Source organism: Polypterus senegalus, chromosome 6 (assembly GCF_016835505.1).
Source record: "Polypterus senegalus isolate Bchr_013 chromosome 6, ASM1683550v1, whole genome shotgun sequence".
In the NCBI taxonomy this organism is placed as follows: domain Eukaryota; kingdom Metazoa; phylum Chordata; class Cladistia; order Polypteriformes; family Polypteridae; genus Polypterus; species Polypterus senegalus.
Genome location: NC_053159.1, coordinates 169,590,470 through 169,734,648, shown reverse-complemented (window position 1 = coordinate 169,734,648; position 144,179 = coordinate 169,590,470). Strand labels below are relative to the sequence as shown.

Sequence of the window (144,179 nt, the reverse complement as noted above, 5' to 3'; positions counted from 1 at the left end):
TAATGACTGTGTTTTTAAATGGAAAGTGTAGACATAGCCTAAATGAGAGAATAAAGGAAAACGTTCTCCCCAAAGGGCATTTAAAGCAGGCTTCTTCTAATGATTTGCCGCCCTGCTTCTGCTTGTCTTGGGGTCTGCCTGCTGAGAGCTCTTCCATCAGTCTTCAGCAAAGGAGAATCGACAGCAGGTGTGGTTTGTGCAGGCTGGTGACGTTAGTGGAGGTACAATTCTCAGTCTATGCACTCTGTATACCACATCAAAGGTAGTAGTATACCAAGTGCATGAAGAGCAGTAGATGAAGGTGTTCTAAAATGGATGGTGTGACAGACGGCTGGGGCTTTTGCCCAGCTGGGACACCTTGAGGATAGAGACAATATCTCCCCCAGGACACAAGAGGGTAGCCACCCTGGTTTGTATCTGGGTCACGGGATTGGAGCTTGGAAGCTCAACACTGCTGGGGCCTGTGGCCGCCGACAGGGGGCTCCTGGAGAATTACAGAGACTTGGACGGCAGCACTTACGCCACACTCAGAAGTGCTGCCAGAAGAAGATCCAGGGACACTTGGAGTACTTCCGGGTGCCCATGCAGCACTTCCGCCAAACCCGGGAGTGCTGCCAGAAGCTAATGGGAGAGCACCTGGAGCACCATAAAAGAGGTCACCTCACTCCATTCTGGGAGCCGGAGTCAGGAAAAGGAGGACAGAGCTTGCGAGGAGAGGAGTTGAGTTGGCAAAAGAAAAGACAGAGAGAAAGAGAAGAAAAAGAAAGGGACTGAGCATTAACTGTGGCTAATCTGGGCACTGTGTGCTGTGTAAAGAAAAGAAAGAAATAAAAACATGTGTGATTGGGATTTGTGTGTCACTGTGCCTGTCTGTGTCAGGGCTGATTTACCACAACGGGAAATTATGATGGAGAAAAACCTCAGGGATAGTGCCAGCACCACCACAAGAGACACACAAGAAGAAACATCAAGGACTTTGCATTACACCGATGAGAGTTCGCTGATTAGCAAGTGGTGACAAGGTAACACATATTGTGTGGAATGGACTCCGCTTTTAACCACAAGTCATTCACAACCTTGTAGATGACTGATAGAAGTGGACAAAATTGATAGGTAATGAGTTAGAAGTGTCTGTTACATAAATAGAAAATGAAAAACTAAGACTGGGAATTTTTTTTAAGTAGTGACTGTAGCTCCTAAATTACTGTGTGGTGAGTTGGTGAGTTGGAGTGTTGGTGCAGCCCTGAGACTTGAAGTCCACCACCAAATTGGCCACCCGGTTCCAGGTCTGTGTGTACACATCATGACATCAGGATTGATATTGTACCAGTTCTGTAAAAAAAAAAAAAAAGTAATGAAAATGGTTCTATTCCAGTATTGTCAAACCTGCCTAATTCGATTCACGATCCAGGCCTGGAGCCTGTCCCAGGAAACAGACAAAGATAAGGAGACAGTTCATGGCAGGGCTCACTTCCACGCACACACACTATACTGTAGAATTTGAATCAAATATTTTTTGATCAAAATATAGTTATTTACAATTTAATATAAACATATACTTAAATGAAGTTGTAACAATGGATTATTTAAAGCATAAGGAAAAGGACTGACGGTAACTGAAGGTAACTAAAGGTGAGGGCTGTCTCATCTTAAGAGGAACCATCAAGGTAATTAAGAAGGTAAAAATAAAGTAAATGAGATATAAACACCCCTTAAAAAGTGAGGACAAAATAGTGAGAAAGCCCAAACACCTCCATTATGAAGTTGTGATAAGATCAATGGGAAAATCTGTAGGACACCCCTATTAATGAAGCGATGTTTGGAATAATGGAAGAATTGACTTGTATGTGAAGCTACTGTTGGCTGTAGTTGATTGGCTAAGATGATAAAATTCAGCATATTAAGAGTCAGATGTGATGTATTAGATAAGGTAATTGTAACAGGAAAGTATAAAAGGGAATGAATTGCTTTATTGATTGCTCACTCCATGAACTGAGGCACATGTGCAAATATAGAATCATTTTGCATTTTTATCTGGTCTCCGTGAATAACTTTTTTTATAACAGAGGGATATTTTTTTCCACAACACCACCACATTGTAGCCATTTCACAGTCTCCAATTTAAATTTCATTTGTAGAGATTTGAGGGAGTGTTTTATTTTGGTAGAGTAATATATATATTGCTCTACTTTCCCCTATTGTATTATTAATATGTAGCCTTAGAATGCCTAATCTCACAGACTTACCGCTGTATATAACTTATCCCCACCTTCCCTTTCTACTGTATATCTTTAACCTCAGGCAATTAGATGTAGTAAAAAGACAACCAGGAGTTAAGTTACACATAAAATAATGTATTACTGATAATATTCATAAATAATAACAAAATGCAAAGTACATTTGAATATTGGCAACCATACAACCTGATTAAATGGTGATGTGTAATTCAGGTGGCACACAGACTTGTAGTTACTTAAAATGTCTCTAGTTAAGGCATCGTTGGTGCTCAGCTTTCAGCCACATGTCTGTTCAATATGGCTGCTGAGCTCTTCATTCTGTTGTCTTCATCATCACAGGTTAGCAAGAGAGATGCTTCTTCATCATATGTGGGTCAGAGAGAGAGAATGTGGTTGAGCAAGCAAATTTATAGGTTCTCTCCAATTCCTAGAACCAATAGGACATCATGGTACTTAAAGGCCTCTGAGACAAGCCAATTCCAAACAGCCATATCTCAGACCAATGGAAGAAATAATACATTTTAACACCTCAACCCCCCAAGACCATATGTTAAGCTAACCTGGCTTTGTGCGGGGGAAAAACTGGTTTAAGACATCCCCCCAAATCCTGTCATAAAATTACAAAGAGACAGTCGTAAAAAGGGGGATGGGGGAAGGCAAACATGAATACCTCTAAATTACATTGGTTTGCCTAAATTATAAATAAAGGCATACAAAACATTTATCAAGTTATATGCAAAATCACACATCACAACAGGGAGGAAAACTCAGGAAGAACATATAGACTTGTTAAGGACAAAAACTGGGCATGGGATTCAAACTCAAGACAACAAAGTTGTGAAGTAGTACTAAAGAGAATAAAAATGAAAAGTACAGTAAGTGGTTATTGAATTTGTAGTATTGGTTATGTAATTTATTACCAAAGTAGTATAATCTAGTGGCGTTTATCCTGGCAGCACTAAGTGCCAGGTACAACAACAACAACGTTTATTTCTACAGCACATTTTCATACAAACGATGTAGCTCAAAGTGCTTAACAAGATGTGAAAGGAATAGTTAGAAGCAAAGAAACAACAAATTAAAATTAGATAAGAAAAGTAATGCATAAATAGTATACAAAAGAGGGTGGCACGGTGGTGCAGCGGTAGCGCTGCTGCCTTTCAGTAAGGAGTCCTGGGTTCACTTCCCGGGTCCTCCCTGCGTGGAGTTTGCAGGTTCTCCCCGTGTCTGCCTGGGTTTCCTCCCACAGTCCAAAGACATGCAGGTTAGGTGCATTGGCGAGTCTAAATTGTCCCTGGTGTGTGTGTCTGCGCGCCCTTCGGTGGGCTGGCGGCCTGCCTGGGGTTTGTTTCCTGCTTTACATCCTGTGTTTGCTGGGATGGACTCCTGTGACCCTGTAGTTAGGATATAGCGGGTTGGATAATGGATGGATGGATAATTAAAAAGAAGCAGACTACTTAAATCTAGAATTTTTTTTTTTTATTGTAAGCTCTCCTGTGGATAAGTCAGGACTTGATTTTACCGTATAATTTCTGGTATTTTATAATGTCGGTTGTATAAGCCGAATGCGGAAAACTCATGCTATTGATCCAAGAGATTGTGATATGCTAACGCCCACCTGAGAGAGTAACAATGGAGCACACGCCCTTTTTTTTCTATGTATTGCGCCTACATGACCACACGGTAATACTCAAAATATTCCGAAGCAACATCTGCACTGTTTTGTGTTTTTTGTATCTCACACCCTCATACACCTTTATCGTAAGAGCATCCCTTATCTACAACAGAGCGTTCGATCAGAACAAAATATGAAGCTGGTTTTAAATTAAAAGTCGCGAATGAAATTGGTAACTGCACTGCTGCAACAAAATTCGATGTGTCTGAGAAACTGGTGTGAGATTGGAGGAATGAATAAGATGTAAAAAAAAAAATAAATTCACTGTCGTATTTTTGAACAGGCGTATAAGATTTTAGGATCGATTTTTTGGGTTTCAAGACCCAACTTGTACGTGAGCATATACGGTAATTCTCTAAATGACAGGCAAATCAGTTGGCCAGGGCGGACAGAAATTTTTTTTTAAAAACTCCCGAAAAATACAAAATCTGTACAGGCTTACATGCCAAAAGACCACCCAGCCTCCAGTGGACAGTCTGCCTAACATAAACATTCTTAAGCCATTCAATATATTTTTTTTTTCTTAGAGGATTCGATGCAGTGGGTCTTGTGGCAGATTGGGGTGTCTGCTTTCATTGAAACATTCAAACATCACAGGTGGCTGCACAGGATTTTGATCGGGTGGTGGTGGCACAGAACGCCACCACAAATGAGCTGTAAAGGTGAACAGACAACAGTTAAGATTAAAAAAAGGTTGCAAATTCAATGAAAAGTAAGATAATTCTATGCATACCTTAGTTTATTAAGAGTAGAACTAAATTGTGGTTACGAAAAAGCAAAATTTAAATAGTGGGTTTTTAGGAGATTTTAAAAAAAATGATCCACAGTCCTAGCCTGGCAAATCTCTAATGGTCAATTATTCCAGAGTTTCAGCAAAAGGCCGCATCATCACATCTTTTGTGCTTGGCTCTTGGACAAACTTGTTAAGAAGGCAGGCTCTATTGTAGGAGTAAAGTTGGACAGTTTAACATCTGTGGCAGAGAGACGGGCACTAAGCAAACTCCTGTCAATCATGAAGAATCCACTGCATCCACTGAACAGGATCATCTCCAGACAGAGGAGTAGCTTCAGCGACAGACTTTTGTCACCATCCTGCTCCACTGACAGACTGAGGAGATCGTTCCTCCCCCACACTATGCGACTCTTCAATTCCACCCGGGGGAGTAAATGCGAACATTTTTTTCATTTTTATTACTATTTAATTTAATATTGTTTCTTTGTATCAGTATACTGCTGCTGGATTATGTGAATTTCCCCTTGGGATTAATAAAGTATCTATCTATCTATCTATCTATCTATCTATCTATCTATCTATCTATCTATCTATCTATCTATCTATCTATCTATCTATCTATCTATCTATCTATCTAATAAGAAGACCACCATTAGAGGATCTAAGGTTACGACTTGGCATGCATGAGGACAGGCACTCCTAGATACAGGAAGGAACAAGATTATTTAAATCTTTATATTAAAGTCAATTCTAAAAGAATAACAGCGTAACAATGCTAAAAGTGGTGAGATGAGCTCAGATGCTTGTGTCCTATTCCGAGAGTCATAAATGAAGTGCTGAGGCAGGCTTTTGCTGTTATGAAATGCCTTACCCACAGAAATACACGGGGCTAAAACTGTGGAACGATTAAAAAAAAATTGTCATCTTTATTTCATAGTCATATTTATTTCTCTTGCTTCAGTTCTCTTAGATCATAATGTGCATTGAAATACCATATGTGCTATAGATTTGCCATCACTACTAACCTCTGTTTCCTTTCAAGGTTTTTTGTGGTCAGGTTTTGTATTACTGCCATTTGATCAAAGCACTTTGAAGCCTCCTGAGATGTTTGAAGGAATGTGGATACTCCATCTGAGGATGGGAAGCACTTCATCACATCCTCTATGGCAGTAAATGAAGACAATAAGGAACTACTTCTGCACATTTTATGTTTAGTAAGATGCCCAGTTGAGGCTGTACGGTCATTTGGCCTTGGACCCCCTGCAGATTTATTTTCTCCAGCATCTCATCGCCTGGAGTTTTTATTTTTCTGTCCTTCCTGGCCACTTGCCCATAATATCAGACATATACGTTTTATTCATATAGTAAAGTGTTATGTTCCTGACAGGGTTCTTCCCCTGGCTGGGGTTCAGAAAATTGTGTGCATTATTCTTTGCTTTTCATCTTGTCTTTAAGCTGCCTGTGTTATGTTCCATGTGCTTCATGGACATGAGTGGACCCACAGGAGGCGAGCCCCCATGCTATCACCACCAGGAACAGCTCTCTGCCTTATAAATCCAGAGGGTCTTCCACAATTCCCACGTGCCTAGGAGTGATGAGTTTACTTGTGCCTTTTTCTTAAGCTTTGTGATTTCCTAGATTTTCAAAACCTGTGCTGTGTTTTTGACTTGCTTGGATTTTGACTGTGTTTGCTGGAGTTGTCTTATTATTTTAGGCAATTCCTTTACGTCTTTGTGCTCAATGGAGCTTCATGTTATGTCTGATATTTTGTATTCATAATTAACCTTTTTATTTTGTAAAAACGTTTTTGTATCTAGCTAGGTTTTGACAATATACCTCCCTCTAGTGGGCAATTTTTGGAAGTGCTTTAGGAACTTATTGGGATTTGTGTGCTTGGATTATGCCATTTTTATAATTTATTTGCTTATCTACATTTACATTTATTTGGTTATCAGATGCAATTTTCCAAAGCAACTTACAAAAAAAGGTCAACATAATTGAGTAAACATCAGTCAGTGGGAGTGTTTGAACACAAGTGTTACGGGTCAAAGTTACAAAACTGATCACAAGTGAAGTGAAGTGTGAATCCCACACCAATCCTTCAAGGACCCCCATGCTTACTTGGTGCACCCTTGACCTCTCCTCACCAGGACATATAATAGGATCTGCCCAAGAGCTAAGACTCAAACCACACCATGTCAATCCCAGTGATGCCAAGGTCTGACATGGCAGCAAGGTAGATTTGGTGGTTGACTGCGTCAAGGGCACAGGAGACATCTAAAAAGATGAAGACAGATCACATGTTGGTAGCTCAAGCCAGCCGTAATGCATTGACAAAGGTAAGTACAGTTGTCTTGGTGGAATGGCCCCTCTTGAAGTTTATCTGTATTATGGAAGTTTGCATTTATTTATTTAGGTTGATATTTTATTTATTATTTATTTCACTTTATTTAATTACTTATCCTTTATAACTGTAATTATTTTCTTAACTCGTTCTAAAGCTCTTTGAGCTACATACAGTGCCCTCCATAAGGTTTGGAACAAAGGCACATTTTTCCTTTATTTACCTCTCTACTGTACAGTTTAGAATTACTAATCAAACAATTCAAATGTGATAAAAGAGCACATTGTAGATTTCCATTTAAGAGGATTTGCATACATTTTGGTCACACCATGTAGAAATGAAAACACTTTCTTTGTGATCCCCCCATTTCAGGGCACCGTAATGTTTTGACACAGCAATGGCAGGTCTGTTAAAGCCATCACATTTATGAGTTTGTCAAATATTCCTTGCATGCAATGACTGCTTGAAATCTGTGATTAATAGACATAACCGGGTGCTGAGGATCCCTGAAAAGGATAGATGTTTAATGATTAAATCCATCAATCCAGCGATGTGCCCATTCTAGCTAGCATTGGGCACGAGGCAGAAACAATCCCTGGACGGGGCATCAGCTCATCACAAGGTGAACACAAGCACACACATACACTAGTGTCATTTTAGCGTCACCAAATCCCCAAATCAGCATATCTTTGGAAGGAAACCGGAGCACACTGTGGAAACCCACCAGGAAAACATGCAAACTCCAGGCAGGGAACACCAGGGACGGGACTCCCTGCGAGACGGCAGCGCTACCACTCTGCCACCGAGCCGCCCACATATATATAATCATTAACAATATTCATTATTTATTTTTTTATTGTAATCACACAACATTCCATACAAATAGATCATTTTTTACAAAAATAGGATTGAAAACAGATCAACCCCCACCCCTGATAAAGAGAGCATGGCCAGCAGAGTAAAACTTAAAGCTAGTAAAAACAAGTAAATAGATGAATTAATAAGTAAATAAAGATAAATGGAGAAGAAAAACAAAAGGGGAGAGACTCTACTTCCTCCGTACTTTAAAAGCTTATTCTAAAATGTTAGTGATCAGATCCTGCCAGGTTTTGAAAAAATTCTGCGCAGATCCTCTAAGTGAGAATTTGACTTTTTCCAGTTTCAAATAGTTTATAACATCAGTTACCCACTGACATAAAAGAGGAGAGTTAGGATTCTTCCAGTTGAGTAAGATAAGTCTAAGCACCAATAGTGTAGTAAAGGCGATCACAGTTTGTTTGTCCTTCTCCACTTTAAGCCCATCTGGGAGCCCACCAAACACAGCTGTTAGTGGATTAGGAGGGATTGTGACACCAAGGCTGTCTGAGAGGCATTTAAAAATTTTGGTCCAGAATGATGTTAACTTGGTGCAGGCCCCAAAAATGTGACCCAGTGAGGCTGGGACTTGATTGCAGCATTCGCAGATTGGATCTTGACCTGGAAACATTTTGGACAACGAGAGAGATGTGCTCAATATATAATTTTGAGTTGAATAATTTTATGCTTTGTACATATGGAGCTCAAGTGAATTCTCTGCATGGCTACCTTCCACTCCTACAGGGACTGTAAAATGGTTTTATATGTTACAGAAATGCTGTTTGAGTTCTCGAAACTGAGCAATATTCTTTCCAGCATAGAGGGAGGTGGGAGGTGAAAAAAATTGGGAAGGTTCTGTTTAACAAAGTTTCTAATTTGAAGGTAGTGAAAGAAATGTATTGCTGGAAAGTTAAATTTGGAATGTAATTGTTCATAGGATGCAAAGACATTGTCTATGTACAGATCTTTAAGTGATTTAACCCCAAATGTTTTCCAGATATTAAAAACTGCATATGTCTGAGAGGGTGGAAAAAGGTCGTTCTTGTGCAGAGGTGCCACAGATAAAAGCTTCTCTATCTTATAATGCTTCCTACATTGGTTCCATATTCTGAGTGACTGATGCACATTTGGGTTTTTAGTATATTTGCGATAACTTTTATTGGGTCACAAAGCATGGAATATAAAGAAGTGCTGCAGGATTTTATTTCTATTGTGGAACCTTTTTGGAAACTAAAAAGGTATTAGAGCTAACCGGCCAAATTACTAGAATAGATCAAGAACATGCCAGGTGTCCAAGTGAGGCTCTTTATAGAAAAAGGCAGGCTCTGTATTCAGAACTCAACCTCTTAACAACTGAAGAAACTGAACAACTCATTTTTAAATCAAAACATCATTACTTTGAACATGGAGAGAAAGCTAATAAGCTCTTAGCTCAACAAATCCACAAGCAAAAAGTTTGCAAAACAATCCCAGCAATCACCAAAACAAATGGAGACAAAATCGTTGACCAAGAAAATATATCGCACACATTAAGAGACCACTATAAATCCTTATATTCTACTGAGTTTAAAGAAGACAAGACACAATCTAATGCATTTCTGGATGCATTACAGATACCACAAATAGATACTCTTAGTGCAGAGGAATTGGATGAACCGTTAGCACTACCAGAATTACTAGATGCTATAAAGTCATTTCAGAGTGGGAAAGCAGCAGGCCCCAATGGCTACCCTATCGAATTTTTAAAGAAATTCTCAACTCAGCTAGCTCCCCTTTTATTAGAAACATTCACAGAAGCTAAACACAATACAATTCTACCTCAAACTTTTCGCCAAGCATTAATCACCTTCTTCACTAAACAAAATAAAGACTTGCATCATACAGACCAATTCCACTTCTTAATAATGATGTTAAGATAATCTCCAAAGTCCTAGCTAGAAGGACTGAGAAAGTGCTGCCTTCTGTAATATCACAAGATCAAACTTCCAATCTTCAATGCCTGTTTAATGTAATATATTCACCCACAAAGTCAAACACCCCAGAGATATTATTATCCTTGGATGCAGAAAAAGCATTTGATGTAATTGAATGGAACTACATTTTCACTACATTGAAGAAATTTAGGTTTTGCCCGAAGATTTGTGCATGGGTCAAACTACTGTATACCAAACCAGAAGCTTCAGTTTGTATTAACAACATTAATTCAGACTACTTTAAAATAGAACGTGGTACCAGACAAGAATGCCCCTTGTCACCAATACTTTTTGCAATCGCCATTGAACCACTGATAGTTCATTGCTTATAAGATAAAGGGGATTATCAGAGAAGGACTTGAACAGAAAATGTCTCTATATGCAGATGATATGGTACTGTATATATCAGACCTACAAAATACTGTGCCTACAGTCCTAAAAGCACTAACAGAATTTCAAAAGATTTCTGGTCTCAGAATTAATTTGACTAAAAGTGTGCTCTTTCCAGTGAACTTCCCTTTTATCATTGCACAACAGTTTAAATATCTAGGGGTAAACATCACAAGTAAATATAAAGCTCTTTATCAACAGTATTAATTATTTAAACAAAGTTGATGATTTATCTGTAAAATATAACATTCTAAGAAAATTCAAACGTGCAGAGAGTTGGAGTATCATCAATTGAATGTGCTCTGTGTGGTGATCTATTGCTGCTTGCCACTGCTCTCAGGTCAGGAGGAAACCCCTGCAGCATGTAACGATTAACAACTGGGTCGGTTTTGAGATGACGTTTACGATGGTCTATTTAAATGATAAAGTAAACTATGAGGTTAAAGTGGACATTTTGAGATTAAAGCCAAACTTTCCACTTTAATCACAAAATAGACGTTTCCACCGTGTCCTTAATTTTTTCTGTATGGCACAATATGCTGCCGTACATTCTGATGATGTTGTGAAGATGCAAAAAAAAAAAGACGGCGCAGAAGATGGTATGTGAGACTTTTAAAACTTATCATGTTATTACGTTGGGCAATATACAACGCTTCAATATAAAAGCACCACGAATGCATTTGTTTGTCGCCATTTTGTTTCACCACATCGAACCATTCATTAAACATCAAAGTGCGCACATTGATGCTCAAAGCGGCTTGCTGTCATACGTAGATAGTAAACAGAGACTCCGACATCACATTCTGACTTTTATCACACTGCAGGACCCTGACTTTTTTTCTGGTACTGCAACTCACACATGTGTCTCATTAATTTCGCAAGACGTGCTCAGAGGACACATCAAATGAACGCTGGGAATGCGTGTGTGTGTATGCGTTCTGAGCGCGAAGTAGAAACAAATTCTCAGTCCTTCCTGATTTTCTCTTCACCTTCCTTCCAAGAATTTAATTAAACCAAATAGTGCATGATAAATACACACATGTGTAAATGGAAACAAGCTAAATGGGGAAATGCTAGTTTTTCTTTTGTCATTTGCTAATAAGGAGCAGTTAAAACCCAAGAATACAGCTGTTTAAGACTAAAATAAGCAATTAGGGTTCAAAATCCAAACGAGCAAGACAACTAAAATAAAGCAGAAGTGTGCAATAAGTTGAGCAATAAGTGCTTCATATCAAGCAATTGGGTTGGAACAAAAACCTGCAGCCACTGCAGCCCTCCAGGAACAACTTTGCCCACCCCTGAGATAGATAGATAGATAGATAGATAGATAGATAGATAGATAGATAGATAGATAGATAGATAGATAGATAGATAGATAGATAGATAGATAGATAGATAGATAGTGGGTGTAAATGGCTTTTGTCTCTTAAAATTGCAAGCATTTTATTGAATTGTTTTTATTGTTCTTTTTTACAGCAGTCAGTGGAGCAGTCTTCGCTTGGCATTTCAGCATTTGTGCCAATGGTGATTCCCGCCTGCTCGGAATTGCTTGCGCCCTAATTAACCGTTTGGCTGAGCTACAAGCCTTTTCATTGACTGACTTTGATATTTTAGCCTTCTGGCAAAGACTTTTTTGTTCATTTCTGAGACTGGACTACATAAACATAGTCAGCTTGTCCATTCGTCTACTCCCTTTCCTGTCTGGTTTAATTCCAGTTAGAGTTAGACTCATGGGGCTATGGAGCCTATCCCTAAAGCATCAGATGCCAGACAGGAGGCTTGTCAGGATGGGACAGCACTGTATCAGAAGGTGCACTCAGACAGGGCCAGTCTGGAGATTTTAGTTAACCTGAGAGTGTTGGAGGAGTATCTGCATGAACACATGGAGAACATGTAAAGTCTGCACAGAATGCACCTCGTCTGCACACTGGCAGACTGGGCGAATTCAGAGCCATGAATTAGTCTACCAACTCTTTGATGTAAAATGAGAACCAAAGTACACAAAGAAAACCCTACAAGGACATGGAGAGAATGTGAAAACTTCACAGTTAATGATTGAATGAGCTTGAGCTTAAACTCACGTCGATGGAGCTGTACAGCTACAGCCCTAACTCTACAGTACAAATAATATGAATGAAATAATATGTATTTATTTATTTTATTTATTTATAAAGCACTTTAAAAACAACATCAAGGCTGACCAAAGTGCTGTACAATAAAAAACCCAGCATATCAGACACACAAAACCAAAGGGTAAATGAAACAGAAACACATAAACACATACTGTAAGAACTGAAGAGATTCTTAATAAAAAATATACAGTTAGCCAACATCCCATACTCAGTTAAAAGTCAGAGAGTAAAAATGTGTTTTTAAAAATGATTTAAATGCAGCTAGCGAAGGAGCCTGTCTAACGTGCAATGGCAAATTGTTCCAGAGTTTTGGGGCTGCAACTGAAAAGGCTTGTTCACCTCGGAGTTTGCATCGTGCCTTGGGGACACATAAAAGCATGTGGTCTACTGACCCGAGAGAGCGAGACGGTACATAAGGGTTCAGCGGTTCCGACAAATAAAGACGGGCACAACCAAATCCAAGGATCTTAAAATGAATTTGAAAATGAATTGGAAGCCAGTGTAGGGAAGCCAAAATCGGGGTAACATGCTCATGCTTTCTTGTGCCAGTTAAAAATCGAGCAGCAGCATTTTGTACCAGCTGTAGGCGAGCAATGGAGGCCTGGCTTATTCCAAAAAGAAGTGCATTGCAGTAATCTAGACGAGATGTTATAAAAGCACGTATCAATGTTTCAAGGTTGCGCTTAGACAAGACAGGCTTGACTTTTGACAGCCGCCTCAGTTGGAAAAAGCAAGATTTTACCACTGCGTTCACATGGCTTTTAAGTTTTAAAGTTGGATCCATTTTCACACCTAAATTTGTGATCGTGGTTTTCTCAACTTGAGCCACAGTGGAAAGGTCGATGCAGGGGGTCCCGCTGGTGCTATTGGATCTAAATAGCATGACTTCTAATAATTTAATATAACACTCTTAAACTTGCTTGATGCAATGAAATGTCATTGGGAGCCAGAGGCTATCCCAGCAGCAACAGTTCTGCAACAAGAACACAGGGACACTGTAGGGAACTTGTTAAGGGCAGATTTCACAGAAATCTTAAAATGTTTTTCTTCACACAAAGGACCGATGACACATGGAATAAATTACCAAATATAGAGCAGTGGAGATTAAGGATTTAGGGACTTCAGATCAAAACTTGATGTTATTTTAGATTCATTTATTTCTAGATGAATAGATTGTTCTTGTCACAACATTTTATAATTTTCTAATGTACTAAAGGATCTACGCCTGGATGGGATGCCAGTGCATCACAGGTCCGTTACACTGTCGGGGTGGAGGGTTTGTGGGAAGGAAAATCGACAGCAGTTGATGACCACTTTTAATTCATCCAGCCGCCATGAGGGATTCAGGACAGTAAAGAGGGTGGTTAGCGCAGTTCAACATGTTGGCATGAATGTTTAATTTGCTCTTTTTGTCTCACATATGGGGTAGATTTTTACCTTTCTTCAGAAAAAAAGACATTTTAAAGAAGTAAGGCTAATAGAATATGCATGCATTTTGAACCAGAAAATATGGATTGTGAGCAAGCAGTAGAAACACTGAATGGACAACCAGACCCCCCGATCAGTTTGTGTATGTACAGTGGTGTGAAAAACTATTTGCCCCCTTCCTGATTTCTTATTCTTTTGCATGTTTGTCACACAAAATGTTTCTGATCATCATACACATTTAACCATTAGTCAAATATAACACAAGTAAACACAAAATGCAGTTTTTAAATGATGGTTTTTATTATTTAGGGGGAAAAAAAATCCAAACCTACATGGCCCTGTGTGAAAAGTAATTGCCCCTTGTTAAAAAATAACCTAACTGTGGTGTATCACACCTGAGTTCAATTTCCGTAGCCACCCCCAGGCCTGATTACTGCCACACCTGTTTCAATCAAGAAATCACTTAAATAGGAGCTGCCTGACACAGAGAAGTAGACCAAAAGCACCTCAAAAGCTAGACATCATGCCAAGATCCAAAGAAATTCAGGAACAAATGAGAACAGAAGTAATTGAGATCTATCAGTCTGGTAAAGGTTATAAAGCCATTTCTAAAGCATTGGGACTCCAGCGAACCACAGTGAGAGCCATTATCCACAAATGGCATAAACATGGAACAGTGGTGAACCTTCCCAGGAGTGGCGGCCGACCAAAATTAACCCAAGGCAGAGAGCGACTCATTGAGAGGTCACAAAGACCCCAGGACAACGTCTAAAGAACTGCAGGCCTCACTTGCCTCAATTAAGGTCAGTGTTCACGACTCCACCATAAGAAAGAGACTGGGCAAAAACGGCCTGCATGGCAGATTTCCAAGACGCAAACCACTGTTAAGTAAAAGAACATTAGGACTCGTCTCAGTTTTGCTAAGAAACATCTCAATGATTGCCAAGACTTTTGGGAAAATACCTTGTGGACTGATGAGACAAAAGTTGAACTTTATGGAAGGCAAATGTCCGTTACATCTGGCGTAAAAGGAACACAGCATTTCTGAAAAGAACATCATACCAACAGTAAAATATGGTGGTGGTAGTGTGATGGTCTGGGGTTGTTTTGCTGCTTCAGGACCTGGAAGGCTTGCTGTGATAGATGGAACCATGAATTCTACTGTCTACCAAAAAATCCTGAAGGAGAATGTCCGGCCATCTGTTTGTCAACTCAAGCTGAAGCGATCTTGTTTGCTGCAACAGGACAATGACCCAAAACACACCAGCAAATCCACCTCTGAATGGCTGAAGAAAAACAAAATGAAGACTTTGGAGTGGCCTAGTCAAAGTCCTGACCTGAATCCAATTGAGATGCTATGGCATGACCTTAAAAAGGCGGTTCATGCTAGAAAACCCTCAAATAAAGCTGAATTACAACAATTCTGCAAAGATGAGTGGGCCAAAATTCCTCCAGAGCGCTGTAAAAGACTCACTGCAAGTTATCACAAACGCTTGATTGCAGTTATTGCTGCTAATGGTAGCCCAACCAGTTATTAGATTCAGGGGGCAATTACTTTTTCACACAGGGCCATGTAGGTTTGGATTTTTTTTTCTCCCTAAATAATAAAAACCATCATTTAAAAACTGCATTTTGTGTTTACTTGTGTTATATTTGACTAATGGTTAAATGTGTTTGATGATCAGAAACATTTTGTGTGACAAACATGCAAAAGAATAAGAAATCAGGAAGGGGGCAAATAGTTTTTCACACCACTGTATACAGATGACACTAAGGAGAGAGTCCTAACCCACAAAGCAGACCCCCAAGGCTTGAGAAGAAAGAGATCAGGGTAATGCTGACAATCTGAGGACACCAACTCTGGACTTGTTGGATGATAGTTAAAGAAGAACAAGTTCAGAAAATTTATAAAAAATGATGGAAAAAGATGGAGCAGATTTCAAGTGGAAAGCTCCGGCTGTCTTTGTGACAAATCTGTTCAGAAATGAACAGCCTCTGTTGGATGGAAGTAAAGGCAAGGAAAGTGAAGAGAACTCCAATGGGGGAAGACTTGGAGAATGAGGGGATATTGATAGATAAAAAGACAGACAGACAGTTAGCAATATGGGACCAAAAAGAAAAAAAACACCCAAATGTGAACAAGAAAGAAAGTCGGAGACTTGTTTTCTCAGTTTGAAAGTTGGAGCGTTTTCTATTTTCTAGTCACTTCAAGAGTTTTTTTTCACAATTTTGTTTATGACATATTTTGGTAACAGTGAGTCATATTCAGAAATAAAACTAATAATAGAATGGAATTACATGTATAGACGAGTACATAAAATATGTTTGTAAATACAATTTTACAATATCATGTGGCTGAAATTGCTCTCATAGACAGCAGATTCAGACTAAACAGATGTAAAGATTCCTGCGCTGCTGTTAGCAGTTGGATGTGGAGGTCTGTCGCTAACTTCTTAAATAAAACAATTTTCAAAGAGATACCTGGTAGAGTCTCATGGCAGCATCTGAAAATGATAGACAGAGGATCATTGTGGCACAATATCAGAGAAAAATCGAATCATTATAATCTTTGGACCAATGGTCTCAAACTCCAGTCCTGGTGGGCCGCAGTGGCTGCAGGTTTTCATTCTAACTTGTTTCTTAATTGGTGACCTCTTTTTGCTGCTAATCAACTCCTTTTCCTTTCATTTTAATGGACTTGTTTTTAAGATTTGTTCCCCTAAATGTCTTCATCGTTCCTTTGAATTGCTTTATTTCTTTCCTTAAATTTCACCTAAACAGAAATTAAATGTGAAGTGAGTGAGCCAACAGAAGACCAACTGAGTCAGGGCCTCAAACTCCAAACAATTTCACTCCAACCAGTTGCTTAATTCGGCTCTGATTCTTGTTGTTAATTAAACTCTTTCTTTAATTCCATGGCTTGTTGCTGCTCTCGTTGTGCAATAGCAGACATTTCTGAAATTGCTGATTTTCTCTTTTCTAAGAGAACTGTTCAAATGTTTTGAGGACCCGAGCAGAGCAACATTCCTGACAACTTCACCTTTCTTTTATTTTCAGATATTGTATGATGGACACCAGCTGTTTTGGCTTATTTTTTATCTCATTATTGTTTGGCTGCTAATTAAGGAAAAAGAAAGAACTAAGGGGGCTGGGTCTTCAAGAGCAATTCACATAACTTTAATTCAAAAGAAATCAGATAGCAGCAGAAACAGGTCACTGATTAAGAAAAGGGTTAGAATGAAAACCTGTAGCCACTGCGGCCACTGATTTAAACAATGCATCCGTGATGTTGTTTTTAGTGTGTCAGAAATCCTGAGTACACGTTTAGTCACTGCAGAATAAAGTGTTGTTGCACCATCTTTCTTTTTTATGTGATCAACTTTTTTATTAAATACCAGTAACGGTGCACTGCACCTTATTGTGCGGTAATACACTTGCCTTGACCATTCCTAGTTTTCATCCTCTTTCTCTGTACGTTTATCATTTGTTTGCTCAGAGGTTGATGCACTTGCTGCTTCCTGAGCTGCTCTTCTTTTCTCCACCCTAGTGCCCCGCTTCTTCTCTTCTTCCGTCCGCATCTTTTCGTGTTAAAACTGATTAAGTCAGTGATTGTGTTTCAATTACTTAGTACATTTTCTTTAATTTTTCACTCAAGATGGCACTTAAGTCTTCAATCTGCCTCAAGAATGATTTAAGATATGAAGAGGTAGAGGAAGTTACGACCCCGAATGCGGATAGTAGACGCCACGTAGTATATGTGTACCAAATTTCAGGTCAATAGATCAAATGTTTTGCGAGCTACAGGTGATTTAAAATCATGGACAGACAAACGAACAGCCTCAGTAGCGTATTATATATAAAGAAAGGCAAAAATGACAGAATATAAACAATAACAGCATAACATAGAAAGGAACCCAAACCACCCACTAGCCTGAGCCAAGGAGTGAAAAAACAGACAACTCCAGATGTATTAACTTATAGAAGGAGGACTGCCGCACAATCTTTCATACATTTCTACATACTTTGTGTTGCTTTAACATTTTACTTTTCCAGACATGACCACCATGTCACATACCTGCTTCAGTTTCAAGGAGCAAGAGAAGTGAGCTGAGGTTGACTAAGGTTTGTGTAAGATGTTGTGTAGCTGCAGAGAGGGGTGTGGGAGGCAGCAGTAGACTGTTAGCATATAGCAGGACTTAGCACTATATTCTGGTACCATAAGAGATGATCATGAATAAATAAGTAATACAATACTTCATCATCATTAGAGAATTACATTAATAATCATAATACATTTTATTTATATAAATACTCAAATAGCATTGTACCTTCCTTATATGGTAACACTCATGTAAGAGCCAGTCTTTAAAAGTTAAAGCTTTGAGTTAGTGTTTTCTTAATTTGAATAGAATATAAACTTCTTTTCATAGTCATGGACAATGGTATAGTCTTTTCCCCTTGTAAGGTTAGTATGAGATAGAACTTTCTTGCTATAAGTAAGACACAGTGTGATAATTGAGTCAGTTGTTGTTTAGAATAGGTGTTCCCAGTGAACAGGGACTTAAAACTCTAGCGCCTTCAACACCATCCAGCCTCTGCTCCTTGGGGACAAGCTGACAGAGATGAGAGTAGACTCACACCTGGTGGCATGGATCGTGGACTATCTTATAGACAGACCTCTGTATGTGCGTCTCTGGAACTGCAAGTCTGACATTGTGGACAGCAACACAGGAGCGCCGCAGGGGACTGTACTTTCTCTGGTCCTGCTCGGCCTATATACATCAGACTTCCAATACAACTCGGAGTCCTGCCACGTGCAAAAGTTCGCTGATGACACTGCTATTGTGGGCTGCATTAGGAGTGGGCAGGAGGAGGAGGAGTATAGGAAGCTAATCAAAGACTTTGTTAAATGGTGCGACTCAAACCAATTACACCAGAACACCAGCAAGACCAAGGAACTGGAGATAGATTTTAGGAGGCCCAGGCCCCTCATGGACCCTGTGATCATCAGAGGTGACTGTGTGCAGAGGGTGCAGACCTATAAATACCTGGGAGTGCAGCTGGATGACAAATTGGACTGGACTGCCAATACTGATGCTCTGTGTAAGAAAGGTCAGAGCTGACTATACTTCCTTAGAAGGTTGGCGTCCTTCAACATTTGCAATAAGATGCTGCACATGTTCTATCAGACGGTTATGGCGAGTGCCCTCTTCTACGCGGTGGTGTGTTGGGGAGGCAACATAAAGATGAAGGACGCCTCACGCCTGGACAAACTTGTTAGGAAGGCAGGCTCTATTGTAGGAATAAAGCTGGACAGTTTAACATCTGTGGCAGAGCGACGGGCGCTGAGCAGACTCCTGTCAATCATGAAGAATCCACTGCATCCACTGAACCAGATCATCTCCAGACAGAGGAGCAGCTTCAGCGACAGACTTCTGTCACCGTCCTGCTCCACTGACAGACTGAGGAGACCCCACACTATGTGACTCTTCAATTCCACCCTTGGTAAACACTAACATTATTTTAAGTTATTGTCTGTTTTTACATGCATTTTTATTACTCTTTAATTTAATATTGTTTTTTTTGTATCAGTATACTGCTGCTGGATTATGTGAATTTCCCCTTGGGATTAATAAAGTATCTATCTATCTATCTATCTATCTATCTATCTATCTATCTATCTATCTATCTATCTATCTATCTCTCTATCTCTCTATCTATCGATCTATCTATCTATCTATCTATCTATCTATCTATCTATCTATCTATCTAAAAGACCCATTTTCAGCATAGAAATGGGATAGGAAAATGTAAACAGTAGAATAGTTTGTAGTTTTTCTACCCACTCTGTGCTGTTTGTGCAACATGGCTATAGAGAGCTTAAACAACTCAGCACATCCACATGAAAATGACAAGGGTGAGCTATATATATAGAGTCACACATATGTGCATGGGAGGCAGCTAAAGGGCTCAAATGAGGGTAGTTCCACACCACACCAGAGGGTGGCGGAGTGCACCATCCCTTTCTCTCTTTCCTCTGCAGATCAGTTACGGGAAATCCCGCCTGGCCCCAATGACAACACTTCTGGGTCAGGACCCGATGACATCACTTCCAGTTCCTGCCTCGATGACCACATTTCCAGTTCTGACTCTACTGAACTCACTTCCTCTGCCTGACCATAAAACTGCCAAGTCAGTTCTGTTTTGAACTCAGTGACTACGATTGCTCATATTTTTGCAATTTGAACCCAACCTCCATTATACAGGGTGGCTACCCCAAACATTTTTGTGTTATTTTGTCTGTTTTTTTGACTACCGTATATACTCATGGATAGGTTCTTCCGCGGATAAGTTGGGCGTTGATTTTACCGTAGAATTTCTGGTATTTTATAATGTCAGGGAGGACAGAAAAAACAAAAAAAAACTCCAGACGGCTGAAGAAAAAATAAAATCTGCAGGGGTTCCAGGCCATGAGACCGCCCAGCCCCCTCTAGGCATTCTACCTAACATAAATGATCACTCCTCTTTGTATTTCTCATGGAAGGACTTGATGATGACGGTCACATGGACTTCCGGCCTTTAATCCAGCAATATAAGGACATCACGGTGCTTTGATTAGTTGGTGGTGGCGCAGAACCATTCTGAAGCAACGTTTGCACTGATTTATGTTTTTTATATCTCACACCCTCATACACCTTTATCGTAAGAGCATCCCTTATCTACGCTGGAGCATTCGATCAGAAGAAAATACGGAGCTGGTATTAAATTAACCGTAGCGAAAAAAATTGCTAACTGCGCTGCTGCAACAAAATTCAGTGCGTCTGAGAAACTGATGGAAGATTGGAGGAGGCAAGAAGATGTAAAAAAAAAAACTTAAGCATTGCCTTTTTGAACCGGCGTATCAGTCGGCGTCTGATTTTATGATCGATTTTTTGGGTTTCAAGACCCGACTTATACTTGAGTATATACGGTATATTCTTTTTTTATATTTATAAATATTTATATATACAATTTTCTTTTATTTTGCTGCCTTGTGATTTTGATTTCATTTCAAGCACACTTGATCCACCTACAGTAAGGTTAAGGTTATCTGGTAAGCACTGGGCATAAGTCAGGAAGCAGCTCTGATCAGTCAACCAGTCCGTTCATCACAGACTCACATATGTACACCCTCACGCTTGCGCAGAGCCAATTTCAGGTCACCAGTTAACCAAATCTGCTTGTCTTTGTAGATGTGGGAGGATAACAGCAGCTTAGAAACAGGGAGAACAAGCAGGCTTTACACACAGAACAAGCAAATGAGGAATTAATAGGCAGAGGACTGGATCAGCCATAATTGTGCTGAGAGAGCTGGCAGCTGTGATGATGCATTATTCATTTTTATTATTTTCGTAAGCTTGAAGGCTTCCATTCAAAGCAGCTTAATGCAGCCAATGTTTATTCTGTCATCTAGGGGTTTCAAATTTACTGGTGTAAATTCTTACACAGCCATCCATGGGGTGAAGAAGCTCAGGGAGTACCAAAAAACTAGCTGACACTGACCATAACTAACACTTTTATGTATAGAGCATTACAAATAATAGTGTCACAACTATTACCGTGTTTCTTCCATTTAAGCACCTTCATGATATACACCTCATTGGTGAGGATAAATGCAAAAAACCTGACGTTTACAGTTCAGTGCTTTAGCCTCCAGGTCAAGGCCTGTAGTCTTGTAGTGAGGTATACCGTAATGCCTATCAATTGGATGGATTTTCTCCAGTTTGCTCCATGAGCCTTAGGTCAGAAGAACCTGGTGGTTCACATTTATCCTTTAGGTTTCTAATCTTGTGCTTGTAAAAACAAAACCTCTGGCAGTTGCTTATGGTTAAGTTCATAATTCAGAAAGAGACAGGCACACAAGTGACTTTGTTAAGACTGGAGATGCATGCAAATAAATGATAAGCTTGTGTCATGTTGAACACTAAACTCTATTTTAAACCAAGCATACTAATGGGGATGTTCTGGGAAAAGGCAGAAACATCTGACAGAAAGAAAAAACACAACAGTGAAAGTCCCCTGAGGACAGCATCCTCTTAATGCCGTATGCCAGAAGTTTAATAAAGAAGAGTCTGTCTGTATCAGGAGATATTTTAAGATAAAACAAAGATGTATTTTTATATGACTGGATGCTTAAGATAAAGTTCTTTTTTTAACAAAAGAAATGTTGTAGTACAAAGCTGACCAAAGATAAAACCGAAGGCCAAAATACAAGTGAACCGATTGACTCCCAAGTATAATTCAGTGTTGGGCACTATGACAGAAATGAGTTCTACCAAGAAAAACAAGTGATAAAAAAATGAAGCAAAATATGAAAAGAAAATGACATACAATTTGATCAGGAAAACTCCAAATTGTCTGGCAGTGTGAGGAAAAGGTGATTCAAAATCACAGATAATTACTAAGTGGGTTCAAAAAAAGCAAGACAGTTTTCAAACTGTTGCATAAGTAACTGAGGCAGGGGTGAAGTCTGCAATCGTGGTCTCTACACTACCACATGATAAAAAATCTCCATGAGGTCTACAAGAGCAGGAAGGACATGGCATCAATTTTAAAAATAGGGATGGCTCTGACTGGAGATTCCATCCTAGGACTGTTTTACCAACTTTACATTTCCTGAACTTCTGAAATGGGCACAGCTATCATCAAGTAGGTTCACCAGTGCCTTTTGGACGTCTGAGGAAATCCTCAATGTCTCTATCTGGGCTCACCTACTTCTATAGGTGCACAGTGGAATTCACACCCTCAGGCTACTTTATATCCTTTTGTGTGGCACCTTGCTTAGCTGACCTGGGGCCTCACGTGCTGTATCACGATTTGCATAGAATTTACAATAAAAAATGCTGTATGGACAAAATTAGAAATGTGCGTACATGTAAAAAAATTCAGATGCATAAAACTGTGCATAAGCAAAGTTCTGCACATTTTTCTTTTATAAATCCTAATCAACATGAATTTTAACTTGCATGCATGTGCCTACAACCCCACCCCAACTACTCCCAGAATTTCACCTATTTCCATATGCAAATCAATATAAATAGTCCCTTCTTTTCAGTGTTTTGTTAAAAGACAATCTCAAAAGTATGTGTAAAAAAGAAGAATTTCAGAGAATGTGAAATGGAGGTCTGCTTAATAAAGTGGAGGCAAGGAAAAATACACTATTTGGTGGCTTAAGCAGTGGTATAAGCAACGAAAGGAAACTGATGGAGAGGCAGATCATGGCAGAGGCACTCAAAAGTTCCAAGTTCAGAAAGTCGCACAGTGCCCAACATATAAAAGAAGTGGTCAGATAACAAAGTCGACATGCAAACACGAGTCACAGCCCCCCACCATCTGAGTATCAACACCACTGGAGGGGTAGTGGAATTCTGGGGCTCACACCAGCAAGTCGCTACAGTTATTGGCGAGACACTTATAATTGGCATTTTACCTCCACCCGAGCCTGATAGTGGAGGTCATTATAATGTTGCCCTTGTTCAGCCAGTGGGTTAGCAAGTGATGTGAGACGTCACATCTTTGGCAGGTACCCACTGTTACATCATACAGATAACTCAGTTTTGACCAAAGGGGTAATATTAAATGTCTTATCTTATCGAGAAGCTAGCCATCACACACAACACCATTTTCAAGTTTGTTCCCAACACTACTGTTTCTCAGCTTGAATGTATTATGAGTTGAGCCAGGCTATCTCTTCACTATATCATTAATGAGACGTATTTTCTCATCACAGGTAATTTACACATTAATAGAGTGGAAACGCTTTCTGTTTACATAAGCAAATTCATTCCCTGAAGGTGCCTTTATAGCAACTTGTGTGCAGTCGACTGCTCCAATTACATTTCAAAGCCCGACATTGCTGAGAATTGCACTTTGATGTTTAACTATTCAACCACACTGTAAGGAAATTCTATATATCTGGATGACAAACAGATAATACCATCCCATACAGCTGGCATGACGCGACTCAGTGATGACTGAGAAATACCTGATTGGACAGCCAGTTCACTTTGAAAAGCACCTGTGACTAAAAACCCAAGAGTCGACAGAACTTGCAAAGTAGCAGGTAGAGCACAATTCCTCAAAGTCTGCCTTTGTAAGGCTGGCGCCAGTTCAGCACACAGCTCTAAGAGGATAACTCATGGAAATCTAAATCGACTGAGAAGCCAGTCATCATTATGGGACAAGAAGTCAGTATAATCTCTAACAATATTGAAGCAGCCATGGTAGTTGAAATAGTTTGTCCATTCCATGCACTGTAAATTTGTTACAGATTGATTACAATCAAGTGCCTTAAATTTGCAAACGATATGAAATTAATTTCAGTGTATTTGATTAAACCTGCATTATGGATGCGATTCTAAAAAAGAAAGGTAAGCCATACAGAAACAGTAGCACTGCTTTGATGCTGAGTGTCGCCCGTTTACAAAACCCAGCAGAAATGTCCTTATGCCTGGTCTCAGGCTGCCATGAAAATGTGCGTAGCATTACACCAAATTTTGTTTTTATATATTTTAAAGTAAGCGTGGAAACCAGCGTAGGCAATATTTTAATGCATACGCACTGTTTATACATGAGGCCCCTGGTCTTTACAATGTCACATGCATGCACATTAGAGGCAGTTTAAAGGCTCAGTAGGTGTAATAATGTTCTCTCATTTCCTTCTTCTGCAGTATGAAACATTGAAAGCTGTCCTCCACCAACGTCAATTCCGGTGTCCATCCACCTAGACCCACCTCTTCTTGCCCGTTTGCCATTATGACTAGAAGACTCGCCATCTTGGGCAGTCACAATAAGACTCCAGTCAGAGAAGAATTAATTTTTGCATTCTCATGAGCTTTACCTTGGAAACAAAATATTTTTATCTATATGTGGTTTACCCAAGGATGCCCTAACACTCTGGCTGTCTCCGTTATATTATTACACTGGCATGCTTCTGCTGGGAGTTGTCATTTGATAACATAACATTCATTTTATATTCATATGCAAATGATATTCTGTTTTTTACTCTTTTTTTAAGAAATGATGTTTCTATTATGGTGTCCATAATTAATTATGTTAGACTGGACAGATAATAACTATTTTGATCTGCAGTGGAATGATTCAGAACACAACAATATTCTCTCAATGTTTAATTCAGTTGGTCTAAATATTAGTTCTACTATATGGACATCCAACTTAAGCCCTAATCAGGTGGGATAAGCTTTCATGACATATGTTTGTAAAGTCACTATTATTGCTGAATGTCAGTAATTTTTACCACGGATTTACATGGTAGGTCTAGAAAAAATACAGAGATAGATGTTCCTTCTATGGTTATGCAATGTTGTCACCTTAAAAGAGCCGCACATATTGTAGCTACATAACTATTACTCCTCTACATAATAAGCTCCTTTGTCCATAAACTCATCCACTTGACTGATGTTGTATCAATCAGTTTAATATGGTTAAATGTGTTGTTTTTTCTGTGAAACCCTCTAAAATCCCATTGGAAATGCCATTTTCACAGGAAATGACAGAATTTTACGGAATTTTCACAGCCCTGTTGGGTGCCATGGGTTGCTGCCAGGGGGATCTGTTGAAGTACTTTCGGGCTGACTAAAGAATTGGAGTTCTCCATCTGACTCGAAAGTACTGGCAAGTCACGTGGAAAGAAGAACAGAAGCACTTCTGGGTCGGCACTACATAAAGGACTGCTGAAGACCCAGCAGGTGAGCCAGAGTTGGGTGGAGTAGGACAGAGCTTGCTGGGAGGTGTGGAAGAGAAGATTATTGTATTATAGTGTTTATTGATTTTGTATTAGTGATGGAGGTGATTTGGGCATGATTATTAAGAAGAAAAGTATTAAAATACTTTTTGTTGCTTTTACCTTGTGTCCTGAGCATCTGTCTGTTGGGGTTAAAGAGGCAACAGCGATCCCTAGCGTTCTCGATAGATAGATAGATAGATAGATAGATAGATAGATAGTCACAATGAGGCATTACACACGTGCATTGCCATCGATATAAACAAGCCCCAGTCTCATTTTTTTTCTGCTGATTAATTTGTTGCCTGAAGGTCCTCAGTGTTGGTCTGTCAGAGAGATGATGTGCAGCATTGTTTATAATGACATTCAATTTTGAATTCATTCTCTACTCCACTACTATCTACAGGGGGTTGAGAGTGAGTATTATCAGACCGGTCCAACCTGTCATCGATGTGGTGAGTTTAACAATTTTCTTCTCTTGGTCACCTCCTATGAGCTCCTGCTGCCTGTTTCAGTGTTAGGTATAACAAAGTTAAGCTTAGTGTGGTTTCCAAAATGCTCCTCCTTGCATATAAAACTTTAAATGGCTAAGGCCCTACTTACCTATCTTAACTTATCGTTTATTACAAAACAGAGTGCATGTTAAAATTTCAAGATGCAGGCTTACAAAGGACTCCAAGGCCACTCAGAACAATCTATATAAGAAAAGCTCCTTTGGTCTTCTTAAATTTAAAATCTGGCAGAAGAATTAGACTTTAGTCTAGCATACCCTGATTAGAGCTGCTGATTAACTGTATATATTACATCTTTGCTTGTTAGGCATTTGTACAAAAACATAAGGAATACTATAATTATGAACCGTTACTAACTCTCCTCTATTCTGTTTCTCGTCTCAGTGTCCTGCTGTGGCATTTGTTACTACTGATACACTACAAGGCTGTTCTGTTGTCCATCACAAAGACATCTGAGATAATGGGAGCCTTGGATTCCAAGAATGAAAGAACCCTTTCCACTTAGTAGATGGCCCAGCTCAGACTTTACTGAAGAATGGCCAGGAGAGGGTGGGTGGCCAGTTGGGCAAGGTCTCCAGACTGTGGCTGTGTCTGACTTTGTCTGTTATAACTGATCTTTCACACCCAGAGATTTATTTTTAGTGATGCTGCCAAATTAAGTTTATTTGTTTTCCTATCCTCCTTTGTCAGCTGGCTGTAGCTCAAAATTAATAACGGACAGATATTGTTAGGATTATTTGATGTTAATCACTTTAAATTGTTTTGTTTTAATGTGTGTTTAAAATAAACCACCTAACAATAAAGAATGCACTAAAGAAAGTAAAGTGATAAGTTTATGCAAGCTACTGAATCAGGTCAAGTCAAATCTCGTTATTGTCACATCACATAACGCGAGTGTACATATGAGTGAAAACTTGCATGCAAGGTCCACAGCAGAAGAACAAAATTAATAGGAGTTCCAATTTACACAGTTGAGTATGCACACAAAAATACATTTCAATATTATTGTCATACAAAATATACTCATTACATAAGTAAACAATTAGACTTACCGATACATTATACAATGTACACTTCTTCTTCTTTTGGCAGATCCCGTTAGGGTTGCCACCGCAGATCATCTTTTTCCATATCTTCCTGTCCACTGCATCTTGCTCTGAAGGAACAGCAGCACACTTCAGGCAGAGGGGTGTGGTGATGCTAAGGGTTGGTACCAGTCATTATTCAGAGTTCATTATCTTAACAGCTTGACGGAAAAAGCTGTTATGGAGACCACTGGCCCAGGTCCTAATATTAAGGTATAATCTTTCTGAAAGTAATGACCACAATAGTTCAACCACAACATTGGGATCATTCATGACATGTGTCTTGTATGACAGGAATGTCACCTCCAATAATTTGTTGTGTGGAAACAAGAAATTTGACAAACAAGTTGAGATCATTCAGTCCATCCAGCACTTTTGTTTAGCTTAGCTAAGCTTTCCCAATATCTCATCCAGATTCTTCTTAAAACTCAAGGTTTCTGATTCAACTACATGTCTCTGCGGTTTGATATATCAATCTATCTATCTATTTATCTATTTGTTCCAGATTCCCACAACTCTTTGCATAAAGAAGTTCTTCCTGGTCTCAGTCCTAAATGTACTTCCTTTTAATTTCCACTGGTAGTGCACACTACCCTCTGCAAGGCTTTGCAATTGAAGACAGTGCAGTTCTCATACCAGTAGTGATGAATCCACTTAGGATGCTTTCAAAAGTACAGGTGAGTGTGTCAGCTCTAGCCAAACTTTGTTATTGAGCCTTCTTCACCATTTTTCAGTGTTAACACTTCATGTGAGATCTTCCAGAAGATGCCCACTGAGGCATCTGTTCACCTTCTCTCTAGTAATCCCATTGATGGTAATATGCCTCCTTGCTTCCTGAACTCTACTACTACCTCTTTGGCCTTGGACACATTGAGCGTGCCAGGGCTCTGATTTCCACTCTGTACTTAGACTCAACTCTGATGGAAATAAGACCAACCACCATTTTGTCATCTACAGATTTCTCAATGATGATACACCTGTTTCTAGCTGTGAAGTCATGGGTCATGTGTGTAGAGAGAATACACCAGAGAACTTGGTATACATCACCAGGGGGCTCCTGTGTTGAGAGTGATTTATCATAGAGGAAGAGAGGAAGTTGCTTGCTTTTTTCTTGAATAAAAAAATTGCAAAGGAAATCAGTTATATGTTGTTAGTTACTTTAGCTAAAATTTTAAGACCCGGTGAGGACTTGTTCTTGTTAGTAACATCCTGATACTGAAAACCATAACAATTAAAAGAAGGCCTTTATAGTGGCTCAATAGCACCACTGCCCGTTTCAGTGGGCAGATTCTTTTGGCCAAAAGCTCTCAAGATTTTTTATAAGAGACATTAATCTTCAACAGGCCTCATCACATTAATTTATGATGTCCTCTTACAAATTCTCCTACTATATCCCCAACATTTTTACATATAAGAAGCACTTATGTACCACCATTTATGGATTACTGTATCTTAGTTAACCAGAGGTGGTCAAACATCAGGAAGCAGTTAGTGGATCTCAATGCATGATAATGTATCCTGAGGTCAATCAGGCTGAGACACCAAATTCTCTGAGGATTGACAAATTATAAAAGCAGTCACCATCTGGCTTTTGGTCAGATGCATTAGCACTGCCAAATCAACCACTATGATTCACTGTGTTAGCAGATTTTGCCATTCCTATTTCAAACAAAGTTTGGGGGTGCAATGATACCAAGTTTTTCAATACGGACTTGGCATATTTTTCCCATGCTCCTGTTGTTTTCCTATGGCCAGACATTTCATGGTTATTAGCCTCAATGAAGAACAGTGAGTTGGAGTGACTGGTGACTGACAGGATTTCCTAGTGTGGTGGAAGCAGCTGCTGGGTAGAGAAGTCACTTTAGTGAATACATAAACGGCAGAAGAGGTGCCATATGCAGTTCATGAATTTTATGAATTAGTGGCTTTTGTTTAAAGCAATTTACAGTCCAGTTAATTTTTAGGAAGTATAATATCATGAGAAAACTGCCATAACACATTAACATAACATAACATAACATAAAATACCATATTCAGAGAAAGGACTATGAATAGAAAAACTAAACTAAAGAGATCAGAATATCATACTGGAAATTCTTATTATTATACATGCATCTCTATGCTTTAAGCCAAAAGGGAAGCCAAAGAAGTTGGAGATGGTATCAGAGAACGTGAAAAGAGTGGGCCTTACCCCAAAGGATCACCAGGACCTTCAGACCAACAAACTAACCTGGGCAAATCCAAAAACCAATGATGATGAGGATGCTTTACTTCTTGCACCAGTTAGTATTAGTTAATGCCATCTAAGTAGACTTGGTTAAGTTGTTACTATCAACAGCAACCTTACATTAATAAACATATTTCCGCAATAACTAATGTTCACCATATTTAAAGGATAAGTTTGGGAGATAGTGAGACAATGCTTGTGGAGGAAGACCGAAGAAGATGAATGAATTGATGTGTGCTGTATTATTAATTTGACAATTGGAATAGGTATTGTTGTTAATAAGTCTTTATTTATAAAAACTTGGAACTGTGTGTGGGTGAGTTGTTACTTAGGGTAGGGTGACTAGTCACCCTCTGGTGGTCACTATATATACATACATATACATATATATTGTCACAAGAACGAGACATGGACAGATAAAGAGTTGGGGCAGCCACCCGTATAATGTAGTATCCTGGCTGCAAAAGGTCGTTTTATCAAAACAAACAGCACTGAAGTGCATTCAACCGAGTCCAGTACAAGACTGAGGAAACAAAGGAAAAGGGGCAGGTTTTAAAGGGGGAGACAGGAAGTGAGGTCATATGGATCTGGCACGTGGTCTTCCACCATTGGTTCGTAGCCGGAGGTGACATCAGAGGGACTGGAGCTGGTGTGGCCGACTTCCATTGGCTCAGTCCCGGAAGTGATGTCAGGAGAGCCAGGTGAAATCCCCCGGGGATGGTCTACAGGCAAGGGAGAAAAAGAGTCAGTGCACTCTGCCACACCCCGGCATGCCTCCAAACTGCCTTCACTCAAGCCCTTTAGCTGCCTCCCATGCGCGTGTGTGACAATATATATATACAAATATATATATATTGCCACACACGTGCTATTCGGAGACAGCCAACAAGATAAGGAAAACATTGCGAGATGAAGTGTTATTGAATGGTATAACGCTTCTCTCTCTTTTTTCTCAGCCACAAAGAAAAATAAAATGCACTTACCCCATTCCAGCACTCAAAATGGCCATGGCTACACATCCGCTCTCGTCCCTTAGTAGATGACGTCACTTCTGGTCCCGCTACAAAGACATCACACCCTTTTTTTTCATTTCCTGTCATCATTTTGTTGTTGTATAAATAACTCTGCATTCATGTACAGTGTGTCAGATGCATATTTTGAACCTTTTTTGTTTCAATTTATTTGACCTGCCCAAAGAACATTATACAAGGTATTTCCCAACTCTTTCCACGACTGGAGTCGTTTCTTCTCTACCACTCTGTATATATATATATATATATATACACACACACACACACACACACTAGCCCCGCCCACTCCCCACGGCCCACTGTGTCTTTCTTGGATTCATGCAAATAAATCGGTACTACAAGCAAACTATGATACTTAGTGCGATGAGAGAGGTCACCAAATCAACCGGAATATTCAAGCAAATTATGGAAAAAAACCCGATCTAAATCTACAAGTATTTCTCTCGTGAAAAGCTGACAGACATACAGACATAGAAACGTTGGATTTTATACTATATACTTTTGGGGTGTGTGTGTCATTTCTTGGCATTGTATGATTATCACTGTTTTAAGGAGACATGTAAATAAGACTCCATCCATCCATCCTCTTCCGCTTATCCGAGGTTGGGTCGCGGGGGCAGCAGCTTAAGCAGAGAGGCCCAGACTTCCCTCTCCTCGGTCACTTCTTCCAGCTCTTCCGGGAGAATCCCAAGGCATTCCCAGACCAGCCAGGAGACATAGTCCCTCTAGCGTGTCCTGGGTCTTCCCCAGGGAGGCGTCCAGGAGGCATCCTGATCAGATGCCCGAGCCACCTCATCTGACTCCTCTCGATGCGGAGGAGCAGCGGCTTTACTCTGAGCCCCTCCCGGATGACTGAGCTTCTCACCCTATCTTTAAGGGAAAGCCCAGACACCCTGTGGAGGAAACTCATTTCAGCTGCTTGTATTCGCAATCTCGTTCTTTCGGTCACTACCCATAGCTCATGACCATAGGTGAGGGTAGGAACATAGATCGACTGGTAAATTGAGAGCTTTGCCTTACGGCTCAGCTCTTTTTTCACCACGACAGACCGATGCAGAGCCCGCATCACTGCGGATGCCGCACCAATCCGTCTGTCCATCTCACAGTCCATTCTTCCCTCACTCGTGAACAAGACCCCGAGATACTTGAACTCCTCCACTTGGGGCAGGATCTCTCCCCCAACCCTGAGAGGGCACTCATCCCTTTTCCGGCTGAGGACCATGCTCTCGGATTTGGAGGTGCTGATTCTCATCCCAGCCGCTTCACACTCAGCTGCGAACCGATCCAGAGAGAGCTGAAGATCACGGCCTGATGAAGCAAACAGGACAACATCATCTGGAAAAAGCAGTGACCCAATCCTGAGTCCACCAAACCGGACCCCTTCAACACCCTGGCTGCGCCTAGAAATTCTGTCCATAAAACTTATGAACAGAATCGGTGACAAAGGGCAGCCCTGGCGGAGTCCAGCTCTGACACTGGTTGTACAGGGACCGAACAGCTCTTATCAGGGGGTCATACTCCCCCCATACTCCCAGAGCACCCCCCACAGGATTCCCCGAGGGACACGGTCGAACGCCTTTTCCAAGTCCACAAAACACATGTAGACTGGTTGGGCAAACTCCCATGCACCCTCCAGGATTCTGCTAAGGGTGTAAAGCTGGTCCACTGTTCCGCGACCAGGACGAAAACCACACTCTTCCTCCTGAATCCGAGGTTTAACTATCCGATGGACCCTCCTCTCCAGAACCCCCAAATAGACTTTTTCAGGGAGGCTGAGGAGTGTGATCCCTCTGTAGTTGGAACACACCCTCCGGTCCCCCTTTTTAAAGAGGGGGACCACCACCCCAGTCTGCCAATCCAGAGGCACTGTCCCCGATGTCCATGCAATGTTGCAGAGACGTGTCAACCAAGACAGTCCTACAACATCCAGAGCCTTGAGGAACTCCGGGCGTATCTCATCCACCCCCAGGGCCCTGCCACCAAGGAGTTTTTTGACCACCTCGGTGACCTCAGTCCCAGAGATGGGAGAACCCACCTCAGAGACCCCAGGCTCTGCTTCCTCATTGGAAGACATGTTAGTGGGATTGAGGAGGTCTTCGAAGTACTCCCCCCACCGACCCACAACGTCCTGAGTCGAGGTCAGCAGCGCACCAACCCCACCATATACGGTGTTGACACTGCACTGCTTCCCCCTCCTGAGATGCCGGATGGTGGACCAGAATCTCCTCAAAGCTGTCCGAAAGTCGTTCTCCATGGCCTCTCCAAACTCCTTCCATGCCCGAGTTTTTGCCTCAGCAACCACTGAAGCCACATTCCGCTTGGCCTGCCGGTACCTGTCAGCTGCCTCCAGAGACCCTCAGGGCAAAAAGGTCCTATAGGACTCCTTCTTCAGCTTGATGGCATCCCTCACCGCCGGTGTTCACCAACGGGTTCGGGGATTGCCGCCACGACAGGCACCGACCACCTTACGGCCACAGCTCCGGTCAGCCGCCTCAACAATAGAGGCACGGAACATGGCCCATTCGGACTTAATGTCCCCCACCTCCCTCAGGACGTGGTCGAAGTTCTGCTGAAGGTGGGAGTTGAAGCTACTTCTGACAGGGGACTCCGCCAGCCGTTCCCAGCAGACCCTCACAACACGTTTGGGCCTACCAGGCCTGACCGGCATCTTCCCCCACCATCGAAGCCAACTCACCACCAGGTGGTGATCAGTTGACAGCTCCGCCCTTCTCTTCAAATGAGTGTCCAAGACATATGGCCGCAGGTCCGACGACACGACCACAAAGTCGATCATTGAACTGAGGCCTAGGGTGTCCTGGTGCCAAGTGCACATATGAACATATGATAAATAAGATAACATATAAATAAGACTCTTATTTTTATATGTATGGCTGACAATAGTGTTGAACTTGAATTAAATCTCAATGCCCAAGCATGCTGATTCAAATGTTGCCTTTACTTTATTGGTTGACCCAGATAAACTAAATTAAGCTTCCTGTGAGGCTGCTACAGAAATATGGAAACAGCTTAAGTAAACTATGTGTCCACTGTATTAGGGTTACCTTACATTATGCTGAGTTGGTCGCCTGTACAACCTCAGAACTGCCTAAATTCAGTGGTCATTGACACAACAAGGGGTTCAAAGTGCAAGGATGTTGCTTCATGCCTGCTCCAATGTGTTGTTGAGTCCCACCATTTCAAAAATTCTGTTTGTTCTAAATAATTTGTTCCATCTTTCACCTGAGATGCTTAAAAAGACTGTGGTTTGTTGGCTGGGGAGGCCATTGCTTTAAGCCAAATTCATGATCATATTTTTAGATGATTTCTGCGATTTTTCTGGCCTTGCGGTATGAAGTATTCTTCTGCTGGTTATATTTGTTCATGGCTGTTACAATGGCCAGTAACCCTGTGGTCCTGCAATGTGACCCTATTTATTTCCAGGGACCCAGTGTATGAATTTAGAACACACCTTAAGCTACTTCAGCAACATCACAGTCCTGCATCGTTTACATACCAGAAGGTTTAATCCATGGTCTTATGGAATGTTGTTCAGCATTCTATTCAGTGAGAATCACAAGGAGCAGTAGGAACCAGGATTCATCAGATGAACTGACATTTTTCCTCTCCTTCAGTACCTATGTTTGTTTCATTTCAGACCACTGTGACTGCATTCTCTTGTTTTGTGCTGACAGGAGTGTCTGCTTGTTTGTTGGTTGTCATCCTCAGTCCATGTCAAGATGGCAGCACAGCGGCTTTGTGTTCTGATATGTCTCTTTCAGCATCACTGTAATGCACAGTTGCTTGCTGCCTGTCTAAATTGTGTTCACCTACAGCAGGGCTGTCCAAACTTTTTTCAAGGAGGGCCAGATTTGATAATGTGAAAGTGCCTGAGGGCCAACAGCCCCTGATGACATTATTTTAAACATTAAAAGATGCATATGAATATTCTGTTATTTAATTTTAATTTTCATACAGCAAAAGAAAAAATATGCAAATTTAAGCATTTAGATAGATTTAACGGGTTGGAAAATGGATGGATGGATGGATATACAGATCACAGTATACAAGTTATCTGAAATTCTAGCAGGCATTGAAAACCTTCAGAAACTCTGTCAAATACTGCTGTGTCTAATTCTGATAACAGAGCACAATGAAATTCTTTCTTTGCTATCCACACCAAATGACAAAACTAACATATAAAGATAAACATAAATAATAAGTAGCAGATAGATAATAAGTAACAGAGGCAGCATAAAGTATAAAAACAGAAGTATAAAGTGTAATGTGCAGGCAGGTGTGTGATGGACAAGTCAAATACAGTTGTGTGAGGTAGATAGAATGAGGTGGACCACGGTTATAAACTCCAGTCAGTTATTTAGGAGTCTGATGGCCATCGGAAAAAAGAGTTCTTTAGCCTGGAAGCCCTGCATTTCATACTTCTGTACCACCTGCCTGAGGGTAGAATTGTGAACAGATCGTGCTGGGGGTGGGTGGGGTCCCTGGGTGGCGTCCCTGGGTGGCGTCCCGGAGGATCGAGGCAGTTCTCCTGCAGACTCTGCAGTTGTAGATGCTCTGCAGAGAGGGCAGTGGGGTCCTGGTGATCTTCTCAGCAGTCTGTACCACTCTCTGCAGGCATTTGCGGTCAATAGCAGTAGTGTTGCCGTGCCACACAGTGATGCAGCTGGTCAAGATGCTCTCAACAATGCAGCTGTAGAAGTTGCTGAGGATCTTAGTCGACATACCAAACTTTCTCAGCGTCCTCAGAAAGTACAGCCACTGTTGAGCCCTCTTGACCAGCTGTGTGGAGTTAAGTGTCCAAGTGAGGTCCTCACTGATGTAGACGCCCAGGTATTTAATGCTGCTCACCCTCTCCACTCGGATGAACAATAGCCAGTAAGATCTCCTCTCCTTCCTCATGTCCACTATCATCTCCTTCATCTTGTTTGTGTTGAGGGTGAGGTTGTTGTCCTCAAACCATGATGGCAGACTGTCCACCTCCCTCCTGTAGGCCACCTCATCCCCACCAATGATGCATCCTATCACTGCGGTGTCATCTGCGAACTTCAGGATGATGTTATCTTTGTGGGAGGTGACACAGTCGTGGGTGAACAGGGTGCAGAGGCTGTGGGGTGCCTGTGTTTGTGATAATGTTGTCTGAAAATCTTATTAGCAATCCTGACAGACTGGGCCCTGCCAGTCAGAAAGTCTAGGAGCCAGTCACAGAGGGTGGGGTGTAGGCCAAGTGCAGACAGTTTATGAGTGAGTTTATGGGGGATAACCATGTTAAAGGAGGAGCTGTAGTCAATAAAGAGCATCCTGATGTAGGAGTCTTTGTTCTCCAGATGGGAGAGGGAATGATGCAGTGCGGCCGTGATGGCATCTGAGGTGGACTTGTTAGGCCAGTAGGCATACTGCAAAGGGGTCCACAGTGTCCGGTATGCTGCTCTGAATGTGTGCCAGCACCACTCCCTCAAAACACTTCATGATGATTGGAGTGAGTGCTACCGGCCTGTAATCATTCAGGCAGGTGGATGGGCTTTTTTTAGCAAGGGGGGCGATGATCGTAGTCTTAAAGCAGGACAGAACGATGCTCTGACTGAGGGAAAGGTTGAAGATGGAGCAGAGAACATCAGCCAGGTCCATGTTGTCTGGTCGTGCTGCTTTACGGGGGTTGATCTTCCTTAGTGCTTTGTGTACCTGATCTGAAGAGACCGTTGGGGTAGGGGAGGGGGTTGGGTGGTCCAGGTGTGTGCGTGGCTCCACTCTGTGCTGTTGCTGGATATCTCAAAGCGGGTGTAGAAAGTGTTGAGATCATCCAGCAGACTGTCTGTGGAGCTGATTGTGCTGGTGGTGGTCCTGTAGTCTGTGATGTGCTGCAGGCCCTGCCACATATGTCCAGAGTCAGCAGTAGAATAGAAGCCCTCCAGCTTCTCTCTGTACTGCCTCTTGGCTGCTGTGATGGCTTTTCTTAGTCCGTACTTCGCAGCTTTGTACTCCATCTCAGTGCCTGATCTAAATGCAAGAGAACAGGCACACAGCATGTGGCGTACCTGACTGTTTATCCAGGACTTCTGGTTGGGGAACTTCCTGACTGGTATTGTGGGCACGATGTTGTCAATACAGGTGCTAATGTACCCAGCTACGTACTCAGCATAGTCCTGTATGCTGATTGAAGAGTCCTCTAGAGCAGGGGTTCCCAAATTTTTGGACGTCAAGTACCACCTGAGGTTAAGTGAGTTGAGTTGCGTACCACCCGCACCTTGTTGAAAGGGAGGGAGAGCTGTAAGGGGGGGAGTTCAGGTATAAACCGCCACGAAATCTGAATAAAAGTTAAAGAATTGGAAGAAATTATGCATAAAATTAATGAGAAAATTTGTGCATGTACATAAATTGATAAATTCCGCCCCGAAACGAAATCCTGCCTTCGGCCTGTATGTGACGCAGTTACCGAAGACGAAATGGTATCGGCTTTGTGCTTAGATCTAGTGACTACAATGCGATACGGCGGCAGTGCACGTATAACAACAAACGCGAGCGGTTTTTGTGAGACAGAGTTACCGAAGACTAAATAGCGTCGGCGTTGTGCTTTCATCTAGTCACCAAAAGCTCAAACAGTGAAGAAGTAGAAGTTGACTTCCATGAAACAGAATTATGGTAGCGTTAAATGAACTAAATACTGATTCAAATAATAGGTTTTATTTATTCAGATGACGAAATTTCACACCAAATTTGGGAATCCACGTATTATTGTATTTAAACAGTTTCATTGGTTTTTGCTCACAACAGGCTTGTCATAAAGGGTTTTGAATAGATACATTAAATTTCAGGGACCGCGATGCGTACCACCTGAAAAGGCTCCGCGTACCACAGTTTGGGAACCGCTGCTCTAGAGTAGCTGCAATCCTAAACACATCCCAGTCTGTCTGAGCAAAACAGTCCTGCAGGGTGGTCTCAGTCTCTGGGGTCTTAATGATAGGGTTTGTTTGTTTCAGGCTTTGTCTGTAGGCTGGGTACAAGAAGACAGTGACATGGTCTGATTGTCCAAAGTGGGGGCGTAGAGCAGCCCTGTATGCGCCGCGTATGTTGCTATAAACATGATCCAGTGTGTTCTTCTCACGGGTGGGAATGTTCATGTGTTGGTGGTATTTGGGAAGAATTGTCTGTAAATTGCACTCATTGAAGTCACCAGCTGTAATAAAAGCAGCATCGGGATGAGTCGTCTCTAAGGCACCGATGACATCATGGAGTTTGCCAAGCGCTGCCACGGAGTTTGTTCACGGTGGGATGTAAACAGCGGCCAGAAACACAGCAGTGAATTCCCTCGGTAGATAATAGGGTCGGCATTTCAGCAGTAAAAACTCCCATTCTTGTGAGCAGTGCATATAAACAGTCCGTACATCTCCACACCACGAGTTGTTAATAAACACACAACTCCCAAACCCCCCTTAGCCTTACCGGAGGCTGCGATGCGGTCTCCTTGCTGCACGGAGTGACACTAATGTGAAGGGTGACACTGAGATCTGGACTTCAGTACACAGGCCATGTCTGCTTCCAGAGCAGTAGTAGACAAGCGTAAAATGTCACGTAGGTGAGAGTCACTAAGGCTTGATCTCAAGCGGTTCTTGTTTAAGTTCAGAACAGAGAAAGTCTGCTTAAACAAATATGTAGAGCCAAACAAGCTCAACAATTTCTTTGCAAATGCTCACATTTCTGGAAACTTGCCTTTATCCAGCTGCCATTTAAAAGGTACGAGAGAGAGCTGCTGCTGTCGGCTACGGCAGTCGTTGTCACACTGAAGCTCAATCAGCTCTAGCTGTAGGTGAGCTGGAGCCTCATCAGGGTCCACGCTGAAGGGAGAAGAGAATAGCAACAAGTAATCGTGAACTTGCTAGCAAGAGATGCGATGATTACTACATACCTCTTTGTTTGCACACCCATACAGTGGTGTGAAAAACTATTTGCCCCCTTCCTGATTTCTTATTCTTTTGCATGTTTGTCACACAAAATGTTTCTGATCATCAAACACATTTAACCATTAGTCAAATATAACACAAGTAAACACAAAATGCAGTTTTTAAATGATAGTTTTTATTATTTAGGGAGAAAAAAAATCCAAACCTACATGGCCCTGTGTGAAAAAGTAATTGCCCCCTTGTTTATAAAATAACCTAACTGTGGTGTATCACACTTGAGTTCAATTTCCGTAGCCACCCCCAGACCTGATTACTGCCACACCTGTTTCAATCAAGAAATCACTTAAATAGGAGCTGCCTGACACAGAGAAGTAGACCAAAAGCACCTCAAAAGCTAGACATCATGCCAAGATCCAAAGAAATTCAGGAACAAATGAGAACAGAAGTAATTGAGATCTATCAGTCTGGTAAAGGTTATAAAGCCATTTCTAAAGCTTTGGGACTCCAGCGAACCACAGTGAGAGCCATTATCCACAAATGGCAAAAACATGGAACAGTGGTGAACCTTCCCAGGAGTGGCCGGCCGACCAAAATTACCCCAAGAGCGCAGAGACGACTCATCCGAGAGGTCACAAAAGACCCCAGGACAACGTCTAAAGAACTGCAGGCCTCACTTGCCTCAATTAAGGTCAGTGTTCACGACTCCACCATAAGAAAGAGACTGGGCAAAAACGGCCTGCATGGCAGATTTCCAAGACGCAAACCACTGTTAAGCAAAAAGAGCATTAGGGCTCGTCTCAATTTTGCTAAGAAACATCTCAATGATTGCCAAGACTTTTGGGAAAATACCTTGTGGACTGATGAGACAAAAGTTGAACTTTTTGGAAGGCAAATGTCCCGTTGCATCTGGTGTAAAAGGAACACAGCATTTCAGAAAAAGAACATCAGTAAAATATGGTGGTGGTAGTGTGATGGTCTGGGGTTGTTTTGCTGCTTCAGGACCTGGAAGGCTTGCTGTGATAGATGGAACCATGAATTCTACTGTCTACCAAAAATCCTGAAGGAGAATGTCCGGCCATCTGTTTGTCAACTCAAGCTGAAGCGATCTTGGGTGCTGCAACAGGACAATGACCCAAAACACACCAGCAAATCCACCTCTGAATGGCTGAAGAAAAGCAAAATGAAGACTTTGGAGTGGCCTAGTCAAAGTCCTGACCTGAATCCACTTGAGATGCTATGGCATGACCTTAAAAAGGCGGTTCATGCTAGAAAACCCTCAAATAAAGCTGAATTACAACAATTCTGCAAAGATGAGTGGGCCAAAATTCCCCCAGAGCACTGTAAAAGACTCATTGCAAGTTATCGCAAACGCTTGATTGCAGTTATTGCTGCTAAGGGTGGCCCAACCAGTTATTAGGTTCAGGGGCAATTACTTTTCACACAGAGCCATGTAGGTTTGGATTTTTTTTTCTACCTAAATAATAAAAACCATCATTTAAAAACTGCATTTTGTGTTTACTTGTGTTATATTTGACTAATGGTTAAATGTGTTTGATGATTAGAAACATTTTGTGTGACAAATATGCAAAAGAATAAGAAATCAGGAAGGGGGCAAATAGTTTTTCACACCACTGTATTACCAACCATGACATCCCGAAAAGCTGGGAAATGTGTGGTGCGGGGCTCCGTTTGTGACAAGTGTCTCTGGAAGAGTTACAGTTTCATTTTAATGGCCTTTATGTGTGAATATAGTTGGCTCACTACTGCGTTTTGTCCTTCAAGGCTAACGTTCAACGCATTCAAATGCTTTGTTATGTCAACCAACAATGTCAAGTCTGCTATCCACTAAGTATCAGACAGTTCTTTCTTTTCAGCCAAATACTGTCCAATTTCCCCTTTAAGAGAGAAAAATTGCTGCAGTGCTGATCCCCTGCTTCGCCACCTCACGTCGTTATGATATATTACATCTCCATATTCAGCCTGGATGTCAAGCAGTAACTGCAGGAACTGGCAGTTGTATAGAGCTTTAGAACGGATGAAATGAATTGCTTTTACCACATGATCAAATCTTAGATGTTTGGTGCAAAAAAATGATGCAAAGGAGTTTAACAGCGTTGCCTCCTTCGTCGCTGACTTTGTTACAGATAAGCGTGGACAATCCACTTTGTTCATCAGCTATGGCAGGCGCACCATCTGTAATAATCCCACTAAGCTTGCGCCTTGGTAGTTTCATGTCATCAACAGCTGAACAAACATTATGGAATAAATCAGTTCCTCTTGTTTGGCCTTTGAGGCTTTTGAGGTCCAGCATCTCTTCTGTTATGTTTAGGTCACCATCAACACCTCTCAAACTGAACAGTATCTGATGCATCTGTGCTTTCATCACAGGCTAAAGAAAAAAAAATCTAAATTTGTTGACTTGTCTCCCAGTTGTCTTCTAACATCTGATGGCAGCTCTTCAATTCTCTGTGCCACTGTTACGAGCGAGGCAAATGTTGGCAAAGTCTTTCTTCTTTTCGGGGCAAATGTGTTCTGCTATTTTCAGGACACAGTCTTTAACAAACTCGCCCTCTGTTTAAAAGGTTTTCCATGTTTAGCAATTAACATAGCCACTTCATAGCCAGCTTTGGTGATGTTTTCATTTCACTCATGGGCCCACATAAAGAACCGCTGCTGGGCAGCTAAGCTCTCCTTGAGTTACTTCACTTTTTCAGCACAGTCAATCTCTGATAGTTTGTCATATGCACTGGCATGTTTTGTCTCATAGTGTCTCTTCACATTATATTCCTTAAACAAAGCAACAGTCTCGTGGCAAATTAGGCAGACAGTTGTTTTGGTTTTCAGTGAAAAAATATTGTAACTTCCACCTTGCCTGGAAGCGGCGTCCTTCATTATCAACTTTCCTTTTTTTACTTGCTGTAGCCATGACAGTTGTAGGGTCACAGCTAATTTTACACAGCCATACAGTGTACCTTCAAATTGGCAGCGTACACCTGCAGAATCCTTGGTGTTAAACCCACCCAAGCCCCACAGCATCACACGTCCAGCGAGAACTGTGATTGGTCCATCATTCAATCTTTTTCTGTTTGAGGTTTTATGGCAGTTGGCAGACTCTGTTATAAAGTGCTGTCATGATGAGTTCAAAAGAGAAACTACATGTTGAATTGGTATGATTTATTTATTCTGTTTGTGTATGCGGGCCAAAAATAACACATTTTGAGAGAAAAGACGCGGGCCATGTAAAATCCTGCTTTTTGAAGAATGCATTTTAGGATGGTGACCCATTTTCAATGCCTAAAATCTTGAGAGGATTTGCTGTTCCTGATATGACCATGTTGGTACACTTGGTAGAGCCTTCTACCAAACTATGTTAAAAGGCACAAAAAGCTTCAGTCTTTTTTCCATTTCTGAATTGCACAGAGACATGATCCTTTGGTACCTGATAGTGTTGGACCAATACTAAGTTTGGTACCTATACCAGCTTTCACACCACAGTTGCAATACCAGAACAATACCAAAGCCAAGAATGAATACCTTCCCTTGACCCACAACCCATTCCCAGCTGCTTTGTTCCCCTGCCCCACAAACACACACTCCATCCAGCTTTGATGCATTCCACTCACCCAGGAGCCTTGCCCCTTGGAGTTTTGGCAGCGTGGATTTACAAATATCACTACAAACAGTGATTTCCTCGGAGTTTCAAGATTGATGATATATGCATATCATAATGTGAAGTGAGAAAGTGGGGATTCCCCTTTAGAGATTTTAGCATGCTAATATACAAATACTGCTTCTAGAAGTTGGGGGTTGGGTTCGCTGAACAGGAGGCATGAGATCCCAGTATGCAACCATGAATTTCCAGTACCGAAATAATCATAACACTACAGGGTGGTCCAGATCTAATTATGCAGATCCAGAACATCTGGATGACTTTGATTTATGCAGGGACAATTCCAGTTCGGCACGAAGATGATTCTTCATGTCGTCAGTTTGCACACTTCTCGATGGTCCAGGATTTTTCGGGTGATTTTCTATGTAATAAAGTTATAGCGTAATGAAAATTGAAAATTCAAAATAGCCACCCTTTGCTCTGATTACTGCTTTGCACACTCTTGGCATTCTCTCGATGAGCTTCAACAGGTAGTCACCTGAAATGGTTTTCCCACAGTCTTGAAGGAGTTCCCAGAGGTGTTTAGCACTTGTTGGCCCCTTTGCCTTCACTCTGCTATTTTGAAGAAACTAGAATATAAAACATGTTTTCAGTTATTTCACCTTTTTTTGTTAAGTACATAACTCCACATGTGTTCATTCATAGTTTTGATGCCTTCGGTGAGAATCTACCAATGTAAATGGTCATGAAAATAAAGAAAACACATTGAATGAGAAGGTGTGTCCAAACTTTTGGCCTGTACTGTATATTAGACCATATATAAGACCATTTCCAAGCAGCAGATGTTCCTGTAACAACAGGTGCGAATATTATTAAAAAGATTAAGGTCCATGGGACTGTAGCCAACCTCCCTGGATGTAGCCGTAAGATGAAAATTGACCCCAGAATAAGTAGAAGGACAGTGACAAAGGCAGATGAAAGCCAAGGACAACTTCCAAAGAGTTACAAGCCAAACGCGAAGGTCAAGGTCCATCCGGGTCTGATCACACCATCTGTGACAGTGAGCTCAACGGAAGAAGACCCAGGAGGACTACACTAAGGAAAGAAAAACATTAAAAAATGCATATTGACAATCCAAAATACTTCTGGGAGGATGTCTTTTGGATAGATGAGACAAAACTGGAGCTTTTTGGCAAGTCACATCAGCACTATGTCCACAGATGAATAAAAGAAGAACATGGAGAAGGCTCGGTTAGTTTTTGAGGGTGCCCTGCTGCATCTGGCATGGGGTGCCGTGAGTCTGTACAGGGAACAATGAAATCTCAAGATATTCTGGGCTGAAACTTACTTCCCAGTCCCAGAAATCTCTGTCTCAGTCACAGGTCATGGATCCTTCAACAGGATAATGAGCCAAAACACACAGTAAGAAGGACCCAAGAATGACTAAGAACAAATCATTGGACTGTTCTGAAGTGGCCTACTGTGAGCCCTGATTTGAATCCTGCCAAACATCCATGGAAGGAACTGAAACATGCAGCCTAACACAGCTGGAGCAGTTTGCTCAGGACGAGTGGGCCAAATGACCTGTGGACAGGTGCAGAAGTGTCATTGAGAGCTCCAGGAATTGCCTTTTTGCAGATCATGTAACAAAATATTAAGTTAAGCGCTCTACCATTTTCTTCCATGTCATTTTTTTGTTATTATTTGACAGTTTCTGATCAATCAAAACTCTAAAGCAAAGTCTGATCTTGTTAATTAAGAAGTAAACAATGATGAGTGCCAACTACTTTTGTCGATTTGTTATTTCAGAGACAATTTTTCTTGAAGGGGTACCAGAAAATGTGTCCATTTTTGTATAGCATAGTACATTGTAATACAGTATAGTAACCTGAAGGAAATGTTTGAATTAAACAATCAACATAACAATTTAAACGGCTCCAGACTTATTAACATGCAACTGTGATGAACACAGAACGCCGAATGAAGAGGGCACCTGACAGATTTCACCCCACCAGGAGTGCACTGCATTTGTCCTCCCTGTTAATTTGGTTTCCCGTCCTGTCCAAAGTCACGTCTGACTGCTGATTCCGTGTTTCCCAGTGTATGAGTGATGATGTCTCTGACAGACAGTAATGGACCTGCACAATTTCTGCATTTCTCCCATTTCTGTGAGAAGAGGATTCCAACCTCCACTACCCTGAAAAATTCAGTGAAAGATGGTGTATGATTAATGAGTTTTGTTTAACATGTATTTAAATATTAATTAATGTGTTAACATGTCAGAGAAAATAAAGTGCAATCTAGAGCCATCACTGAAAAAAGTACATTAGAGGAGTCATAAATTATTAAGGAAATTCCATTTGCAGTCACGTTTTTGGAATTTGTGACCTGGTGTAGAAATTTTACGAGTGCACTTTAGCTGCACAGCGCCTTTTATCCCCCAAGAGATCTCAAGTTATCTTACAGAATTTGGGATGAATCAAGGCACACCAGCCATTGCTGAAGAGTCACGTGGATTTCACAACTGGTATGGCAGATGAAGCACAAACATTTTTAGCAGCTTTTTTCCACTGGCGTATAGTAAGTCAGAAAGTTTAAAAATCATATTGTAACTTTCATATTTGGTCAAGATATCCTCCCATTTCTGAAATGGATTAAAAATGATGAATACAGTAGATGGAAGCCCCATTCTTCTGGCTGATAACGCATTTCTAATTCAGAGTGGTCATATCCTCAGTGCAAGTTTGTTTGCAGCAGCGTCAGGATTTCTGGAGCTCTTCTGATACTAAAAAAAACATGTGCGGCATTGTCTCAGAGAGCATGGCCAATGTGTAAAGGTGTAATTCTGTATCTTATACACTAAATGACCCTCGAGGAATCTCAAAAAAAGACTCCAGCAAAGCTGCAAGTGAAGAAGTGAGAAATCTGAAAGGCTGCATGGATCAAGAGCAAGATGTTAGAAGAAGGGAGACAGAGGCATAGAGTCTTCCAGTCTTCTATTGTGCACTGAAGATCAGAATAAGTTATTATTCCTTAGTACCTGATACATGATGTCAATATCCACTAGGGGGACATGCCTTAAACGTAAAGTTAACACATTTAAGTAGAGCCCTAATTATCTCCTCTCGATATATAAAAATTCCTAAGCCTAAAAGTGCAACAATTTTATGTGACGTTTTTAAGTCACTCTTTAAATCGGGCTTATTTTAAAACCTACATATATATGTTTGATATCATTCTTTTCAAAATTTATTGAACTTTAATGTGATGTTTTTAGATTTTCAGATTCTTACTCTGTTTTTAAATAATAAACTACAAAATATCAAGAACTCATGTCCCACAAGACTTGACGTTGTGCCAAGAGATTTAACCACACCCGCGGCCGGAAATAAAAGACAAAGAGTAGGACAGCTGCTATGCAGGCTTTAAAATGTCCAAAGTGCTATGCTTAGCTGCAGATCACGCGGCGCGGCAGCAGCAGCAAGCCAGCAGCTGATGGAGCAAAGAGGAGGTAAAGAAAAACTGTATTAGTTTCCCATTGTATCACCATTTAATAGGGGGTTCCGGAGGAGCAACCGTGTCTCCTTGGAGTGCGTTCAGCCCCCCTCTTCACAACGTGAGCGGCAGAGACGCGAAGTGGCTGGCGAGCGAGTCAAGTAATCTAGTTACAATAGAAGACAAGAAGCCAAAAAGCAAGTGTAGCTGCCAAGCCCTTCATGCTAGAAGAAGACTTGTTGCAAAAAGAAATTGCAGCTACTATCATGGAAAAAAGTTCTCTCTCTTTAAAGAAGGCAGTCTCAGAGCCCAGATGGGAATACAGAAAAAAATCAGTATTATGCAGCAATGTAACAAAGAGACTAGGAAGTACATTGGTTTATATTACATTTCTTGTCATCTACTCCTTCTAGATGTTCACACCATTACCAAATGTCCACCCACTTGATCAAAATAGCCATCATCACTTCATACTCTGTGCTGGTGTCCAAAACCCAAGAGAAAGAGAGGAAAGCCAACAACCAAAGTTACTCTTTAAAAACCGCAAGAAAGAAAGAGTATCCTTTTCCTCAAAATGGAAGCTAATTCTAAAATGTAGTTGATTAGATCCTGCACTATTTTTTAAAAAGGTTTGCACAGTTCCTCTAAGTGAGAATTAGATTTTTTCCCAATCTGAAATAGTATAGAACAACAGTTACCAACTGACTTGACTTGGATTCTTCCAGTCTACGTGCTAGTTGTGAGGTAAAGGGAATTACAGTTTGTATGTCCTTCTCCACTTTACACAGCTGTTAATGGATTAGGAGTGACGGTGACACCAAGGCTGTCTAATAGGCATGCAAAGATTTGTGTCAAAATGTTGTTAATTTGGTGCACACTCAGAACATGTGGCCCAGTGAGGTTCGATCTCGTTTGCATTGTTCACAGGTTGAATCTTACCCTGGAAATATTCTGGAAGATTTTAAATGAGATAAATATCCTTGACAAATAGATAGATTTTCAGTTGAATGATTGAATACTTTGCACATATAGAATCCAAAACTTATTCATTGATCAAGTGCACAATTTAAGTTGAAACCAGGAAGACCCCCATATGAGATACGTGGCTGCTCAAATGGAAGTTTCTTTCGGGTTGGGTGAAAGCATTCCTCACCACTTTTCTCTAAATGACTTTCAGAAACAGAAAAGCAAATCACAGCAATAATCACCAGTTATGTGGGCCTTGTGAGGCATGTAATCAATATGGACTGCGTCCTTCATGCTAAAACATGTTTCACACATCTTGTCAGCACTGGCTTGAAACTTCTGAAACTTCTCCTGGTGTTAAAGAATCACCCTGCTTTCTTTTCAGCCTAATTTATGAAGTTTAAATGTCTCCCTTGAATATTGTTTTGCCCTAACAGTCGTAACACTAGTGATGTATCCAAGTTTCAATCTCAGTTAAGCTCAAGATTTTCCATATTGAATTTACAAAAGAAAGCTTTTGCCCGTTGTTTTTATACCGGCAACTTCAGGTACTTCGGCCGTTTGCATGGTTTTTTTTTGGGTGGAAAGAAAATAATTTTGCCCACTAAGAGTTTGGCAATACTGCACACTCTTCTGTACCCACATACAATATTAAAAAAATTAAGGAAACACTTAATCATCACAGTCTAACACCAAGTCATTTCATCTTCAGGGATATCAATCTGCCCGGTTAGGAAGCATAAGTGATTGTAAATTAACTGCTTTGGTGCAAATGAAAGTGACAACAAGTGACCCGGAGAGGCAACACTAAGACATAATCCCCCCCAATCCCCAAAAAGGAATGTTTTGCAGGTGGTGACGACAGTCAAATGCTCCCTCCTTTCCTTCCTGAGTGATCCTTCTCTACTTTTTCATTTTGTTAGTGTCCTTGTGACTACTGGTAGCATGAAGCAGCACCTGCCACCAATTTTGTTTGCACAGGTAGTCCATCTCCTCCAGGATGGCACATCCATATGTGCCGTTGTAAGAAGATTTGGGGTGTCTCCCAGCACGGCCCCATGAGCATTGGGGGATAAACCAGGAGATGGGCCATTACACGAGAAGAGCTGGTGGATATGCGGTTCAGTCAATGGCATCAATGCCTTCGTCCTCCAGGAACTGCCAACACACTCAGACCACAAGAGGCCGGGCATTGCCCTGCTTGTGACGATGTGGGTCCTGCTCTATGCTCCCGCTTCCTTTTTGGGAGCTCTTGAACCCAACACCGTCAGTAATGTAACCAGATGAGCTGGACAATGAGGGCACCAAACGAAGCAAGGGGAAAAGTGCAAAGTGCAGAAGTAGTGCTTTTATTTTAAAACAGTCAAAACCGAACAGTGTTCAAATAAATAGTGCAGTGAAATCAAGCATCATTAAATAAATAATCCATTAAAAACAGTGAAAATGTGTAGGTTAAAATCCAATAAACAAATCCATTAAAACGAGGTTAAAACAATGGCTGGAAGCAGTCCTTTAAAAACAAAACCTGGTGCCTTCTTCAGCTGCCAGCTCCCATGCATCTCCTATCCATGTCATGCACCAGGGGAGTCGCCCTACCTGCAGCTGACCTTCTTTTTCTAGTCTGCTTGCCTTTTGGTCCCTGGCTCCATAGGGCTCTCACCAGACCAAGATTTTGGTTCCCCCAGAGACCAGGGCGCTCACGTTGAGGCTTCCACCTCCCAAGCCTCTGACTCCTGTTGCCCTCTGCTGCCTTATGCAATGAGCCAACCACCTTCTGGTCACTCCTGTTCCTCTAAAGTGTTCAGAAGGAGCAACCACTTCTTGCTGCCCTTGAGTGTTGGCCTAACACTCCTGAGGGGCTCTCCTCACAGCAGCTTGCTCTTATCAGTGAACCTGCCCTCGCTTGCTCACACATGCATGCATGCACCGGCTTTCGGCTTCCAGCTTTCTTTTCTTCCTTCTCTAATCTCCATTCACTTTTCTGATTTCTTTTCTCCCTCCGCACTCGCGCTCCTACTATATATAATGGGGATGTGGCACAGGTGTGGCGATTAGCAGCTCCTGGCATCAATTACGGAAATGGACGATTCCTCACCTGTGCACTGTGGCGAGTGGCTGGGGGTGGTACCCAGCCAGGACACCCAGAAGAACCAGAGGAGGGCTTACACCTCCTCCAGACCACGAGGGGGCGACCGCCCTGGTAGCTTTGGGGACCACGGGAACAGAGCTTAGAAGCTCGACCCTATAGGGGGCCCGTGGTCACCGCCAGGGGGCACCTGGATGCCTGAAAAGCCCTGGCCCACAGCGCTTCCGCCACACCCGGAAGTACTGGAGGGAAGAAGACCAGGGACACCTGGAGTGCTTCCAGGTGCATGGCCGGCACTTCCGCCACAACTGGGAGGGCCGGCAGAAGGTTATCGGGGGCACCTGGAGCTCGTCCAGGTGAGGATAAAAGGGGCCGCCCCCCTCCATTCGATGGCTGGAGTCAGGAGTGTAGTTGGACAGAGGAGAGGAATGGAGGCGGTCAGAAGAAGGAAGAGGCATTGTTGAGGGCCTGGACTTTGGGGGAGTTTTGGGGTTGTGTGGCACTTTGTAAATATGGATTTCGTGAATAAACGTGTGTTGGGTGAACTAATAATGTCTGCCTGTCTGTGTCTGGGCCAGGTTCCACAGCACTTAAGCGAGGAAATGCCTGCACCATGTCGCCTATGAGAACTGCTCCAACCACACTAACATGCCTCCTCTTTAAGCAGTAAGTGCAGAGATTATTTATTTAAAAACTGGCCTTTTCTTCTAAGCCACGGACCCACTATACCACACTGCTATGTCCATGCTATGGGTTTAGATGAGATCCTGGTTTTTCCAGTGCTTCTCATCTTATTTAAACTTTGTGCACGCTGTTCAAGACCCCACATGTTAGCTGCAGCACTCTTCTACAGCCTGATGGGAATTGTAGTCCACTTGTCTACACTGCCAGAAGGCTGCAGATGAGATGAAAACATAAGGTGTTTGTTTTATGCAAATGAAACACCTTTTTTTGTGGATCAATGTCGCACATTTCACTGGTTGTGAATGTCTGTGCGATACAAAAGCCACTAAAATAATCAAAACTTCGAAACAGCAAAGTCCGTCAGTCACTTCAACACTGTCACCAATGATTAGGACCCTTTCACCAGTGTGTTAACATCATATGTTCTGAAAATTTATTGAAAAACTTACTGACTTTAGAAAAAGATTACTGCAAAAGTGAAATATAGAGTGAAAAAAATAGAAATATGAGTAATTAATTTGCAAATGTATACGATATACAGTACAGTAATTGCTGTAACTGAGAAAGCAAAATAATAAACATGGAACTATGTAACGGAAACTAAACAGAAAATCAAACTTTGAACATAGTATCAACTGTAGTACAGTAAATTTACACTACTCTTTTGTAATGGATGACATGTATGGGCTGGCCTCCCTCCCGGGATTGGCTCCAGTTCCTTAACTGGCCAGAAGGCCAATATAATGGAAGGATTGGGGGAGGCTATAGCTCAAGGCTGTATGCTCCCCAGACCCACTATATGGCAGCATCCCTGCACTTCAGTACTCATTTAGACAACAGTAGCGATTTTCAGGAATTGTAGTCTGGTAGTGCAACCCTGCTGGGGTCTGTGGGTGCCGTAAGGGGGTGCTGCAGGGAACTACACTGACTACTTTTTGGGACTTCTATATGGCCCGAAAGTGCTTCCAATGGGAGAAACCCTGGCATCAGAAGTACTCCCAGGTCTTCAATAAAAGAGACCACACTGCCTGGTCCATGCGAGTCAGAGTCGGGACAGCAAACAGGTAACACTCACCTGGGAGGAGCAGCAATGGAGAGGAGCAAAGAATTGTGCATTTAATTACTGTGTGTACTCTGGACTTGTCTGAGCATTCATGTTTGGGGCTCTCTGGCACCCCCTGGTGACGACAATATATATACACAACATATGATCTTCTTGGAATACACTTTGATCTCTCATGAGAGACACTTTAACGTCACATGAGACAAGGCAGAGAGACAAAAGGACAGCTGCTGTACAGGCTTTTAAATGATCGAGGAGCAGCACAGCAAGCAGAACACAAAGCTCGCCAGCAACAAGACAGCAGCTGGTCTGACCGCATCTCCATAGCACCCACCTTCACAATGTGAGCAGCGTTATACAACCCGCGAGAGAGAGATTTAACCATGCCCGGGGCCAGAAATAAAGGACAAACAATATTTTTACAAAAGTTTTAAAGTAAAAGTGAAAACAATGCATATGAAACAATTCCAATGATAATAACAATCTCTTTAAATTGTATATTCGGTAAACCAAACTCGGGAGTGGGTGAGCGAAGTGAGCAGGAGGCGGAGCTCCCTAGTATATATATACAGTATATATATATATATATATGGAATGCCAGTGATACAGCAACAACTTTTTGGAGTACCAACCCGGCTGTCTCCATTTACTTGAAAAAGACAACAAAACTAATGTGTGAAGGCATTCAAAAAGGGAAACAAAAAGGCTGTCCCATAATGCTCAGGCTAGTTCAGTTGATATATGGAAAATGATTAAGAATAAGCTGTGGAGCTCTTCTCTTTAGGTTGCTTGAACCAGAATTGATATGGCTCAGGGACTGGAAGGAGCAGAGTCAGTTGGCTGGTTTCTCTGCACTGTGGAAAAAAAAGAAGACACAGCAGTTAGTGACAGCTTGGGGTGGTAGCACAATACTTGGGAAGAATTTGGAGGTTGACCCTCTGACGTGCATGCATGACAGTATATAAATCAAAAATTACTATAAAGCGCAAAATATGAAATCCTTCGTGGGGCATCCAGTCTCTCATCTCTATTAGGCCACATCATTGTGTCTTCATCACACCTGATTTCTTCTCTTACTTGTCTTCAGTGCATGTTGCCCTCTCATGCTATTCAACCACACACTCGGACATCACATCCTCTCACAAAGCCTTGCACTCATACCTAAACGAAACCTGCTTCTTGCTCTATTTTCAACACAATTCACTGGGTGAAACTTGAGCATCCGTATATGCCTGTGTGTAATTACTGCAGTGCCATGACATGCATCTGTGGTATAAGACAGAACACTCCAGACAACGCAAAAACTTCATGCAGCTCCAAAACAGCAGACAGGACTCCTTTCTGCTCTCGGCGGGAGTAGCTCTGATGCAGCTGCCCATAGGAAGGCTACTCACATTATGAAGGGGATGGGAGAAAGCCCTTGGGAGCCCCATCCCTAGAAGAGTCAAAACCCCCAGTGAGTCAATGGGGTCAGGACTGTTGGAGATCAGAACTGTTGTGGTGCTTAAGCAATTTGAGATGGCTCATCCAGGTAGGCACATGGAATGTCTTGTCTCTCCGGTATGATGACCGTCTTCCTCTGCTGTCTGAGGAGCTTCTTAAACTCCACATTTCAGTGGCAGCACTCCCTGTGGTACACTGACCTGGGACTGGCCAGATTTCTGTTGTTGGGTACACCTTTTATTGATCTGGTCACTCTAATGGCTGTCGTGCTCATGGTGAGCTGTTGTGACAGCCCATCTCTTTCCAATGGTGTCCAATGTCACTTATGAGGCTCAGATTAAGGCACTATCTGGGTGCCTTGTCTGTTCTCAGTGTATGCTCCAACTGTGGTGAGTGATGTCTCTGTGATGGAGACATTTTATTCACAACTTCGTTCAGTGGTTGATGAGTGTCCGTGAGGTGACATTCCTCTGGTTATGGGTGACTTCAATGGGACCACTGAAACTGACAGGGCATGGATATGAGGAATGTCTCAGCTCCCATGGGTCTGGTGACTGTGGTGAAAGAAGCTCCATGTTCCCTGACTTTGCAAAAGTTCAGGGGCTGTGTATCGTTGGATCCTGGTGCCCTGAGCCACACTGTTGGACTTGGTACTCCAAAACTGGAGGCGCGGTGAAGGAGATCGATCACATCCTCGTAAGAAGACGCTGGAGGCTCTTACAGAACAGAGGCTCATGGGAATTCTGACCACAGACTTATTGTTGCTACTCTGAAGATCCAGCTTAGGTCCAGTAGGTTATCAATCAAAGTGATTGAGAAAAATGGTAACTCCTGGCGGGTGTGGAGTAAATGAGTCAAACCTGCATGTCTGTGGGATATGGGAGAAAAACAACAGAAAATCAGCACAGATGTTCAAACTCCACACAGTCGGTATCAAGGCTGGGACCCTGGAATTTTTAGATGGCAAAAGTAAAAACTGCACTTTATTTTGTATTTCTTTGATCTTTTGGTCTTCTACAAAGCCACATTGTTCATTCATCATCTCACTTTGTGTCCACTTTTACTGCCTGCAGGCTGTCCATGCTTATGCACATCAGCTGACTGGTAACCCTCGAGTGAATGCCATTTGCTAATTTCCCACCAAATTACTGAACAGTTTTTTAAAGAATTCACAGCGCCATTAGATTCAAAGATATCTGTACCCTTTGTCACATTTAAAGCGTTTCCTCATGAAATCTCTCTTAGTTATCACTCACTTTACCATTATGTACAAAACAGCTAAATCAAAGACAATTTCCTGTGTTTTCAGTGACTTATGGTTTATTTTTGGAACTTTGATCAGGACCTAAAGCCATAGAGTTTACATACCATGGTGCCTTGGTTGAGAAAAGCTTCTAAACATATTACATAACATTTTTTCCTTGAATTATTTTACAAGATGTGCCTGGCCAGTAAACATATTCAGATGTACTGATTGGCTGACAGAGGGATGCTGCAGCAGACGTGCCTTGTGAAGGAGACATTGGCATCCCTGAAGATGGCCTAATAAAACTTCACAGAAGTTCAGTCTGCTCAAGCCTAATGTACTGTAGTCAATGGTGGGTTAGATAATGACAGCCATGATCTGAGTGCCTACTCTGCAAGACATTGGCATCTGGTTCAAATGCATCTCGTTTCTGTTGATGATAGAAAGTGCTGACATAGACTCTGTGATTGACCTGTAACCATGTTGTTCTTCTCCCAGGACTCCCAGAAACATGTATTCATCCAAAACAAGACTATGCTTGGGTAAAACAAAAACAGTTGGAATCACACATAGCTATATGTGGTATTCTGGCATCATTATATGTCCACATGGTGCCCCTTAGGTTTGCAGAGGGTGTGTAGCGGACTGTAGTTGGCGCCTCAGAATGTCATTTACATGGTCTGTCAGACACAGGTCTGAGGACGTGATTGACCATGGAAGAATACTGATGTCACAGAATAGGGCAGTTGCTTGTTGTCCTCGGTGTTCAAAGTACCTGGTGGTAAGCAGAAGGTCCTGTTATTGTGGCAGTGTTAGCTGAACACTGAAATCTTCTTCTGCTACTATGAAATGCACAATAAATTAGTTCTGGATACTTCTATCAGTTAGGATAAGCATGTCTCAAGAGGACGAATTGCATCACAAAAACAGATACAAATTCTGCAAAGAAAAACCATATTACCTTGTACTGCTGACCAGCATCACACAGAACTGACACTTACATCAAAGAGTGTGCGTGTCCATCTTTAAAATGGCTATTTTGTCATGTAGATTAAGGTAATTGTGTGTCATGAACCAATCTGGGCGGAGTGGTGGCTCTGAGGCTAAGGATCTGCACTGGTTTCTCGAAGGTTGCCGGTTCAAATCCCCATCACTGCCAAAAGAGATCCTACTCTGCTGGGCCCTTGAGCAAGGCTTTTAACCTTCAATTGCTCCTGGGGCGCTGTACAATGGCTGACCCTGCACTCTGACCCCAAGGGGTATACGAAAACTAACAAATTCCTAACACGAGAAATTGTATAAGGCGAAAAAAAAAAAATATCTGCCACAGACCAGCAATGCACCTCTAAGTTAGTTAAGCGAATCATTTTAAGACTAAAGCAGCAGTTCACTGCATTGAGAACCACGCCGGTATCAGCAATCTTTGTCACATTCTGTGTAAGGGCCAGTCTTAGAAAGTTAATGCTTAAAGTTAGATTCATATAGTGTTTGCTCGACTCCTATAGATGAGTAGCTTTTAGAATATGGCATAGTCTCTTAGCCCCTGTTAAAAGTTAATACGACATAGAACTTTGTTGGTATAACTGTAATACAGTGTGTTAATTGAGTCAGTTGTTGTTTAGAAGAGCTCCCCGTGCTAGCAGGAACTGAAAGACCCATTTACAGTATGAAGATGGGATAGGCATACAGTTTTCTGAACATTTAGAAGTGGTTCAACTGTAAGCCAACTTAACGAATGAAACAAGATATGTAAGCTTTAAACAAGAACTTTTCTTTCCTTTGCAATGCCATTTTTGTCTCTATTTTATTGTGAACTGTTTTACTTTGAAAATTTACTAAAGTTTTTTTTAAAACGAAGATATTTTATCTATGGAATAATTTCAATGTGTCACACTTTTTCCAGAATCCCATGAACAATACTAAAGCTGCAGAACTTTGGTAATTTTGGGTAAACACAGCTACATTCTGCCTTCCACAGTCTTCAGTGCTTGCTTTGGTCTCAGTGATACTGATGGCTGTGTGGGTCTCCTAGTTATACTTTTTCCGCAGAAAGTCTTGGCCTTTTTTCTCTTATCCTGTCACAGATTTTGGACAGACATGGGTCGCTACCACTCAATCACCTAAACCTGTCTGCCTTGGCTGCTACAATAATTTCTTGCAAACTAGTGATTAATACTGAATGATTTATAACATCATAACATGGAATTACCTTTTTTAGTGCACCTCCTTCTCCCCCCCACAATCTGAATTCACAACCTCTCAGGGTGTCCTAGACCCTCCAAGGGACTCTTTGTTTTTGTACTTTGGTTGTCCTGTTGGAAAATAGTGGTCGTCAGGCCCGTCAGGAAATTTCGAATGGTGGCTTGCGGGACTGCTTTGACACATCTTTGTGCTGTCAGATTGCCTCTTCCTAGTAGATGAAGTGACTGAACATGTTCAGATGATGGCACCTCACATTATGACACCTGATGCTATGATCTCAAGCCATTTTCAGTTTGAGTTCAATTTGTGGTCAATCTTTTGAGAAGGTTTCCTAAGTTTGATCCACCATCCATGCAATCAATGTTATGTGTCAGCTCAGGTTTATTCACTTTCATATTTTTACATAATTCCGATTATGTTTGTTTATGATTTAACACTTCTTGGTTGTCGCTTCAAATGTTCTTATGTTTTTTGTATTCTGTAAGTGGAACCCCAAAAATCTGGACCACCCTGACGTCATTCCTGCTGGGTCCTATTTCTGGCTTTATAAGTTTTCCAGAAAGAGAAACCCAGCAGTGGAGCATTTAGTTTGTTTTTTGATACTTTCTGGGTTTTTTTTTTTTTGTGGAATATTGCTTGTGTTCCTGGAATCAGCAATTTAGATTTGATCGCTTTAGTTTACGTTTTTAAGCAAATCATATTGACCTTTTGTTTCCCATTTATCCATATATTACAATTTTTCTAAATACATTTTTAATATAAAGAAATTATTTTAGTGGTTTTACTTAGTTTTAACATATTGGTTAGATATTTAGCTTGAGTGGCTTATGGGAATGTTTGAACAGTCTGTGTATACCATAAATTCCAAACTGCACCCACTGGACAATCTGATTGTGGGATAACAGTGGGTTTTAATTATCATTATTTAATAATTGTTGGTGCACGAGGTGTCCGAGAGTAATGTGACTCTACACAGGCCTTTATATGTCTCTCGTGTTCTCAAATATGCCACATATCACCACTGTGACAATGACCCTATACCAGCACTTAACCCGACACAGACAGATGAAGGAGGCACACTTATAAAAACATAAATGTTTTTCTTCACTCGTGTGGAATGTCTTCCCCATCCCCACGAGCACATAAGGACAGTACCACACAATTCTTCTTCTGTTTCTCTTTCCTCCACCACTCCTTTCCGGCAAGCTTAGTCTCCCTCCTTCCGACTCTGGCTCTTGGAGTGGTGGCTGCTGGCTCCTTTATAGCCCACCCAGAAGTGCTCCAGGTGTTTGATGACCTATTTCTGGCTGCACTTCCAGGTGTGGCGGAAGAACCGCCCACACAGGCTGAGGAACAACTGCAGCACCCCCTGATCCCAACAAGGTTGTAGAGAACTCCATCCCTCATGGAGCCCTGCGGGAATCCGAAGCACCACTGCCACCCATGGGTCTGCCATCTAGCGTCCTGGGGGAGGTACTGTTCTGTCCTTGATTCTTCCCCCAGACCATACAAAGGAGAGGCGTCCCAGCCGGGCAAAGGCTCCGGCCATCCACCATACCACCAACATGGATGACATACGTTCACAGCCGCACTTCTAAGCACTTTAAACATTTGAAAGGGTAAGTGCCTTTTTTCACTATTTCCTGTAATAATTAAATTGAACTCTTCAAATGACTTTATTTGGCTAAATGGCAATGCCCGTGGGTGCACATTACCACATGGGCCGGAAAAAGGACTATTAGCTTAGCCTAGCTAGTACAACATTATTATTGAAAAATTACACATGGGTCAGCTAATTTTCTTTTTCTATAACTTCACCAAAGTTCATTCAAATCAGACAATGCATTTTTGAGATTTGTTCATGGACAACCTAGTTTCTTTTTGTTGTTCAGGGGCACCTACTCTTTTACACTTGCTTCCAGATTCATAGTTTAGTCAGTGGTGCTCTTTTGCTGTTGGCATTCATTTGCATGACCTGCATGTCTCATTTCTCCATTCAATTACTTTTCAGCCATAAGCCGGAAGAAGGATGTGGTGCCCAAGAACAGCCGCCTCAGTACTCTCGTTACTCAAACTTGGTGCCACTGCCCACCTGCCAAGTTGTTTTGCCTGCCTAAGGTAAAGTCATCTCTGATGGAGAATCACAGGAATCATCGGATTGAGGGATCCTTCCATCAGATTGGCTTGCCCAGAGCTGACTCAGCATGGAATGACCAATAGGGGGAGGCAGCTTGATGGCTGAGGTCTCCAGGACTCTGAACAAATCCAAATTCTATTATGTGATATCATCTACTGTTGAATTCTGCTCTGTACTTGAAATATTTTTATTTTACTATTATATTGTATTGAAGATTACTTGTGTCCTATTCTGTGTATTGCATTGTATTTACCCCCCTTTCTCTGACACCCACTGCATGCCCAACCTACCTGGAAAGGGGTCTTTCTTTGAACTGCCTTTCCCAAGGTTTCTTCCATTTTCTCCTAACAATGCTTTTTTTTGGGAGTTTTTTCTTGTCTTCTTAGAGAGTCAAGGCTGGGGGGCTGTCAAAAGGCAGGGCCTGTTAAAGCCCATTGCGGCATTTCTTGTGGGATTTTGGGCTATACAAAAATAAATTGTATTGTACTGTATTGTAGTACTGCATTATTACTGACAAAAAATTGAATAGAAAAAAAAGAAAAAAACACAAGTTTGCCAATTTGATTGGCAACAACATCACCCAAATTTAATCAAATAAAAAAATTTTGGGGTATTTAGATTTTCTATTGGAGGGTTTACCCAGAGATTTTGAATCATCAAGATGTTCTTTCATAGTGGATACCTACTGCTCTAGATGTACCAATTGAAATTTCAACTTTTTAACTAAATGGGAGATGTGTGTTTTTGTTGATAAGTGAGTGAGCCAGTCAGTCAGACAACTTTGCAATATATACATTGTGGTGCCCAGGAGGACCGGAGGAGGCAACTCTGGTCTGTACTGGGAACTGACAAGGACGGCTGCGAGGGCTCTGAGGGCAGATAATGAGGCGTTTGTTAGAGGAATCGGTGAGCAAGTGGCACACCATCTGTGGCCTAGAGACCCACGTCCTGCTTACAGAGGAATCGAAGCAGTACGCACTTCTGAATCTGTTCCTCTGAGAGTCGCAGTCAGGATGGCTGATGGAACGGTCCTTACGGATGACACTGCAGTTGTGACCCGCTGGGCTGGCTACTTTGAGCAGTTGTTCAAAGCTCATTCTCCAGCTAGGATGTTGGATATCTCTGGGTCCACGGTTCTTGAGGCTGATCCGCAAACTAGCTGTGAACCACCCAATCTCACTGAGATTGCACAGGTGGGGAACCAGCTGAGTGGGGGTAAGGCTGCAGGGATCTGTGGTATCCGGGGTGAACTTCTCCAGGCTGGTGGTAAGGCTGTCCTCCTGGCATTACAAGCAATCTTTGCTTCCATTTAAGAGACTGGCATCATCCCAGCTGACTGGAAAACGGGACTTGTCATCCCTATCTGGAAAAGGAAGGGTGATCGCAACTACAGGGGGATAACACTGCTCTCGGTGCTGGGTAAGGTCCTTGCTAGAGTCGTCCTCAATAGGATCCGTGATCACTTGCTCACCTACCAGCGATCGGAAGAGTCTGGTTTTACGCCTAAGAAGTCTACCATCGACCGCATCCTGGCACTAAGGATTCTCATGGAGCGCAAACTTGAATATTGGCAGAGTTTCTTTGCAGCCTTTGTCAATTTTCGCAAAGCGTTCGACTCAGTTGATTAAGCTGCTCTGTGGAACATCCTGAGGGTTTGCGGGATTTCCTCAAGGTTACTGGATATCATGACCGGTCTGTACACTGGTACTGTGAGTGCTGTGCAGAGTAGAGGCAGGACCTCTGCATTTTTCCCAGTTGATTCTGGGGTTCGTCAGGGGTGTGTTCTGCTCCTACTCTGTTCAATGCTTGTATAGACTGGGTGTTGGGCAAGGTTGTGGGGTCCAGCGGCTGTTGGGCATCTGTTGGTGAAGAAAGATTCATGGATCTTGACTTTGCTGACGATGCTGTGATCTTCGCAGAATCAATGGAGGCTCTGATCGGGATGCTCGGGAGACTGAGTGAGGAGTCTGAGTGTCTGGTCTTGCGAGTGTCCTAACAAAAAACAAAGATCCAGGTGTTTAATGACCTCTTGGGCACAGCTATCAGAAGTGTGTCTGTTTGTGGAGAGTGTGTTGACCTTGTTGAGAGGTTTACTTACCTCGGCAGTGACATTCATGTCTCTGGTGACTCTTCCTATGAAGTCAATAGACGGATTGGGAGAGCATGGGGGGTCATGAGGTCACTGGAAAGGGGTGTGTGCTGCTCCTGATATCTATGCAAAAGGACTCTTTAGGGTCCTGGTGCTTCCTGTCTTGCTATATGGTTGCGAGACATGGACACTATCCAGTGACCTGAGATGAAGACTGGACTCCTTTGGTACTGTGTCTCTCCGGAAAATCCTTGGGTACCTTTGGTTTGACTTTGTGTCGAATGAGCGGTTGCTCATGGAGTCCCGAATGAGGCACACCACTTACATTGTGAGGGCACGTTGGCACGTTTCCCAGAGGGTGATCCGGCTCATAATATCCTCATTGTTGGGGACCCGAGTGGCTGGACCAAGCCAAGGGGTCGCCCACGTAACACCTGGCTGCGGCAGATAGAGGGTTTTTTCCGGAGGACGGGACTGAACCGTGTGTCTGCCTGGGGGGTTGCAAACCGGGATCCCGAGTTGTTTCGCCATGTAATGGGTGCAGCAGCGCACTGTACCAGTGCATGCTCCCCACCTTGACTTGATTTGATGGTAATTCCTCACCATTTCTCAGGATGGTGCTGTATTCTAATGCCTCTTCTGTTCCTCCTTCTACGCACTAGATGTCTGACAACCTCACCATCTCTGACATCACTTGCGGTGTCTGCTCACCTGGACACACATCTTCCTGCCTGACTGGCCTTTAACCGGAAGTGTCACCATCTTGGACAGTCTAATCTGAGACTCACTTCATTAGGGATGTTCGTTTGTTTTGCCTTTACAATATACGGGGTTGTGTTCTCACACCAAATCTTCATTTTTGTCTTGTCTTCTTTTACATAAAGTGTATATATATATATATATATATATATATATATATATATATATATATATATATATATATATATATATATATATATATATATATATATATATATATATATATATATATATATATATATATACACACACACACAAAAGAATGTATGAATTAACAAATTGTTTATAATATGTAAGTAGCAAGGAGGACAGACAGGACCCCGAAAAAACGGATGGACAGCGATTACTTGCCCGGTTGGTACCCCACAATAGAAGGATGGTGACAGTGGAGACACAATCTGACCAGGATGTCCTGCAATCTTACTCTCAGTTGGAAACAAAAAATATTGGATGTATTGGGAGAAGGTAGATACCAGCAACAGTTGATTCCTTCACATGGCAGGTGGCAGTGTTCCTCTGGGCTAAATCAAATTAGGACACCCGCAGGGTGGTATGGGAATTGGAGTCTGGAAGCACAGCTCTCTTGTGGTCCTGGGGTGCTGCCAGAGGGCGCTACCTGTGGAGGATTGCCCTGGTTTCCACACGACCCATAAGTAACTCTGGATGACTAATGCTGTAACACTGGTGTTTCAGGTCTGTTTAAAACAGCCTAACCTCGAAGCATCAGACTCCGACACTATGGAAGAATAATGTTAGGGTAACATGGCATTCATCTTAAAGAAATAGCATAAAGGGTTAATAAATGTCAGAAATCTGTTCAGGCATATCAGGAAACCAGATGAAGGTCAAATGAATAACAAAATGAAATATAAGAACTGGTTTAGGAAAAATACTGAGATGATCAAGTAAATAAAGAATGTACCAGAAGAAAGGTTGATGTAATTTACAAAAAGCACTTAAGGATCACTATAAATGAGAATGGACAATTGTTATATGCACAGAAATTTCAAGGGTGGTGGCGCAACTCAAAGGTTTAAGAAGAACCAGAATATAATCTAACAGACTTTTATTTTATATAAATCAATTGGGTGTAAATCAATGAACTAACCAGAGTAAAATGTATGCATTGATTGACCCTGTATATAAACTCAACATTTTATAAAATGACCCTGTAGGCTTTGTGTCTCTGATCATTCTGACCAGGCTGTAACAGACTGTTTTTGCTGAATGCTCCTTCCAAGGCATTTTGCAGAGGAGTAATTAAAAGATACAATGAACTGCTCTTCTCCTGCCTTATTACTGATTTGTCCTGTTACAGGATGTTTCGTTCTTTAATAAGCTGATAAATTTCTACCACAACACTCAACAGGAGGAGCAGAAGGAAAGAAAGAGGATTCACTTGTTTTGTAATTGTGGTCTTGGAGAGGTATTTGGTACATAAAAATCCTTTATTAGAACCTGGGGCTGTGTTGGAGGGCATTGTGTTTGAGGTTTGAGACCCATTGGTGCCTCATTGTGGTTACAAATAGCAGAACTGAACTCAGTGAGCAACAAAACCCTTAATAGGAAAAATAATGATAGAAACGAAGTGTAAATAAAGTCAGAAAATATACAAGACCACATCATGACACTTACTTTATTGATGTGCAGGCTTATAGTATTGGTTTGAATCTGAATTATTGATCTGCATGCCCACAATATAGGTTTCACCACCTGCATTATCGTACTGTTCACACAGATGTTGCTTTAGCCCCTTTTTCCTGCCTCTCTGTATGACATAAAGGAAGCTCATTAACCTGCGTTAATCTGAAACATGAAAACAACTGAATACAAGATACCATTTTAATAAGCTTGTAATTTACAAATCTATTTGGATTGTATAGTCATCTAAGTATTTAAATGGAAAGTTAATGTAAATGGTTTCATATTAATTAAGGATTCCAGGCAGCCTCAAAGAGTGACACTGTGACCTAACAAATTCACTATGCTCTCTTTTCTTGAAATGCACTGGCTTCCATTTTGACAACTTCTAAACAACAATGGTTAGTGACTTGCATATTATTGGGATGTCGTGCCACCAGCTGCGCTCATTCACACTCGGTGCTCAGACGTCAAAGGCAGTGAATTACATGTAGGCCTCCCTACTATGTGTCACTGGGGCATTGTGCGGCAGAGCAGGGGATGGCAAGCAGCACGTAACACTCTTTTTCTGGCCTTTCTCTGCCAGCTATTCAAAGATAAACAATGAAATGTCTTCCACGTCTGTGATGTATGCATAAGAGCTACTGATCAAATTTTTTGTAACTTCTATTGACATCTGTCCTATTATTTCTAATTCAAAAGTCTTGAAACATTATCTGCCACAATGTGACTCTTAGTGCAGAGGATCTTTCAGAAGACTAAGATGAAGACTGCTGCAGGCCTTTTAGCAATGAAGCACTGCAACATTACCACTTACGATGACAGTGAGATACTGGGGGAGTGTGGGGGAAGCGACTGAAGTCAGCAGCTTCCTCGTCTTCAGAGATGCTTCAGGCATATCTGTTATGGTGACAGAATTGCTGTGTGCTCCTGTTACTTCACACCTTCGCTGGATGTACTTGCCTCATTATATGCCCTGCATTTCTGTGTATCAGATTCTCTCAGATCCTTCCTACCAATTTTGAATGAGCCCTACAATCTAAATAATGTGACAAGTACAAAATAATTGCAATCAAAATAAAAAAAAATGTAATACAGCCATGACATGCCTTTCTTTAAATTTACAAAATAAGTACAGTACATGGTGTCAATTTATGAAAAAATATGCAAGATACACTACCACTATTGCATTGGAAAATTTTGGACTTTAAAAGTGCAACACTGGATCTGTGCATTGCACTTAGAATTCATCACAGTCTTTATTTCAAAAAGTCTTAAATTCATATGCCACATTCTGTCATTTTCTGAATGTATTACAATCAGGGTTATTTCCCAGGCTTGTACTTGTTGTCTATTTTTCTATCTGTATATACAAAATGTTAATGGTTATATGCAGTTACACGCACTGTGGCTAGATCCTTCATCTGGGTTTTGACTAAATACACATTGGGGAGGCAAGAAATTTAGGTAGGTTTCCGCAAAGTTAACAGGGTTAGCATCATTCTTCTGGTAAACTACTCGCAAACTGCTTGAGAAGGTGACATTGCAGAAAGAAAAAAAAAAAACACAACAGCAACATCTGCTAAGCCTGAAGAGCATTGCTAAGGCCACCTATAGGTAGAAAAAGTAGAGCAGCAGTGCCATCTACTGGATACAGAATGTATACATGACAAAAACAAACAAATGGTGGCACAAACTCACCTCGGCTCATATCCTCACAGCAAACTGAGTGTTTGGATCATAAGATACAGTACTTGCATACCACGATGGAGTGAAGAAGAACTCTGGCAGTGAGATCTGCTGAGCAACAAGTCAAATGCAGGAGGCACTTCAGAGAGGAAGATTGAGAAATAATAAGACAAAAAGACACCGAGGTGCATAGCAAACCTGAATATGAGCAGCTGGCTATTACTGTGTCTCATCAGCATGCAGACTCTCCCCAAAGTACACAGTCTAAGAATGACAACAGCTTGTGTATCAATGGGAGCCTCTACCCTCAGAACATGGTGCATACAAGCTTCTCATTATATTGGTGGACTGCAGCCATGCAGGGGCTCTTTACATAATAGATTCTGAACACTGAACCACTTTCAAGGCCAGATAATATAGGCATCTCTCCTCATTGACTTAAAAAAACGATTTTCTAGACGCAGAAAGACCTTAAGTGCAAGCCTTTAAAACTATGAAGCAAGTTGAAGATCAACAAGAGGCACAAATGGTGAGCAGACAGGTTCAAGAAGTTAAAATGTATTTCTTAACTGATTTCATGGAAGACCAACAATGTTATACTTAATTTGATTAGATTAGCTATGTTATGTGGGTTGGAGACGATGGCACTGACCTGAAAACAGGAGACAAAGCTGGAGGTGGCAGAGTTTAAGATGCTAAGATTTGCACTGGGTGTGACGAGGATGGATAGGATTAGGAATGAGGACATTAGAGGGTCAACTCAAGTTGGACGGTTGGGAGACAAAGTCAGAGAGGCGAGATTGTGTTGATTTGGACATGTGCAGAGGAGAGATGCTGGGTGTATTGGGAAAAGGATGGTAAGGATAGAGCTGCCAGGGAAGAGGAAAAGAGGAAGGACTAAGAGAAGGTTTATTGATGTTGTGAGAGAGGATATGCAGGTTATGGGTGTAACAGAACAAGATGCAGAGGACAGAAAGATTTGGAAGAAGATGATCCGCTGTGGCAACCCCTAATGGGAGCAGCCAAAAGAAGAAGAAGAAGATAAAATGTATTAATCCCAATTCAAAAAGGTGATAGTGTAGAATGAAGAAAAGGTCCACCGGGAAAGAAACGTGGAGCTCTTCAATGCCAAGCAGCAGCGATAGCTCAGTACCACCATGAGTTCTCCAACATCAAATGATAAAGCAAGAGTCTTCAGGCATGAAGACATTGCAGTCTGGATAAAAGATGCTTCTCTTCAAGGAAAGGTCGATGACCATTTTTACACAAGCAGTGTGGAACGGTCAATCCTCAACTGTGGCGGGAGCTATGTTCCTAGAAAACGACGCAAACAAGTCAAAGATGTGAATGTTAATACATTGAACCTATGGGAAATAGGAGGTTAGGGTCCCACGACCACCAAAAACTGTAACCTTTAGCTAGATTGCTCAAAATACACTTTTCTTCATGGAATTCTTTTTAATATGCACTTCTCATAACACAGTGACCATGGGGATAAAAGAAGTAAAATGCAGCACACAAAATTCAATCAATAACATCCATCCATCCATTATCCATCCCGCCGTATTCTAACTAAAGGATCATGTGGGTCTGCTAGAGCCAATCCCAGCCAACACAGGGCGCAAGGCAGTCAACAAACCCTGGGCAGGGCGCCAGCCCACCACAGTCAATCAATAACGTGCATAACATTTTTTTTCAACAGTCATTTCCTAGAATTCTACAAGATTTTGTGCCAACATCTCAATGGAAAAACAAAGAAAAAACTTTACTCGCTTTAGGCAAAAGACGTCTAGACTGGCAAGGACTCGAAATCACCACCGGCACTCAGTCCTTCATGACTGGTGGATGTCGATGGAGCTTGGGAAGGATGCACTGGCTTGAAATAACATGTCAAAAACATCTGTTTTGTGCGCTGCTCGAGATCCTTAAGGGTCTTGGCATATAGGAGCACAGCAGAGGGAAGATGACGGGATCGGAAGCCTGGATGTCTCTAGCCGACATTCCAGGACAAAGTGCTTCTCACTATGCTGCATTAAAGACTTTGCACGCTTGGGCTTAGAGTCCAAAGGACTTGCACTACACTTTGATACCATAATGGCAAGAAAAAAAATGAATGCAGCACTTTACTCTGCAAAAGCAGGGTGAAGAAGACCAGTGAAGTAGCTATTAGGATGCTAGCTGCTCCCCAACTTGAAAGCGTCGCACCTCTTCATTTTTTTATGTTTTGCTCATAGTTGTAAAGTCTGTGAATGTGTGAGACTGCCATCATGAAAGTTAAAACAAGGTTATAAATAAAACTGTGCAAGTGCTTGCAAAGGTTACATGTTGTGAACGATAGCGGGCACTCCAACCGCTCTAACCCGACACAGGAGGTACAAGACAAAGCACACAGATTTTGTTTTTGGTTTTGCTGCCCTTTACAGCACAGTTCCAGCAAACACAACGTTCTCTTTCTTTTCGTTTCTCCTCCACTCTTCCCTGGCAAAGCTTCGTCCTCCTCCTCCCGACTCTGACTCTCCGAGTAGTGCCCACTGGCCCCTTACATAAGACAAGGTACTCCAGATGCTCGGTGTGGACTTTCGTGTGTGCTACAAGTGCTGTGCTCCAGGGCTCAGTATCTGCTGCAGCACCCCTTAGCAGTGCCCACGAACCCAAACAGGCCTGTATCAAACTCCAGCTCCCATACACCATCACTGCGGGAGCCCAGGGCGGCTTCCACCTAGCATTCCGGGGGAAGAGATGTTGTGGCCACATCTCCTCCCCTGCTCTTTCCGGCATGGAGGCGTCCGGACATCCGCAACAATGTAAATATTGGGGAAGGACTGTACATAAAGAATTTTTGTAAATATTTCTATGTTCTGTTTTGTTTAACTTGAATATTTTTACAGCGACTACTTGACTTCTTTTGATAGTTATTGTTTCATGCATTATTTTGTGTTTGTATTTTTCATGCGCTTTTGGTTTTTTTCATTTTGCCATTTCATGGACCCTCCCCTCTGTGATTATGTTTGCATTTCCCTTTTATTTTAGGTCCAGAGGTCCACATGTTCCACTAGTTATTGTTAAATTTGAGTTATTATTTTTCTGATCTTAATGCCGGGTGGAATGGTGGTGTAAGGGTAGCATAACTGCTTTGCAGTAAGAAGACCAGGGTTTGCATCCCAGGTCATTCCTGCATGGAGTTTGCATGTTCTCCTCCGGGTGCAAAGACATGCAAGTTAGGTAGATTGACAAGCGTAATTTGGCCTGCGAGTATGGTGTGTGAGAGTGTTCATCCTGCAATGGCTTTGCGACCTGCCCAAAGGATTGTTCCTGCCTTGCTCCCTGTGCTTGCTGGGATAGGATACAGCTGCCCATGAACCTGCTAATGATTAAGTGGTGTCACACATGCATGCTTAGAGACCCTCCAGAGAGCTCAGCTAAGCTAAACAATCCCACCCTAAAACAGAGGAGGACGTTTTCAAAAACTGTATCTCTGGATTTCTCCTGGGCCAGAGGAATATAAGCAGCGTGCCTGATTATGGAAATCATCTTTTGACCAGTTGCGATTCACAGAGAATTTGCATCCATGCCAATATGATATTTGATGAGCATTTGAAGCTTTATTGAGTTAATAGCTTGTGTCCCCTTTGGGACCGATTGTTGCTTAAACTTTTCATTTTCTCTGTCATTAAACAGGTGTGGCCCAAGGTATTAGAGACACATCAAAGAACCCCAAAGACTTTAGCATTCCTCACTTCATAATGTGCTTAGAAAATGGTATGGTACATCTTAGTTATTTTTATTGGATTTGTTATCCTGTAATGTACTGTCACTTGAAATGTGCTAACCTTCCATGCGTTCTGCGGTGTCACCACTCCAGAGACCTCCCTCTGCTTTAGTTTAGTTTCATTTTAATGTTTCTTTTGGGGTTGGCACGGTGGTGCAGTGGGTAGCGCTGCTGCCTCGCAGTTAGGAGACCCGGGTTCGCTTCCCATGTCCTCCCTGCATGGAGTTTGCATGTTCTCCCCGTGTCTGCGTGGGTTTCCTCCCACAGTCCAAAGACACGCAGCTTAGGTGTATTAGCGATTATAAATTGTGCTTGGTGTGTGTGCGCACCCTTCGGTGGGCTGGCATCCTGCCCTGGGTTTGTTTCCCACCTTGCACCCTGGGTTGGCTGGGATTGGCTCCAGCAGACCCCCGTGATCCTGTTGCTAGGATATAGCGGGTTGGATAATGGATGGATGGATGTTTCTTTTGGAATTACTGTTTTTTTTCCAACTATTTTGTACTCTGGAAATTTGTTGTAGGCAAAGTTTTTCTTCATGGAAGGAACTATAGAAATTACCAAGTAGTGTGGTGGAGAGCAGGTCTTTAGGGAACTTCAGATCTTAACTTGATGTTATTTAGGAAAATATCCATGGTGAATTGGATGGATGAGCTTGTTGGGCTGAATGGCCTGTTCTCTTCACAATTGTTCTAATGTTCTAATAAAAGAACTAAAAGTCTCGACTCACACAGTTTGTCATAGCAAACCCAACAAAGTTACTTATTGTCTTAACATCAGACATAATGAATAAATAAAGCCCACCCTGGCAGTCCAACTCATTTTAGTACTCCTGGTTGAAGACTGAAGCGGTTTATATTGTACAAAGCGGAAATCAAGCAAAGGTCAAAATGTGTTGAGCAAGGATCTGTGACAAAACTTTAAGATAAAGCTATTTGAAGGTACAGACAGGGAACAAGGCGGCTTGAAGAAAATGTCTAATGCCTTTGAATATATCCCTTGGGGCACTGTCAGGTTCATTATTGTCAAACAGAGTTAGTTTGGTACCACGAGGACGCTGCCTACGATCAGGCCATCACCTCAGCGTCAGCAGCTGGGGCCAACAGTTTGTTTAAAAGAGCTCCTGATGTTTCTGCACAGAATTGTGAAAAATAAAGCCTGCTCAATAATTTTGTTTTGCCCATTATGTTGTAATGTCAAGATAAATGTTAAAGTAAAACATGCTGGAGCTACCGTATGCATGTGTCGGTTGGGGACAATACACATGGATCTTTTTGTTGGCGACGTAAAGCAATGTGGGCAGCATAAATCAAGGCTGGCGCAGCAGGCTTTTGACAACATCCATGTAATAAAGCCAGGTGATGGAGGCATGATGTGCGGTGCTAGAATAAGCTATGCATTAGGAAAAGCAAGAAAAGGGTGCTTGGAGGAAAAACTGTTTCAGTCACCCTTAGTATAAGGGCTGGGGAAACAATTCAGCTTTCACTGCTATGATGAGTGAAAGGAGAAAGAAAAATAACAATATAGTGGCCAATCAACTTAAAAACTCCTAAACTATTCCATCTACAAAATTACCGGTAAGCAGAAATGGCACAGTCCTCACCAAAAACCTCTACAAATGTCTCACCAATATTATGCAATTGACAGCTTTTCGGTATCCAATAGACAGACAGACAGACAAACATTTCAGCTAAGTAGCCACGCAATTGATGACCACTGTCCAACTTCCTTTCAGCATCTTCATTACAGACATGGCATAACATTACTAGTGAATCTGACTGGAGTTGCTAAAGTCATATACAGTAGATGGCTGAGATAAGCATAATGGAGTAGATGGCCATATCCATGTGCAAGGCCCACAATGCTACACATAAGAATGTAGCATTGTGCAAATTTCCTTTCTTTCAACAAAAGAAATATATCTGTACCCATGCCATGCCATAAGAGTCAAGCCAGGTTATTGTATGGGAGTGAGGGGTCAAGGAAGGTGAACAGTCAGAACTGAATTCAAAAAATATTCGTACAAAAAGAGCTTCAAAATTGCCAAGAACAACACAGAAAGAGACAGAAACATAAACTAAAAGAGTAACAAGGAGTGTTAAAAATATAAGGCTATATTGTTAACCTGCAAAAATTAGCTAAATTATGAAATGTTTTGAGATCAAAGCTGTATGGACCTACAAAGGCACACTTAATCTTTCAAGGATGGATTTTTATACTTTGCTGATACTAACTAGCTCCTAAAGAGCAAACAAAAATGGCAAGATATATCAGTAAAAACACAAAAACTATGTTAGCAGAAAATAAAAACAGAGAAATAAATGTAACTTATGTTCAAACTACACAGATACATATTGTCAATAAGGCAGAGAGTATCAAATTCCAAAAAGATGAAAAGTGCTGTCAGTCTTACCTGTACCCCAGACACTCTTTTCCAGGCGGTAATGGCCACCATGACATCAAATGCCAGCGTATGACCATAGATGCCACGTGATTTCAGTGTCCCATGGCCAACTTGGTTTCCAGAAATAAAAGAAAATTGTCAGATAAAACAACACTGTTAATAAAGATGACAATAGGCAGGAAATATAAGTCACAGCAATATATACTGCTCAAAAGAATTAAAGGAACACTTTTTAATCAGAGTATAGCATCAAGTCAATGAAACTTATGGGATATTAATCTGGTCAGTTAAGTAGCAGAGGGGGTTGTTAATCAGTTTCAGCTGCTGTGGTGTTAATGAAATTAACAACAGATGCACTAGAGGGGCAACAATGAGATGACCCCCAAAACAGGAATGGTTTAACAGGTGGAGGCCACTGACATTTTTCCCTCCTCATCTTTTCTGACTGTTTCTTCACTAGTTTTGCATTTGGCTACAGTCAGTGTCACTACTGGTAGCATGAGGCGATACCTGGACCCTACAGAGGTTGCACAGGTAGTCCAACTTCTCCAGGATGGCACATCAATACGTGTCATTGCCAGAAGGTTTGCTGTGTCTCCCTGCACAGTCTCAAGGGCATGGAGGAGATTCTAGGAGACAAGCAGTTACTCTAGGAGAGCTGGAGAGGGCCATAGAAGGTCAATAACCCATCAGCAGGACCAGTATCTGCTCCTTTGGGCAAGGAGGAACAGGATGAGCACTGCCAGAGCCCTACAAAATGACCTCCAGCAGGCCACTGGTGTGAATGTCTCTGACCAAACAACCAGAAAGACTTCATGAGGGTGACCCAAGGGCCCCATGTCCTCTAATGGGCCCTGAGCTCACTGCCCAGCAGCATGCAGCTCGATTGGCATTCGCCATAGAATACCAGAATTGGCAGATGCACCACTGGTGCTCTGTGCTTTTTACAGATAAGAGCAGGTTCACCCTGAGCACGTGACAGAAGTGAAAGGGTCTGGAGAAGCCATGGAGAACATTATGCTGCCTGTAACATCATTCAGCATGAGCAGTTTGGTGGTGGGTTAATGATTGTCTGGGGAGGCATATCCATGGAGGGTCACACAGACCGCTACAGGCTTGACAAAGGCACCTTGGCTGCCATTAGGTATCAGGATGAAATCCTTGGACCCATTGTCAGACCCTATGCTGGTACAGTGGCTCCTGGTGCACGACAATTCCTAGCCTCATGTGGTGAGAGTATGCAGGCAGTTCCTGGAGGATGAAGGAATTGATACCATTGACTGGCCACCACACTTTCCTGAGCTAAATCCAATAGAACACCTCTGGGACATTATGTTTTGGTCCATCCAATGCCACCAGGTTGCACCTCAGACTGTCCAGGAGCTCAGTGATGCCCTAGTCCAGATCTGGGAGGAGATCCCCCACAACACCATCTGTCATCTCATTAGAAGCATGCACCGATGTTGTCAGGCATGTATACAAGAACACAGGGGCCATGCAAAGTGCTGCGTACAATTTTGAGTTGCTGCAATTAAATTTTGGCAAAATGGACTAGCCTGCCACATCATTTTTTCACTCTGGTTTTTGGGGTGTCTTTGAATTCAGGGCTCTGTAGGCTGATCATTTTCATTTTCATCAAACGATGTGGCATCCTTTCGTTCCTAACAGATTACCCAGTCTATATCAGTATAGATATCCAGGAGGATTTCTTTTTCCCATTGAGATCTGATGTGTTTTCAAAGTGTTCCTTTAATTTTTTTGAGCAGTTTAGTAAAAATGATAATCAACAAAAATTGAGAACAATGATATCTTCATAGACAAAAGCAGTGATCAACAATCAGTCAACACATAGAAAAAAAATTAGATTATCCGGTGCTCTAGAATGGAGAATGCTCAAAAGCAATATACAGGGGGTTACAACGTCTCGACATACAACCTTTCGAGTTTACAATGCTCACTCCCATAAAAACCTAAAAAAATTGAGACATGAGAAGGAATAAAGGTAAGGATTTTTTTATACACTCATGTTTTCTGCTACTACAGTACAGTGTACAGTACAGTATATTTATGTCCTTTTCCTTTTTCTGTGACTTAGTTGTGTTTTTATGTTCTAGATTATGATTTTGCAAATGTGTTCGGATAGGTAAGTGACTTGGGCTAGGGTGTGTTTCGACTTACACCAAAATTCGGGTTACATCACTGTTGTAGGAACGGATCTGTGTCATAACCTGAGGACCCCTTGTACTTAAAAATAATAATAAAGAACATTTGCCAATTATGCTTTCTTAATAGAAAAGCACAGTGCACAACAATCATTTAACAATGAGAGAAAAATGAAAATACAGATTAAAAAAGAATACTACAAAATATAAAAAAATTAAGAAAAAAGAGAGAAACTGGTATTGAAAAAATAAAAATGTATATGCATATTATACAAATATAGTTTCATATATATATATATATATATATATATAGACACACACACAACTATATAGGTGAGCTGCTTTTTATTATCAGTCTTTCTCATTTTTTATTGTGCAGCTATGTTTCATCAAAAAAAAAAAAACTAAAAGGCTTTACAATTTCTAATCACTTTTTCTATTACTGGATTAATCTTTTGTGTAATGATCTACTTCAGTATCCCGGACCCATCGAGTTTGTGCCACTGATATTACTCCTACGAGATATCCTTTGCTTAAACAAAAGGTATTCAATTTCAATGTTCCCTTTCTCTATTTCTATTTTATCTTTTCTGCCTCTTATAGGATTCAAATTTGCATTTACTTCCTTCCCATTTAGAAACAGGTTTACATCCAGCATTAAAGAAGAGGGTTTCTCTTTGAAACGTGTTGGCCTTCCCCTTTTTTTGATCACTGCATACCCAGGGATACCACAAAGGAAATGGACATTTCCATTTCACATACATGAAACTACTGACCTAGAAGGATATATAAATTTGTATATATATTATATACCTGTTTTGTACATACATTATTATGTTACTGATATTCTGTTGCATGCATACAAGGACTTATCAGTATTAATATGTTTCGGTTAATAATCCGTCTTTTGTGTAGTTCTCATCTTCTACTTTTCCTTTGTAGATAACGTAGGTAACATTCTCCTGGCATCCTCTAACTGCAGATTGGTCGATCAGACTGCTAGAGAGTGAAACGTGACTAATCACCCCAGAGAACATGTTTCCACTGCTAAAGAGTTCAATGGCGGCATGCTTTACACCACTCCAGCAGACAGTCTTATGTGCTGCTTGACCATGAAAAGACATTTCTTGAAGCTCCTGATGCACAGCTCTTGTGCTGATGTTGCTTCCAGAGGGCAGAATACAACTCTGTTGTAAGTGATGCCACAGAAGAGAGAAGAGGCAATTTTTATGAGCTTCAGCGCTTGCGGCCCCACTCTGTGAGTTTAGGTGGTCTGCCACTTTATGACTGAGCTGTTGTAGTTGCTCCACGACACTTCCACTCCCCATTTTAGCACTTGCAGGTGAGCAGGACAGATCTAGCAGTGAAGCAATTTCACATACTGCCTTGTGGCAAAGGTGGCACCCTATGGCAGTGCCATGAGCTCTTCAGTGTGGCTGGTGATGTTTGTCAATGGAAACTGCTACTGGATTCTATGCACATACTAACAATGGAATCACCTGAACTCAAAAGAATTTGGAGTGGTGTCCACATACTTTTGGCCATAAAGTGTAAATGTAACTGTGGGAGGTCGATCTACAATGCAAATGTCTGGAGGGTGCGACTAGACCACATGTCTGCCTGGGGAATTTGCAACAGGGATTCCGAGGTATTTCGTCATGTGGTGGGTTCAGCAACACGCTGTACCAGTGCATGCTCCCCAACCTGACCTGACCTGTTGGCAAGTGTTTGCTGTGAGGAATGGTGCCCCACCCACACTTTTGTTGTTGTCTTGGTCCCAATTCCGTTGGGAAATTATGCCACCTATATGATCTTGAAATATGCTCTGTGCCACCCTGACCTAAATTAAGTTGGTCTGCAAATGGAAGAGTCTGTGCATAATATTTATAAGCAGGCAAATTCGCCAGACTACAGTAGTGTGAAAACAAGCATTACAGAATAGATGTCACCATTGGCAATTTGTTCTAAAAAGTGACTTGCGGAGTACATAGTGATTCAGAGCACCTGAACTCATTCATTTTGACCATAAACATTTTATTATATCTTTAAGGACGAGGTTAAGAGCATGCAATGATACAGCATATTGCCGCACCACCACATGACAAACCAATTCAGGACCCCAGATTAGGACCCGAATGCTATCAAGGAACAGGTGACACCTCACCACACTAGTTCAGAAGGAATAGAACATTGGGAGGTTTTTTTATGGTGGCTGGAGTGCCAAATCTGCTACCGACCCCCAGGTTTTCCTCAGAAGGTTGGAGGGCCTACATGCAAGGCTGGATGCAGATTTACGTCATACTCAGGATGGAGCCATTGCAGGTTAAGGGTTGTTGCTCGAGGCGAGGCGTTTTACAGGATTCGAACCGGCAACCTTCCAATTGCCACCGCAGATCCCTAGCCTCAGAGCCACCATTCTGTCCTTCTTTTAAATTCAACAACAACAACAAAAAGTTATTTTAAACTAATAGAATGTAATTTTGAAAAATGTAAAATACAACTGATGATGTCATAATGTTTTTGTGATAGCAAAATAACATTTTGATATATCATGATGTGTACTGAGGTACCTCAAATATACTGTTTGTTTGTTTTTTAAATAATATTTTAAGTTGTGTTTACGATGTCTTAAAATGAACGTAAAAATACATTAGCATATCTGCAAAGATATAACAAAGTGCATGATACATAATTTCAGGATATGCTTAAACGAATAAATGCTTGATAATGCACATCATGCTTCTTTAAATTAAAGTATTATATGATCTAATTCATTTGAAGATATTTCAAAATGCATTCCGATATACCATAAAATAATCTGAATAGCAATGTTTTCTAGGAATGTGTGTGCTGTCGCGTTTGACGTCATTTTAAATGTCTGAAAGAACTTCACTCGTGGTCTTCCAAACTCCGCAGGCATTAAATACTGGATTGCTTATTCACAGTTCAAGGATGGGGACAGCCAGCGCTATATTTAAATTCCGTCCATTAACACCATCACTCAATCATACGATTGTTTTCGTCCCGTCCCGAGGCCCCTTCAGTGTTCTTGGAAAGGTCATTCCGTGCACTCCTTCCTTGTGGGCGGACCTCGCCTGGAGAGCTCATAGCCACCGAAGCCCTGGAGATGAAGGCACGGCGTAGCGCACTCCGTGGTATTGATGCTGCCCTTCGTTGGCTACTTGCACAGACCTTTGTAATAATCTATTTTCGGCGAAATGGAGGAGACGCCAGATCTTAAACAACCGAATGACTGCACCACGTACCAGGTAAGTACTTGAACCCTGCACTGCTCGATGCTTCGCCGCATCTCCGCTTATTTGTGACTCAGAAACTTCCGCAAATCGCGCATCACTGTCTATCCTCACGTCGTGTCCTGTTCCCCCAAACTGTGTTTCAGGAAGAAATAGGTGACAGGAAACCGCTTCTTCCATCCCAGGACGAAGAAAGGGGAAACAGTAGTTTATCTTCGGCCAGCTTTAACGTGATTAATTCAATCATTGGATCTGGAATTATAGGTAAATAGTCACTAAAGTTGAGCACAGCAGCTGACAAAAGCACCGGAGAAGCCTCTGCGATTGCCATGCCGTTATCCTACCTGAGATTGTAAATAAATGCTGCTTCTGTTTGGGACTTGTTGATCCGGTCGGCTAATCTCGCCATCATGTGATCCGGCCGGTTTGTGCAATGAAAAGAAAAAGTCTCACCTCGGCCGATCAGCTTCTTGCGAGGCCGCTTCATGCTATAACCCAGGGGCTTTCCTTGCATGTGTTAGAACAAATAAGAGAGCAGGTGTCGCTTTGCACATGCGAGGTGGGGTGGGGGAAATTAGAAAGCGATGGCGTGCCGGAGAATGCTGGTATGGACTACAATTTATTATTTTATATTTTACTTTGTGTCCGTTTGATATTTCAATAAATACAGAAAATAATGATACGTTCATCTAACTTGTTATTCCTGCCCATAATTAGGTTTACCTTACTCTATGAGACAAGCTGGATTCCTTTTGGGGATGATGCTCCTTCTAGCGGTTGCTCTTATAAACGGTGAGTGATTCCTCCTCGGTTCAATTAAGGTGAAGTAGAGGACACTTCATGGCAAAACAAGACACCAGTGCTCAGTTCATTTACTCCATCTGTATTCTCCACCTGAATGGGGCATTTTAGTCCCAGTTGGTAAATTACAATGTGTAATAGCAGGTACAGATCATAGAAACAATTTACATTTCAATCAGTTCTTTTATTTTGGACTGTATTCACATATTTTACCATTCATGCATGTCCTGAACCTTAGCTGGATTAGAACAAATGGGAAAATAAGAAATGTGACAAACGACAGAAGACCATTTAGTCCATTAAGCTCATTTTGTTTAGCTAATAGCTAAGCTTTTCCAGTATCTCATCCAGATACTTGTTAAAGGTTGTCAAGGTTTCTTCTTCTTATTCTTCGTTCCCACAATTTTTTACATAAAGTAGTGTTTCCTGGCTTCAATCTTAAATGCACTTCCCATTAATATTCACTGATGCCCTCAAGAATTCTGCTGGACCCACAATATTAATGCCTTTAAGAATATTAAACCTAGATTAGGCTCTCAAGCGTTCTCTTCTGCTCAGACCTAAACAAGTTTAATTCTTCAAGTCTGTCACGGTAGGACATGTCCTTTTGGTCACTAGATGCACCTCCTTGCTCTCCTCTGCATAGCTTCAGGTTCTGGTTTGTCTTTCTTGCAGCCTAATGACGTGAAATGCACATCATACACCAGATGTGGTCTACTAAGACTTTACACGATATATTCCAAGCATAACTTTCCTTGATTTATATGCAACAGTTTTTACTGTATAACCAAACATTTTATTTGCCTTTTTAATCACTTCTGCATATTGCTTAGATGATGAAAATGTTGTGTCAACATAAACCCCTAAACTCTTTTCAGAGGCTCCTTCCTGTAGGACAGTTTCTTCCATTCTTTCCTTTTGCCCAGGTGTCGCACTTTGCTCTTTTCTACATTAAACTGCATTTTCCAAGTATTTGTCCAGTTCTGAAAATAATCCAAGTCTTTTGAATTGTTTTAACTGTCTCCTCATCGTCTGCCATGCCTCCAGATTTTAGTGTCATTTGTAAATTATTGAAGACCTGGATTAGGTCCCCACGGAGTTTCCTCTGCTCCGTCACAGGGCACCTTTGCACTGAGGCTGCTTATCATTTTAACTTTAAGGTTCTTAATCTTAGTTCTTCATTCCAGCCACTTTCATAATTAGTACCCAATTACTGCTGCTCATTGAATGCACCCTGTTGCCTTGATTTAAATTGACTTGCATATTACAATTCCAAAACCTAAACTACTACTTTTTTTTTTTTTTTCATCTTTCAGTTAAAAATAAGTTGCCTGCTCCACATCAAAAGTTGTCTTACCTCAGAAAAAGAAAAACTGAGTTGTCAAAATGAAAGCACTGCCTGGCACTGGGGGGCTGCAATGGGTTTAGGTTCTCGCGACATCCAGTTTTATAATTCAAAGCCAATTTTTGATGCTAGTAATCCATGCATGTAACTTTTATTTTCTTATTGACCCCCAAGTGAAAGGTATGCTCCATTAGTACCTGTGATTGTCTACTAAATACTGTAAACAACTAGCTGGAATGAAAACCTGCAGACCCAGTGGCCCATCAGGAACAGCTGCGCTTGTAGATCTCTAGCCAAGCAGCTTGTTACACTGGGGGTGGAAACCCACCCAGCCGTATACATGGGGAGAATAGATAGAGAGCACTTTAAATATCCCATGGGTAAAGTAAAATTTTTTTTTTTTTTTTTTACCAAAGCTCAATAAATAACTACTTTTTTTAACTATTATTTTTATTATGACAAACGGAAACCCCCGCTCTCAAATTTACACCAGTGTGACTAAATGGAAAGAAAATTAAAAAGAATAAAGTCTGGACTTGACTAATGATAAAAGACTCAGTGAGGCACTATAGAGGCATATCACCATTGGCATGAAGGAGCCCCAGCAGTGTTTCTTGATACCCTTCTGCTGAATAATTTGGAATATTCAGTTCACATCTTATTTATTTCAATAGTTTTTTCATTCTTAACAATGTCTCCATGTGTAGTTCCTCACAGTGAGTCCTTTGTTACGAGGAAATAGAAGTGCAGCCAAAGCTAGCAGGCAGGTGTGGTGGGGAAAGCTAAGGCCTTACTCCCGAAAATTGGTCTTGAAAACCCCCACTGATTCTTCTTCTTCTTCCTGTGCCTACAAACGAGCACAGAAGTGGGAATGGAAAAGATTAGGATTTTTTCTTTAAGAGACGTTGTTTGCATCATTGATGATTTGGTCTTTTTTGGCATTTTCCATTGAAAATAAACTGGGATTAAAATTGCAACCATTACAAAATGAACTCTTAAAAGAAAATTTAAAATGCATTGAAGGGTAAGTTTTTCAAGTCATAGTTATTTCTTCACTGTCATGGTATGTATTAATTTGTTACAATAATATATGTTCGTAAGTAAAGCATATTTAAGAAATTAAAAAAAAAAGTAACAAGCTTGGCCTTACATTTCACAAAGGAGCTAATGGACAACTGGGTTCCAATGTGAAAAAGGCCTTAAAACTTACTGAATACGTTGATTTCCTTGAGATTACAATTATATTGCAGAACAGGGTGTCCATATCTTTTTAGGAAGGAAAAAAAGCCAAACGTTGTTGTGAGTTTCAGCCATTTTATTTATTTATTTATTTTTTCCTTTTTATTAATTTTATTGCATTCCATACAATGCAATCAAGTTTTTACAAAAAGAAAAATTGAGCTAAGAACAGATCGATCCCCACCCCTGAGAGAGAGAACAAGCCAAACGGCATGAAATTTAAGACCTGTAAACATACCTAAATTAATAAGTTCTCTGTGCTTTATGAGATTATTTTAAAATATTACTGCTAAGATCCTGCCATGTTTTGAAAAAAGTCTGTACGGATCCTCTAACTGAGTATTTGATTTTTTCCAACTTCAAATAATATAACACATCGGTTTTCCTCTGACTTAAAAGAGGAGAGTTTGGGTTCTTCCAGTTTATCAGAATCAGTCTGCGTGCCAACAGTGTAGTGAATGCAATCACAATTTGTTTGTCCTTCTCCACTTTAAACCCATCTGGAAGAACCCCAAACACAGCTGTTAATGGGTTAGGAGGGATTGTGAGTCCAAGGCTGTCTGAAAGGTAATTAAAAATGTTTGTCCAGAATGATGTTCATTTGGTGCAGGCCCAGAACATGTGACCTGTTGAGGCTGGGACTTGATTGCAGCGTTCGCAGGTTGGATCATGCCCTGGAAACATTTTAGAGTTTTACTCGAGACAGATGTGCTCGATATATAATTTTGAGTTGTATAATTGTATGCTTTGCGCATATGGAGCTCGAGTGAATTCTCTGCATTGCTACTTTCCACTCCTTTTCTGATATATTAATTGAGAGATCTTTTTCCCAGTGACCTTCAGCCATTTTAAAAGCAGGCCAGCTATACACATCATTTAAATGCTCGTCTCCCACAACGGCAGCCTTTCAGGGTGGTATAAATTCACCTCGGAAAGTCAATATGAACATTTATTGTTGATGCCCAGAGGAGAATTATGGGCTCTGTTCTGTAGACAATTCAGAAATAATAACTACAAAGAAGTCGCACGATAGCTTTCATTTTTTCACTACATGGTCGTTTATTTTATTACTTTGCAGTGATGTTTTCTGGTGGTGCCTGTATGATAATACATATACGTGCTTCTGTGGTCCAGTGAGAGAAAGATTGAGCACCTGCGTTACATTCAGTCAAGTGACAAGAACTGAACAGACATTATAAGCATGCATGTACTTTTAATAGGGTTGAAATTCAGTAAGTGTAGTACAGATGTTTTACAGTAGACACAGTGGTAACGCAGAGCTGTCTTTCCTGCTTCACAGCACTGGGCTCTGCATGGAATTTGTCCCTGTGTATTTATGGATTATTTGGTATTGGTAAGTGTCAATGAGATTACTCTCTCAAAAACATAGTCCTCGGCTCTTTTATTATCATACTAGCACAACGAATTGCCTGTTTAGTTAAAAAGACACAATGGTAAGTCCGTTTTGATCACATTATGCATTTAGGAACCTCTGTTCACTGTATATGCTGGCTCTTATGTCCCTCTTTGTTCGTCACCCTTAACATCTGTCTTTCTTGTTGCCTTTTTTTTTTTTTTTTTTTAATTTTCAAATCGGACATTCCATTCTTCTTGTGGACACCGGACAATCTTATTGTTATATATAGATCCTCATCAAGCAATTCATCATGTCTTTAAAAAATGTGATAATTGGTTTGATAATTGTTAAATAGTTTCCTTGTGATTATGGTCTATTGGACACTCATTTTTTTGAGTTTGGTTTGCCATGAAAAGTGTGACATGCAGAGGGTTTGGGTTTTTCGAAAATCTGAAGCTTTATTAAAAACTATCAAAATACCCGTGCTTCGCAGCAGCGAAGTACTGCCTTAAAATTTTTATTAAGAAAATTAAACCTTTTTAAATTGAGGGAAAATATACCAATAATTATTTAAGGATCTCTTTGTATACCATATTGCCAGTTCGGCCCTCCAGTTGTAATATGACCAAGCTGTGCGCTGAGCTTACTCTTGAGCATGCAACATACAGTTGGCCATGTGAACAGTAATCTTGTTTCAAATCTCACAGCTTGGATTGCTGCTGTCATAATCGGTTTGAGTTTCATGGTTTGTTTCAATTACGTTAGTATTTGCAGGGCTTGTGTTGAAGTGACATTCTGCATCAGTCAAGCGTAGTAAGCATACAACCGGTTTCATCGATAACTTCACATCCAGCTTTTGAGAGTTTAAACATTCATAAACATCTAAGTGTCCACTACTGAAATCGTCACCTGTCAATCTAAGATGTTTAAGAGGCATTGGCGGTTGTCGGAAGGTGTAAAATATTTGGCCATTTCGGTACACTTGAAAGTGACAACCGAATAATTCAGCGGCAGCCATCAACTCGCATCCAGAACCATAGGTGAAGGGCTTAAGCATTTCACTCTTCTAGTGCTCCTGTGTAGTATAATTATCTCCTGTACCGTCATCAGTCCACACCTTGAACCTGTCCCAGTCATTCAATACATAAGACACAATGTTCCTCTGGATATCAAGAGTGAGCCTGATATGACCGTGCAATATGTAACACAGAGAATGGAAAAGGTTGGTGTCATCTCCGGGCATGGAAACCACTCAGTAAGTGACAGTTCTTTGATCGATGGTGATCACCTCGATAGACATGTTAATGGGGGTACAGTTGGAACGATAAAGGAAATGGTTACCTGAACAATGTAAAGTAAGTCTAAAATACCTACACAATAACTATAATCGTAATAAACGAACAATAAAACAGCGGAGAAGCCGTGGATTAAATAAAAAGGCTGTAGTTATCAGCAGGGAGACGTGAATCCCGTGGCCAAGCAAGGAAGGGAATGTAGAGACCGGAGCGATGGACAGCTTTATATAGGCAGGCAGCCAACAACATGGGATGCGTTGGGATGGGGGACCCAACACCGCCTCACACGGTGACCGAGCTGCAGGCTATGGATGTATATATGTATGTAAGTATGATTCAGTTAGCATTGGGAACCCACGTACCAAATTTCTTGAAGATAGCCCCATAAGTAACAAAAACTGTTGGAAAGTTCAATATGGCGGCAGACAGTGGTGTCATATCACCGAAATAAGTATGTACATTGGTTTCGATTAGCGCAGGGAAGCCGCCTACCAAATTTCATGAAGATGGGGCCATAAATAAAAAAGTTCAACATGGCGAACGTTGTTAACCGTTACGCGTAGAATTGCGAAATGATCAACTTTTGTAAGTAAGCTGTAAGGAAAGAGCCTGCCAAATTTCAGCCTTCTACCCACACGGGAAGTTGGAGAATTAGTGACGTTGGAAAGTTCAATATGGCGGCCGACAGTGGCGTCATACCACCGAAATAAGTACGTACATCGGTTTCGGTTAGCACAGGGAAGCCGCCTATCAAATTTCGTGAAGATGGGGTCAGCCTTCTACCTACACGGGAAGTTGGAGAATTAGTGATGAGTGAGTGAGTGAGGGCTTTGCCTTTTATTAGTATAGATACAATGCAGTGTAATCAGTTCAATTCAGATTTATTATAATTTATGCAAAGTACAATGCAAATTATACACACTTTTCACTATCCTTCCGCTTGGCATGAATCTTTGTTAACACAGCATGCAAACTCCACAAAGTAGGTGCTGTTTTGTACAAAACAATCATATGACATATGAATTGAAGGTACATCTGTCTGTAATTACAAACCATGACAGAACAAAAGCACTGAAGAAACTGAATTGCCAAAGCAAAAATCGCATAATAAGCCAAATATACATTAGCTTGGTTAAGAGTGGGTTATCATAACTGCACCCATGACAACCACTGCGAGCAGATAAACGAGTAAGAGATGCATCTTTCCCTCAAGAAAATGGCACCAAGAATCTCTGATAACATTTATTATTTTCTGTTTGCTTTTCTTGTTTCTTAAGGCCTTCCTCAAACACAAAAGGCATGTTTTCTTAAATCAAAACCATTGCAACTTCAAAGTGAAACACTCCATAAGTTTGATAAATGAGATTGCTGTCTATTGGACATTCTTTTATTTTTTTTTAAACACACATTGGGACCCCTTTGCTGATTAGGTCCATTATAAATCCACAACAGTGCGTTAGTTATTTACTATAATGTATAAAATATGCTTTACTTTAGAATGCATGTTCATGTGGAAATTAATATATACCATGATTTTGAAGAAATAAATTCAGCTTGAAACATACCAAATTTAACCTTTTTAGAGCATCTGTTTAAACAAAGGAAGATTAAGTGGTGATATGATTGAAATTTTTTAAATTCTGAAAGGAGTTAATACAGTGGATCTAGGCTGTTACTTTTAAAATGAGTTCAAAAGAACACAAAAATACAGCTTAAAACTTAAGAGTAAATTTTGCACAAATTTTTAGAAAGGGAACCATAGAGACCTGGAATAAGTTGCCCAGTAGTCTCGTAGACAGTAGGACTTGATGTTATTTTTGTAAGAGTTAAGTTGTTTTTTTTTTCTTTTTCAAATGACAGTTTATTGTATGTGTAAAATGTCGTACTTGTGCCAGTTATTATGATGATAATACAATGATCAGTCATTTTCTATATCTTATTTTGATAGCTTTTGGTTTGGAGAACCTCATATAAAAGTTCCTCAAACACTGAGACAGAATGAGAACAGAAATTAGAGAGCCAGTTAAGTCTAGACTTCAATTAACTGCTCTGAATGATCCATGACGTAACATTCTGAAATCTGCTTAATCGAGTTCAGGGTAGGTAGTGTTATCCAGAATCTGTCCCAGCAACATAAGGTGCATCCTGTCCATTGCAAGCCCCACACTCATAATCAGCAAATGAGTTGCAGCTTCGCCTACCTTACTCCTCTTTAGGGAAAAATGGAGGAAAATTGGAGTACCCCGAATATAGTCCACACAGACAAGATTAGAACAAACAAACAAACTCCACACAGGTGACCACAGTTGGTGAGATTCAAACCCAGGATGCTACATTAGTGAGATGACAAAGAAGCAGCTAGAGAGGAAACAGCCAGACCAGTTTTAGAGGTAAACATTGCAGACATTGAGGGAAGGTGTTTAGTGCGGCTCAGTGCACTTTCTGGACAAATGCTGGTCCAGTGGGCCTTCCCCATGGCTTTCTCTTATGAAAATGAGATATATATATTATGTATTTATATATATTATGTATTTATATATATATGTGTATATATATATATGTATATGTATATATATATATATATATATATATATGTGTGTATGTGTATATATAATTATTAATATAATATAATATAATGATGTTATTCTGTATTTAGCTGAGCTTGTCACATTTTCATTTGACAAGGTGAGAAAACTGCTTGACTGCATTTGTATGTTTTTCATTCAGATTACTCCATTATTCTGCTAATCAAAGCTGGAAATTTGTCTGGAACCAACACCTATCAAGCACTTGTTCGTAAAACATTTGGTCTAATTGGCTACATTATCCTCTCCGTTCTGCAGTTTTTATATCCTTTTCTGGGTAAGAAGCTTGGGGTATTAAATGTGATGGTATGGATGGCATATAATTAATTATATTTAATTAGCTCTTTTTTAACCTACTGAAATAATGTGTAAAATAATATAACCGTCTCTGACCTGCAGCATCCAAGAACGTAAAGATAACGTTGATAGATAATATTGTTTTTCTTGATTTTAATCTCTGTTTGCTTTCTTAGGAATACTTGAAATACATTTTGAAAGATCATAGGCAGGAAAATTTCAATCTTTAAAGGTTTATGGAAGAAACACAAATTCTGACAGATTTATTTGTCAATGTAACAGGCTTTTCAGCTACTTTTAGAGTATTTGTACAGTGTATGTATATACAGTAGGAATGATCACAGCCTGTCTGGGAGGGTCACAGCAGGTGCAGCTTTTTGTTCCAAATTATTCCTTTATTAAAAGGGCTCCTATCCTAGATGAACCTGTAGATACTTGCAACTTTTTGTCTTTATTGTAAATAGTAAGAAATATTTTTTAATTTATAGTTAATTTATAGTTTAATTTCCAGTGTTCCTATAACCTCAGGAACCCGTAACTCTGGATTACACAGGTGTGATAGTAGATGGATGGATGGCATTTCCATATTCCAGAGCTTTACAAGGACTGATCCATAATACAACCGCCTTGTGTATTGGGTGGTACAGAGGGTAGTCTGGGAGAATGGGCTAGGATTCCCCAGTCCGGCCCGGTCTTTGTCTTGCTGCTGTTTGCATATTCTTCTCATGTCCTCATTGGCCAGTATCGGTGTGCTTGGTGAGCGACCTTTGAGTGGACTGGCCTCCTGTCCACATTTTTTTCTTGCCTTGGTCCTGATTCTGTTGTGAGGCTCTGGTTCTGTGCCACCCTGAACTGGGTTAAGTGGGTCTGAAAATGGAAGTGTTTGTATATAATATTTAATGGCAGACTGAATTGTCAGCATAGATGTTAAAATAACCATTAAAGAGAAATATATGGATCAATAATGTACACACTGATGATTTGACCTAAAAAAGCAAATTGTTCAGAGTCACATTGTGAGTCAGTGGTGGCTGTCACTCAAGCCGGCCTGAACTCCTAAGCAGACTTTCTTTCTTTCTTTTAATTGGAGTTTAGAAAGTATGCATGCAGTTTTCTGATCTTACCTGTTATGATTGTAAATCTCATTTATTATGAAACATCTTGTTATTTTAACCCATTGATCTTAAAAGAGCACACGCCTACAACGAACTACTAAAGGACATCTGTTCTTCAGCTTCCATTTGTGTGTTCTTTATATTTGTTACTATTTGAATTTAATTAATAATGACTAACTGAATTGGCCAACAGCTCTTCTCCATTCATTCTATTGTGTAAACAACACTTCAGTTTGTATTTTCTGATTTTAATCCATGGGAGTCTTTCTTTTGTTTTTAATTATCTGTCAGGTAATGAATAAGACACAGCAGGCAGGGATATAAACCACTACAAATTATGAAGAGAAAGCACCGACTTTGGTGTTTATGCCACTTGTGTTGTCATTAGCAAGTAAGGCTTAAATATCTGGAATAATAATCGATGACAGTGCAAAGTGTTAATAAGGAAGATCAGAAATACTTAACTGGCTAAATTCCTGTGAAATGTTAGGTGACATTTTGTATTGACACAAAGGTATAAAATGTGAATTATTTAATTGTGTATACAGGAAAATGTTCACAGTTTAATTCATGTGCGATGTCATTCATTGTCATTTTCTATTACTGTATAATAACATCTTTTTTTTTTTTTTCCTTCATGCCCTTAGCCATGGTCAGCTACAATATCATTACAGGTGATACTTTAACAAAGGTTTTGCAACGACTAGCTGGAGGTACTGTATAAAGACCCATTAATTAAATTGTTATTTAAAACACAATGGAATTGAAACATAAAGGCACTGCAGTTTTGGAGTTTTGACCCCCTGTCCCCCAGTCCCAAATGTTACAAGCTCCCTTCCCGATGAAATTTTAGAAGCACAGTATAGCCGATTTTTAAGTTTGTTCAGATTTATTATACAAGCAAAATGTATTTAAGATTGATATTTTGGAATAATACAGTTTTTGGGATAACCCCCATTACATACATATCCCTTGTGAATTTTTTGAATTGCCACATAGGCTGTATTTTAAGTTAGATCAGTGGCGACCTACATGCAAAAGTTTGTGAAAATCAGTTTCTGCATGATTTGCAAACAAACAGATAAAATGCAATCTGAGGGCTAAAACAAAGTTCTTAGCAGGCCAAACGGATAAATAACATCAAGTGAAGTTAAGAAATTCAAAACGCAGACAGAAGGTATTACGATTTTATGTATATATAGATGTAGTACTAGGGTGTTGTACCGTATTAACCATTATGAATGTAGAGAAAAGCCAAGCAAAATGACCCCTTTTATTGGCTAACTAAAAAGATTACAATATGCAAACTTTCGAGGCAACTCAGGCCCCTTCTTCTATTACATCTTGCCTGAAGAAGGGGCCTGAATTGCCTCGAAAGTTTGCATATTGTAATCTTTTTAGTTAGCCAATAAAAGGGGTCATTTTGCTTGGCTTTTCTCTACGTGTGTGTGCGTGTGTGTGTGTGTATGTATGTATGTAGGTAGCAGTGTTGGGGAGTAACGAAATACATGTAACGGCGTTACGTAATTAAATTACAAAATAAATGTAACGGTAATACATTACAGTTACTGTATAAAAATGTGTAATTCAATTACAGTTACTTGTGTAATTTTTCAGAATTACAATTTAAGTTACATATTAAAAATGTCAGCAAAGCCTTTATGAAATATGAAATAATATTTTTTTGCCTGTTTCAGACGCTTTCATTAGGCCTATAAACATCGTCCTTTCCATTCCCTCCCACAGACAATAATTATTTCTGATAGGCTCTCCTATCACGTCTATAATTGCAGCCAGCCATCACCTCAGTCTGATAGCAGATGCCTGGGCATGTTGTGATCTGAGTTTCAAACTACTACTAGCAATGTCTAATAAAACTGCATTTCACAGCTGGAAATTTAGAAAACATTTCAGATATGTCGCGGAAAAGGGCATAAATCTAACTGTGCAATGTAATGCTTGTTTGCCGGCTATCAAGATGTTGTCCACATCGAAAACCTCAATGTCCAACCTCAGGAAACATCTAGAGGTAAGTGCTGCTTGTAAGAGCAAACGGAAAGTTTTTTTTTAGCAATGAAGCCTTCACATTGTCACACAGTCACAGACGCCACGCCACTTTTCACAGCCACACGCTTTTAATGTGCCCAAATGCAGATGTAGCCTATGGCTATTTTAGCTCCCTATTTCGGTTCACTTTAAGCTAGCTACTCTAGATAGCTAGCTAAGGAGGTTGTTGAGCCATATTACGACTTTCCTCCCATTTTGTCAGTTTTGATATTAGCGTGCCTGACTTGCTATATGTAATTTAAAATGTGCCTGGAATGGTAGATTTTAACAAAGACTACGCATTGTCCAAGTTTTACATGTATTGTCTTGAATGCAAGCGATCGGCTACTTCAGCATTTGTGATTGAAAAATAGACTATAAAATGTTTTGTCTAGTAAAAAGTCACATGTTTTTGTAAAGTGTAAACACAATAGTGGTGCACCATAGTCAATGTCTACCCCATAATTTAGTTTTAATTAATAATAACCACCATTTAATGCTACGATTTATTTTACAGTTTTTACACTTTTATTTAAGTTTTTATTAAAGACAAAAAGCTAACAAAGACACATTCCAAAAGAGTTAAGAGCTGCTTATTAAAGTACTGCTTATTGTTTCTTATTTTAATTTTCATTGTAGACAAAAAGCTAACAGAGACACATTCCAAAAGAGCTGCTTATTAAAGTAGTTTCTGATACCTACAATGTTAAAAAGAAATCAAAATGTGTGATTTAAAAAAAATGTTTAACAGTAAAATGTATCTTGAAGTCTGACCTTGTGGTGGTTATTATAGTGTCTTTATGAAAGTTCTGATGTTACTTTGTGTATTAAAAGAGGATCAAAAGTGTTTAACTATTTTAAATAAGAAATTCGGTGTGAAGTATCCCATAACTCTGTTGTTTGATGTCCCCCAAGTGCTGTCAGCTGGAAAAAGAATTTAAAAAGTTGATACAACATACTGTACAACATAGACTGTAATAGTCTGGCAACTAACAATAAGTGGATGTGACACAATAATTAACTTTCAGATTATTTTTTCTCTGCTTCATTGATGTAAGAGATATTGGTCCATTATTCGGTCTATGCTGCATCAAAGATTTTTTTTCTTCCTATATACAGGCAGCATTCAGTCACCTTGAACAACAGGGCTATGGACTGATTCACACTTGATTTCACCATAAAGATTATTACTGTCAGGTTTGAAATTGAAAATGGATACATACAAGCAGGCTACGGGTACAGAATACCCATCCAAAAACTGGAAAAGTAATCAAAAAGTAATTAAAAAGTAATTAGTTACGTTACTCAGAACAAGTAATTAAAATAGTTACACTATTACATTTTGAACAGGGTAACTTGTAACTGTAACGAATTACGTTTTTAAAGTAACCTTCCCAACACTGGTAGGTAGGTAGTCCTCCCTGTGTGGAGTTTGCATGTTCTCCCTGTGTCTGCGTGGGTTTCCTCCCACAATCCAAAGACATGCGGGTTAGGTGTATTGGCGATTCTAAATTGGCTGTAGTGTGTGCTTGGTGTGTTTGTGTGTGTCCTGCGGTGGGTTGGCACCCTGCCCAGGATTGGTTCCTGCCTTGTGCCCTGTGTTGGCTGGGATTGGCTCCAGCAGACCCCCGTGACCCTGTGTTTGGATTCAGTGGGTTAGAAAATGGATGGATATATGTATATGTGTGTATATATGTATGTGTGTGTGTGTGTATATATGTTTGTGTGTGTGTATATATATATATATATATATATATATATATATATATATATATATATATATATATATATATATATATATATATACACACACACACACACTGTGTGCACAATTATTAGGCAAGTTGTATTTTTGAGGATTAATTTTAATATGGAACAAACACAGTGCTATCAGTCAATCCAAAATGTTAATAAACCTGAATGTTTCACAACGGAAATGTGAGTGTGAACATCATCAGGGGAATACATATGTGCACAATTATTAGGCAACTATTAGTGTGCAGATTTATTATGCAACTAAAGGAAAATGAAAATTTTCCCATCTCACTTGTTTATTTTCATCTGTTATAGTGAGAATAATAAACAAACACCTCAAAATTTACAAATAAACATCTCTGACATTTCAAAAAATCAATCAATCAATCAATGACCAATATAGCCACCCTTCTTTCCAATAACAGTCATAAGCCTTTCCATTCATGGAGTCTGTCAGTTTCTTGATCTGTTGACGATCAGCTTTTTGTGGAGCAGTGACTACAGCCTCCCAGACACTCTTCAGAGAGGTGTATTGTTTTTCTCCCCGTAAATCTAGCGCTTAAGAAGTGCCCACAAGTTCTCGATAGGGTTTAGGTCAGATGAGGAAGGGGGCCATGTCATTATTCCTTCATCTTTAAGGCCTTTACTGGCTGGCCACGCAGTGGAGAACTTCGATGCAAGTGATGGAGCATTGGCCTGCATAAAAATCATGGTCTTTTCCTGTATCACTGTTTGAAGAAAGTGTCTTCAAAAACTGGCAGTAGGTTTGGGAGTTGATTTTGAGTTCATCTTCAATGCAAAAGGTCCAACTAGCTCATCTTTAAAAATACCAGCTCATACCAGTACCCCACCTCCACGTTGGAGTGGAGCTCTGTGCCCATTACTGATCCACAGGTCCATCCATCTGGTCCATCAAGAGTCACTCTCATCTCATCGGTCCATAAAACCTTTGAAAAAAATCTGTCTTCAGATATTTCTTGGCCCAGTTTTGACGTTTCAACTTATGTTTCTTGTTCAGTGGTGGTTGGGTTTCAGCCCTCCTTACCTTGGCCATGTCTTTGAGCACTGAACACCTTGTACTTCTGGGCACTCCAGGTAGGTTGCAGCTCTGGAATATGAAAGTACTGGAGGATAATGGGTTCCTGGTAGCTTCACGCTTGATTCTTCTCAAATCTTTGGCAGCTAATTTGCGTCTTTTGTTCTCAACACGTTTCTTGCGACCCTGTTGACTATTTGCAACAAAATGTTTGATGGTTCTGTGATCACACACCAATATCTTAGCAATTCCAAAAGTGCTGCATCCCTCTGAAAGACTTTTTACAATTTTTGACTTTTCGGAGTCAGTTAAATCTCTTTTTTGGCCCATTTTGCCAGAGGAAAACTAGCTGCCTAATAATTCTGCACACCTTGATATAGGGTGTTGATCTCCTTAGGCCACACCCTCCCTCATTACACAAATACACATCACCTGACGTGCTTAAATCCAATAAGCATTCAAGTTAATACAGCTTGGAGTTGGAATATACGCATTAAAAATGATGATATGGTCAAAATACTCACTTGCCTAATAATTGTGCACACCGTGTATATAATATATATATTAGAGTGAACTTTGACCCGGACACAGACAGACGGACATCTTTGTTTTCACCCAACACACCGTTTATTTACACTATTATTTACAGATAATAAACTCAGTGCCTTCTGCACCGTTCCCCCAAATGTCCAGGCCTCCCAGTCCTTGTGCCTTTATTTCCTGGCCGCCTCCAGTCCTCTCTCCAGCTCTGTCCACCTCCACCCGACATCCACTGCTCACTGAAGGGAGGCGACCCCTTATACAGTATATGCTTCCCGGACGAGCACCTGGTATTCCCGGCATTCTTCCCTTGGCCACGCCCCAGCATGGCGGAAGTGCCGGCTGTCCTCCCGGCAAGTCTCCGGGTGTCCTCCAAAGTCTTCCCCGAGATAATCAGGCACTGGGGCGCCGCCTGGCGGTGGCCATGGGTCCCTACAGGGCTGGGCTTCCAAGCGCTCTACCCGAGGCCTCCAGCATATTCAGGACGGACGCCCCCTCTCGGTCTGGGGGAGGCACAAGCCCTCCTCTCGTCCTCCTGTGCGTGTGTGTATATATATATATATATATATATATATATATATATATATGTGTATGTGTATATGTGTGTGTGTGTGTATGTATGTATATATATATATGTATGTATGTATGTATGTGTTTTTACATTAATACAAGGATTTAGGTGGTGAGCACCGACACAAAGTGTTTCACAAAACATTTAAAGATGGTCTGCTGAAACAAATGGGATGATCAAAAAATATTAGCATGTATAAGATATCAAAATGAGTATTTGCTGAGTTGTTTAATATTTTATATTTACTTGTGAAACTGTTTCTTTTCTATTGAAAGATTTAAGAAACTTAAGATTTTCTTAAAAACAGCTATAAGAGTTTTAAACTGCCCTATTGTTCTTTATTCTACAGTTGTGTTGGAGAGTGAATTCTTTCAGAATAATTACATCTGCAAAACAAAAATCTAGGAATAAACCGCATTGATCAGCATTCTCTCAGGGTTTAAAAATGTTGATTTACTGTAGAAAGAAAGCATTATCTTTGACTATAAACTGTATTTTATACATCGTCTTTAACATATTTCATATCACTCTTTTCTAGTTGGTCCGGGGAGTATTCTTGCAAATCGGCATTTTGTCATTGTGATAACCACGCTCCTTTTTACACTTCCTTTGTCCCTTTATCGGGATATATCAAAACTTGGCAAGGTATCTAATTTCTCCTTTTAATTTTTTATGATCAGCATCCTATAATAAAAATTCTGTGCCTAACATGTTTATGAAAAATATTGAGGAGAATCTGTGGGATTTGATTTTTTTTTTGTTGCTTCAATTGGCAATTTGAAATTGGGCCTAATAGTGCTTATTAAGCTGTTAATAGAAATGAATAATTTTAAGAAGACATTCTCAAACCTAACCAGTCCAGTTTATGGTCATGGGGCCAAAGCCTATCCTGGCAACTTTGGGTACAAGGCAGGAAACAGTCCTGGGTGGGCCAGTCTGCTGCAGGGTTTATGCACCTATTCATCCCTACTCACCCAGGGCCAGTTTAGGATGCGTGTCTTCACAGATATGGAGGGTAAACTGAGGCACCAAAACAAAAAACCCACACAGACACAGGAGAACATGCCAGCTCCACACCCACAAAGACCAGCCTCAAGGGTAAAGCTCGGGATTCTGGACCCACCAGGCAGTAGGACTAACCAGTGTGTCACCCCTGAGTATTGTTTTAATAATAAATGTTTTTGTGAGGCTCAGTTTTAATCCGATGCAAGTATCGAGCAAACGGGAAATTTATTGTCCTCTACGTGAATATCTGAATCTTACAAATATAGTTCGAGTTCATTGGCAACTTACCTTTTGCTCCTAATTATTTCACATGGCATCTGAAATGAAAATAGCTACAAAATGATTTTGCAATCACCAAGGAAGCACTTTTCAATATGGCACAGCTGGTAAATCTTTGATGCAAGAAGAGAAAAGCAGAATTCCTCTGTAGAATCGGCAGTGCTGTGACAGGATAAGTCACTTTGAGCATTGGCACAGCAGATGAAGATACTGAGGATTCTGAAAGTGTGGTACTGGCCCGACAGTGGAAGCACATTTGGATGGCTAAAATGTAAAGGACATTCAGAATGATGTAGAATTTGATTGTGGCTTTTGGAAGAGCCAGGCAAAGGGAATCAAGCGAGTTTACTGTTGTATGCAGAAAGAGCTTCTAGTGTCTGTCCTAAATCTTGGTCAAAAGCTCTGTTTTTCTGTTGTCTGGTGATGACAAATATTCTACTGTCACCTGATTCCAATTAAGAAAGACTATTTTATTCTGGTCATGTTTAGTATGTTGAAAAAGAAAAAATACAAAATGAGTATATGTATTCTATACTAACAAGACAAACACTTTACCACCTTCATCCCCACACCTTACCCAACTATACTCTAAGGTGTCAACAAAATGAAAAAATATAATATGAGTCATACTGCACCAGACAACGGGCTGACCACCTCCATCACAGCAACAGAGGGCTAGAACAAGATGGACTCCAAGTAGAAAATGGAAGACTAATGAGACATCTGAACTACCAGCCAAGTGTCCATGTAGTAATTTTGGCAGTAGGTGCCCTGGCCAGCTGCAGCACAGAGAGAAGGTGACCATGAAATATTTCATTTCAAAGAAGGAGAGATGGACTCCAGGCACTTCCATTAGGAGGTTAGCAGGAATTTAGCTGCCAGCATAACCTGGACAAAGAGCTACCGCTGGAGAGAAGAAAGGGCCCTTCATGGGCTGAACATAAACAAAAGAGCGTTAAACATTAAATGCAAGATAGACAACTAAAAAATAAATATAACAGCAGGTAAAGGATGTTAACTATGTTTAAAAGCTACCTGTATTTTAAGCAGACTATTTGCACCACTACTTTATTGATAAGTTCCGAACCTTGGTTTGTGTCTCACTTTTCTTGTACTTTGCTTCTGTCTCTTCACTGATTTCCAGAACCTCACCTCATTGTCATCGCTTGCTGCTTGTTTTCCTTTTTTGTCCACCATCACTTTGCTGATCTTTGATTGTGTGTCCATGTCCTCACCTGGTAGGGCAAACTTTCATGTTCACTTAAACTTAGGATACCAAAGAGGGAGTGAAGTCCCTGCACGACAATATTTATTTGAATAGCAACATGGCTTCTCAAAATAAAGTGGCTCAGGCTTTGGGGAAAGCTCTGTTCTCTGGGCTCATCTTGTCAAAAAATGCAACGCTACCTTCCAGGAGCATCCAATCATTTGTATTTTTTGGATCAGAAGGGGCAGGGCTTCTCTGGTTCACGTGCCCTCATTGGGCAGCTTCTCTGCGCTGTGATAGGAAAAAGGAGACAAGACTGTTAGTAACAGTCCCCAGAATGATACAGCATACCTCAGGTGAGCCCAGAAGGCAATCCTCTGCTATGCGTGTGACAAGAGATTATAAAATGTATTGTCGGCCCTTGCGAGTGGCAGGTTTACAAGTGCATTTACCTATTCACGGATTTGTCATCAATAATTAAATGGAAATTATTTTGCCATTTTTGCAACCTACTGTGGAAAATTACAAACGGCATTGTAGCAACGGTCCATAAGTGGACTGCAGATTCCAGCAACCCTGGGAGTGCTGCACCATTGGGCAGCTTTGGTGTTTACAGCAAGGGCTACAGGATGAAACAAGCTGAGGCACTACTGTTAAAAGGGAGCCTGGCAACATTGCAATCATCTGGTGTCTTTTGTTTTAACCCTTCACTGCACAATTGCATTACAATTACACCATTGGATTACAGTTTTTATGTTCTTGTCCTCTGCCTGACTGTTCATTTGATTTCGCCTGGGTTGGAAAACCACTTCGTCTGGAAAGCTCTCCCGACTTCGACAAATGTTCACTTGCATCAAGGTAGGACAAAACTTTACGTAACTTTCAGGAGGCTGTTCACAAGGTACTTCATAACTATACCACCATCATCTGCATTTGGGAAACTGAACTGTGTTGTGGTGTTTTAACATTCATCATTTTGAGCTTAATGTTTTGTTAGATTTCTTCTGTATCTGTGTTTAGTTATATACAGGTGCTGGTCATAAAATTAGAATATCATGACAAAGTTGATTTATTTCAGTAATTCCATTCAAAAAGTGAAACTTGTATATTAGATTCATTCATTACACACAGACTGATGTATTTCAAATGTTTATTTCTTTTAATTTTGATGATTATAACTGACAACTAATGAAAATCCCAAATTCAGTATCTCAGAAAATTAGAGTATTGTGAAAAGGTTCAATATTGAAGACACCTAGTGCCACACTCTAATCAGAGGGGACTGGGCGGTCTCATGGTCTGGAATCCCTACAGATTTTATTTTTTCTCCAGCCGTCTGGAGTTTTTTTTGTTTTTTCTGTCCCCCCTGGCCATTGAACCTTACTCTTATTCGATGTTAATGTTGATTTATTTTTTATAATTATGTCTTTCATTTTTCTATTCTTTAATATGTAAAGCACTTTGAGCTACTGTTTGTATGAAAATGTGCTATATAAATAAATGTTGTTGTTGTTGTTGTAATCAGCTAACTAACTCGAAACACCTGCAAAAGCCTTTAAATGGTCTCTCAGTCTAATTCTGTAGGCTACGCAATCATGGGGAAGACTGCTGACTTGACAGTTGTCCAAAAGACGACCATTGACACCTTGAACAAGGAGGGCAAGACACAAAAGGTCATTGCTAAAGAGGCTGGCTCTTCACAGAGCCCTGCGTCCAAGCACATTAATAGAGAGGCGAAGGGAACAACAACATGTGGTAGAAAAAAGTGTACAAGCAATAGGGATAACCGCACCCTGGAGAGGATTGAGAAACAAAACCCATTCAAAACTGTGGGGGAGAGTCACAAAGAGTGGACTGCAGCAGGAGTCAGTGCTTCAAGAACCACCAGGCACAGACGTATGCAAGACATGAGCTTCAGCTGTCACATTCCTTGTGTCAAGCCACTCTTGAACAAGAGACAGCGTCAGAAGCGTCTCGCCTGGGCTAAAGACAAAAAGGACTGGACTGCTGCGGAGTGGTCCAAAGTTATGTTCCCTTATGAAAGGAAGTTTTGCATTTCCTTTGGAAATCAAGGTCCCGGTGTCTGGAGGAAGAGAGGAGAGGCACAGAATCCACATTGCTTGAGGTCCAGGGTAAAGTTTCCACAGTCAGTGATGGTTTGGGATGCCATGTCATCTGCTGGTGTTGGTCCATTGTGTTTTCTGAGATCCAAGGTCAACGCAGCCGTCTACCAGGAAGTTTTAGAGCACTTCATGCTTCCTGCTGCTGACGAACTTTATGGAGATGCAGATTTCATTTTCCAACAGGACCTGGCACCTGCACAAAGTGCCAAAACTACCAGTACCTGGTTTATGGACCCTGGTATCCCTGTTCTTGATTGGCCAGCAAACTCGCCTGACCTTAACCCCATAGAAAATATATGGGGTATTGTGAAGAGGAAGGTGCAATATGCCAGACCCAACAATTCAGAAGAGCTGAAGGCCACTATCAGAGCAACATGGGCTCTCATAACACCTGAGCAGTGCCACAGACTGATCGACTCCATGCCACGCCGTATTGCTGCAGTAATCCAGGCCAATGGAGCCCCAACTAAATATTGAGTGCTGTACATACTTTTCATGTTCATACCTTTCAGTTGGCCAACATTTCTAAAAATCCTTTTTTTGCATTGGTCTTAATTGATATTCTAATTATCCGAGATACTGAATTTGGGACTTTCATTAGTTGTCAGTTATAATCATCAAAATTAAAAGAAATAAACATTTGAAATACATCAGTCTGTGTTTAATGAATGAATCTAATATACAAGTTTCACTTTTTGAATGGAATTACTGAAATAAATCAACTTTGTCATGATCTTCTAATTTGATGACCAGCACTTGTATTTGTTATTGCCATTGAACTTTTCCTTGGGTTTCTGCATATGCGATATTTGTTTAATTGCGTTTGCTTCATTATTTATTCAATATTCTTTTTCCTTTTGATTGCACTGGTATTTACTGGTCTCTGCAAGCCGAGTCAAAGCTAGGCGTGTTCCTGGAGTTTCCCCCTCTCAATAAAATAAATAAATTACTGTTTTAGGACAGTTGAAATCTAATTTAGCAAGTCGTAAATGCATAAAATATACTGTAAGTAATATTAATCATTTTATCTTTTAATACCAAAAATGAATACTCTAATTTTATTATAAGTAGTTCAATTTTTGTTAAGAGTTACTGTTCTCTAAAGAGCTGTAGAACTACGCACTTTACTGGGTGATGCTATCCATCATTATCTATGCAGGCAGCCTCAAAGATGTGATTAGCTTGCACAGTGATCATTCTGTCTTACGTTTCTCACGACGTTTTTGCACTGATTTAGTGCAATAAGCTTAGAATATAATTGTGGACCCAGAAAGTATTTGAGAATTTTTGCATGCATGAGGGCTCGCTCGCTCTCTCTCTCTCTCTCTCTCTCTCTCTCTCTCTCTCTCTCTAATTATAGATAGATATAGATAGATATATATATATAGATAAAGATAGATCGATAGATAGATAGATATAGATAGATAGATAGAGATATATATATATATATATATATATATATATATATATATATATATATATATATATATATATATATATATATATATATATATATATCTCTATATATATCTATATATATATATATATATATATATATATATATCTCTATATATATATCTCTATATATATATATATATCTCTATATATATATATATATATATATATATATATCTCTATATATATATATATATATATAGAGATATATATCTATATATATATATATATATATGAGAGAGAGAGAGATATGGCTAATTTCTCAACCATAACTTTCAAACAAGATTTTGTGCCGAAGTTTCAAGTGGAAAATGTTTGCTGCATCCAAACATGATATATAGTGAATCATTGAAATATTTTGTCAATAAATTGTGTTCTCGGAGAAATGTTAAATCATTATTATCTTGTGTAATGCAGCCATGAGGTTGTTTTTAGTGTATTATGGGAGTCCTGAGTGCACATTTAGTCATTAGCATAGCATAAATTGTCACTGAGCCATCTTTCACACATTTCAACATAAGTTCAGCTGCTTTTATTTTTACTTTTGTTGACATGATTATCCTGTCACTTACCTACTTCGATCATTTTGGTGGAGAACTGAGCTGATGTTTCTAAGGTTTGTGAAAGCCATGCAGCTGCAGAGAAATGAATGATTAGCATATAATGAGACTTACTGCTGCATTATGGTACAGCAACTAACTTTGATGAATAAATAAATAATATTATTACCACGGGAACAGCAAGGTGTTGTACCATGTCAGCCCTTATGGATACAATGAGAAGTTATGCAAAATGACACCTTTGATTAGCTAACTGAACCAATTTCAATATGCAAGCTTTTGAAGCAACGGATGTCCCTTACCACCTGCCTGAAGAAGGGGCCTCAGTTGCCATGAAAGGTTGCATATTGTAATCTGTTCAGCTTGCCAATGTCATTTTGTTTGACAGTTTTAAGATAGGCAAGTTGGTAAATTTTGTCAATGCTTTCCAATGGGGAAATTTTTGAAATTTCAAAGCTTTGTGCAGTGCGCTGTATTTGTAATGTCTCAATGAAAATTGAACTTTCCTGACATTTTTCTTGTTTGTACTTCTCATATGAAGCCTGCGTGCTGACCACAGGGCAAAGCACACACAGTCCGAGACCAAAACGCATTGTTACTTGTTGCGGCCTGTTCGATCAGCATGTTAATATGTTCCTAGTCAGTAGATGACTAGATTTGATCAATACTGTGTTCCTAATATGGAAGTGAAACTCTGCTGATGGAAGAAGAGTTTTGCTTCTTATTAATGCAAGAAAAAGTGAGAAAGTGGAGAGTCCAGACGTGGCAAAGGGAGGGCATGTACAGTATAACATTCTTGTGAGTATGTGAGCTAGGCGATGAACAGATGCATTTTAGATATTTTTGCATGGCCATCTTGTGCTTTGATGACCAGTTGCATCATATTCAGCCATTCATTCATCATTCCCAGAAATGACCATTTTGGATAGATGGTACTGAATCCACATTGCAGCATAGATAGTAAAAAAAAAAAAAAATCTTTGTGCAGGTTGTAACAAAAGCCCAGCCATGTAACACTGTGTTGGCACAAAGTATAAGCTTGCCTTAGTTTGGCAAATTTCAACAAAATCAGTTCACTGAGAATCACGAATGGACTGACTTATGGACGGACAGACATACATGACTTTCACAGTGGGTGCTTTTTGCATTATTTGTGAATGCGCCTAAAGAGCAAATGTTCTGTTGAGCTCTGCGTACAACTCCAGACTAAAATGAAAACTGAAATAGCTGTCATTTACAGTTTTAAAAAAATTGCTCATTCAACAAATGCAAAGTCTTACAAAAACACCAACAAAATAAGAAGAGGAGACTTTAATAGTAAAATAAATCCCAGATTTCAAAGTAATCTTTTAAGCTAATATATTGTCAAACCCTGTCTCTCCTTGTGTGCGTCACTTTAGTAATTTTAACTTAATAACCGAAAAGAGAATCATAATTTTTCAGAATGAAAACTGCTGCCTGTCTCTTAGACCTAATAGTAACAAAAGTAAAGAAAAGCTGAATTACTGTCCTGGCAGCAGCCATTATTCTTGATACTAGATCCTTCTAGACAGGCACAGTTCCTAATGGGCTAAAAGTGCCAATTATCAGATCATTTTGGAGATAAAATAGAGCTAGATGATTAATGATTATAGACCAATTTCAGTTTTATTTCGAAAGCACTTTGAAACCGTAGAAGCCCCCTCCACTTCAGTCTCACCTCACACAGTTTATATGAAAAGTTCAAGTCCAGCCTTCACACTGCTCACAGTACAGAAATGGCACTGATTAAAAAACATTATTATATCTTGTGAAATTCTACAGTGCATATGTCTTTGCTGTAGATTTAAGAGCAGGTTTGAACGCTGCTGACCTATCTGTTATGTTATACTGGCTTAAAAGCTCTCAGGCACAGTCTTTGCATGATTTAGTTTCTTATCAAATCAATTTTTAGAATACACAGAAGTATAAAGAGAGTACTCGGTATATCAAATGATGTGTTTCTCTTATTGTGTGCTTAATTAATTGTGTCAATGATTTAAAGAGCTAGGTGTGTGTTTACAATGTGTCTTTGAAAACAGAAATGTTACTACCAGATCACTCTTAACATTCTGTTTTTACTTTTCTGTTCATTTAAAGCTTCATATTTTACAAAGAAGATTTTGAAATCAGCCCTGTACTTAACTGAAAGCCAGTATAAGGACTTACTGCACGTACAGGGGTTATGTAGTCAGTCACACTTCCTAGCTCTAGCAGTAATTCTGATCATTACAAATGGAAAAATTTTGAGTACGCCATAAATGCATGGCAGGAGTCAGTTATACTGTGAATGAATGCAAGAATAATACATTCTAATAAAGTGTTACCTGCTTTTTTCAGGGTAAAAAATGTATATAGAAATTATTGTATTTATTTAGTCTAATAAAAATAGGCTATCAATAGTATGGTAATGTGTGTAGTTATCTTATTTGGCATTAACGCAGAATATGACTCGGGCTTAGAATTCTATGTAAATACGGTTAACCATGAGTCAAACTTAGGGTGACAAAAATTTAAAGCAGATCATTTAATAAGCCTGAATAATGCTCAGGATAATGTACTGTTGCTCTCTAGTGGATAAAATAACATTATGCTGTAAAAAATCATGAATATTTCTGTGCATTTTACTTCTGTAAGGTTGTTCATCAATATTTATAAGTGGGGCAGAGCCTTCCAGCAAAAGACAATGGCGTCTAAATAAGAGACGATAAAGTCAATTTTAAAGCAACTGAAACTGAACCATCAATTGAATCAAGTGATAGTGATGACAATGTCAATTAGTCATCGGATGTTGATGCAGATTGTGAAACTGATGTATATGGCACTGTATGACTGAACCGCCGTGATCTCCCTGGCGACTCCAGTCACGTAACACTGTAGGTGGGTGCAAGTAGATGTATAGCAAAATGATCGCGATAAAGAAAAACACATCTGCCCCCTAATTTCTGTTCACAATTCGGCAACCGTTTGTGTCAGGGAAATGTGGAAATCACTAAGCCTTACGCTGTGGTATGTTGATTGTGAGGGATTAGATGCTGACTTTCCACCCTCTCATGCACAAACGATAGAAATAATATTATAAAAAGTGCACAAAGAAATGAACTTCAACAGTCCTGATTGTGACGCCAGGCTGCGTGTTAATGACTCAAAGGATGGGTACTACATCTGCATCAGTACAGCACTGGGCACTAGACGTACCTTTCCTACTGTTGATGTTTTGGTATTTGCCAGGTTGTTACACATTTTTAATTGTTGAAAGAAATTGTTTTGACTTGTGTTATTTTTTGTATTTAGTTCACTGTATTAACTCTTTGAGGGCTGAATATTTTTTCCAAAAACAGTTTTCTGAAAAGCAATGGCTTCACACAGAAATCAACATAAAATGGCTGTTACTGTATGCAGTAGTTGCCAGTTTGCCAAGAATGTATGGCAGGCTTGCTGCCAGGTTGTCTTCATTGTGGCGGTCACGGTCGCAGTGCATTGCAATCTGGTTTCTACCTCTTATCATTGTTAAGTGGCAGTCCTCCCTAGCAAACATTGTCAGTACCACTGTTAGCTGGGGACCAATCAGCTGAAGCTGGAACCTCACATTCGTTTTCGATCGCTTCTATCAAAATCAGAGTTCGACAGGTCATAGTCCAGTTCAGGGACAATAGGCAAAACGTCATCCACTGAGTATTTTGCGTTACGCATCCGCTTTGGTCTCTCGTCAGGTTTGCTGTTGTTTGCACCTTGCTACTCAGACAAGTGCAGGAAATCTCGGTCAAACCAATGACGCTAACTTTCCTTCTAGCAATGAGAGTCCAACTAAAACCTAACGGCTGGTTTTGTCACAGTTTACAGTCGATTACCATCGCCAACTCCTCCTTTTCACAAAAGTCTACATCAGCCCTGAAAGAGTTAATCCCTGTGGGTGAAATTGTGTTTTGCATGACCTTTGGCTGCTCACAGTGCAGGGTCAGCCATTGTACAGTGGCCCAGTAGGAATTTTCCGGTTAAGGGCCTTGTTCAAGGGCAAAATGGATTAGGATCCCTTCTGGCAGAAACTTGATTTGAACCAGCAACCTTCCAGATACCAGTGCAGATCATTCAGTTTCAGTGATAACAAATATGTTAAACATGCGCTGTGTAAGACTGTTTTGATGCACTTGCAAAGAATTACAGGAAGAACTAGATAGCTTGAGAAGCTATAAATTGTCATAGCAGCTAGATTGTGAACACCTCGAGCCAAACCAATCTCTGTGCAAGACTGAGAAAAAAGAGAATTCTACTTTACTATGGCTGAGAGGATAGGATTACCAAAAATACTAAAGTTCATCAACAGATTGACAGGTCAGAGTAGGGTTGCCAGATTAGAAAATTAGAAATACGGGACACTCTTAAAATCTTTCTCTGTATTACTATACTCGGCAAAAAAAGAAACGTCCTCTGACTTTTAACTGTTTTTACTTTCAGTAAACTTAATGTGTAAATATTTGTATGAACACTAAAAGAGTCAACACCATAAGACATAAACTAAAAATGTTTCACAATGTGTCCCTGAATGAAGGGAGGCTCAAAATCAGAAGTACCAGTCAGTATCTGGTGTGGCCACCAGCTGCTTGAAGTACTGCAGTGCATCTCCTCCTCATGGACTGGACCAGATTTGTCAGTTCTTGCTGTGAGATGTTACCCCACGCTTCCACCAAGGCACCTGCAAGTTCCTGGACATTTCTGGGGGAATGGCCCTAGCCCTCACCCTGCGATCCAACATGTCCCAGACGTGCTCATTCCTTCGATGATAAACACGAATCCGTCCATCACCCCTGGTGAGACAAAACCGTGACTCATCAGAGAAGAGCACTTTTTGCCACTCCTGTCTGGTCTAGCGAAGGTGGGTTTGTGCCCATAGGCGGCGTTGTTGCTGGTGATGTCTGGTAAGGACCTGCCTTACAACAGGCCTACAAGCCCTCAGTCCAGCCTCTCTCAGCCTATTGCGGACAGTCTGAGCACTGATGGAGGGATTGTGTGTTCCTGGTGTGACTCGGGCAGTTGTTGTGGCCATCCTGTACCTGTCACGCAGGTGTGATAATCGGATGTACCGATCCTGTGCAGGTGTTGTTACACGTGGTCTTCCACTGCGAGGATGATCAGCTGTCCTTCCTGTCTCCCTGTAGCGCTGTCTTAGGCGTCTCACAGTGCGGACATGGCAATTTATTGCCCTAGCTAGCCACATCAGCAGTCCTCATGCCTAATGCACGTTCACGCAGATGAGCAGGGACCCTGGGCATCTTTCTTTGGGTGTTTTTCACAGTCGGTAGACAAGTCTCTTTAGTGTCCTGTGTTTTTAGAACGGTGACCTTAAATGCCTACTTTCTGTAAGCTGTTAAGGTCTTAACGACCATTCCACAGGTGCATGTTAATTAATTGATTATGGTTAATTGAACATGCATGGAAAACATTGTTTAAACCCTTTACAATGAAGATCTGTAAAGTTATTTGGATTTTTAAAACATTATTGTTGAAATACACAGTCCTGAAAAAGGGACGTTTCTTTTTTTTTTATATACATTATATATACATTTATTCATGCTCCCTACACACCCAGACCAATATATTATATAGAAGTAGAGACATAAGTTAAAAACATAAAGCAAGGATTTTAATGGGTTATGAGGAAAACAAAAGTAAAATCATTTGAAATTGGAGAAATAAACAACAGAGAAATATTATTTAATACAGGCAGTTAGAAAAAAAGTAGGCCATGGCAAATAGTAACAACATGCTTTGTTGACGGTCACTGTATGTTGCAATGCTGATACAGAACTGCACAGCTGGAGAGCAAAACGGTAAGAGTGTCACTGTCCTCAGCCAACCATAGCGACTGAACGAGTTGCAAACAGGCAGCAGACACGAGTTTCCTCGTTACATTTGGGTTATTTTCATCAAGAGAATCTGAGAAAAGAAAGTATAATTACTTATAAAGTTACAACTAAGTACTGTAAGAAGGTAATAACAATATATTACAAAATTTGAAAATTAACTAAATGCGGGACATTTGGGTGTCCCTGAAAGGTCAGTACAGGACAGGGGAAAAAATGATCAAATATGGGACATGTATAAAAAAACATCAGAGTTAAAAAGCCTTCGTTCATGAGGCACAAACAACTCCGCTAAGGACACTTTGCAAAACAACTTAAGTTTTAAATAATACAAGAAAAGGGCTTTGGCCAAGTGTGTTGTTCATCCACAGATTTGCACCGTTGTTGGTGATACCTTTGCCTTCCTATGTGAGCGACCAATAATACCTGTCAGAAATGAATAGTCGGGAGCCATTGATCTAAACAGAGAACATGTCTAACTGAAGCAGAATATGACTTATAAGACTGGCCTTGAAGAGGCCAACTGACCTAATGTGTGTCCACACATTTGTGCCATACAGAAGTGATACTGGCGCAGTTCTTTTAGAAAGAATCCAGCAGATGTAGAGAAATGAGAATACGGGATGACTTGACTCGTCATGGGAGAGACTGGTTCTGCATGAATAAGAGCCGAGTTAAATACTATTTTTCAAAAAAAAATACACTGATGCGGTCTTTAAACACTAAATTGTAAATAAACTGAGTACCTTGCATTATCATCTTACTGTGAAAGTAAATATCGTGGTCAGATGTGGAGGAGAGTGCCCTTCGCAAGACTTCAGCATTTTTACAATCGGTAGAAATACAAAATGATTCAAAGGATTCAACCTGCAGTTGCTTTTTAAAAGTATATTTACTCCCTGATGGCAAGCAGAAAAGCAGTGCTTTTCCTACGACACAACATACAGTGAGTATTTGATTTGACACATCAATTCAGTATTTTGTGGCAAAAAGTGGTGATACAAGTGACGAGTAACTCTATATGTAGTGAGTCATTTGATAAATCAATTAACAATTATTTTTGATTAGATTTGTCCCTAGCATCAACATTGTTTCCATTACCTGCAAAGATAGAGCACTGTCCATTGATTACAGAGTGATCACAGCTTCCATTAGATTGTGTGACTTTGACGGCTCACCCTGACCATAAGTAGTTCTAATTTGAATTGCACAAGGATCTCGTAAAAACAATGGTGTGTTTTCAATAACATTTGTTGGCAGAGGGAACTAGAGCTGCAAGAGTCATAGTTTGGAGTCACATGGCAGGTCACCTAAGTGATTCAAAAGGAGCAGTTTAACCACTGGAGATCCTGTCACCTACGGAATGACCTTTAGTGGCAGGCCTGCCTGTTTTTCAATACAACAATACGAAGCCACACTAGTCTGCAGACTCTGCCAAATGTCACGTGGTGGTTAAGGCTTTAGACTTTAGACCCTGAGGTTGTGAGTTCAAATCCTGCGAACCCGAGCAAATCGCTTATCTTGCCTCTGCTCTAATTGGAAAAACAAAAGAAATGTAACCACTTGTATCATAAATGCTGTAAGTTGCCTTGGATAAAGGCGTCAGCCAAAATAAGTTAATGTAATATAATCCCTCTGTTGCTGGCTGGCCATGCACCCAGACCTGCTTCCACTAAAGTGTATGCAATACTCTGGACATCAGGTACATTGCACATTGTCCATAAATTGTTGCCTTCCTGTAGGTGCGGATGTTGGATGTGGTGTAAGACACCCTGCTATGATATTTGCAAATATGTATTGTATATATTATATTACTGTGGTGGGCTGGCGCCCTGCCCGGGGTTTGTTTCCTGCCTTGTGCCTTGTGTTGGCTGGGATTGGCTCCAGCAGGCCCCCGTGACCCTGTAGTTAGGATATAGTGGGTTGGATAATGGATGGATGGATATATTATATTATGTATGCATGTGTGTCAATAAATAGACACACACACAGTGAATTCAGAAAGTACTGTATTCAAACCTCTTCACTTTCTTGCACACTCCTGCACAGTTTAAATGTTGTAGATTTAATTTTAAGTTAATAAATTTGTCATTTTGCCCATCAATCTCCATTCAATAACCCATAATGACAACGTGACAACATGTTTCAGAAAGGTTTGCAAATCTATAAATAAATTAAAAACTGAAGTGTTTCATTCCTAGAAGTATTCAGATCCTTAAATCAGTGCTTTGTAGAACCCCCTTTGGCAGCAATTACAGTTTCATGTCTTCTTAGGTAAGTCTCTACAAGCTTTGTGTCCCTAGATTTGGCCAGTTTATCCTATTTTCGGAGACTTGTACCAAAGTCATTCCAGTGTTGTCATGGTGGAATGCTGTGGGTCACTGTTGTGCAGAAAGGTGAAGCGTCACACCACTCTAAGGTCGCCTGCACACTGGAGCAGATTTTCTTCAAGGTCCTCTCTGTTTTTGACTGCATTCTTTCAATTTTGACCAGTCTCATTGTCTATAGCATGATACAACCATTTCTTTTCTTCTCCATAGGGAAGGCATTTGGCAGTCAGTAAGTGGTACCTGGTCTTTGCCAGACATAGTGCTCTCCAAAGAGTTCAGTTTCTGTCTCATCAGACCAAAGAATCTTTTTCCTCATGCTTTCAGAATCCCTTAAATATGTTTTACTCAATAGTGCCTTCTGCATGCCCACTCCACCATAATAACATGATGCTGTTCTTCCAACATGTTCTCCCATTTCATCAGAGGACTTCTTGGATTTTGCCCTGACCAAGGCCCTTCTTGCTGCTTGGTTTGGCCAAATAGCTAGGAAGAGTCCTAGCAGTTCCAAATTTCTTCCATGTCACAGTTATTGAGGCCACTGTGCTCCTGGGAACACTCACATGTACAAACCATTTTATAACCATGCCCTGATCAATGCTGCAGCACATTTGGATCGTGTAGACCTACAGAGCCTACCCTGGATTTCATGGCATGGTTTTGGTCCTGACATTCACAGGTGTGTGCCTTTCTAAATGATGTCAATTCAATTTATTTATTTCTGCAGGTGGACTCCAATCAAGTTCTAGACACCACTCAAGGAGAACTAAAGCAAACGGGATGCACCCGAGCACAATTTGGAGTCCCACAGCTAAGGGTCTGAATACTTCTAGAAATGAAAGATTACAGTTTTGATTTATTTTCATAAATTTGCAAACCTTTCAGAAAACATGACCCCACTTTGTCATTATGGTTTCGTGAGCGTAGAATATGGCCAAGTTGTAACGTCTAACCATTTAACATTAAATATGCAACACAAAAAAGTGTGCAAAAACTGAAGTGGGCCTGAATACTTTTTGTATCCGCTGTACACATATTTATAATGTTGCATGCCATGTATATGTGTGTCTCGTGTTTGTATTCTATTATTGCTCCTCTTCTGAGGGGAACTGCAAGTAAGAATTTCATTGTACTATATGCACATGCCAGTTAACCTGAATTTGAGCTTAAATCTGAGCCTGATAACATTCTGGTCCAATAATTTGTTCCTTTAATCTGCTTTTCAAATTGTCTTATTTCTTTCTCAGATTTCTTAGATTACATGGAAAGTGAAGCCACTGCTTCCACGAGTAACAGTTTATTATCACTCACTTCTTCACTATAAATTTAGATTTGTAGATCTGGCTTATCAGTTAATCCAGAGATACGCGTTTATATATTTGAACATGCCTACTGTATAACTGTACCTGTCTCTTTTTCCGCCACAGGTTTCTTTTCTTTCTCTCCTGCTTACCTTGGTGATTCTTGTGATTGTGGTGGTGAGAGCTGTGACATTCGGGCCACAAATGTAAGTCGTAAGTAGCTTTATTCTTCAAGTCTTCAAAATCCAACGCATCTCCTTTCAGTAAAACTTGCAGTCTTGTGTGGACAGTTGGGATTCTTGTATCAAAAGAGAATTAATAGATGACAAATGGATAATCCATTGAGGAAACTGACATTTTAGCCTAAACTTCTTTCCCCCACCAAAACTTAATGAGCAAGATTTCAATTATGTCAATTATTAACATCTTTAATAAGTTGAAATTTGTGAAAATGTGAAAAAGTACAGCCGACCATTTGGCTGCCCTGGCCATTTGCACACCTTGGCCCAGGGCCATTTGATCTGGCCAAGGGAACCATTGTTGAGTGTCTGCTTTATTCACCATAGTCTGCATAGATTTTCCTGTAAAAATAAGCAGTTGGCTTTTAGATTAATTTTTTTTCCATTGAGAACATCTTACACCATTTTTTTATTATATATTAAAACATCCTTTTTTTGGGAGGGCATTGTGAATTTGCAAGCACTTGGATTTTTGTGCACCTACTTAGTCCTATAAGTAGTTGTGACAAATGGACTGGGTCAGGACTGAGACATGAAGTCCAACAATAAGATGCCTTGCTAGGGTGTGTACTGGTGATGACTGTACTTCTGGTAAAACGTTAGTTTTGGTACTGCAAAACTGCATCTAGTACTCATTCACTCTTATGTAAGAAGACCTTAACAAAGGCTGCTTCTGGTCTTCATAACACTTTGAAACATCAGCAGACTGGTTATTCATCTCTGTGCAGTGTGGCATATTGACATGATGGTAAAAAGACTTGTTAATATGAAGGATTTACAGGTCCTATACTAAATATGTAATATTAACACTAGAATTACCAGAGCCTACGAAAAAACTCGTAGATCTGTCCCACCTTAAATCACTTCTCACCTCTCCAGCAGCGTCTTTTGTCCTGTAAATGTGCCAATTAAGACGAGCAGCAAGCAGCCGGCTATTCCACCCACCACCGTCACAGTATGTTCACTAAGTTTTCCCAGCTCATGCCTTGTTTGATTATCTGGGAGTGAGTGAACTGCTGGAATTTTAGAGTGGAAATAAAAGATCGTTATTTGGAACACATGCATTTCATGTGTGTTCCGTTTCTACAGTAATCTGTGTAAACACATTGTTAAAACAAACTTTTTTTTTATGTTTTAGTTTATAAATGTTACAAAATGTAGGCATAAACTATAGAATGTGTGAAGCCTGAAGTCCAAAGATCAAATAAACACGTTCACAAAAGGTTCAAGAACAATACAGCAGCTTCCATGGTGTTTCTTGCTGACTCAGAGTGCAGCAGGCCTGCCATTCCTCAGAGACTCGAGTTCAATTCCCTGCTGGAGAGAAAGTGTTACTTTTTTTTCTTTTTAACCTCAAATGGACATAATTTATAAATTGGTATGCACTGTCAGCTAAGGAGATATTATATATATCTATATTTATATTTATAATATATATATATTATAAATATAAATAATAATAATGTGTGTGTATGTAAAAATAAATAAATATATATATAATATATAATATAGAGAGAGAGATAGATAGGAAGGAAAGGCACTGTATGATAGGCAGACAGGGAAGCTGCTATATAATAATTTGATTTCAGTCTGTAACAGCCGGTGTAAATGTATGGTCCTTGTAAAGGTTAGCTTTTTGTGTTTTTTTTTAATTTTTTTTTTATTATTATTCAGTTACATTCTATCAGTCGCGTTCATGATCCTACCATACCCCCCACCCCACCCCCCATCTGACACTGCTGTTGTCACATAAAGACGCGCTATAGCTCTGCACTCTGCAGGAAGAAAGTAAATAAATCCAAATAAATAACATCTGGACGGTGTATGTGCCCTAAAAAGAAGTCTGACTGCATTCCCGTACCAATGCTTGTGAACTGAAGTGTATGCGTGCACTTTTCGTGGCATTACACGTGTATTTTTTGAGCATGCCCGTGTCGCTCAAACACTGGAAGCTCTGCAGTGTACTTGTGACTTTCTTTTTTCTTCGGTTATAGTCTTGAATAAAAGTGCACTTGTTTTGTTATACTTGTACATTAACATTTATATATTACTTGCATAAAAGCCAGATGGAGTGTTTATTTACTTACTTCCTACAGAGTGCAGAGCTCTAGCGTGTCTTTATGTGAAAACAGTAGTGTCAGATGTGGTAGGGTAGGTTTGTGAACATGACTGAGAGAATGAAACTGAATAAAAAAAAAAAGCTAACCTTTACAAGTATCCTACATTTTCAGCGGCTGTTACAGACTGAAATCAAATGTATGTTTTTATTCTAAAATAGTACAAATAAAAGCAGCTGACTTCTCAAAATGGACTCGTTGGGGATCAAACCCATGAAGTTTTGATTACCAGTCAAGTGTTGATACCGTTGCACCACCGAAGCAGTTGTAGTGAATGTGTGTCAATGTCACACCCTAATGCGTGTTATTTTTCTGCAATTATATTTTTGAATAAAACCGCACTTATTCTGTTGTATTTGTACCTTTTGTGAAAGTGTTTCTTTGATATTTGGACTTCAGGCTTCACGCATTATAAACTTCATGTCTACATTTTGTCAATTATTACTAAAACATGAAAAACGTTTCTGTTTTAACAATGTGTTTGCTGTGCATAGATCGTTGTAGGCACGGAACACACATGAAATGCAAGTGTTCCAAATAACGATCTAGTATTTATAAAAGGTGTGATTTTGCTTGACTTCTCACTCTATACAACTCCAAGCAACTGACATGCAGGTAATCATACTTGAGCTGAGAAAACTGTGCACCGGTGGGTGATGTGATAGAAGACTGCTTGCTGTTTGCTGTTTATCAACACATTTAAAGGACAAAAGACGCTGACGGAGAGGTAATAAGCGATTTAAGGTGAGATGGAGCTACAAGTTTTTTCGTAGCCTCTGGTAATTCTAGTGTTAAGAGAAATATTTCAGTTAAGCCCCTCAGACCACTCCAAAGTGAAGTTTCGTTAGTAGGAGAGATTGCAGAGATGAAGAAACATTTTATTTTAAGGCAGAGGGGTGGCTCTAAGGCTAAGGATCTGCGCTGGTAACTAGACGGTTATCAGTTCAAATCCATTTTGTCCAGTAGAGATCCTACTCCATCGGTCCCTTGAGGAAGCGCTGTTAACCTGGAAATTGGTCCAGGGGTGCTGTACAATGGTTGAAACTTCACTCTGACCTCCAAATGTAATGCGATAGGACAGTTTCCTCTGAGGGATTAATACCGTGTATCCAAAATGTGAGGCAAGATCTAGAAACGTAGCATAGTAGTCAATCACTGGAATGGTTCATGTTGTCTAAGTCAGAACATAAAATATCATTTAAATTTGAGGAGCAAAATAGAATTTGTGACCAGATATCTTTTTAACAATTATAGCACTAGGATCTTCTTTATGGTTTGCCACATCCACAATCTTGGACAACCAGGAAATACAGAGTGCTGACCTTTTATGCAGTCATTGTAATGGCATCACTCCTAGTTGTCCTGCCGTGCAGTTGCACTGGCAGCCCTACATGCTGAAAACAAAATGACAGGAAGGCGTATTTCATAATGAACATAGTGGCCACCAAAACAATATTTCACTTATCTTTTGAGGCCAAGGAAAGGCTGTAAAAAAATTGAAAACCTGGATCATGCCCATATTCTTGCTATCTTTATAAATCTGTATAAGTGAAAAGTGCTGTATAAAAATAAACCAAATTACATTGAACTCCACACTAACAGCTCCAGAATCCTAAGACTCTCTGGCTTATTCCCATGTTTCCTTATTTTTTCTTTCCCATATTCTCAGAACATATGTGCCAGGTTAATTGACATGGTCTCGGTTAGACTGTGCAGGTGTGCACTAGTGTGCTGTCTGATTAAGTGGCACCCCATCTAGGATTAGTATCTGGCTTGGCACGTTGCCATCAAGATAGTTGCTGGCTCCCTAATTACTTTAATCTGAATTCTGTATATATGTTGCAAAATTAACCAATCTGAATTTTCTAGCCATACATGCTTTTATTTTTCCATTTTACTATTCAATATTGTGAGTTTTGTAGTGTCTACCATCTGTTGTTGTCTACATGTATTTCTTTCAGACCTCCAACAGTAGACGCATGGGACTTTGCTAAACCCAGTGCTATCCAGGCAGTTGGTGTTATGTCATTTGGTAAGTGTGGTGTGCATCACTGCTATAGTTCACAATAAATATCCAAGTTTATTTAAAAAAAGGGTTTGTAAAACAGTGGATGGTCAATGTGTCCTGTTTTTTCATCTTTTTTTTTTTTTCAATTCCAGTCCAATTTCCTTAAATTGGAATAACATGCTACATGTAGACCTAAGAATATTATAGAATGGGGAGGGGCACTTTGATATGAATACATGCAGATGTATTTCCTGCATATTTCTAAATAAAGACCACTAAAATATTTTCCCTACCATTTTCTTAATAAGAAATTCTATACCTTAACTTCTTGGTGGTTTTATATAAATAGCAGGATGGAACTGTGGTCAGCAGTGGTGCCACTAAGCCCAGAAAACCTGGGTTTAAACCTGGCCTAAATAATGTCTCCCTGGACTCCTCATGTCCTTGTCATTTTTCTCCTTATATTCCGGTTTTCTGTCACATCCCAAAGTGCTAGTACAGTGGAACCTCGGTTTGCGAGTAACTTGGTTTACGATTGTTTTGCAAGACGAGCAAAATTTTTTAATAAATTTTGACTTGATAAATGAGCAGTGTCTTGCAATACGAGTAGTATGGATACAGTTTGTCTGCTCAGCATCATTTGATCACAACTGAGCTGATGGTGGTTCTCTCTCCTTATCTCTCTCGCTTGCGCGTGTCTGTCTCTCTCCTTTTCTCGCTTGCTCGTGTGCGCGTCTCTCTTCTCTTGAGGGCAATCGTCTTCTATTCTCCGTTTTGAGTCTGCGTGCCTCACTCATATAGTCAACATCCGTCCGAGCGTATACTGTTTACTACAGCATTGTGACTGTGTGTGTGTGTGTGTGTGTGTTTGCACGTGCGTGTGTGCTGTGAAGTGCGAGTCCCCGTCTTGCTCCCCAAAACATGAAGCTGAGTCTCGGTACTTTAACATCACCAGCTTTATTCAGCTTGAAACAGCAACAGCGCGGTTATTTATTTTAGCGAGATCTTTATTGTTCCTTGCATCACCCATCGACGGCAGGCGCTTATAGCATGTCCGCGATCTTTTTGGATACACTTATATGGTGAACTGCTACAGTGATGGGAGACTGCGATTGCTTTGGGACGCTCTTCCGCGTGTCGTACTGTTGGGTGGAATCCCACAAGAATTTAGAAACTCACTCACACCAGCCATGATTCTTTTCAAAGGTAAAGTGCAGGTTAATTTGTTTTATGTATTTTTACTTTATATTTTGTATTAATCATTTTTATATGAATAGTTTTGGGTTGTGGAACAAATCATCCGAGTTTCCATTATTTCTTATGGGGAAATTCACTTTGATATACAAGTGCTTTGGACTGCGAGCACGTTTCCGGAACGAATTATGCTCGCAAACCGAGGTTCCATTGTATACTAGAGATTATTTGTGATGTATATTGACTTACATGTGTGGCATGTCTATTCCAGGGTTAGTTTCTGCATTGTGCCGGTCTCCCCATGGCCTACCAAATAAACAAAAAGATCCTGAAAATGGATTAATGACATATTTACTTTGTACCATAAATAAATCCTGCTACTTTTACCTTTTGTAAGTAAATGAGTGACCACTTGAGTTTACAGAATAATACGAAAACCCAAATACTTCAGACATGATGTTTTGTTTACTTACTTTCTCACATAATACATTCTCAAACCCTCTTAGTCCAATTCAGTATTATGTATCCTAGCAGCATGGGCAGAGAGTACAAAGAGAACTTTCAAACTCCATACAGTAAAACCTGGCACCAAGTAGATTTGTCTTCTCAAGTTCTTATTCTTGACAATCCAGTGGGTTGGCTAGCCCATTTTCACATCTCTCAGTGTTGCACAGTTTCTTGTTGTCTCTTTCCCACTGTTCAGACCCAAGTCTTTTTGTCCTCCTGCCAGCGAGATATTGCCTAAAATGCCTCACGTCTTTTAACGGGCTAGATGTTGTGACACCTTAGAAATAAGAAATGGGTGCTCACAAGATAGTCTTTTTGAGAATATCCAAAGCTTACATACTGAGCATTTCATAAATCTATGTTCTGTCGAATGACAAAAAGGCATTCTGCTATACCTCCAAGGCCTTACTATCCTTGGTATGGTCTTGTGCATTGGCATTCTAATAACCACTGCCCATCCTTTTCTCTCTCTTTGTCAGATATCCCAGAGGATTTACTTCCAGGGCACTATTCCTAATGATAGCATATATTGACGACTGGTGGTTTGGCTTTTTTTTTTTGGTATGAATGAAAAGAACAAATTTAAACTTCACAGTCTTCTGCCTGCCTCCCACATATTAATTTTGAACAGCAGATATCTTGCCTCAGCCAAGGAAGTAGTGGAGAGAAAGCTATTAGAAGTTTTTTCTGAGAAACATTTGACTTTATCTCAAAAAAAAAATAAGTCAAGTTGGGATTTGGACTTGCATTATTCAGTTTTCTCAAATGTTACAATTTTGGGAGTTTAGGTGAATTTTCATACTTAAGTCATTTGTCCTGATAACCAGTCAGAGGCAGACCCATACTATGTAATTTTACAGTCTCATAAAAGGTTGGAGGTCTCTTGAATAATCTCATACAAGCAGTGCCGGTGCTAGGTTATTTTGCATCCTAGGCCAAACTTATTAGTGCACCAATTAACTGTTCGGTAGCTAACCCATGTGGCTGGTTTCCCACCACAGCCAATGATATACGCCTTAAACAAATGCTTACTTCACCTTAGTGATGGCACCGGCCGTGCATAGAAGACTGCGTGACAAGACCATTGGGTGAGACTTGCAGTGCCCGTGCAATTTGACACTGTGAGGAATGTGAGACTTCAGTTTATCTGTTTTTACAGTTGGCTACCTGAAGCTAAGCTTGTTACCAGTATTCACTTGAGTAGCCTGTAACATATGCCTAGCAGACCATATCACTTATACGTATCTGGTCAAAGCACAAACCTGCAGTGTTACCAGGAACTCTTAAGATGCTGGGCAATGTCTCTGAAGACTTGATTGTGACTTAGTGCATGGTTCTCTTGCCACAACTCAACCAATTTGTCCTCCTGCATCCACGGACCCTTTGCAGCCATGCTTACAAAAGCATAACCGTAGAGTCGATGCCTGATTGGTCAATGAAAATTGACATGTAGGAGTGGACCTCGTGACTTCTCACACCTGACAAACTCAAGGCAGCAGTGCCCATAAAGTGCTGGGATCAGGAAAAATTTTGGGTTATATTTTTGAAAATAGCAACTTTATGATCTTCGGATTGGCTCCAGCAGACCCCCGTGACCCTGTGTTCGGATTCAGCAGGTTGGAAGATGGATGGATGGATGATCTTCGATGACTTTCACGCAATTGATTGCCACTTTGAAAAACAACTTGAGACTTGCAACTCTGAATAAAATTACACAGTTTATATCCACCCTTACAGGACTGATGGCCTGAGGCCCACTCTCTGTTCTGAGTCACTCCATTATGTGCCTCTGAGAAAAGCAAATTGGTCCATCAATGCCACTACCTATAACAACAAATTTTCTTTCTATAACACATTTTCATATAAATAATGTAGCTCAAAGTGCTTTACAGGATGAAAAAAGAGAAAAAATAAAATTAGGCAATATTAATTAACATAGAATAAAAGGTAAGATCCGATAGCCAGGGAGGACAGAAAAAACAAAAACTCCAGATGGCTGGAGGAAAAAAAAAAAATCTGCAGGGGTTCCGAGGCCACGAGACCACCCAGCCCCTCTTGGCAACATTACAAATAAGTGCCCCAATTGAAGGCTGCTCCTTTAAGGTATGGCATTAAGCATAGAGATATTTACACAGTTTTGTGAAAAAGATAAAAGGTTTGAAATGGATGAAAAAAAATACGGTATATACTCATGTATAAGTCGGGTCTTGAAACCCGAAAAATCAATCGTAAAATCAGACCCCAACTTGTACGCCCGTTCAAAAATGCAACGCTTACATTTTATTATTTTTTTTTTACATCATCTTGCCTCCTCCAATCTCGCATCAGTTTCTCAGACACATCGAAGTTTGTTGCAGCAGTGCAGTTACCAATTTATTTCGCTACTTCAACAGCGTTTACTTTAAAACCAGCTTCATATTTTCTTCTGATCGAACGCTCCATCGCAAATAAGGGATACTCTTACGATAAAGGTGTATGAGGGTGTGAGATGCAAAAAACACAAAACCATGTAATCGTCGCTTCAGAATAGTTCAGGTATTACCGTGTGGTCACATAGACACAATACATAGGGGAAAAAAAAGGCAGTGTGCTCCGTGGTTCTCTCAGGTGGGTGTTAGCATATCCATAATCTCTTGGACTAATAGCGTGAGTTTTCTGCATTCGACTTATACGCCCGACATTATAAAATACCAGAAATTATACTGTAAAATCAACTCCTGACTTATCCGCAGGAGAACTTATCCACGAGTATATACGATATTTCAAACTTGTATGATTTCCTTGTACTATAACACACCAACATAGCCCATGAAGTGATATTTGTGTGAAATATGTTTTTAAAATATTTATATCTGCTTTCCTTTTGTTGTTACAGCTTTTATATGTCACCACAATAGCTTTTTGATCTATGGCTCACTGAGAGATCCCACAATGCAAAACTGGTCCAATATTACCCACTTGTCGGTATCCTTTGCACTTATGGTCAGTTTAGTTTTTGCTGGCTGTGGATATTCTACTTTCACCGGATATACACAAGGTAAACTTTTTCTTTATTTTCATTTTTTTTATATGGACCCTATAATTCTGAAATGCAAATGTTATGCTGATTTTGTGCTTATTATAGCACAGGTTGAGTTTTATACAAAATGCAGATTATTCTTAGTTTTTACTTTTAATTGCTTAAAACTACTTAAAGTGTCAATGGTGAATTTCTACATTTGCACTAACCCAACATTTAGAGTGTTTTACATGCACTTCAATATTCTGATGATTCAAAGAAACCGATTTCTAAAATGCCATGTAAACCCTTATTCTAGTTAGAAAAATCCAATTATTGGCCTCTGAGAGATCTGATTAACAGAGGTAGATTTTTATTGTTTTTTTTCACGAATAGCCCGATGTAGGTGGCCATGTAAACCCATAACCAGGTTACTTTTAAAGAGTTTGTATTCTACGCATGTCCTTTGCACTTTGTCAGCCTGCACATGGATTTGCTTTAAACGCTGTTTCAGCAGCCACAGACAGAAGTGTCTGCAAATGTTCGGACAATTGCATTATTTCTTCTCCTGTCTGAAATAATCTGTCTTATTATTTCAGAAATCACAGAATTTATGTTGATGAGTTGAACATGCAGTGCTAAGATCTGCAGCACAGTTTCCAGAACAGTAGGGTAACAAGGTTAAAGTGGCATGTGTTAGGTAGTCTAATTACTTCTTAAAGTAAAAAGTAACTTAACACATATTTTACTTATATAAAAATACTTCAATATTATTAATAGTTTACCCACATTGGGTATAAATTCTGAAGCCCACATAGCGGTATGCCGTTCCTTTGCCGGACGTAATTACACGAACAAGCAGAAAAGAGTTTGCTGCATGCAGTCCGGTAGCAGAAACTTGCAAATAAAGCATCAGTTTGACTAAGCAGATTTATAAAACACAAGAAAATTATTACAGGCGTGATGCTTCATTTTAGATTAACGGTGGCTGATCATGACATTTTACTCCTTTTTACACCAGTTCAGTGTTTGTCACAAAACACGATCACTTACCGTAGATCCCAGAATATAAGCCGACTTGGTATATTAGCCGACCCCCTTCTCTACCTACTAAATTACATGTATTTGCCGATGACCGATATTTAAGCCAACCCCCTTCTCCAAGCAAAATTTTCTAAATTTCCTTAAAAGTGTCTCCAAGTATATTTATCATGTTTATCGGCGAGAATTTGAGACTGCCGGCCTTTTTGATGGAAACCAGGAAGTGATTGCGGAGAAGTTTGGTAAAATGAAACCTTTATGTTGAAACTATATACGCAAATACATCGGCGGGTGGATTTCTGGAGACTCGTTATAAATTTGATTAACTTAAATACGCAATAGAGTGGACCCTTGACTTACGAACTTAATTTGTTCGCGAAGGCTAACCCATAATGCGTTCCGAACCTCCCACTGCAACACTTACTTGACCTTTTCATAATAAAAAAGGGTTGTTTAATGTGCATAATTTACCAAAACACCAATAATTTTTCTAATGTACTAACTAAAAAGTTATAAAAAGTGCCTAGCCTACCAGAAGTAGGCTAGATTAAGCTAGGAGCATGGCGGCGTGCATGGTCGCAGCGGCTCAGGGCTCTCCTTTTCAGTGCACTTTTTTGTTGTTTTTGTACTTTTTTTTTCCTTGTTTGTGAACGATCGGTTCGGCGAACATCTGCTACACCCGTCCGAACCTTATAGACATCGGTATCCAGAGCCAGACATCTGTTTCGAGTGTTTTTAATCACACGCACAACATCCCAGACAACATAGCGAGACAAGCGGGCTCTCCGTGGATTGTTGTCGGGTCTAGGAGACGACACAGACGGAGGACGGAAAGAAAACAGAAGCGGGGCTGCAGATCCGGCGTTATGCTAAGGCTAAAAAAACAACCATACAAGCCCTATACAGAACTTTTTTTCTGCACTGAAGGAGCTGCTTTTAATCTCATTGTAGATGCGTATAGTGACAATAAAAGGCATTCTATTCTAGAAACAACAATTTCATTCTGTACTCACCATTTAATTTGACATCTTTGGGCTGCAGGAAGGAAGGAGGAGGAGAATGAAACGGAAGGTGGTTATTGTTTAGAAGGAGCCTCCTTATGCAAATCTTTTCTTTGTAAAATTGTCGAGATGGTGGATTTCGACATGCTGTACATATTAGCGAGATCGGTCACACGAACAGCACTCTCATATTTCCACACAATTTCCATCTTCGTTTCGATTGTGATTGCTTTCTTTATCTTTTCTTCCTTCCTTAGCAATTATGTGTCTTGCTTGCATGGTCTTAATGAATTATATATATAGGTAAATCACTGCAATGACCGAAATTACATCCACAAACACATGTGTCTGGGCTCCGACTGACGCTACTAACGCTCTCGGTTGTTTGTTTACAATCGTGAAAGCGGATACACGTGACTGCATCCAGGTCATAACACAAGATGTTGGTCGGAAATCAAAACAAAAAATTTTATTTTAAACTTCCCGATTAATTTATTATAAATTTTATTAATAAAATCAACAACTAAAACACTTTTTTGAATCAATTCTTTATTTAATTTAAAGTACTGACATGCAAAGTTACTTCTTCATCTGAAAGATGGCTCTGTGGTGTACGTCATTATTTACTTCCGTATTCATCAGCAAAACTGGCGTTGCGCTGGAAATCTTGAATCTGAAACGATACCCGTTGTATAAACCGACCCCCAAACCCCTAGCCAAAAATCTAGGACGAAATTCTCTGCTTATATAACGGGATCTACGGTAATACTTTTTTGTTCTTTATTTTGCTTTCTACAATTTCTTGTATTAGGAATATGTTAGTTTTCGCATACCCCTTGGGGTCAGAGTGCAGGGTCAGCCATTGTACAGCGCCCCAGGAGCAATTGAAGGTTAAGGGCCTTGCTCAAGGGCCCAGCAGAGTAGGATCTCTTTTGGCAGTGACGGAAATTCGACCCGGCAACCTTCGGGATACCAGCACAGATCATTAGCATCAGAGCCACCACTCCACCCATACTTCCATGCTATTGCCTAATTCTGGTCATATTTGGGCCCACCCTGTATGGTTAAAAAATAAACAAATAACACCATACAAGCAAAAATAACTGTAAGATTACTACCACCATGCAATAAAACATGTGTTATGGTATTAATTAATTTGCTTACCTAACCTCTTTTGAGCTCTGTTGTTGCTGACTTTCTGCTAGAGTGCAGAAATGTGCATAGTTTATTCCCATGCTCTCGATACTTTGGAAATGCTGGAAAGTCATTACAGAATCACATAATTTGACAAGTCCAGCATTTCCTAGTCATGTAATCTGACAGCAACGAGTTCCGCAACTGCGGTAGTCAGGCTTGACATCTCCTGTAACTAGAAGTTGTTTATCGTGACATCAGCTTAATGCGCAGGGTGGGGAGCTGTGGAGAGGCCTTGAGTAATTATAATTTAAAGGACTGATCGTATCGTGTCTATTTTTGGAAGCTGAAACTGTTCTTGGCACAATAGCATAGCATACTGACATCCACTTAATCCAATTCAGTGCCACTGGGATCTGGAGCCTAACTAAGCGGTATCTGGCATAAAGTGAGAAAATATTGTGTCCTTGAAACTGTGACCCTGAGCCACTTCTCTCCCATTTCCACTCTCCATTTCAGGATTTTCTTTTATAAACATGGTGTCATTTTAGGTAGTTGCATGAAAACATTTTTAAAAAGTGAAACACAAATTGTGATCTGCACAATTCAGGCCTTCAGACATGTACTGCACAATGCCAGCCACGAATTTTTACTTCGTCATTCTTTGGAAATGAACAGCAGTAATGCAGGCGGCCAGTTCTGTTTGGTTACTAGCAAATAAAGTTACAACCCCAGGAAATTAATTAAAGCCTCCCCTCATTCTCGCTGTCTCTTTTACCAGCCTGGCAGCCTTTTTATTGCTGACACTCTGTTTTCTAAAACCACGGCTGTTCCTTGTTCATCTGCTCTTCTTACCAAGCTGTTTTTTTCCTCTGTTTCCGTTAACCACAGCAGGGAGACACTGACAAAGCAGAAGTGTAAATGATGTACAGTCACCAGTTAATAAGGTGTGGAGTTTAGCCTATTTGTTTAATAACTGTTTCTGACGTCAGAAGGCAAGCCATCAGAGATTTCCAGCCTTGCCATTTTTCCAATAGAATCTCTTTAGGGATGTAGGCTGGGCGGCGAGCACAACATTAAAGCTGTTTTATGAGTGCTTTTTAAAAGCGGCATCCTTTACAGAAAAGAGGGCCGTTTTTGTTTTACACAATGGAGAAAGCTATTAATGCAATTTCATTTTATCTCTAATTATTGTAACCTAATCACATTACTGCTCAATTACTCATAGGGATGTCAACCCGCAATGCCAAATGGACCTTTGTGTTTCTAAAAGTGAAAACTAGGCATATTAAGGCTATAAGATTATGGCTGAACCCTTACAAATGCTGGGGTGACTTAAAAATATTCTAGAACAGACGTGAGACTTATGGGAACACGACATCAGTCAGTGATAACATTTTAGATTTTTCTATGTACACTTTTAAAAGTTGAGGAGAGCAGCCTCTGGGAAAGTAATTTTGTCGTTTGATTTTATCAAGTTTTATTAGATATCCAAACCCCAACCCCATTAATACTTGGGAACATCACAGTGAGTTGTGCCATCCTACATGGGCCAGACATTGTACACCAAAGACCTACTGCTGTGACACAGTGCTGACTTTTCACAAATTATTAAATCAGTCTTTTGACTTTCCAGTGGTTAGTAAGATGAGGTCCTGATGTTAAATATTCTGCAGTATATTTTGTGGAAATAAAATGTTCATTTTCTTGTGTCCTCTATAAAATGTTTCATGATGTTATCTTGCTTGAGTTTAGAAAAGCGCAACTGTAAAAACACTTCTAAGGTTGCCCATTAGAGGAGGAAATTGGCGTCAAAATACCCTGACTAGGAACCCAAAGGGCCGAGACAAATTCTGATAAAATAAAAAGGTTTGTTTTAGCGAAAACCGGCAGTGCAAGCCCCAAAGCTCCGAAGAGCACAAAGGAGATGCCTGAAAAGGAAAGGCAATACACAGTAAACAAAATCCCAATACAGAATCCAAAAGTCAAGGGTGAAAACGGAGCAGAGGTTCAACAATAGCAATAAACACAGCCCCATTCCGAAATACAGAGGCATGAGTCCCAAAACGAAATCCAAAGAAGAAGCTGAAAAACAAAGCACAGAGTTGAAAATCAAGAAAACACAAATAAGAGCAATAGCAAAGCACAGAAACTCTCTAAAACTCTCCACTCCCTAGATTAGGGGTATCGAACTCCAGGCCTGGAGGACCGTATTGGCTGTAGGTTTTCATTCTAACCCTTTTCACAAACGGCGAGTAGTTTTCACTGCTAATTAAGTCACTTTCCCTTCATTTCAATATCCCTGTTTTTAGGAATTCAGTCCTCTGAATTGATTCATTCCTTCATTAAATGACAGCCAAGCAGAAGTGAGATGTGAAATGAGCCAACAGATGACCAGCTAAATTGGGATTTCAAACTCCAACCAATTTCACTCCAACCAATTTCTCTTAATGAGAAGCCGATTCTTGCTGTTAATTTAAACCCATTATTTAATTCCATGGCTTGTTGCTGCTCTCAATCTGCCACAGCACACATTTCCCAAACTGTTTATTTTCTGTTTTTTCTAAGAACACCATCAAAATATTTTGGTGACCTAAGAGATCAGCCTTACTGAGACCATCACCTTTCCTTCTTTTCAGATATTGTGTGATGGGTACAGGCGAGCTGATCATGTGGCAGCTTGTTTTGTGTCTCATTATTGTTTGGCTACTAATTAAGAAAAAAGAAACAAGAAAGTCAAGTTAATTAAACTAAGAAGTTAATTAGCAGCAAAAACTGGTCACTAATGAAGAAGATGGTTAGAATGAAAACCTGCGGCCCTCCAGGACCAGAGTTTGACACCCGTGCCATAGCGCATTTGATAAACCACAAGGTACTGTAGGAGGCACTCCCTTAAATAGGGTGAAGAATGAAAATGCTGGTTGAAACAAGACAGTAGACTCCACCCACATTTAATGTAATTTTATTCAAGTATTTTAAAGGCTGGGGTAAAAACAGCCCATTGATATATTACAGTGAAGGTTATCACTATGCTCAGTGTGTCTTTATAATGATCTAGCAACACAAAAATAGCAAAATGGGGTGAAACAGCCTCAAAATAAACAGAACGCCTGGCCAGTTCAATGTTCAGCCTCACACCAGGCAGCCTGACTCCAAACCTCCAGGGCTCAAAAATCCAATGGGGAGAAAGAGAGCAAGAAACCCCTAAAACAATCAATAGCCAAGTAAAAACAACCAATTTCATTAAATGTAAAAAAAAAATGATGACAAAAAGATGATGTATGTACCAAAGAAACAAAAATAGGTGTTTGCCTAAAAATGCAAAACCTCTAAGGTAAACAATATCAAGGAAAGCAATACAGACACCATGCTACAGGGGTCAAAACCAAAAAAATCCAAACATGAATCATCAATTGGAAAAATCAGGATTGAAAACCAGAAAAAGGAAAAAATGGATATGTGTTAAAAGGTAAACCACCCCCAATCTTCTACGCGGTGGTGTACTGGGGAGAGCATAAAGAAGAAGGACGCCTCATGACGTGACAAACTGATGAGGAAGGCAGGCTTTATTATAGTCATGGAGCTGGACAGTTTGACATCTGTGGCAGAGTGTCAGGTGCTGAGCAGACTCCTGTCAATGATGGAAAATCCACTTCACCCACTGAACAGGATCATCTCCAGACAGAGGAACTGCTTCAGCGACAGACTGCTGTCACCATCCTGCTCCACTGACAGACTGAGAAGACCGTTCCTCCCCCACACTATGCGACTCTTCAATTCCACTCCCTGTAAACGTTAACATTATACAAAGTTATTGTCTGTTTTGCCTGCATTGTATCACTCTTTAATTTAATATTGTTTTTTATTAGTATGCTGCTGCTGGAGTATGTGAATTTCCACCTACACAAACTCAATGATCCACTGCTGAGACCCTTCTCTCTGACTGAATGTAAAGGCAGAGTTAGGAGGCAGCATCAGGATGGCCCTGCCCTCTGGAGTGCAGGAAATTGAGTCCGGTTGTAGAGAAATAAATGAAAAAACAACATAAATTACTTTAAAACATGAAAGTATTTTTTCAAAAATTAAAAATACAATAAAACAGAAAATAAGTACAGCTTTGGGAAAAATCCCTTGCCATACAACAACAGTATCATTATGATTGGCTTATGGTTTCATTTTTTTCAACAGTTCCATGGCCTTTTAAATATGGTATTCATGGTTTCTGAGGCCAAGGAATCTAGTGGTTATATATATTTTTTTTCTTTCCTTGTGTTTTTGACATTATTAAAAATGATTCCCGATCATTTGAAAGCTGGCATATTACGTTCTTGGCCTTCCAAGATTGCATTCTTGAAAGAAAAAACCTTTTGCGTCTTGTACAATTAGTTTTGAATTAACTGGTTACATTTTTTTTTTCTTTTGTGCCCTCTGATTACAATTTACATCTCAACTTTCTTGATTCTGGTTGTGTGAGTTTTTTTTGGTTTTTTTGTCTTATGACTGCTGTGTTCTTAGACTCCGATTCTGACTGCACTCCCTGAGCTTTATTATTTATTTGTTGTTTTCCCGATTATTCACGCTTGTGAATTTTGACTTCTCTATGCCATCAATCTTAAAGCTTGTTTCTCCCGGCACAAACAATAAACTTCGACTATACAGATTAAGAAGAGTGACAATCTCCCGAATTATACAAGGCACTTTAACCATTGTTAAGAATGAAGACTAGCAGCAATGATGGGTCATCCAGCAGTGAGTTTGAAATCCCTGGCCCATGATTACATGCATAAGCAGTAGACCTAAACTCATTCTGTGATACCTGTGCATCACGAAAGATGTCTCTAGCATCAGTGATGCTCAATTAGTAAGACTTTTAACAATAAACATTTTGTCTGTGATGTGTGTTTATTTTAGGAGACATATTTGAAAATTATTGTAAAAATGATGACCTGGCAACATTTGGAAGGCTGTGTTATGCAGTGAGCATTGTCCTGACTTTTCCTATTGAATGCTTTGTGACAAGGGAGGTAAGTTTACTTTCTTTTGTTAGGTGTCTTTGCTTTGTGTTAGAACACTGTAAATGCAATGTGAATTATATCGTGGAGCTTGGCAGATGGTTGCCATGTCTGTCTCTTTTTTTTTTTTACCCCCACAAACCCCCCTTTTAACTTTCTCTTTATGTAACATTGGAGAAAAAATGGATGTACACATCTTAGGTACAACTGAACACAATCTGACCATTTCCAGCCTGATAGATGCAGTATGTGTGCACCTCTGGCATGCCTAGCATCAGATGGATTAATCCGTTAATTTTTAGTGAAATGCTGGACCCCAACTGATGATAAAGTTTGTTTGGAGTCAAGAATTTTGTTTAAGGGAGCCTTCCCTTTCCAAGAGTTAGAAAATACATGAAACCTTGTGAAATAATAATAATAATACCAAAAGATTTTATTACTATTTACAAGGTGTCCGTCTTCCTAGTGGAAGAAGGAAGCACACAGCATCTGCACAGATAGATCAGAAACAAAAAAGATGTGCCAGCTGTGTGACTGGCTTTACTACACTATTGGCACGCAGACGTTTTTTGCTTAACTGGAAGAATCCTAACTCTCCTCTTTTAAGTCCCTGGGTAACTGATGTTTTATACTATTTGAAATTGGAAAAAATTTAATTCTCAGTTAGAGGATCTGTGCAGAACTTTTTCAAAACCTGCCAGGATCTAATCAATAATATTTTGGAATAAGCTCTTAAAGCACTGAGGAAATAATTCTCTTCGCATTTCTTTTTTCTCTCTCTCTCTTTTATCCGCCTATTAAACTCATCAATTTATATATTTTGGCCAGCTTTAAGTTTTACTCCGTTGGCCATGCTCTCTTTCTCAGGCGTGAGGGTTGGGTTGTTTGCTTTTCGATCCTATTTTTTATAAAAATTGATCTGTATGGAATGATTACAATAAAATCAATTTTAGAACCGCTGCTTTGTAGCACAGACAATCAGTTACCACAAAGACTGGAATTCTGAAAGCACAATATTTTTTTTTTCTTGTTGCCAATTTGGAGCCACCTGTTGCCTTTTATTTATGGTGGTTGTTCATATGCTGTCTTTCGTTGTTTGCGGCACAGTGGTTTGCACTGCTGCCTCACAGCTTGGGTCACATTTTCGGCACAGTAATTAGTCTGGCATACTTGATAGATTCTTGTCCGGTCCTTGGGGACACTTAAAGACCGCTGCACCTTTAAAATACATTCAAAACTAGTTCAGTTCCTACTTCCCTACTCACGTTAATGCATTTCGTTGAGTTTGGTGAAATTCATGAACATTTATTGCAATTTTGCTGAACTCATAGTGGTGTTCACGTATCTTTAGTAGAGATTTTTAACATAAAATAGGGTCTGTAGTTTTTTGTTTATTTTAAATAAACCTCAGTAAATCCATATAAACAGAGTCCTACATCAGCCATCTGTCCCACTATAGCCATGTTGCATTGCACTATGGCACAGCTGAGCATCTGTGTTTCCTTTGGAATACAAGGATGGATCCACTAACGGTGACAAGATATGCTCTAGAAAGACCTGATGGAGTATAAAGAAGATGAACTTTATGAAAATAGCAGTGACATCAAGTGCCACCACAGGAAATGAGAAGATAAAGAAAATGGGAAGACTAAGCAAGAGTGGATTGAAGCGGCTCAAATTAATTTTAAACATTTAAAACTTAAAATAAGATAATCTGAAGAGTGTTCACGGCACCACTAATGAGGGTGTGCTGTGTTTTATGCATTTCCCTTATTGTTATTATTGGAAAAACTGTTTGACGCTAAGGCTCTGCCTCCTGTGCTTTATTTTTCCATGTAATTATAGAAAAGAATGAATTTTTTGATCATAATGTACACAATGGGGTAGAGGGGAAAAAATGAACACAGCTAAATGTGATCTGCAATGAAAATGTTAGTAAAGCAATATGACTGGCCTCATTATTTGCATGTTATAAAAGCATAACATTTTTAGGTGATTTTAGGTCAAACCAACACCCACCTAAATAATGTTTATACGTACATTCACCTTTACTTGTTTAGCAGATGCTTTTTCCAAAGCGACTTAAAAAAGAGGCAAACATAATCGAGTAACATTAGGCTAGGCCTGTTTGTTCAGCACGTATAACTACAGTAAAGTTGATTGCCACAAGTGAAAAAATGTAATAACTAATATATTTACAAAATGAAACAACAATATAAAATATCAGATATCACAAAGTTATTTTCCAATCCATTCCACAAGTATTCACAGAACAGATGGGTTTTCAATTGTTTCTTGAATACATTGAGGGATTCAGCAGTGCGGATGGAGGTGGGCAGCTCATTCCACCAACTAGGAACTACACAGGAAAAAGAGTCTGAATTGAAACTTGATACCACACAGAGGCACGTCCAGTGTTTGATTTTACCTCCTCCCTCTTTTTTTTTAAAGTTTTTGATTTAAAGTATTATAATCTGTACTTGTATTTTAAAATTGCATTGTTCACAGTGCTCTGTGCCTGCAATCAGTGAAAACTGTTACACAAAAAATAAGTTGTGTTGATTATTATTTCTTACCTTGTCACCTTATTAACAATATGTTGTAGTAAAGAAGGGCCTTCTTTTTTTTTTTTAGATGGTGAATTTTGATTCTAACAGTTTTCTTTAATCTGCAGGTCATATCAAATGTCTTCCTCAAAGGGAAACTTTCAATGGTTTTCCATATCTTTTTGACTCTGCTTATTGTCGCAGTGTCTACCAGCTTATCACTGATATACGACTGCCTGGGCATCGTCTTGGAACTGAATGTAAGTTGACCTGCTGTGTCCTTTTGTTCTGCTACTGTCATACTTCCGGGCCTCTCAGATTTGCCACCCAGATTTCTTAGTTGTGTCGTGTACTTTATAAAGTTAAGTGAGGTTCCTGGTTTGTGTCCATCTCCATCTCATTATGTAATGGTGCCAAACCTTGTGTCCCTATACAAGTATGTTTCTTCCAATGCTTTGCCATGAAAGTACAGTATCTTCAAAAGAACATGAAAGTCCTGCCAGTATCTGGATCCTGTAATTGTCAGTTAACGTACTGGTGATGCAATTGTTCCAATATATTCAACAAAGGAGGATGACATGGTGGTTCACAGATTATTTCTGCTGCCTCATGGCTTTAAAAGAATAGATTTGAATTCTGGCCTGGACACTGTTCACCTCGAGTCTGCATTGTGGCGGGACACCCCTTCAGTATATGTTCAGGGGGAGCAGCCATGGACTATTCCATATCTCCCCCGGACGCTAGATGGCAACCCCCCCTGGGTTGGAGTGGTGACTCGGTCTCCCACAGGGCTCCTTGGGTCCCGCAGGTGCTGCCAGTGAGTGCTGCAGCTGGGACTCCTGAGCCCTTATGGGCAGTGTGTTCACCACACCTGGAAGTGCAACTGGAACTCAGCAATCAAGCACCTGGAGCACTTCCGGGTGAACTATAAAAGGGGCCAGCAGCCACCACTCCGGGAGCCAGAGTTGGGAGGAGGGAGGATGAGGTTGCCTGGAAGGAGTGGTGGAGGAAGAAGAGTGTGGTGTGCTTTATTTTGGTTTATATTGGTGTTCTTGGGGCTGTGTTAGGGCTGAGGGACACGGGGAAGACGTGGACCTCAGCTGAAGTAAAAATAAATCTTTTGTTGATTTTACACGTGCCTCCATGTCAGTCTGCGTCGGGCACATATATAGCACCTTTTATAGCATGTTCTCCTGATGGTACTTGGGAATGTGGGAGGACAATCAAAGAAATGTGTGTTATTGGAATAGATCTGTTTTAAAAAGTGTATGTTCTAAGACACCCCATAACCTTGCACCGGTGAGAGCAGGCTCAGAAAAAGGATGCATTATTTCAAGCACTGAAATTTCTAAATGGATTCTGGGGTGTCTGTGAAAAATGAGAGAGGCAGAGTGCAGTATGTGCAAGGTGTCAAAATAAACCAGTTTCATAATGGAGATAACTAAATGGTAACGGGATGCAGATACCAGTATGAAGGAGTAGGAAATAAAAAGTGGGAGATGATGGACATAAGCATACGCCATCCTGTGATCTGTACTGTACTCCTAGTAAGCCATTAATTTGTTTCAAAATGTCATGGCCCCTCACTGAATAAATGCCATTTACTGTCATGGCTTTATGTATCATAAATTTCCATTTTCAACTAATCCTATTATGTTTTGGAATTTCTTATAATTTCTTATACTTTATTATGTAGTTACACTACATGGGATACGTGTCCATCACTAGACACAGCTGTGCACATCCATACCCACAATTGCTCATACAACACTAACTTTGGGGTTCCAGTTACCCTAACATTCATGTCTTTGAGATGGAGTACCCAGAGAAAAAGTCAAGGAAACATTAAATGTAAAACTTTGACAGAGAAGAGGAGACAATTCAGTCCGTCAAGCTTGTTTGTTTAGGTCTTAACTAAGCTGTCTCAATATCTCATCCAGATTCTTCTTAAAGGTTGTCAAGGTTTTTGCTCCAGCTTCATGTCTCGGTAGCTTGTTTCAGATTCCCACAACTATTTTCATAACAAAGTGCTTTTTGGCTTCGGTCCTTAATGCACTTCCCTTAATTTCCAATGGTGTCCTCCAGTATATGAGTCACCATTTAGTTTAAAGAATTCATCTGGATCTGCTTTATCAATGTCTAAGAATTTTGAAGACATGAATTGGGTCCCCATGCGGTCTCCCCTGCTTGAGACTAAAGAGTTTTAATTCTCTAAGTCTGTCACGGGAGGACATGTCCTTAAGTCCTGGGATGTACTTGGTTGGTCACCTCTGGACAGCTTTAAGTGCCGCTATGTCTTTCTTGCAGTGTGGTGACAGTAACTGCACACAATACATCAGATGCGGACTCACCAGTGCATTATTATAGTCTAAGCATAACATCCCTCTAGATATATTTAACTTTTTACACTATAACATTTTTTATCTTCAGTGCATTGCTTAGATGATGAAAACCTTGCATCAGCATAAGCCCCTAAATCCTTTTCAGAGGTTGCTTCCTGTAGCTCAGCGTCTTCCATCTTTCACTTTTCACTAACTGACGTTCTTTTTGTCCAGGTGTAGCACTTTGCTCTTTTCTACAATAAACTGCATTTTTCAAGTGTTCAGTCACTTCTGAAGATTATCCAAGTCTTTTATTTCCTTTTGCTGCCTCCTCCAGTTTAAGTATCATCCATCAATTTCACAAGTTTACTAATTATACTGAAGCCTTTGTCATTCATATAAATCATAAAAATTAGAGGTCCAAGAACAGACCCCTGAGGCACTCTGATGACCCTACTGCATGTGGAGCATTCACCTCTTTATCTGTATTTTTGGTCTTCTTGAGATCCAGTTTTGTAGGTTACCTCTGATGCTAACAGCTTCTAGTTTTAGAATTAATTGTCATTGTAGGACTGAGTCAATGGCTTTTTGAAAATTAAAGTTCTGTCCTATGCTTTGCTTTTGTCAACTACTGCAGCAGCCTACTCAAAAATGGTTTGGAAAGATCTTACTTTCAAAAATCTTATACCAAAAGTTATTTAGTACATTATTGTCTTAATAGGTGCTTTTCTAATGTATTTCTTACTATCGTTTCCATAATTCTGCATGGTACAGAAATAATTCTCACTGGTCTGTAATTAGCAGGATCCCTAACTCTGTCTCCTTTCTTGAAGTTTGGAGTCGCATTTTCTACTTTCCAGCCCTCTAGTTCTCCTTTGTCAAGTGACTGCCGATAAGAGGTTATGGATGATAGCTTTCATTTCTTTCAGTACGGGAGCAGTTAGGGACAGAGTTTGGAGACCGATCTCTCAATCTTTATGCAATAGTGATAACCTCTTTGCCCCCATGCTGCCCTCAAGCCCAGTTGTCCATTTTAAGCTCTTCTTATATAATACGCTACAGTGTTTGTCTGTCCAGGATTTTAAATCACCTGTAGCTCTGAAACCGTATGAACTATCCATCCATCAATTATCCAACCCGCTATATCCTAACTACGGGGTCACGGGGGTCTGCTGGAGCCAATCCCAGCCAACACAGGACGCCAGCCCACCGCAGGGCATACACCAAGCACACACTAGGGACAATTTAGGATCGCCAATGCACCTCACCTGTATGTCTTTGGACTGTGGGAGGAAACCCACTCAGACACGGGGAGAACATGCAAACTCCACTCAGGGAGGACCCGGGAAGCGAACCCAGGTCTCCTAACTGCAAGGCGGCAGCACATGCATATGAACGTCATTCTCATCCCTACCACCTTCGCTGTCACTTCCCCTACCTCTTCATATCTTAAATCACTCTTGAGGCAGATTGAATATTTAAGTGCCAGCGTAAGTGAAACATTTTTAAAAAACTTACTAAGTAATTGCAACACAAACACTGACTTGATCAGTTATAACGCGAAAAGATGCAGACGAAAGAAGAGCTGCTCAGAAAGCGCATCAACCTTTGAGCACATGAATGTTAAACGTACAGAGAAAGAGGATGAAAACTAGGAATGCTCAAGTCAAGTGGCTTCACTGCATGTTATTGTGCAGTGCGCCATTACTGGTATTGAGATAATGTAGTTATCATCTAACCGAACGAGACGGATGAACTGAATGGTCTTCTCTAGTTTTGTTGAAATATTTGTTATCTAAATTTACTTTTTGATGCACAAAGCTAATGGGCAGCATGGTATATCCTGGCAGCAGTCTTTTGCTCTGATTTTTAATTTTATGTGTAATCTGTATAAAACATGCATGTCTGACCCCAGTATTTTACACAATAGAAGCTTGTAATAGAAAATTAAAGTTATGTGTGCATATAAAAAAATGAATTTCCTTGCCTTTGTGTCTTTTGCAGGGTGTTCTGAGTGCAACTCCTTTGGTGTTCATCATTCCGGCTGCTTGTTACCTGAAGCTCACCGACAATCACTGGTCCCACCGAGACAGCCTCATTTCTGTTTTTCTGTTTGTCACCGGCGTCTTTGTCCTAACAGTTGGTTTTGCCATGACTGTCTTGCATCCCCAACAGTGTTCACATGGAAAGGAGATGTTTTACTGCCTGCCTTCAAATTCGTCCATTACGAATGTCACGTTTCCCACCAATGTATCACAAGCCCAAACTGTTCCCACCAGCAGTAGTTTGTCTTAAGTAAAAAGAATTGACTGTGGTATGTGCTGTCAGAAAACTATTCATTTTACAAAGGTGTTTTACCCCGTAAATGTAGTTACTGTTTTTTTTTTTTTTTTTAGTATTCAAAATAAGTATGCAGAATTTGTACCATTTCTATTAAAACTGACTTTTGTTAGGTTGCTTTGGAATAGGGGTTTTGGCTTCATGTTGAAATTAGAACAAACATACAGAAGAGCGAGTCCATTTTTATTTTTTAAATGAACCAGCATCTTCCTGTAATCGGTGCTGTGATGTGCATTACAGCAAAAAAGGAGGGTCCATATTGAAGGAACTGTGGCAGCGGACAGGCAAATGTGAACAAAGAGGGCAGGAAAGGCTGAATGTGAAGAAGAGTTTGATAAACGCACCTCTGTGATCTCAACCACTCTGAAGGCCTCCTCTGTAATAAAAATGCCATTCATTTACTTGTGTTCCATAGCAGACGAGAAGCTTCTCATTTTTGAAAATTATTTTCTGGTTAGAAATTGCTGGAAGATCTTTAGTTAAACCCCACCAAGCACTTTGGTTGTTCGGACCAACTCTGCTGTTCGTAAAACGCACTTTAATTCAGCTCCAAACTTTGTAAAGCACTGGTCAATAACGCTAAATGACAATCTGGACTCATTGTGCCCCCCATGCGCTTATTCCAGATGTGCAGATATCCTGACTGAGTGTGTGCGAGAGTGTGAACGTTTATTAGAAGGTTTTAGTGGTCCTTGGTCTTTCATCGTTTTATAATGAGACTTGTCTAAGTCTTGCTTATTTCTCTTTGTTTTATCCACCGTAATAAGACAATGTTTAAAATGAAGCGGCTTTATAATTAGATTTGCTATATAATGTGTGTAGCTTTTTATTCCTAAAAAATATTTTTGGGTATTGAAAGAAAGACTTGTCAATCCATAAAGTGTGTGTCTGTTTGTTTTTTTTGTTTTTGCCTTCCTACTACTCATCTTTCTACTACTTCTACTTATTTAGCTGAGCCCTTTCTCCAAGATGACCTACAACATTTATGATATAATTGGTTCCATTTCTATTTGTCTTAACAATTTGCAGCCCTGCCACCTTTAGGCCCTTAAGGCTTCTGCCTTTTCTCCTCCCCCTCTTCTTTCTACATTTATTTATTCAGCCAACGCTTTTATCCAAAAGTGACTTGCAACATTTGAGATACAACTGGTTGCATTTCTTTAGTTTTTCCAATTGGAGCCCAGGCAGGTGACGTGACTTGCTGAGGGTCACACAGTATCAGTAGTGGGATTTGAACCCACAAAGCCTTAACCACTACACCACACTGCCTGTCTGCTGAGCTCTTCTAAGCTCACTCAGCAAGTCATTTTAAAGATTAAAAGATTGAAATGTTTAAAATTATGAAGGGAATTAGTACAGTGGATCCAGGCTGTTACTTAAAGTGAGTTGAACAGAAACTCCAGGACACGGTTAGAGACTTAAGAGTCCACACAAATGTTTTTCCTCACATAGAGAACCATAGACTCATGGAAGCAGTTACCTAGTAGTGTGGTGGGCAGTAGGAGTTTAGAGACCTTCTAGACTTCATTTGATGTTACTTTGGAGGTACAGTTGGTGAGGTTTGTTGGACTGAATGTCCTGTTCTTGTCAGCTTTTTATTCCTAATGTTCTCTCTCATTTTAGTGTGGCCTGGTGGTGCAGTGTTCAGCTCCGCTGCCACCCAGTGTCTGAGGTTCACTTTAGCTTTGATCTCATTTTCTCCTGGTTAAGCTTAAATTGCCCCTTGACCCCAAATGCATTTGAAGGGTGTTGGGCGCTATAGGGCATTACAGACTGAGAACCACCTTGGCAAAGAAACAGGACCACCTTCATCCAAAAATGAATTCATAGGGTCAGTATTGACACATGCGCGCTGTATGGTGAAATTCTTTCTTGCATTTGTTAATCAATATGCAACCTTTTTGTCTCGTAACTTGGCACCTATCTTAGTGCAAATTCAGGCTTATAATCGCTCCCTGTAACCTACTAGCAAATAATGTGAAAAATATTAGCATTCAATTCGATCCATTCTGGAAGGCCAGTTACTTAAGGGATATTGTACAATGCACCATTATCAAGTAAGACTCACTTAAACTGAGGTGCCAGGTTTATCTGAGCTGGTTTTGGTTTCACCAAACAGGATTAGGGGAAGTCATGCTTGATAACCCCGGCAAATAGGCGGCATGTCTTAGCCTGGTCTATACTTGTTATGTCCAGCAGGCATGACGCTTCAGAGGGCGACTGAAAGATAAGGATGCACTCAAAAAACTGGGGTGAGGGTCACAACTAGCAGAACAACCATCAGTAACCCACGCCAAGAATCGAGAGCCAATATTGAAGTCAGTAGGAGTGCAGAGAGTTCAAAAACCAGAGAAACAAAATGAGAATTTTGTTTCTAAAAGGTTTAAAGGGTTTTCCCTAAAGGGTAGTTGGATGGGAAGGCATGTTAGATGTTAGATGTTAGATAAGACTTTATCTATACCCCCTGAATGACCTCTTATCCTATTAGGTTATGATTAACAGGCCATGCCCTCTAAGCAACTGGAATCAACAACAGTGCTGTTTAAAATGACCAGGTCGAAATGATCTACCTACATTTAAAATGCTATATATACAGTATATATAGTGAGCATACTTTATATGGGATGCCAAACAGGCAAATATAATGATGTTCGAAATATATAAAGTCACTCCTGAATATATAAAGTCAAGTAAAGCTGAGTCTTGAAACTGTCTATCAAAGTCTGACAGACAATTTTCAAACTGCTCTGTGTAGTGGATGCTGTCAAATTGCGCACACGCCTTCCGTTGCGTCTCCAGCTCTGACGCGAGGTTTTGGATGTTCCCCAAATCAAGACGTTGCAGCTTTGAGGACGGATGTTGCATTTTTCGTTTGAAAGCATTAACTGAGCTAATCATATTGACCATGGTTTTCTATTTTCCTTGCAGCTGTAAATTAAGCTCATTCAACATGTTGGTCAGATCAGAAAAAAAATGGCAAGTTTAGCAGCCATTGATCGTTACTAAGTTGCTTGTATTCTGCATGTTTAATGATAAGGAGAAAGTCCTTTTTCTCCAGCCAGGGGTCTCGAAATCTCAGCAGGAATTTCTCTCTAGTCATGTGCCTCAACGAAGGTATCTTTTATCATCTCTCCATCTTGGAAGGACTTCTTATGCTTAATGATTGAGTGACTCACCCAGAACAATGCCTCGGTGTGTCTGCCTTTGCTTTTGAATTCAGCCGAGTGAAAAATGACGGCTGTCCGATTAACTGCGATTTTAGTTCCTTCTCCTTTCTCTTTCTCAGATCACTTTTTGGAAGGACGTCAGTTTCGTAGTTTTTATGAACAGTTTGAAAGTGCCTTTCCACATTTTCCTTCTTTGGAATAGCAATGATAGATTGACAGATCAGACAAACGCATTTCGATTGTGACATTGTGAGAAAAAAAATCCTCTTCCAATTCCACATCCAGCCCATACCCTCCCCAAACAATTTTTCTTGAAATCCCTTCTTTAGTCGATATAAATTGGAAGGCTAACTAGATCACTTAGATAGCCGGATTTTTGCAGTAGCTCGCGCGTTTGATCGTGCGTGCGGGATGACAGAAAAAAAGAGATCTCAGACTGGCCGCCCTGTATGTCAATCAAGTGTCAAATGCCATATGGAGGATATATGATAGGCTAACGTTTAAAAAAAAATTTTTTTTGAATGCAATGTGATCTACCTGCACTATCTTTCCGATCTACCGGTCAATTGCGATCGACGTATTGGGCACCCCTGCCTTAGGGTATAAAATCCCCCAACAGACGCAAACAATATTCAGAAAAGGAGTCCCAGACAGTACCAGGATAAAGGTGAAGCTTTGCAGAGTGTTGTGGATTGAGAGTTGAATGAAATTTCTACGTAATGAGAAACCTTGGTGAAAGGTTATATGGTTTTTGTTTATCATATCTAATGTTTCTGCATTCTCATTTAATTTCATCTTACATGTTGTGGACCACCGCCACATCCCAAACCCCGACACAGACAGGCTGAGATGCAAGTCTTGCCAAATAGCACACTTTTACTTAGGTGGGGAAGCGTTTTTCTTTTTCTCCCCACTTCCCAGCAGAGTACATAAAGCACCGAACACAACACAGTACAGTCATTCTCTCTCTATCTCTCTCTCTTCCTCTGTCACCTCCACTCCTCCTTGCAAGCTTTGTCCTCTACCTCCCGACTCTGGCTCTTCGACTGGTGGTAAGGTGGTTCCAGGTGTTTCTCGCCCTTCTTCCGGCTGCAACTTCCGGGTGTGGTTCCTCCAATGACTCCGCACCTGCAGCACCCTCTGGTGGCACCCATGGCACACAACAGGGCTAACAACGACTACTACTCCCGGCATACATCGCGGGAATCCGTGGTGCTGTAAAAAGGCAGGAGGGCTGCCCTCTAGTGTCTTGGGGACGATTGTGACTCCAACATGGTCTTTCCCTTGGTCCTTCCCCATTGCCGACATCCCAGCCTGGCAATGGCCCTGGCCATCCGTCACACTGTTTATTACAAAATGGTAAAGCAATTGTCTCCAACAGAGGGCGCTTGCTCCATGGGAGTGTGTTCTTTATTGAAATGCCTGGACATACACGAACCTGTACTGTATATATACAGTCATATGAAAAAGTTTGGGAACCCCTCTTAACTCCTTGGATTTTTGTTTATCATTGGCTGAGCTTTCAAAGTAGTAGCTTCCTTTTAATATATGACATGCCTTATGGAAAGAGTAGTATTTCAGCAGTGACATTAAGTTTATTGGATTAACAGAAAATATGCAACATGCATCATAACAAAATTAGACAGGTGCATAAATATTTCACTTGCTTTATAATGCAGCATTCACTCCCAGTATATAATGTGGTATAATCATTTATACATACATATCCAGCTATTTGATCACTACAATCATCATCCACTTCTTCAGTAGGGAATGCTCATGGAGGTACACCGAGTTTGGCAGAGTGCAGGGTGGCATTCTTCTTGCAGACTCTTCTAGACGGCCCCTCGCCATTATAAACACTCACACAAGTTGCATATTCAGTGAGCCTTTTATGAACCTTGCCAGGTGTGGCTAACCACCATCTGAATCGTGTTATTTATGGGCTGTGCTCTTCTGAGACCCAAATGGCACCTTTGTCCCTATCTGTGCACAGGGCACCTGCTCTGATCACTCATGGCCTCTGCCTGAGTCTGATGAGTCAGGCCTGCTTTAATCAACCAAAATCAGCGGCATGTGTGCTACACGATTAGGCTCCCAAATCACAATTATCAAATACTTATTTTTCATTTCAGATTACAGCATTATAACTTAATCCTTTGAAAATAAATAACTTTTAAATGATATCATTTGTTACCTCCTTTTTTTGTCAGGGACATTATTTTGTAGCATATTTAATGCTGCATTCTTAATTACACTGTCGTTTAAATGAATCTCATATTTGTTGCAAAGTGGTAAAACATTAAAAGCTACACTGTTTATTGAAAAATGCCAAAATTAATAATATATTAAATTAAAATTATTATGCCATTCATTCCCATTGCTCTTTTTTGTCAGTAAGAGACAAAAGGAAAACATATATAAATGAAAAAAATAATTGATAATGTTAAAATTGTCTGTTATAATTTTATAAAATTTGTAAGCCAGTAAAGTAGCGCAAAGAGGAGATGCATATAGTAATGTAGTGCCCATTAAAAATGGGAAACTTAAAGACCTTCTCACAGTGCCAGGCAAAGCCCATTCGGAGCCATTTGGGTCCCTCTGAGTTCATTCATAGCACAAACGGGGAGTGGGGTGGAAGGTCCAGAGCACAGGCCACTTGAGTTACGTAAGCAGCACCCCCATAATGCCCATTCAATATTGTTAGATTTCGAGGTGGAGTAGGCACCCCTTGAGTTATCAAAATGGCACCCCTCGGTATCCAGAGCACCTTGGGTTGGGCAGTACTGCTTTCAAAACAGACACGTCTCTATAATGGAAATCACTGCATGGGTTCAGGAATGGTGGCAAAAACCATTGTCTGTGAACAGAGCTCATCATTGCATCCACAAATGCAAGTTTAAACTCTACCATGCAAAGAAGAAACACGATATAAACCAGCTTCAGAAACACCTCCGCCATCTCTGGTCCCGAGTTCATTTAAGATGAACTGAGCAAAGTGGAAAACTGCCCTGTTATCTGACAAATCAAAATTTGAAATTCTATTTGCAAATCATGGATGGGATGTCCGACAGGCTAAAGAGGTGAGAGAACATTCAGCTTGTTATCTGCCCAGTTCAAAAGCCAGTATCCGTGATGGTATGGAGGTGCATTAGAGCACACAGCATGAGTAGCTTGCACATTTGGGAAGGCATCATTAATGTTGAATGATATATGCAGGTTTTGGGGCAACATATGCTGCCTTCCAGACGATATCTAGACAATGGTAAACAGTCCGGGTGCTAAACTAGCCTGCCTGCCTGCCTGCCGTCCAAACCTATCAACCACTGAAAATACATTTGATGCATTATGAAATGAAAAATACAACAAAGGAAGTCCTAAGCCAGAGAAGAATGGGAAAATATTTCACTCTTAAAACTACAGCAAATGTTCTCCTCAGTTCCCAAATGTTTACAAAGCGTTGATAAAAGTTGGAGTGATGCAACACACTGGTAAACAAAACTTTGTCCCCAGTGCTGGTTGAAGCCAATTTGGCGCCGTAATTGGAGTTGACTGTTGTCGCCCCTTGTCCGTAGTGAGTAGTCGATAGAAAGTCCAGTTAATGAAAGTAAAATTGTGCATGCACCAAGGGGCAAGCACTTCAAAATCGAAGGGGAACCCCTCAGGTCATCAAAGTCTAATAATACTGATTACCTGATGAGGACAACAAAAGGCAATGTCTGTTCACCCTGCCTAGAGCTCCAAATGGGCTTCAACAGGCACTGCCTTCAGATGATGGCACGCTAGGGAGCTGCCTATGATGCCTAATAGATTAACCAGCTCTGCCTGTCTCAACTTATTTGAAACGTGTTGCTGGCATCAAATTCAAAATAAGCAGATATATACTGTACATATATAATCGGATGTTTGCGGACTAACCCACCAACCACAAGCGTTACCTGGTAGGAAGCCATCCAAGTAATCAGATTGCAATTCAGACCTATGAATGTAATACTCCGATCTTCAACCAATCAAATAAGTGAACCAGCCACCATGGCACAACGTCAGATTCTTTGCCTCAGGCACTGACATCCGAAGCAAAGGTACGTCCACCTGATGAGCCCCTATTTAGGCAAAATACATCTCATGTTGCAGGCTAAGGGCCTTGTTCAAGGGCCCAACAGAGTACAGTCACTTCTGCCGTTTACGGGATTCGAACCTGCAACCTTCCGATTGCCAGCACAGATCCCTAGCTTCAGAGCCACCGCTGTACATTTTACATTGTAGTCAGCAACGCAGGAGCACCGCAGGGGACTGTACTTTCTCGAGTCCTGTTCAGCCAAAATACATCGGACTTCCAATACAACTCGGAGTCCTGCCACGTGCAAAAGTTCGCTGATGACACTGCTATCGTGGGCTGCATCAGGAGTGGGCAGGAGGAGGAGTATAGGAACCTAATCAAGGACTTTGCTAGATGATGTAACTCAAACCACCTACAACTGAACACCAGCAAAACCATGGAGCTGGTGGTGGATTTTAGGAGATCCAGGCCCCTCATGAACCCCATGATCATCAGAGGTGACTGTGTGCAGAGGGTACAGCACTATAAATACCTGGGAGTGCAGCTGGATGATAAATTGTACTGGACTGCTAATACTGATGCTCTGTGCAAGAAAGGACAGAGCTGACTATACTTCCTTAGAAGACTGGCATCCTTCAACATCTGCAATAAGATGCTGCAGATGTTCTATCAGACGGTTGTGGTGGGCACTCTCTTCTACGCAGTGGTGTGTTGGGGAGGCAGCATAAAGAAGGACGCCTTACACCTTGACAAACTGGTAAGGAAGGCGGGCTCTATTGTAGACACGGAGCTGGACAGTTTGACATCCATGGCAGAGCGACGGGCGCTGAGCAGGCTCCTGTCAATCATGGAGAATCCACTGAACAGGATCATCTCCAGACAGAGGAGCAGCTTCAGCGACAGACTGCTGTTACCGTCCTGCTCCACTGACAGACTGAGGAGATCGTTTCTCCACCACACTATTCAATTCCACCCGGTGTGTAAACGTTAACATTATACAAAGTTATTGTTTGTTTTACCTGCATTTTATCACTCTTTAATTTAATATTGTTTTTATCAGTATGCTGCTGCTGGAGTAAGTGAATTTCCCCTTGGGGATTAATAAAGTATCTATCTATCTATCTATCTATCTATCTATCTATCTATTGTAGCAGTTGGGGGCGCTATTGCTCCCTTGAACCCTCAGGTACCACGCCAAACACCAGGTAAAAGTTCAATAATTCTTATTTTTAATTATTATAATAATGTGCACCAAGCACCCTCCACCCCACACTACTACCATACAATAATTCAATAAACAATCCTCCACTCCCAGACGCGTTGCCCTCCTACCACCCAGTTCAGCTCAACGTCTTCCCATGGTCCTTTTATATCTCCTGACCTGGAAGTGAATCCACCCTACAGTCCATGAGATTCCTTATCACTTCCAGGTTGGATACAAAGTCTTTTGCTTCACCTCAGAAGTACGTCGTTCCTACTGTTCACTTGATCAGGATGTACATCCGGGTTATAGGGCACGTAGTACTCCCCAAGCCTCCCTATAGCGGCTCCTGGTGGCCCCCATGGTATCCAGCTGGGCTGTCCATAAAAACTACAATGTCCATGAGGCTCAACTGGAATTCGGGGAACTTCCATGCCGCTGGGAGGGCTCCATCTGGCGGCTTGGAGATGTGGTCCGGAATATATAGCCGGCCATCCTTCACACTCTCTATCTATCTATCTATTTGTACATTTGAAATGTTGTCTTTGCACTATTTTCTATTATTGAGTGGGCTCACATGATTTGCAAATTATTTTCTTTATATTTTAAACATTGTTCCAGCTTTTTTGGAAATGGCTTTGTAAAATCCTTGTTTTTTAATAGAATTATACAATATCATGTAGTTAAAAATCCAATCCAGATCAGTTGGTGGTGGCTCAATAGCTTTCGTAGATATCTGATTCCAATTCAAGTGGTGGCAAAATCGCATGCACTGAAGTGATGTCGCAAGTTGTTGGCTAAGAGGGCCTTTGGCTAATGATAGTTCTTGTTTCTTAAACATGATTTTTGAAACAAGTGCACAAAGTAAAGTAAAAATCCACCTCTGCAAGCGACCGAGGTGACTGTCTGATTTAACTCTTTATTGAAAAAAGTGACATTCCTTAAACTGATGTGTAAGACCATAATGATTCAAGCATTTCATTATAATGCATTACATACTTTTGCTTAAAATGCAAACAAAATATGTCTTTCTGTTGACAGCACAACTCCAGGGACAAAGGTATTTTGTCCTCGCTATTTGCCATTGGTGTGGTGTTTGCACCTTCTTCCATGGTGATTTTGTTTTTCCCAGCCCTCCTAAGGAGGTACGTGTTAGGCCGATGGTACTGGCAACCTGTCCAGTGTTAGGTCCTGCTTTATGCCCTCTTGTGCCAGGATGTCCTGCAAAGCAGATTCAGAAAATATATGCATCCTCTTTTTTCTCTTCCTCTTTTTCAACTTCTATGTGGGGGTCAATGTGCCTGGTCAACCTTCTCCATACAGCTCAGTCCTGCACCACCTTGACAGTCAGGCCCTTTTTCTTCATATCTTCTTTAATTTTATCCATTCACCTCTGCTTTGTTCTCCCGCCCTTTTCTCATCACATCTACATCCATATCCATAACTCTTTTGCCCACATATTTATTGTCTCTCCTCATCACATGTGCATACCATATGAACCTACTTTCCTGTACTTTCTTAGTTATCTCTCCCATTTTTGTTGTACCTCTGATTGTCTCATTTCTTATTCTGTCCTTTTTTGTAACTCCACTCATTCATCTCAATATTCTCATTTCTGCCACATCCAACTTCTTGTCCTGCACTCCCTTTACTGTCCATGTCTAAGCTCCATACATCATTGCTGGTCTTAGGACTGTCTTAAAAACTTCACCTTTGACCTTCACCTTTGATCGCACAATACTCCTGATACCTTCTTTCAGTTGTTCCATCTGCTCTGCACTATGTGGTTTATCTCTGCTTTTAATTCTCCATCTTGGGCTACGACTTATCCTAGACATTTAAATGTATCCACTCTTTTAATTTCTCTGCAGGCTAACTTCTGAATCCTGATCACCATTAAACCTCACATGTTTTGCCTTCTTCTTCCTATTTATTGTCAACTTGGAATTTTCCAAAGCCCTTCTCCATTTTCCAGCTTCTCCTCCACTTTCTCTTTACTGGTGCTACACAACAAATGTCACCAGCAAAAAGTCTGCACCAGAGGAATTGTTCTTTTACCCCACAAGTCAACACATCCATAAGCAGATCAAACAGGTAAGGATTTAAAGGAGACCCCTGGTGCAGACCTCCTCTATCTGGGCTCTTGTCTTGATACCACAACACTGTTTTTAACCCTCGTTCCTTCATACATGTACTGGACACTCTTCACATACTTCTCTAGTCCTCCTTATTCTCTCATTCACCTCCAGACCTCTTCATGTGTCACTCTATCCTAAGCCTTCTCTAAATCAATAAACACCACATGCAGTCCTTTCAGTTTTTCTCAACAACAACAACAACAACATTTATTTATATAGCACATTTTCATACAAACAGTAGCTCAAAGTGCTTTACATATTAAAGAATAGAAAAATGAAAGACACAATTATAAAACAAAATAATTCAACATTAACATCGAATAAGAGTAAGGTTCAATGGCCAGGGGGGACAGAAAAACAAAAACTCCAGGCGGCTGGAGAAAAATAAAATCTGTAGGGATTCCAGACCATGAGACCGCCCAGTCCCCTCTGGGCATTCTACCTAACATAAATGAAACAGTCCTCTTTGGATTTAGGATTCTCACGGAAGGGCTTGATGATGATGATGGTCACGTAGACTTCTGCCTTTTAATCCGTCCATCATTGTTGGAGCATCATGAAGCTTTGAGTAGGTGGAGGTGGCGCAGGCCACCACCACAAAGAAACCGGAAAAAGAAACAGAAAGAGAGTAGGGGTCAGTACCGATTTTAGAGCCACCATGAATAGTTATTTTGATGAATTGAACATATAGAGTATCAGGATTAAGTTAAATTACGATTAAAATGAAGTTATAAAAGGCCATGTTAAAGTAATGTGTTTTCAGCAGTGTTTTAAAGTGCTCTACTGTATCAGCCTGGCGAATTCCTATTGGCAGGCTATTCCAGATTTTAGGTGCATAACAGCAGAAGGCCGCCTCACCACTTCTTTTAAGTTTTGTTCTTGGAATTCTAAGGAGACACTCATTTGAGGATCTGAGGTTACGATTTGGAATATAAGGTGTCAGACATTCCGATATATAAGATGGGGCGAGATTATTTAAGGCTTTATAAACCATAAGCAGAATTTTAAAGTCAATTCTGAATGACACAGGTAACCAGTGTAGTGACATCAAAACTGGAGAATGTGTTCGATTTTCTTTTCCTAGTTAGGATTCTAGCAGCTGCATTCTGCACTCGTTGCAAGTGATTTATATCTTTTTTGGGTAGTCCTGAGAGGAGTGCGTTACAGTAATCTAGTCGACTGAAAACAAACGCGTGAACTAATTTCTCAGCATCTTTCAGTGATATAAGAGGTCTAACTTTACTTATGTTTCTTAAGTGAAAAATGCTGTCCTAATGATCTGATTAATATGTGATTTAAAATTCAGATTACAGTCAACAATCCCCCTAAGCTTTTTACCTCCGTCTTGACTTTTAATCCTAATGTATCCAGTTTATTTCTAATAGCCTCATTGTATCCATTATTGCTGATCACTAAAATTTCAGTTTTCTCTTTATTTAACTTGAGAAAATTACTATTCATCCATTCTGAGATACTAGTCAGACATTGTGTTAGTGAATCAATAGAATCGGGTCATCAGGTGCTATTGATAAGTACAGCTGTGTGTCATCAGCATAGCTGTGGTAGCTCACGTTGTGCCCTGAGATAATCTGACCTAACGGAAGCATGTAGATTGAGAATAACAGCGGACCCAGGATAGAGCCTTGTGGAACACCATATTGGATATCATGTGTCTTGAGTTGTAATTCCCACAACTAACAAAATATTTTCTCCCTGTCAGGTAGGATTCAAACCAATTTAAGACACTGCCAGAGAGGCCCACCCATTGACTAAGGCGATTTCTAAGAATGTTGTGATCAATGGTGTCAAATGCAGCACTCAGATCTAAGAGGATGAGAACAGATAAATGGCCTCTGTCTGCATTTACCCGCAAGTCATTTACTACTTTAACAGTGCAGTTTCTGTGCTGTGATTTGTTCTAAAACCTGACTGAAATTTATCAAGAATAGCATGTTTATTTAGGTGGTCATTTAACTGCATAATGACTGCCTTCTCTAGAACTTTACTTAAGAAGGCAGGTTAGA

At 40.4% G+C, this 144,179-nt stretch overlaps 1 protein-coding gene across 1 annotated transcript; it reads left to right on the top strand.

The window, feature by feature from the left end:
• Nucleotides 1–74,693: 74,693 nt before the first annotated feature.
• On the top strand, nucleotides 74,694–132,415 carry slc38a11 (solute carrier family 38 member 11). Its single transcript, XM_039757519.1, has 12 exons — nucleotides 74,694–75,028; nucleotides 75,160–75,277; nucleotides 75,731–75,805; nucleotides 83,778–83,912; nucleotides 85,695–85,760; nucleotides 91,534–91,640; nucleotides 107,258–107,337; nucleotides 111,449–111,519; nucleotides 116,072–116,233; nucleotides 124,282–124,394; nucleotides 127,057–127,188; nucleotides 131,254–132,415. Exons 1-12 carry the CDS (start codon nucleotides 74,978–74,980, stop codon nucleotides 131,542–131,544), a joined length of 1,401 nt encoding a protein of 466 aa, XP_039613453.1. The 5' UTR covers nucleotides 74,694–74,977; the 3' UTR covers nucleotides 131,545–132,415.
• Nucleotides 132,416–144,179: the final 11,764 nt, after the last annotated feature.

What these genes read in the sequence shown, in the direction of transcription:
- slc38a11 (XM_039757519.1), top strand. Translation starts at nt 74,978, where the DNA reads ATGGAGGAGACGCCAGATCTTAAACAACCGAATGACTGCACCACGTAC. An exon ending in GTTTTTATATCCTTTTCTGG is followed by an intron (nt 83,913 to 85,694) that starts GTAAGAAGCTTG and finishes TCATGCCCTTAG; the next exon opens with CCATGGTCAGCTACAATATC. An exon ending in ATATATCAAAACTTGGCAAG is followed by an intron (nt 91,641 to 107,257) that starts GTATCTAATTTC and finishes TTTCCGCCACAG; the next exon opens with GTTTCTTTTCTTTCTCTCCT.